The sequence below is a fragment of the Gouania willdenowi genome, chromosome 14, assembly GCF_900634775.1.
Source record: "Gouania willdenowi chromosome 14, fGouWil2.1, whole genome shotgun sequence".
Taxonomy (NCBI): Eukaryota; Metazoa; Chordata; class Actinopteri; order Blenniiformes; family Gobiesocidae; genus Gouania; species Gouania willdenowi.
Genome location: NC_041057.1, coordinates 12,803,317 through 12,912,544, shown reverse-complemented (window position 1 = coordinate 12,912,544; position 109,228 = coordinate 12,803,317). Strand labels below are relative to the sequence as shown.

Here is a 109,228-nt window from a genome sequence, read left to right as displayed (position 1 = left end):
TTTCTAGTAGTGTATTGTGATCCCCATCCTGACAGACAGTGAGGTTGCTTTTTTAATCCTGGTACAGTCCCGTTTGGCTTGGTTTGTGTTCCCAGAACACTTTGATCCTGTCCCAACAGCCTCTGATGCAGTTGCATGAGCTAGTTGCCTGGGTGCGCCGTTACTGGTGTAGAAACTTCTCTGGACAGACGAACAGAAATTAGAAGTAGAGGCTCTCATTTAACGGCGTGCAGTAAATTTAGTCTTCTCTGCCTGTTCTTTCACAACATTCAACAATGGAGCAGCAACAAATTGCCGTGATTTCGGTGGTTTTGATGTTTTGTTTCATGCTGTAGCTGGTATCTTACCAACCCACAATGTCATGCGCTTTACGTCATCTTCCACACTTCCTGTGTTTGGTTTGAGCTGAGAGCGTTTGTGTTCATGGTGCACCTGAATTACTCTAGACTTTGATAAGAATTCTTTCGATGTGAACGCACCCTAATGTGCAAATATAACCTAAACTGACACCACTTGATCACTTTTAAACAATGCCCAGGGGCAAATATATCTCTTTAAATGATAAATTTTATGTTAGAAAAGTAGTTGTCATTCCTTAAACGTAATCAATTCTCCTCAAACAAACACTCAGTATTCCTCAGAGACAATTTACTCTAGCTTATACCCTTGTCCATGGATGGAGCAGCGATTTTAAAAGTGAGGGTAAGGCAACCGTTGGCTCCCAATTTGGTTTATTAAATTAATTTACTAAAACCATAATAAAGCTGTTATAAAGTCAGTGATACTCAGCATGTGGCTCTTTGTCTTAATTTTAATTTCTTATGTGCCCCAGAAAACCCCTTTTTACCTTTTTCCTTGGTCATTTTGCAACTTCCTTTTGCCCCATTCCAAAAAAATTTACATTTTAGTTTTTTTTTTCAGATTTTATCTTTCTTTTGCCAATAAATTTCCCTTTTCCTAATTTTATGTCCATTTTTGCAAGTTCTTTTTGCCACTTTTATCCAATTTGTATTGATTCTTTAACCAGTTTTTGCCACTTTTCATCCAAATATGCTACCTTTTGCCCAATAAATAACACTGGTTTCCTTTTCCCGAACATTTTTGCCACATTTTGCTCATTTAAGCTCCCTTTTGTCATTTTTTTGCCACTCTTGACTGCTTTTGGCCCATTTGAGTCACTTTTCACTCATTTCCTGCCACATTTTGCCACCTTTGGACCTTTTTTTTGGCACCTGTTACTCATTCGTTGTCACTTTCCTCATCGCTGTTGACTCTTTCGTCAAATGGCTGACTGTGATTGGCTTGATCACCATTCAGTCAATCTCACTGGACCACTCCATTTTTCAACAATGAATTCCTCTATAAAAAGTGAGCGAGATGATTTTTTGGTTTCATGAAGGTGCGGGTGTCGCATCCCCTGTGGGTGAGACGCGCCTTCCTTCTTTCATCAGTAGGAACTCAGTTTCAGGAAAAGTATTTCCTACGTTGATTGTAAAAAGCAAAAATACGTTACTTTCACAGTAAAAAGGTATTACGTGTTGTTTTTGAGACCCCATGTTTGTCTCCTCGGTCTGGCCATTATGCATCTGTTACCCAAAAATCAGCCATCACAGAGTGGACTACTACCCTGTTAACACATTCTGTGCGTCAGTCCATTGCATCCAAATCCCAGAGGACCTGGTGCTGTCACCTGTGAGGGAGGAGACCAGAGCGAGGTGAAAATGACAGAAGAGGAGGACGAGGTGAGGAAGTGCGGGAACAAATAGGATGCAGATGTGAATTTATTCAGTGGAAAAGGAGTCGGAGGCGCGGGAGGGAAAGATAATTGTTTGGAGTATTCGTTTCAAGTCCCAGCTCAATTTCAAACCCTTCATTTAAGTGAGTGTGTTGGAGTGTGCTTTAGGATGTGTGAAGCTGCGTGTTGCAAGTGGTTTGGAGTGGCACCAGTGAGGAAAGTCATCTGTGCTCAGCCTCAGCACCGCTCTTTCAAATGCAAAGGCCCAACCTTTACAACACACACACGCACATACACACACACACACACTTAGACTTCATCAACAGATCCACTTCCACTCGCAGGGTTCTCAGTTTACCACTCACTGCTCTCTGATACCTTCCCTCCTTCTTCTGCTTTTGTTCCTTTTGATTCTCCTTTTTCTCATTCATTTATGTCCAGATCATATCAACCAGAGGCTTCATTTCCATACTTCCTTCTATAATTCCTGAATAAGAGTAAAAAAGTTATGCTTCTGTAATGTGTGCAAGGATCAAAAGAGCTTTTCAGATTTTTTCTTTTAAATTCCATTACACTAAATTTACATTCACATACATTTATTTAATCTGCTAATTTCTATGGGATTGAATGGTAAATAATAATAATGGCAGGACAAGTGCATCAAGTTTAATGGAAATCAGTTTTTTAAATTGTTCTTTATTGGTTATATTTTAAAATCAAAACCGTAAAGGAACATATATGTTTGTTCCTGACTGAAGAAGCAAATTATGGTTAATAAGTTAATGCTCCATCTTTCTCTATTCACACAGATATTACATTGATTTCATCCTCATTGTTTCGAGGCCAGCGTATTTCTATAAATACTTCTAAATCTCTCTTGTAATTAATTTTTTATTAGTTTTTAGTTTTAACACAAGATTAACAATGATTTTAGATGGTGTAGGAACGTGCGTGTGTGTGTGTGTGTGTTACCTCCTGATAGGGTTAAATGCACTGAGTGTGATCTAGTGATGGGTGGATGAGAGGGATAAAAGAACAAGAGGAAAGAAGAAAAAAAAATGGGAGGAGAGGGATCCATTAGCTAATGGACGTCTTCATTCTTTAGACTTGCTATTACACGTGCACGCACCCACACACGCACAGAAAGAGTCAACCAGTCGTTGGAAATCACATATCTGTGTTTTCAACACACATGTGTATAAATTTGTTGCATCTTGAGACAAACTAATTGGTGTCAATAAGACATCTGTGGTTTCTCTTTTTTTTTTTTTTTTTTTTTTTTTTTTTTGATGAAGCCTGCAGGCTACAAAAAGGAGAACACCTCACAGTCTTTGTCCTTTCCCACACCCACAGCCTGTGGTCACGTTGACAGCCAACTCCAGGCGGGGCCCATCTGTCTCATTACGGGAGAATTTATATTGTTTATGAACACAGGAAAGCACGCACACACAATCACACACTCTAAATACTCAGGCCTGTCCCACAGTGGCCACATTGCTCGTAGAACGACTGAAATATGAATCAACAGACAGAAATATGTCTGCTGAAGTCACTGAAATCAGAATTGTCAGAACTTGAGGCTATTTATTTCCGGTTGTATATTTCTTTGCCTTTACCTTTCTTTATTGAACAAATCTATGAAAATTAAAGCTCAGTTACCTTCATTAGGCTGATAATATTAGTGCTTATGGAGGGTTTTCAGTCGAATAAATGAGCCGTTTCATAATTAATCTATATAAGACAATAATAGTATTTTTAAAATTGTTATAAATGTGCCATCTAGAGAAAACTTAGTCGTTCAGTCTTTTACTCTTTTGGGTCACTGAGTGGAGTGAAGTTTGAGGTCTTTAACTGGAACTGTAAAACAAAAGCTTATCATTTATTATACACTGTTAATAAACTCATGGCCCGGGGGCCAAATCCGGCCCTTTGGAGCATCCAATTTAGCCTGCAGGAGAAAATAAAAATGACAGAGAAAACATGAATCATTTTGTATGTGAATTGCAAATGTTTTCCTGGTGCTTATATGGCTTGATTGCAAAACTCAAAACTCCTTGAGAATCCTTACATTTTCCTCAAATTATGACATTTTTTTGCTTAATTGAATTGAAATTGATCACAAAATCTAGGAAATTTAAAGTGAAAATCCTGTAGGCACTTATTGCTTTGATATTGTCAGTTTCTGACATATTTTGTGTATTTTAATTATACATCGAAGTGCAAACTTATATGGTACAATAATTTTGAAATTACTTGTTTTCCTTCATAAAATCCGTGGCCCAATGAGATCAAACTGGTCCGTATTTATCCCCTGAACTAAAATGAGTTTGACAGCCTTGATTTACTAACTCCAGTCAGTAAACCTGATTGTGATCAATCACCTCTGCAAAAAGAGCGAGAACTAAAAAACTTGCAGTACAGTGGCCCTGTCAGCTGTTTTTGGGTTTTAGTTTAACCATTTAAAAAAACCCTGCAGACCACCAGAGCTGTGTGACTGACGGTGTTTAATTTAGACGACAATAAGGAGCCACAAACAGCCGACACACAGAGAAGAAAGGACTTTAATTAAATATTGTGAGAGTCAAAAAGCATTTTACACTTCAAAGTTAAAAATAATGATAAAAAAAAAAATCCAACATTATCATTCCTACAGTAGTTTCCTCTGGTCTTTCCTCCTCCACACTGACACAGCTGATAATGTGTGTATGAGCGACGCCCATCGCTGCAGGCTCAAAGGTTGGGTTAAGCCATGATACAAGTTTTTACTCACGAAACAAGTGCTTTCCATCAGAGTTTCAACAAACCTCTTTTTACATGTTCCTTTACAAGTATTTATAACATGTACCAATGAAAAAAACAAACAAACTTTGGAACACACACACACACACACACACACAGTCGCAGACACACATACTCACGGAAGCACAAATTCAAAAGTGGTCCTCCAGACCCGTGTTTAGGATCAAATAAATAGGTGGCCTCGACTTTTAAAAAAAAAGGTAAAATAAAATAGAACAAACGTAGAGAAAACATCAAAGGCAATTCAACCTTTTCTTCCTCTCTTTCAGCCTTCATGAACCAAGAATATCCGTCCAAGTATCCATCGCATGAGGGACGAACACAGACAATCATAGACATATAGGAATGAACTGCACACAATGGAACAAATATATGCAAAAACATTCAACAGTAACAGTATGAACAACATCATGAGAAAAAGTCTTCCTTCTTTCATGTGTGATCACAGTGTCTCACATTGTGAATATAAAAAAAAAAAGCTGCGGAAGCTTTAAATCTAAACTTTTATTTTACTATAAAATAGGTGTTTTTTGTCCAATCAGATGATTTGTTCAGCCCACACTTATGTGAATCATGTGTGGCAGGTGTATGTTTGTTACCCAAACACACCAAGTCATAAAAAAATTCTTTGTTAATGTGCTTTAAATTTACAAAATTGCATATCTCTTGTCTTTTCATTTGTGTTAATAGTTTCATTTCCCAGTTTCAAACTTATTCTTCACTGGGACGCCAGTTGAACTAGAGCTTAACAGGCTGTAGAGTATATTTCTTTCTACTTTATGGAGTACTTTGTGATTTTGCCGTTTTTGGAGTGTTTGACTATTTTATTGTTGAGTCGTTGCCTTTTGTCTTTGAAGCTCTAAAGCTATGTTCCTTTATGTTTCCATTTTTGTTCATCTTTGCATTGCATGGGGAATGTAAGGGCAAGAAAAGCTATAGGGAACATGGGCTGGGTTTAGACCATCATGAGATATGTTAGTTCTAACTTGCATAAAGGTGATTAATAATTGTTCTGACAGTGGAGATTTACGTATGGTTTAGAGACAGTGGCTCTGCCTCATGTACAGAAAATTTGAAGGTGGCAGAAGTAAAGACTGAGCATGACCAGTATACATTTCATAGGAGCAGCTAAGGTGGAGAAGTTATTAAGGCCAAAATTAGGAGACAAGAGATGATATATACATGTTGGTGTTGCAGATCCAGCTAGAAGTTTATTTAAATAAAGGTGAGGCAACTGCATTGATGTAGAAACCATTAAACCTGCTGGGGACGATAAATCAAATTTTTTTGTAACGTAAAAACCTCATTGATGAATAAATCAAAGATATTTCTTCTGAAAAATTGAAGAATTTACTCACAAACAAATGTCAACGGTTGAAACTGCCGCTCACAAGCTTGTTAAGTGGTTATTTGACTTAAACTTTGGAAATTGTTTGTGCATTGCATTGTGGGATCGGGAATCTCCTAGAATTTTCAAAGTTGAATTTCTGATAGGAAGTGTTTGTTCGCCGCGCAAGGAAGACAGCGATTAGCTCGAAGACATTTTTGTTCTGGTTTGTTCTCCGTGACGTCACTCCGTTGAACGTAAGATTTTGGCCATTTTTGTTTTTTTTATTTCCATAGAAAGCCATGATGTCAACATCTGAGATTGTTTTTGCACAACTTTCAATCCATGAAAACACCAGAAATGTCATTTTGGCAGAGTTTTTGGGGTCACACTGGCATCAGTAGTGGATGAGAACAGGTACAGTTTCAAAAATCTTATAGATCTTCCCCAGCAGCTTCAAAAAAAAAAAAGAAAAGAATCAGAGGAAGAAGGAAGACCTGCTCGAACAATATTTGACAAACTCATGAAGGGTAGTTTTTTGGAAGTTGAGATGTAGGTTCTCTATACTGTAGTTCCTGTAAGTTTGGAGTTCTGTTTAAATTAATAACTATGACCTTTTTCCTATCCCATTCCATAGGCCCATTCCTTAAATTTGCACATGAAATATAAACAGATATCAAATATGTCAAATACAAAGAAAAACTAATTAAGATTGTTTAGGTATGAAAGTCTCAGCTGAGAACTTTGGGCAAACTGAACTGTTGCAAAAAAATAAAAATAAAAATAAAAAAAAGGGAATTTAAGCCACGTTACTGCCCTTTGCTATAAAACTGACACTTAGTTTCTGTCTTAATGTCACAAAACAAATACTTAAATGTAACATTTATGAAGTAACTAGGCTGGCTCCTGCTGTGACAGGTTTCAATCCAGGAGTGCCATCTATTTTAAGCTTGTGATGACTGACAACAAATAATCTTGTCACCTCAGCTGCATGTTTTGCACGACCTAAAAATGAGTGCTTCTGTGTGGACTTGACATTTGTTGGTTTGTTTCTCCCACTCAAATATGAAGAGTTACTCTTCACGAAGGCAAATCTCATGCAAACACAGCTCACTCATTGGCAAAAAGTAAAAAAAAAAACAACAACACAGCAAACAGGATAGGATGATACAAAACCTTATTTTAAATGTCCAACAACAAACTCAGAGTCAAAATGACAGGAATTGTTTTAAGATGAGTTTCTGCATTGAATAAAGGTCATCTGTGGCTGAGGCTGGAGTGTAATGGATGTGGTCTTGCGGCGAATTTGGGGACATTTGTGGTCATTTTGGGGTAAAATCCTTGACAGTGAAGCTGTTGTTGGCACCCTGTGCTCACACATTCCCGTGTGGGGAAGTAGTAGCGCTCATTAATGGCCTTTTTTTTTTTACACAGATCTTTCCTGTCAGATCAGTCCTGAATCAACACTAAAGAGAGTTATATTTCCTTTTTGGCTGCTGCATGGTGGAAGTAAATCTGTTTCTGGTTAGTTAAACAAGTGATTTTACTCTCTGTGCGCACATTGTTGGCTGCAGGGCATGTTTTCAAAGACGTAGAGTGTAGGAGCAGCAGGGCGTGAGCGCTGGAGGAACTGGAGAATGGCTGAAACTGCAGGTGGGAGGCATCTGATACTTGGGCTGAATGGCTGAGCACAGTCTCTGGGGTGTGTGAGGAGGAGTAAAAGCGGGTCTTCGGTTTGGCTTTTCTGTGTTGGCTTGATTTAAACCCTGCGACTTCATCAAGGGTTTGACTCTCTACTACTGTTAGGCATCCTTCACATTATATTCCTTCATTTAAAAAAAAAAAAAAGAGAAAACTTTATAAATATGAAAATCCCTTATGTAGGTTACACCAGGAAGAAAATATTCACATGGTAACTGTTGCACAAAAAGTAAAACAAATAAAGTCAATCAAAAGGGGACTCTCAAAAATAAATACACTTTCTGTGTCCAGAGAGAGTCCGAGTGTAGACGTGGCCGTTCTCCTATAAAAGCATCATAGTGTACAAAGTATAAACAATGTGTTTTCCTGCAAACAGTCTTGTTTATTTGTTCTCCTGTTTAGCTCGCAGTTGTGTTTTGTCTTAAGAAAAAGGGCCTGAGTTGGGTTTTGTTCCTTCAAAATCGGGACAGCTGCATCCTTCATCGACCGGAGTCCGACATCGCACAGAATTCTCTGTCGGGGAGCGTGTGCTTTGTTCAGCTCACACACAGTCGCACACGCAATCATGCACTCGCACCTTTACATAGGCGGGATGATCATTCCTGGGATTGCTGTCATGGGTAGAAGGGAAAAAAAAAGGGATGCAGGGGAGACAGAAAAGAGAGAATTATAATCACACAGACGTATTTACCTCATCAACAGTTTCTTTTCGAGCCTGTTACCATCTGTGCAGCTGTCTAAAGATTCACTAGATAAAAGCAAGCCCAGATCAAGCAGAGGATGAACCATTTCACTCCTTTTCTCTCACTCACACTCTCACACACACACACTGCACATCAACAGTTGGTGCACTTCACTGCACTTAAGCGTGACAGCTTGCATCATAGCATGGGTTGTCTGTAAACCCCAGGGATGGGTGTCAACATGCGAGGAGCTGGGACCAGCCCAAATCAATGCACACACATGCAGGTGTGCATCAGTTCTCAATCTGAGGTTTATTCCGACTTTCTGCAAAAGTAGGCTTTTGACAGCACATGACTTTATCTATCTAGAGAAAATATTTTATTTGGACAAATGCGCAAAATAATTCATCTTCTACGTAATACTTAAAACCTTGGAGAATAACTGAGGGGTGAATATGAGTGTAGGAGGAAGATGTGAAGGTGAGAGAGGAAGGTGGAAAAAGGAACAAAATGAAGATGAGTATAAATATATTTGAACGTCTGCAGATAAACCTGGTCTTGCAGCTACGAACCATAGATGGTTAAAAAAAAAGATGGACGGGACATCCTCCCGAGAAAGTGAAGCTTTTTTTTTAGCCTCCTCGATGATAACGAATCGGATGTTGGTCAAACTGTAAATATTTGTTGCATATTTTTTTTCCAAACCTAAACTCTGCTGTGATCATTAGTTATTATCACCCTAAAGTGTGTTCAAGTGCTCATTTTTCTGTGAAGTTTGTTTTAAATAAGTTATTTGAGGTTGAAAAACGGAATTTTACGTCATATATGACGATGATTGACAGCCGATGATTGGGCAGTACGCTAAATGGGCCGGACATGTTACCAGGGCTCCTCCCGTAGGACCCTACTGCACAGACTCTGGCTCTAAATGACATCAAATTTGCAAGATGGCTGCGCTCCTAAGCGCTGTATTATGTCTTCAAGAACATTCAGTGGGAATGGCTACAGTGCACGCCCACAGGTCCAAAGATCTAAAAAACTTTTCAAATTTGTAGCTTCATATCATAACTGCAACATTCATTAGGGAAAGTCTTTTGCCAGAGCTTAGTTGGACTGCATGCAAATGTATGGTGGAGCATTAGTACCAGTACAAGTCGTAGTAATCCAAAGTAGTTGCAAACTATGTTCGATTTTGTGTGATTGTTGGCTGCAATAATGACAGAAAGAAGCCTCAAGATTCTAACGGGACTGGAAATAAAACCCTTGAAATTTCTGATGAAAAATATTTTGTGCTTTAGGGAAATTAATCAATCAATCGTGCAAAGTGTGCATGCTTGTAGAGGTGAAAGAAGAGAATAGTTGAGGAACATACTTCAGGTGAAGGCCAGGCCTTGTAGAGAACTGGCTGCTGAGTACTTGCTAGAGTCCACAAATGTTTGATCTGTTAGAGAAAAGTAGAGGGGTAAAGTATGAAGAAAGAAACGTTAGAGGTTAGGAGGAAAAGTCAAAGATGAAAACAGATTTAGAAAGCTTTAACATTCATAAACAAGGGCAAAAAAACAACAACAATGAAGCTAAAAAAAAAAGGTTTTAGGATTCATGGCTCCAAAAGAAGAGGGAAGATAATGTAGATTCACGTTTAAGTTATATCTAAAATAAAGTAACATAATTATTTAAAAAATAACAGAGTTCAAACGGAAATTATGAGTTTAACAAGAGCACTAAAAAGCGCGAACCTCTGCCAAGCGACAGGTGCTCAAAGGGCATCGTTAAAACCAATGGAAAGGTGTAAACCGAAAAACTCCTTGGAAGGAAAACCCCCTGAATTAATCAGCATGGGTTTTCCTCCCCCTGACGGACTGCCACGGTGAATTACCTTGGAGCCCGTTGCCGTTGGCACTGTTGCAGGATGGTGGAGGGGAGGATGAGGGTCGGACCACCGGGGCGAAGGCAGACTTCTGCTTAACAGCCGCCGAGACCATGTTGGCTGGAGAGAAGGAGAAGACACCAGAGGAGGAGGAGCAGTTGGAGGGTAGAGAGGTGGAGGAGGCCATGGTGGGACTGGATGGGACGACTGAACAGGAGGGGCATAGAGAGAGAGAGAGAGATTAGTGATGGACATAAAATAGATCAAAAGATCTAATGTCTTTGACTGGACACATGTGATTGTTAATGATAATAAACACATTTCTATCAGATCTTTAAAAGCTGTGACAGGTTTAACAATAAACCATTATTTGTCCATTTTTAACGCATTGTACCTTCAAATGTTGCATCATGTATACTATATGCATCCTTTTTTTTAAGTCAGATCTTCAGATTTTTTAAACTTCTTTCAACACCATCAGAGAGACAAAACAGTTTTAGAAAACAAACAATACTGAATATCTCCCATATTTCTTTTTTCCATTCTTTCCTCTAATTTCTGTCATCTTATCCGGAGTGGAGGAACATGTCGTCGGCACCAGGGAGGGAAAGGGTGTGGCTGTCACATCAAAGACACACAAGGAAGGAGGGAGGGAAACTAGATGGACGACAAAACTATGCTACAAGCTATAAGTTGGTGATATCTTTTGAAGATACAGTGACAGAAGCCCCATGAGGGGAATCTTGATCTAAGACGTTCACTTTCTGAGCACATTGGTGTGTGTGTTTTGGCATATGTGCCGCTACATGCATGTGGAGGGTACAGTTGTGTTTTTTTTTGTGAGCGAACATGCACATGTTTACTCACTGGCATAAGGCGAGTTGGCTGCAGAGCCATTGAGGAAGGTGGGTGAGCCTCCAAGGTTGGTCATGCCGGTGTTGTTAGCATAGCCGTTCATGGTGCTGGTGACTGAGGTGTAGCTGGTCTGCTGAGGAGTAGAGCTGGGCACGTAACCATGAGGTGACACGCTACTGCTGCTCCGTACAAAACCTGTCGTAGGAAGAGGAGGAGGACAATTCCTTATTGATGGGTTTCAATGATTTGATTTGGAACAAACCAACTGAGCAAATCCAGGTTTAAGGGTTACTGTTCTACTTGTTTTTTATTAGATAAAATCTTAGTGTATCCCTCAAAGATGAATGCATCGAACACCATTTACTCAAAAAGGAAAGGAAAAAGTTCAAAATTGCCACTTTAAAGTTTGTTTTCATCATCACCTTAAACAGTCTGTTTTTTTTTTTTTTTTTTTTTGACATTTTGGCACATTGCATTGTGGGATGTGGAGTCCTGTAAATGGATGCATAAGTGTTTTTATTTCTATTTTTCTTGTGTTTCTTCACCGGACAAGGACAGTGATTCGATTGTTCTAGTTTGTTCCTGGTATTCTTTCCGATATCAGAATCAAGTGAACACACACTCTATGCACTCTTTTCTGCGACCACATCCCACAATGCAATGCGCAAAAACATCATCAAACGGAGCATTTTTGGTGATGATGACAAACTTTCAAGCACCAATTTCAACTTGTTTTTCCTTTTCTTTTGATTCATTGATCCATCAGGACTACGCTAAGATTTTATCAAATAAAGACAATGATCGGGTGTAGCAGCTTTAATGCTAATCAGTGTTTACAAGAAAGAGAAAAAATACATTTAATTTAGAACAACGCAGAAACTGTTTTACAGCCATCACAAAAAAGTTGTTTTCGGACATGACATTTCAACATCTGCAAACCTGAACAGGACAAAAGGGCTTCATGGAAAAGATGGAGGAAGCACCACTTATAAAACAAAAAAGTGTTATTGGTTTTTTAAATTAATGGCACTTTAACAAAACCCATTTTCTTCTGATACTTCGTGCAAACCTTGATAAAACCCGATCCAACCAAACCACTTAGACTGGCTGCTATTGATTTTTTTTCTTTTTTTGCTCTCACCCTGATTGGATTGAGTTGGCTCAGATACATTGACAGACAGCTGCCCAGTGAAGGAGTTGACTCCCATCATGCTGGTGTGGGTGGAGCCAGAGAGCTGGGTGTGTCCTCTGGGGACACTGTAGAGAGCTTCTGCAATGTCCGCTGCACGTTTAAGGATGATTTCCTGCAAAATGAAGACAATTGTGATCAGAACAATCTCATCAACTCCCTTTCTTTTCGCACTCAGTCACATGTTTTCTCTCTCACCTGGTTATTATGAGGCAAACCATACAAAGCTTCAACCAAGTCGGCCGCTCGCTTCAAAATAACCTCCTAAACAAAAACAAGAACAAAGAACCTGTTATTTGTATTGGTTGATCTTATAAGAAGAAACTTCTGTGCTTTTTTTCTTTCATATTTAGAGGAATGATGCATTTAACAACTTGTAAGAAATCTAACACATTTCTTCTTTTATCTATTCAGTGCCTTCTCACGGTAAACAAATTGCTCACTTCTCCTTTTAAAGACGTATCATTTCCTGTCAAGTCGAATGTTTTTTCTTTTTTTTAATGCATCTAAAGAACATCCTAAAGTGGCAGGTATTTTTAAGGCACAAAGTCTTTTTCTAAAGTGCTCTGTAGGCTCATTAGCTGTGCTTCTCTCTTTAAGTCACACTGAAGTGAAAAGGTATCATTAGTTTTAGTTAAGAGCTGCTCTGTTCGAGTAACCGTGCACTTAAAGGGCTCTATTCTCCCATGTGGAAAAAGCCGCGCAGCTGCGCTGTGCTATTCTCCCCCTGTACTTAAGTCAGTTGCTGCGCGCCTTCATCCCAGTTACGCACTGTGGGCTGAGCGTCCCTGAAATGTGGGTGTTCCCCTTCAAATCACCTTTACGCGCATTCTCCGGTGTGCGTAAGTCCTTTTCCTCTTGCGCGCATCTAACCCTGGAATAAGTGCAGCGCCCCGATAAAGTGAAACATTATATTGCACTAGAAATATGGACTTAGTTACATTTGAAGCCACACAGACATGTGCGTCGTGCAGCAGCAGCTGTGATCACTCAGCTGCTGCTGCACGATTAATTGAAACTCTGACAGACACAAACTGTTTTCATACTATGTCCAACGTAAAGTCACAGTTTGATCCACTACAGAGTGAAATAAGCTGTCATATGCAGATGAGGATGGACCAGAAACTGTTCCCACACATATATTAATGAGGCTCAGGTCACTTTAAACTATTTATATTTAAAACGACGTATTATGGAAGCCAATAGTTCTGTTTCACTGCAAACATCCCTCTGTGTTAAAGCAGGATGATCTGCGGCTGGGTTATTTCCTCATATCTCCAGCGCATCTAACTCGGTCACGCTTTACAGCGATGAGAGAAGTGCGTAACTGCAGGAGTACAAAAAAGCACTTAAGTCCAGACGGGAGAATAGACCCCAAAATGATCTGCATTGTTTCTGGATGTCGGCACATGTAAGGATATTATTATTATTTTTTTCATTCTCTTGATAAAAACTGTGTTTCTTGAGTTTGCCTCACTTATTTCCCAATCTGCTTCCTCTTCCGCCTTCATCAATCTTTACCTGTCCTCCTTCCTGCTCCACCTCCACCCCAGGGAATGTCATCCACTGCTTCTCCAACCTTTTTCTTTTTCTCAGTCCTTTCACTAATTCCGCTCCTCCTCATCTCTCTCCCACACTCGCTCTCCTCTTGACGCTCACCCCGAGGTCTAAGGTGTCTTGTTTAACAGCTAATGTGTTGTGGCTCTCACAGCGAGAGGCGTAGCAGCAACAGAGAGCAAATTACTCTGTGCTTCTCAGTATTAACCTGCACCGTGTGACACACACACACAAACACACACACACACATACATACACATACACATACTTATGGCTGGCTGCTGGTGAGCTCTCCTGTGATTATGTTCCTGATAGAACATATTGCTTCTGTGTGTGCGTGTGTGTGTCACACTTACACACAGGAGGTCACAGAGTTAGTCAGCAGTTCTAGTGTGCCTGTCCACGGTGCTGAATTCAATCTTTTACACTATATTATGGTCCAGCTGACTCTCCGTTAACCAACCTCATTATTATCCTTCTGTAGGTACACACACACACACACACACACACATTGCGCGCACACACAGAAACTTGATCCCAAGAGTGTGAATGGTTCCAGTAAGGCCAGTAACTGATAAACGGGAAGGAAAGATGATTCTCCCGTGACATCATCATTATCAGCTCTGCAGGCTTCTGATGCTTCATCATTCACAGACACTCTGACGGCTGGAAATAAACTCTTTGTTCTGTTTTCTGCCTTTTATAAAACTCGCACATCAACTAATTAATTTCAGGTATAGCTTCTCTGATGGTTTCAACGGGAAATCTGCTGTCATATTCTGAAAAATAGCTGAGACAGAATTGTGCTGAAAACGCATAAGATTCAACAAGGAGAATCATTATTTAGGTTTGATGAATTGAGAAAAATTAGGAAAAGCTGTTGTCGTTTACTTCATTATGTCCAAACATAATGATTATGAAAAGATTATTTCTGAATGTAGTCTCAGATGTTTGTCTGCTAGAACACAGACACATGTATCCGCTCACTAAGAGATCAGTGTTTGAACGTTAGCGAATTAGCCTTTGAGGGGGAAGATGAGGGTTTTAATTAGAGTTTGGTCAACAACGATATTGGTATTAGGCAAAGGTGTGGACTCGAGTCATAAATTGATGAGTTTAAGACTCAACTTGACAAAATCACGAAGGATTTGCAACTTGAAAACAAATGACTCATGACTTCGCTCGGACTTGAGCTTGTTTAATCGGAAATACTTGATTCCTACCCTTCCATGACAAAATATTTTATAAAATGCAATTATTGTTAAAGCTGATATCCGGAGTTTCTGATAAACCTATATTAATGTATGATTCTTTTGAAATGCGAAAAAATACCTAACTAGTCTTTGAATATGGGCTACAGCCAGTGGTCATTCATATACATTAATGTATATACAGTAAGTCCCTCCTTCATCCTATAGACTCCTATACAAATGGAAACAATTGCTGAGTGCACCCAGCCAATAGGCTTCGACTTCCTGTGTTTGAGACTGTCAATCAAAGTGAATGCGGAACTGTGCACAGAAACAAGGCCGCGCGTCACAACAGCAAACAGGTAAATATGATTTTGGCTCGTACCTGACCTATAGACCTATATCGGTGCGACCTTATTATGTTCCGCGATGCGCGTGCAGGAAAGTAGAGGCGTGGCTTCTAGTAGATTGGGAGAGGAAGTGAGGCTGTTTAGGGCGGGACATCTAGACGTTTCTCAGAAACTCCGGATATCAGCTTTAACGAGCAATAATATATTTTTACCCTTGCAACACGGCACTGCCATGAGAGGGAAAACTGGATTTTCATCATCGCCATCGTCTTCTTCTTCTTTTTCTTCTTCTTCGTCTTGGCATGTTGCAACCAACTTGAATATGTTCATATCCCCACCTACTGTACATGTTTTATTTCACTACTTTAAACCCAAATTCGACTTTAATTTACAGCTCCACCTATAAACAAACTGACAGCCAATCAGGAAGTAGCTGAAAACATCAAGCTGGGCTGGGACGTGCGCTCACTAGCAGAGTGATATACTTTAGTTTTAAAGATTATACAGTGATTAATTATTGATTTGGAAAAAAAATTATTTTTAAACATTTTTAAATCTAAAAAGATGCTGGATTGATTTGTTTATAAAAGCATCAGATTATATCACAGTTACTTAACAAATATGTACTTTGTTCAAGTAATTCATTGCTTGTATCAATTGGATGAACTGGCTCTGTAAAATGGCACTAACTGTGGTACGTTATGTACTCATGACCTGTTAAGACTTGGCTTGGATTTTACTCGGGATTTTAGTGACATGACATGACATGACTTTGACGGTTCTTTTTTTTCTTAAGATTTTTATATTTCGATAGCACTTTGAAAAAACTAATGTTGTAATTTGTGTTATATAAATAAAGTTGAATTGAATAACTTGAGACATGGGTTGCAGTGACTTGTTCCCACCTCTGGTTAGGTACTGGATGCAAATATCGAGGTGTATACTTGTACTTGTAAAAAAATGCTCCAACACCACTGATGTAATTGTCGCCTCAAAATCAATTACATTGGATTTATCAATGAGGCACCTTTAAGGTTAGTGAGAGTGACAATAAAAAGGGAATTAAAGAACTTTCGCAACAATAGGAACTCGTATTAGTTCTCGTTCTGTCAGACAAACTTATTTTTTTATCAACGAGGGCATGGATTAAAAACTTTCTGAGTGGAGCAGGTTTACAACCTAAGACTCCAGTGCAAAGATCAGAATAAGTGGAATGGATGCAACTGTAGTTTAGTAAATGTCGCAATTTATTCATATTTATTTTGTCAGATTTGGTTGCACTGTTGTTTTTTGACATGTGAACCACCAGATAAGCACTAACAGAGGATGTTTTGGGATCAACTCCCTCCTACGTGTTTCTGTCTATCAACTGCTGCCAAGACTCTTTCTGAATAAGTCAAGTAGTGACAGCAAAAAAACAAAACTTCCTGAAATGTTTTGTCCTAAACCACAGGTCTTGCTCCGCTTGTTTTATATCATAAATCAGGAATTTGAAGCTTTAATCACTTTGTCCCTACATTTCAAGCATTGTCAAGTATTTTAAAAAAAAAACATACCTGACACAGACCTGTCTGTCATTTCATTTTATGTCATGTCAATCATTCCATTTTTTTTTTTAAAGGAAAGTTGATGTGATGCAAAGACTATTTCAAGATATTTCAGCCTTTGGTAGCATCTATTTCTGTCTAGTTCATGATATACGGTAAATAAACATAAAACAATAATGTGCGTAGGCAGAAGGTGAGTGAAAGAAAAGCCAGATCTGCTGGCAGAGAGAAAGAATAACAGGAGGTGTCTGGGAGCTTTTACTGTGTGAGTTATGACCAGCACTAATGTGATAACCATATATTATACACACACAGGCAGTCACACACATGTCGTGCACATTAGGACCAGGAAATGCTGAGCTGAAAGTCTGCAGGGTCAGATGTGTGTGTGTGTGTACCAAGCGTATGCCAGACACGACACACACACATGACTTATTCGTCCTAATGCTGCCACATTAGCTGCTTGATCTTCTTCTAATGTGCCATTAGGGATGCTGTACATGTAGGGTCACACCTTATACTAAAGTGATGTCATACTTTACACGTGGGCTCAAAGGGATATCGCCCAATGGCTCATATGTGTACAACTATATCGACGTGTGTCCTTTGCATTTTGATCGTTAATGCGCGATGATGAGATAGCATCAGGATGCACGGTTTCAGATTACTTCTCATCGGCGGTGAAGTGATGAACATACACAACGTTTTGCCCACACACCAACAGTCGTTTCATGTCCCTTTGTTCGAGCGCCGCCCGGGTGACTCATTTTTGGTGTTGCTGATGACATGACCTCAGTGATGCATGACATCATCAGAAAGATGCATCGCAATGTCGGCCGTGTGAGTCACCAGAAAATAACGTAGTGAGGCTGATGATGGTGACACGCAGCAGTGAACCTGCAGGATGAGATAGATCTCATCTCAGTGCTCATCATTAACACCACCTTGATTCAAACCACTTCTCAAAACTCACCTGTTTCACTCAGCTTTTAACATTCAACCATTCACTCATTTATGCATGTTTCCTGACTTTTTCACTGATGTTCTTTCTTTTTTCTGATGTATATGTCTTCCTGTGTTTTCATCACTGTATTTGCTGTTGTTGTTTTAACCTATAAAGTGTGAGTTTCTAGAAAATCACTTTTAAATGAAATGTATTATTATTATTATTATTATTATTATTATTATTATTATTATTATTTTACCTATCATCTTCAGATCAAGTCAATATGACAATTTTCTAATGTTTGGCTGCAAATAAAACACTGATCAGTGTCATTCTCTATAAGATGGAGTGATGAGAACATTTATAATGAGTTACTGGTAAATTAAGATAAAAATATGAAGGAGTTTAAGCAGCAGGTGCTGACAGGTATTTATCAAGTATTTGCAGAAAAAGGTGCTCATGACTAATATTCTTTTCTAGTTGTTCTGACATTAGTTACGTAAGCGAAATATAAATAATATATCAACAGATATATTAGGTATAATGTAATACAACACATTTTATACACCAGTTGCCTTGGCTGTCTTATTAAACACTTGTGTTGGATCAAAAATCCCAATTTTTCTAATTTTTTTTGTCTTTCTATTTTCTTCTAAGAAAATCAAAACAAGCGAATTCAACGCTGGATAAGGAAAAGTTACATTTCACTAATAATGTCAAATTAAATACTAATCTGGGTTTCATGTTAATATGCATAAACTAACTCAAAGTTTTAATTATAACAAAATTAAAGAAATAAAACAAGAATATAATAATAATAATAATAATAGTTTCATGGAGTTCTCAATGACACAAACAGCCATCTGAACATTATCTGTGTGTTGGCACCCAGAAACTTTTCCCCAATGTTCACTGAACAATTATACCCTCGCCTGTCTGCCGTTAATCCTCTCACACACTCCACTGCCCCGTCTGTCCATCTCCTCCATAATACTGCAAAACAACTCCTGCATGTGACTGCAGATCAATACTCGAGGCCATCAACAAAGTGTGTGCATGAGTGTGAGACTGTCAAACCCGTCTTTATGTTTTTTTAGTAATGATAAACACTGGCCACCTCACAAAAATAACACAGATAAGACCACTACATATTTATCTTCGGGATGTTACATTTTCCTTACAACAGTACCACTTATTGACTCCATCGGGTCAAAGCATTTGGTTCTCCTGGTGGTTTATTCCTCATCATGTACTTTCACTCAATTGTTGACAAAGCGCACATATGTATTTGTTGTGTAAAATATTAGATATATTATTTCCTCCATAACGGTCACTGTCATTAACAATCAGTTTTTATTTTGACAGCAAATTTTGATTCAGTTTCAGTCATCGTCTTTGGACTAAAATTAAACTCAACAAGATTTCTTTTCGCATTAAAAATCTGTCTCGCGAGATTATTATTATTATTATTATTATTATTATTATTTTTTTGTGAGCTATCTAAACTTCTATTTGTGACCTGTGGGGGCAGTAATGCACCTTTGCTACGTCTAGCCTGCCAGACCTTATTGGCTGTGTAGTTGCAGCATGTTGTTAATGACATACTTGGTCATGCTCTGTTTGCACTATTTGCACTCAGTATTGACAGAGTAGAACTTTGATTTGGGTTTGGACATAATATTAATTGCACTTGAAAAAAAAAAGAAAGAAATATATAATTTTATTTGTTTTGTTTTAACTTTTATAATTTTTAGTTTTAGTTTCAATTTGTGGAAGAAGTTTATTAAAAGCTCATGCTTACATCATGCATGTAAAGAGTTATAATAAAACATTTCAAAATGCATGTGCAGCTCAGTTAAATAAACGTCAGTCATACATGTATATTTTGTCAATGTAGTTTTCTTAAAATCTCGTCTTGTCTCGTCTCGTGAACTGAGGGTATCGTCACATCCCGAGAATACGCACAGACAAATATGACTGGATCAATGCGTGTGACCACATGAGCCATGTACACTTTGCACAGCATACGTCCACAAACACAATCAGCTTACTTCTATTGGCTCACCTACCGGCTTGTCCCGCCTTCCATGCAACAATAGTGGTTTTGATTGGATACCTTCCGAAAAAGAAACGTAATTCTGATTCGGATTTCGTCCCATGTGATTATTAGAGCTTAGTTTTCATTCGTTAACAAAAACATCATTTTATTTTTGATTTAGTTTTTTTTTTAAACAGGTATTTAAAATAAATAATTAAATAAATTGGTCTTGTTATTGCCACTTGAAAAATGTTGTTGGCAAAAACAAATGAACAAAATGAATACTGTTAACTATAGACACAGAATGGATCCAGTATATACATAAAAACATGAGGATTACACAGCACTGCATCTTTACATGTACAGTACACATGTGGCATGATCATTGACGCAAATACAGCAAAACCTGTTTCATATCCAGTCATTAATAGTGAAGTTATTAACAGCAGCTGTTTACAAGGTCATGACCTTCTCACGCCCAAAACTAAACCCGATATCAATCGGCTTTATTCACTGATCTTCAAAGTTAGCTGCTCACAAGCATTAAAGTAAAGCCTGAGCAGAGTTTAGTATCAAAGTAGAGCTGTCATTTGGTGCTAATTGTTTTCATCTGTTTATTCTTTCAACACGCCACTTATCTCTGGCTGATAAACAAATATCCAAATACGACTGTGATCTGGTAAAGAGCCAAACGCTCACCCTGCAGACGGGGGGGTCAAGCAGCTCCCACACACAGTTCGTTTTACAGTGAAAGCACAACTCACTGGAGATTTGAAAACACATATTTTTGCTCAGAAATATAAATATAACACATGCAAAACAAACAAGATGAAACCGGGACACAAACGAATATCTCTTGTGTTGCATGCATATCTCTGCGGGCTTTACTCTTTGATATCAAAGACACTTTGTTGCTCAATGTAACTATACAATTGCAGCTCTCTTAGAGCTAGAGTATGTTTTTGATCTGCACCAAACAGCGACGCAGGCCTTAATTGTTTTGGGTCCAAGAAAAATCTGTTGTCCAATAAAAGCAGCAGTTTTGGTACCTTTGGCAGTCTCTCAGGGTCCCCGGGGTGCCGAGGGATGACCTTCTGAAGCCTCTGGAAACCATAGTCGATAGTTGGCTCATTCAAAGCTGCAAAAAAGAATGAAAGAAAATTAGGTTAAGCAAGAAAATAATGAAACGGGAGTTTAGTTGCGTAAAATATGTGTTATAACTCCTTTAACTCAATCTGTACCCAAATAACCTCCCACTATTTATTTTATTGTTATCATTTTAGCGCTCAGAGATGGTGGAAACACTTGAACAAAGACTCTGGTTCATTATTACATTTCAGTTTCTCTTCACAACGTGTGACTTTACACACTCATAAGAAATCTTCTTTATTGTGCCGCTCTGCAGGACCAGGCATGGATTAATTGGTCTTTCACTTGCTAAAAAAATGATAATACTTAAAAACAACAACAAAAAAACCCTTCGTTAAATTTGCATTTTTTAAAAAGAAAAAGCAATCTAATATAATGTAAAATTAATTTGCTTAACTTTTGCTTTAAAAAGGAAAATACTTTTTTTTAAAAAAAATGTTCTTAAGAACTTCTCTTTGGCACGACATTATTACATGAAGTATTTGTTCAAATGTACTTTAAAGTACTGGAGAAGAACTGGTAAAAGTCCAAATCAGCCACTAATGTGCACCTATACCCTACATGTGCTCTTTTGTGCATTCACACGAGCAAAGACATATTCATATAGAGTCAAAAGCCTACATATGATAATAACGCTTGAAGTGAAATTTTAAGGAACGGTGAGATTTACTTTAATGCTCCAATTTCACTCTTTTAAAAGTCTTTATCCGTTCAATCAATATGTCAATCATACAGACCTTGTCAACTGCATCTTAAGTTGTGTGTGTGTGTGTGTGTGTGTGTGTGTGTGTGTGTGTGTGTGTGTGTGTGTGTGCAAAAAGAGGAAAATGAGCAAGAAATAACTAAAACTGTGAGAAAAAAGCTATGAAATTTGAATAAACCATGGGCGATGTGCATGTGTGTGTGTGTGTGTGCAGCTGCAGTGATATCTGGTACTTTCCACATAACACTGATAAATTACTTGCAGCTGAAAGTCTTCTGTTGCTTTGTATTTTCAAAGTTGCGTGAGTCTGATTATATTTAACGAATGTCGGTTTCTTTATTTCATCACACCCAACTGAATGATTTCTCCAACACCTACATGACCTTGTAATTCTCTTAGTAAACACTGAGCTTTAAAAACTGCCAGTAATTAAACGAACCGGTATAAAATCAGCCTCTTTACTGAGACATTTTCCAAGATACATTGATATGACATGTCGATTAATTACAGATACATATTCACACTGTAGCTAAGGCCCACACTCTGAACGTCTGTGCCTTCGGACAGTCAGAGGGAAATGGACTAACCGTAGAAATAAATTGAGATTTTAACGCTCCTCCCGCATGATCGATTAAATGTTGAAGTTTAAAATGACCAAAAAGTTTTCTGAGCAGCTTTAAAATGACAACACACTTCTTAAGATGGATGAAAACAGCATGAAAGTGTTTTTTTTTTTTTTTTCCAGAAAATTATATAGTTAAAAAAGACTATTTGGCAATAAGGCAAACACCTTGTTAATGACGACACACAAGGTTGTCACAAGCACCAACAAAACCAGTCAGGGTCATTGTGCTGCCTGAAATAGTAATGGTAAAAAAAATTTGGATTATTTAATATTCTGAAAACAAACATCTAATCAATTTTTACTGAAAATGTTAAAGAGAAATCGTGTATTTATCTTTTGGTGGCGAAAGCTGGTTTTTTTCCCTTTTTCAACAACAAATCAGAAATTTCAGGATCTAATTCGGGCATGAAGTGGATCATCTTTCAAAAGAAGAACTCACAGCTACGGTTCAGAAAAACCACAAAAAAAAAAAAAAAGAAAACGACCAAACAGCTGCCAAACCGTTTGTGTAGAAATCAACTGTAAGAAGTAACTGCCAGAGTCAGATCCACTTTGTGTACATCTCAGGAGACGTCCGACTGATGCAGACGCTAATTTAACACACACATGCACACACTGATTGACTCTCTGCTAATCGTGTGTGTGTGCATGAAGCTATGTTCAAGGCTAAAAAACTAAAATATGCCTTTACCTGTAACAATACACTTCACTGTACACCAGCTTTAAGACACACTGCACAGTAATGATCTTTTTGGTTTGCACAATGTTCATATCAGTATGTCCAATAAAGCAGAATTTTGCAAAAAGAAAAAGATTTTCGAAAGCTAGCATGATTTTGAATGTAGCCTCCCCGACGTCTCCGCCTTTACTCCCCTCGCTCCTCCCCTCTGTGCTCCATCTCACTCACATGCATGCGCACAGCTGCTGCAGAAGAGGAGCTCAGCTCATCTCTTGTATTGTGTAGAAACTTCATTGTCTCATGTCTCATTCAGCAGTAAGTAAACAATAAACTTTACCATTATATATGTTAAAAAACATGACCGAAAACTCTGTTTTAACTCTGTCAGCGGTGACGCGCTTTTAGTGTGAGCTCGTGCATGCGAGGGATAGAGAACGAGCAGGGAGACGTGATTGGTTAAAAAAAATACACACCGTTTTTTTTTCCATTGGTAGAAGTTATTACAGATTTACAGCTGCTACAGGTGACAGATTTTCTCGTTCCTTTTTCAGAGCACATAAGATCTTAATTTATGTCAGGACATAAAGACAATTTCAACCAAAAACTTAAAAAGTGTATCAGGAGAAAATCACCTACCCTAGCTTTAAAAGACGTCACTACGAACAAAGAAGTGCCTCACTCCCTTTGTCAAGCACAAGAATGATCCAGTTCTTATACTTAAATGTCTTTAAACATTCAGTAAACTCCAAACGTGTGCAAAACGTGTGCATCCAATCAATATAGTTACTTACCTCATTACTTTTACTTCTCTAAAGCTTGGGGTTCGAGACAATACTTTAATTTGACTCTATCTGAATGTTGTATGGGCAACAAAAAGTGGAGTTTATCCCAAATAAAGAACTGTTTCTTGTGGTTTTTACCTGTAAATAATGATTGTTCCTATTAACTTGTCACTGTCTTTACGTTTTAAGTGATATTGCATTTAAAAAACAGTCCGCTTTGTACATTTTTAATACAGAGAGGGACTTGGGTTGGCTTGTTATGTGTACAGGCTGCTGTTGGCAAATAATACATAGTTATCAGATGTAGGTATAGTGCAGTTATAATAGATGTTACGTAAAGAAGGGTGTCTACTTGAAAACCAGCCGATACTTCCACAGCAAATTATGGGCATGATTTACTAAGATGAAATAGAGGGTGCTAAATTTACTGCACACAAAAATAGATTGCACACACTAAGTCTTTTACTAAGACTGCCAACACAGATTATAATTAGAGCAAAAGCAGTGAGGACCGCCTTGTTTAAATTAGGGATTTGCACTCTCAAGCTCAAGTTGCAAGTGTGACCACAAACACAAAATGAAATTTTAAAGGTGTTAGAAGTGAATTGATGTAATCTTTTTTTTTTTTAACTTTTTTGCACATGCATGTTTTGTTATTGCAATGAAATACATTGATTTATTTTATTGCTTAATTGCGATCATCATCAGCCCTCCCTAAGGAAGGGTAAGAAACATTTTATTATAGGGAGGATATAAAAAGGGAGAGCAGTGTTACACCTAGGTGGAGGGGGCAGGGAGCAAGGAGCAGAGAGGAGAGACTCAAGGCAGGAAATAGAAAGGATGTAATCTTGATTACTGTAACTTTAACAAACTGTGAGTAAACCCAGAACAAAGACAATATATGGGAGGGAGTCTGTGAGTAAGTCAGTGGTTTGGAGAAACCAATAAAAAAACCCACAAATCACGTCAAACAAGACAGATATAAGGAGAACAACAAAGGGAAATTAAATTGTGCATAAAGCTGACAGTTAACACCTGTCCGTCTAACATGCAAAATAAAGGCGCAAAACAATCTCCGCTCTTCTTCTGCGTCTTTAGTCGATCGCATTGTGTGTGCTAAATCTGATCTATTTGCATTTCCTCCAGATGCGTAACACATTATTGTATTTTCATCAAAGGTTAAAGCGCTAAATATAGTAAATTGCTCGTGTTATTAGTTGTGATTGACAGACGCGATCTGCTCGCTGGATAAGCAGATCATCCATTCATCTATCCATTCATCCATCCATCTATCCATCCATCCATCCATGCCAGTGTTTTTTGCTCATTCCTTCAGCATCCTCAGCTCCCATTCGATCGATACTCATTCAAGTTTCATCAAAAGAGGCAATCCACTTCAGTTTCCCGATTAAATGTAAGAAGAGGCTCAACAACAACAACAAAAACAGAAAAAATATGAGAGAACATGAAAGTAAAATGTTTTCTATTTCTTTTGTAAATTCATTAGACATTTTTTCAAGTTTTCACCATGGTTTGGTGCTGTTAAACCTGCACCAATGAGAGAAACAAAGGGAAGTTGAGTTGGTGAAAGGACAGAGAACTGATGCGGAAGATAAAAAAGAGCAACAGAGGTGTGGTGATTTAGATTCTGGGGCTTACCAGGAGTTCAATACCACTGAAATATTGCCTCATCTTTCCTTTTCTCTCTGTGACTTTGTATCCATGTGCATGTGTGTATCGGCAGGTGTGCGTCCGTATGTTTCATCCATTAATAAGTGAATCATTTCTTTGGAATCTGGGTTTAAAAGGTCAGATTTTTAACAGTTTATTGCCTTTTTGTTTCACAATTTCTAAACATTTCAGTCACAGATTCTGTTCTTGCGTAACAGAGGTTAAGCTACTTTAAACCGTGCAGCCTAAAGTTTCACCTCAACACTTCAGCAATAGACTTTTTAAACGCAGTTTTATTGGTGATGAATCACCTTTCTATGAGTGGACACATATGATTCTAATGAAAATGTGTGCAAACGTTTATTTATTGTCACTTTGCAACATTGTGTGTAGCGTGGAGAATGTTCATTTTTCCCATCAGGCAGATAAAGCCGCCATCAGGGAAAGTGTGAGAGAAAGTGTGTGTATGTGGTGATTGCTTAAGTGTGTGTGTGTAAGAATGTGGTAGACCATCTGTTTACCAGACGATTCACCATCTTTCCCTCACATCACTCTGATTTACAACCAATCTGAATTTCTGCCCCTGTTTGAAAGTGTGTGTGTGTGTGTGTGATACACTGTGCCAGGCATGGCCCCATATAAGTGCAACTTTCACCCTGCGTTTTTGTGTGTTTTCTGTCTGTTTGTTCCACGGTCGCGTTCATGATTGTGTTTAATTGCTTGGGCCTTACACCCAGAGGCAACAACAGGCAAAGCATTGAAAAACCGCGGCAGCCAATCAGCTTTGAGCACTGTAACCTTTTACCGGTGACTTTCAGAGAGAAGTTGACCTTGAGGCGGGGTCAGGAAACCGCTGTAACTGATCGCATTCCCTGGTCACATGCTGAAGCCATCAGCCAATCACAAGGTCATGAAGGGTCATCTCCGCCCAATAGGAAAAGCAGTTAGACGCCAGACGAACCAATTGCCAGCCGGTCAGCCTCGGGGCCGGACCTCAAATGTTTTGACTGAAGTAGGAGAGTCGAGCCAAATACTTTTGTCACTAGTCAAGCACCAACTTTGTGTTGGTGGTCAGTAGTTTGTCAAAATGTGCTTAAGCTTTCTGTTCAGTTGTTCATCTCTCTAGATGACAAACAGGGAATCCATGCTAAGTATAGCAAAATGAATTCAAGAAAAGGTCAAATACTATGAAGGTAGATGTGTTGCAAAATGTGAGAGCTTGTAGAATGTGATGTGAGCTTGTGTGTAAAAAATCTACACACATGAAATAAATGTAATGTCACAAATGATGGGAAAAAATGTATAGATTGATATTTACACATACAATTTCGGCTGCAAACTTGTAATCCAACATTTATTCACATGTTTTTTTTTTTAATTACTTGCGTAAATGATGGTTTACAACCACAACCCTCGGGTTACAACTTCTCGAATCTGATGCTACAGATGCACAAACTACTTTTCTCGTGTGAATCTGCGCTGCACGTAGAAATGCCCCCTCCCCTCCCTGCTCCCCGTGTGTATTTTACCTTAATAATATACTCTCATCATATCCACTTGTATAATACTCGACTAGCTTCAAACTCCAACTTAGTCACCAACTGTCCTAATACCAACTAAGCTTTTCACTTATGGAACCAGGAACGGTGCTATGCTGGGGCTAGGGGCTATAGCCCATCTGGAATTTGTGTAGCCCCAGTTAAGCTCCTTGAGCATTTTATTTAATATTTTAAAATATTTTAATTATTAATTTAATCAGTTCACAAACATTAAAAAATTTACCGAGTAGCCGTTCTGTTCTAATCAAATCCCTGCTTGTACCCCATTCAATGAGGCCCATTGATTAACATATACTACAGTGTGTGTGAGGAGATAAGAGGGGCGGAGGAGTCTTTTTCATCATTTTAGGGTTCACTCGCACTCCAATGCAATGGATAATTTTCTAATTAAGAAAAAAAGAGTTCCAGTTGAAAATGAAGACCAAGAGCCTGTCTCCCAGGGAGCCTCTACAAACTTTTACGCATTTCTGTCACGCTACCTGTCACCGCCGCTTCATGTGAGCGCAGTTTTTCCTGCAGACAGCGCGTTAAAACATACCTGAGAAACCCAAAGGCAAAGCCTTGACAGTAAAACAACAACCTATCTCCTATAAAACAACTACAGTGAGTAAATTTTAGATTTATTGGCAGGCGCAAGAGTGGCTGTCAGGTGTTGAATAGGTCACTTTTGCACATTAATTTTTTTGTTGCCATTGCCTTGTGGTCACTTGTATTATACTTAACTAATTTGTTAAATATTATTAGACCAAATTCAGTTAAAACTACATTTATATCCAAGATGCTTGGTTGCATAGCTTCTTTTATTGAAGAAAAAATTAGAAACTCCTTATAAAAGTAATAGTATTTAAAAAAAAAAAAGAATATTCTCACATATCAATCCCGCACCCCCTTAGGACCAGGAGAGAAACAATCCTGGCATCGTGCCTGTATGGAACAAATTGCCAGTGACCTGAAAGACATGTCAACTTTACACATATTTAAAAATGCTTTCAAATCCTATTTTTACCCATCTTAATGTATATATCTTGTATTTTTTTAATTTATTTGTTAATGTAATGAAAATGTCTCTTGATGTGCATTTTTATGTAATGTTTCTGTATATTTTTAACTGTCTTGAAATTTTTTCTGTTCTAACATGTACTAAAATCTTGATTTAAGAAAATGTTTTAAATTTATGGACCCCAGGAAGATTATGGGGATCCAAGAAACACATAAACAAATAAACAAATGGCCTATGCTTAGCTACAAAAAGAGAATCAGAGTTTGATAAATGTACATAACTGTAGAATCTACTTATAAGTATTTTCGAAGTGGAACTTGTTTTTTCAATTTACCAAATAAACATGTAAACATTGTTGTTAATAATTATTTGCTCAATCGGTCATCTGCTTATTTAGGGTATAAGCTTCACAGTGCATCAACAGTGTTTAATCTGCCTACATTTTAAACAATTGCAAAGGTGAAAGTAACGGATTACAAGTGCTCACGTTACCGAAATTGAGTTGCTTTTATGGGTACTTGTACTTTTTTGAGTAGATTTCTAAATCGGTCATTTTACTTGTACTTAAGTACGTTTAAAAAGGAGTAAAGTAATTCATTACATTTCTACGCCCAACCATTACATAGTAAATTATTATTATTTTTTGTTTTAAAATGATCAACGGACATTGTGACAGAAAATAAAATGACCAGACAACAATCAAATGCATCACATCATCAAAACAGCTGGTTATTTTACCACTTTCCTTTCAGGCTAGGGTTTCTACCTAGAATTCATACATTTAGCTATACTTAGAGCCTGATAATTGTTTTTATTTCAAATGTAATTTTTTTAAATTATTTATTTATTTTTTTTAAATTGTGCATTTTGACAAACCTTTTTATTTTTAAACAGATGCCTTTGTGGAAAATAAATAGAATTCCAATTGTGCAAGATTTCATCTTTTCAAAGTTTATACATGAAATGTTTACTGTATGCAAGGGAACTGTGGCAAGATTTATTACCAAAAATAAACATGAGGGGTTGAAACTAGTAACTTCTGAGTACTATTTGACTTGTACTTAGTACTTATATTGAGTAGGGTACAGTATATCAGTACTCTTTACACCGCTGGCAATTTGCTATTCTTCAATTTCTTTTAAAGCCGCAGTGTGTTCGAGGCATCGCATTGAGACGCCTCAATATATTATTAGAAGTTGGCATTTTAATATCCTGATTATTAATCTTTATCCTAATTGGTAATTGACCACCGGCGTCTCACACGCTTTAACACTTTCTTCAATCCTGCCACTGTCAATGACGTCATGGTGAACGGATCAATAGGAGACATCACATCACCTCCATCTATTTCCACACGTACGTGCGCATAAATCACACGTGCACGTGACCTTTTCTTCCATATCTGCTCTGTTATATTTTATCTTTTGATCTTGATGTAACTAAACACTTCACTCTCGTGTGTGTGTGTGTGTGTGTGTGTGTGTGTGTGTTAGTAAACTGGGTGTTCTAGATGATTTCACTAATAGTTTCAACATGTCAGGCCATAAAGAGCAGACTGTTTAATTGTAGCTGCTTTTAACGAGCCTCTGATTATGGCAACATTTGAACGACTGCGGTTCGTTAATGTTGACTAATCTACAGTCATTAGTTCAACGCTGCCTGGCCCCACAGTGAACTGCAGCTCAGACGGGAGGTGTTCACACACGCACAAAGGATCTCCGACTCACAGACATGACGTATTGGAAGCAGAGATGAGAGTGAGTGTATGTGCTGTTTGTGAGCACTAAGGACACACACCTGTGTAGATAAACCGTCCTGGTGTTCCTTTGCAGAACTGCTTGGATTTGTAGGACAGAGTGACCTCTACGACCCCTGGGATGTGTCTGGGTGGCGTCTGCACTCGAATGGCGTGTGGCGTTATCAGCTGGAAAAATTACAGACGAGACACAATGAGTCACATCTCGAAATCAGAAACATGGTTTTAACGACGTCTACGTACATATGTCTATAGATACTGAGGCACAGAAACTAATAAAGAATATGAATGCACCTGCGTAATTAATGCAAACAGATACAATTTAGCATAAAATACAACTGTAACACTTGTAGTTTTATACATAAGGCTGACATTACACTGTCATTAGCCGTCATTAGCATCAATAAGGTGTCATGAAGGCTGACATTAAGTGTTGTTCGCAAAATTATGACAAATTTAGAGCTATGTCAGCATTTTTTGGGTTAGGCAGAGGGATCTAGTGGGGTTGGTAGGGTTAAGGTTCGGTAGGGTTCGGGGTAAAGTGTTAACAATAAATCTGTTTATAAATGATCTTTTTCATTTAGACACTTTACTCAGCATATTATCCATGTCAGTTTTCATAAGAATCCATAAATTCACTACAGTAAATATTCCAGTATCTTAAAATTACTTTCTATTAATAATTCTTCTTCTTATATATGTTAAAAAAAAAATTAATTTGGATGTCCATCAGTGAATAACGCTTTCTGTATGACACTGACTTTGTGTTGGGGCAGTACATATATATATATATATATATATATTGAAACACTGCATTAATATGTCAAATTAAAGGCCGTTTAAAGCAGATTCAGCTGTTTTCCTCTAAACACATTAAATAGGTCATAAATGTATTACTTAAAACATATAAAAAGCCATTCAATCATTTATAATTTATATGTGGCGCTATAGGCTTCACAAACTGTGTTTCAAATTTCTGTGTTCAGGATTTAATGGGCGGGTCATAAATCATTACGTAACAGAGCCCTCATTAGCATAAACCCGACCCTGCTGCTGAAGCACACCAAAATTCCGTGGCCTCTAGCAGGCGCAATTCGGCCTCTAGCCAAAGGCAAACTAAATATTCGGACTCGGGGGAATAAAACGCGTCCGCTGGTGCCACATTTTCCATGAAATTGGCACTTTTTTTGCACCGCGATTCCGTTTTGCTTCTCGAGGGCGCAGTTCTGACTTTACCCAGGATAGATGCACATATTCGGACTCGGGAGGAGCAGGCGTCGTTTGGCCCAATCTGAGCACTTGTGGCGGTCCAGATGAAGGGTTACAGGTCAAATGCGGACACAGAGTTTATTTGGTCATAGAGTTTTTGGGGCAGAGTCTGGGATTCAGAGGTTTCTGTGTGTGTGTGTGTCCAATGAATCTATTCTGTAGTTGTTCTGTGCTCTCAGGGTTCTTAAATGCTGCAGATAGAGTTAGTCATAACAACGACGGAACCCCTCAGAAGAGGCCTTGGTAAATGTAGGTAAATTAGTACGATAGTATCTGAGCTTCTTAGGGCAGTTCGACCCGAACTGACCACTGTATATAAATATATATATATACTTAGTTCTCGATCTATCCTTTATTTATCTCTCATCCTTTATATTTATATTTATATTTATCATTATTATTATTATTGTTGCTGGGTTGTTTCTTTGTTCTTTGTTTTTTGTCTTGTGCACCAACTACCAAGACAAATTCCTTGTAGTCCTAAAAACTGTACTTGGCCATTAAAACATTTCTGATTCTGAAAGATTCTGTAATCACATATAACACGAAGGCGTGTCCTTCCCGCGCATGGGTGTGGTTCCAGCACCTCTAAGTGACACGCCCCCAGCGTCTCAGAGCAGAGAGAAGTGCTTGCTTTTCCATGATTTTGAGACCTAAACTTATATACTTAGCGATTTTTTTCATCTTTCAACACATGTTTCCGTGGTGTGACAAACTCATAACACAAATTTATTTCTGCTTTACACGAACTTTAAAAACCAAATGTTTTATTAGAGCCATTCTTACAATTTATTTTCTGAAAATAGTAAGATAAGATTTAGCTTGGCTTGGATATTAGTGTGTTTAAATACTTCTAAAATGTTTTAAGAATCTAATAAGTAACTACAGAAAGACAAAAAAAAGAGATAATTTTAGCTTTACAACCTTTTTATGCAATCAGAACCTCCTCCAAAAAAATAAATACATAACAAGCCTATGTGTCAGTGGATGACATGTTGATCCTTTTTTGTGCAGCTTTTACATTTACTTTGATGGGCATGTCTGATCTGTGCTGTGTTTAATTTGAATGCATCTGACTTCAGTTTCACGTTTGCAAAAATAATATAATTCATATCGGCTGTTTCCTGCAAAGAAATTTATTTTTTGCAGCTGTGTGTGATAAAACCCTTGTTGCACTTGAATGAATATCAACAGATCATTTACCGTCCCATTTGGATGCATAATACTGCAGCTGAATGAAATGACACAGAAACAAACTGTTGATCAGGTCGAGCGAATATGAAACGCTAAGTTGGCCAAAATCAGTTCGAGGAATGCCAGGAGAGCCGAGTCAGTTCGAGCTAAACTGAACTGAGACTCTGTACACATGTTAGTGTGTGTAAGTGCTGCTCTCAACACTGTAAACAAACCCCTCAGCTCTCCACACACACGAGCGCGTACGCACCCATCGACGTATGCCAGTATGTACACACACAGAGATGCTGTTGCTGTTGGAGGAGAGCCATGATTGCTCTGTACACACGGTGAGTGGAGTCAGAAGACAAATAAATGTACTGTTGAGGACTGGAGTCAGGGAAACGTGTGTGTCTGTGTGTGTGTGTGTGTGTGTGTGTGTGTGTGTTTTTGGGAGCATTGAGCAGATGGCTATCAAAATGTGCTGATGTGATCAGCACCCCGCAGTGAGAAAAGGAGAGAGGGAGAGCGATGATGATGAAGGTGGAGAGGTGCAGAGTTCAGTTTGGGTCATTGGTGGGGACTCAATAGAGAGGGAAACCTCTGTTAGAAAAACATTAACACACACACACACACACACACACACACACACACACACACACACACACACACACACACACACACACACACACACACACACACACACACACACACACACACGCACGCGCGCACAGTTAAGAGCCCAGCCATGGAGGAAAGTATGTTTTGATATTGAATTACTTCCAAAAGTCCAAGGGTAAAAACACACAGTGGAGGGGTTGAATCAACACAGAGCCAGGATGATGGCTGCCGGTAAACTGACCTCGCTCCAAACCAGCATGGTGCCGAAGATAACTTGAAGACCGTCAAAGAAGTTGTCTCCTATGATGATGACTGTGGCACCGCCTGTGGTCCACCCCTCACTGGGACTGATGGCTTTAATGCAGGGAGCGGCTCCTGGAGGGAATGGAGGGGGAGGGAGATTAAAGCACATTTCTGACATTTGGATCCAAACAAGTAATAACTTGCAGCTCCATGAACCCCAACAGTATTTCTCATCAGTTCACAGTTAAAGAAGTGTTTTACAATCTGTTTCAGAGTGTTTTTCATCCCTTTGCAGCTGCAGCTCATCATTTTTCTAGATACACCCTTTGGATTGTTCCTGTGATCGCGATCGGATTCAATACACCTACACAACATCCTGTTAATCTGTCATCTTTGAATGAAAAACTCCATTGTTTTTGGGAAGAAAAAGGATAAGTCAAGGGAACCTAGGAGTGAAAAACTAGGCTGTAACATCAAATCTAGCCTCTCATTTCATTTAGGTGTTACACTTAACACTTAATGTTTGCTGACCAGTTGCGATGGTGCAAATTACTGGTGTCATTTGCTATTTAGCATTCAGACCTTCAGTGTTTGTTTTAAATCTTGGACTTGCTTCCAACATAGGTAGTACCAGTAGTCTAAAATTAAAGTTTGTTTAGGTGCATTTCACAACCCAGTTGTTTGGTTAAATGAAGGTGCACAGCATGCATACAGTATTTAGTGCACGTACTAAAATTGACTAAAGGCTCCCCTGTGGACAATTTCAGACTATGAAGTGGGGTGAAGATTGTCACGTAGTCTTTGACAGTCTTTCCATATCAGATAAAAGAGCAAAAGTGGCTGTATTCACACGTTGAATAATCAGAAATGATCAATGATTTTACTTGTAACGTCAAAATAGGGCGGAGTATCTGTATATGAATCCCTGTATCTTTATCTTTTCTGAAATTCACACTATCAACTATGTATTAACAATTTCAACATTATTATTATATCATGATTTTTTAATTTATATATATATATTGTTTAGATATGACATGAAAGATATAATATTGTCTGTTTGGTCTGTTGGATGACTTGGGTTTAAATCCAGTTCTGAGCACTTTGATTATTTTTGGAGCGAATGTGTTGCAATCAAGTCCTACCACACAATGTAACAGTCATGAAAAGGATCGTTTCTATTTAGGTGCACGATTTTTGCATTCTTTTCGTGCAGGTACACACAACTTTCAAACTCATGTGTTTCAATCGTAAGATATTTTGCATAATTATATTGTATTAGAATATTTCATTTAGGGTAAAAGCTATTTTACCCTGAATTAAGAATTTACCCAAAGAATTTACCTAATTCTTTCCCAGCTGCTCCCCAAAAATGTGTCACGCATTAGCGCGAAAAAAGTCGTTTCCTACAGCATCAAAAAATCGTGTTGCCATGCAAAAAACATGACAAAAGGTCAATTTGGTGACCATTTCATGAACTCCGTGGGACTAGCCTGCACACCCCCATGACAGCTTGATTTCTATCTGATTAAAACTTTTTATAAAAAGCAAAATTAAATGAAAACATAAGCTCATTTGATCAAATCCTGTATCTTAACACAACAAAAGTCTGTCAATAATAAGCTTGCTCCGTGTGTGTGTGTGTGTTTTCAGCAACACCACTAAATCAGGGTTTATTTATGAAAGAAAAGCATAATGACATTAGTCCGTGTGTGTGTGTGTGTGTGTGTGTGTGTGTGTGTGTGTGTGTGTGTGTGTGTGTGTGTGTGTGTGTGTGTGTGTGTGTGTGTGTGTGTGTGTGTGTGTGTGTGTGTGTGTGTGTGTGTGTGTGTGTGTGCGTGTGCGTGTGCGTGTGTGTGTGTGTGTTGAATTAGCCAGATGGAGGGGCAGGAATCACCTGATAGGATTAAACCATCAACCATCTGGAGGCCATGCTGCTGCTGCTCACACACATCTACACACGCGCACTTGCCACACACACACACACACACTCTGACGTTACCGTGGTCTAGGTAAGACTGTGTTCCCTCCACAGGGTCCAGCCTACGTGCCCGTCGGCCATGTTTAGAGTTGTTGTGGACAAACATGTTGTCTGACACGGACAGGACGTGTCCCTCCACGCTCACCGTAGTGGAGACAACGACCTGGGGCGAGAGAGAGAGAAGGATAGGGTCAGGAGGGAAAGGGTAGGAGCACAAAGGGAGGAGGAGGAGAAGAAGAAAGTCAGAGGTCAGAGGATCATCACAGGAAGGAGTCGGGAACGGTAGATAACTCCCTAGATGAAACCCTTTATTACCGTTATTACCATTAAGTTTCCACACACACAAAGCCATACCAACTTTTCCCTCTGTGTGTGTGTGTTCTTTTCTCTTCAATAGTTTCTGATGGGTCCAACCCTTAATTACCTCCCAGAGAAACAGAGCTGTCTTTTTGGTTCCACTACAATAGAGCTGCACAATTAGAGGCTCAGATACCGTCACATACTGGCTTGGTCCATTCTCTCTCACACACACACACACACATACTGTACAAGAACATGGACACACACACCCGTGGAGACCTGCACAAGTGCCGCAATAATAAATCTATCAGTATCTTCGAGGCGTGCAGTGTCTCTACTCAACCTCAAGTGGCGTCTTCCTGATTGTGTTCCAGCAGAGAATAGCAGGAAATAATAAAGACAGCCCTAATTTATTTATTTAGTTTTCTTTTTCTCATTCATTCATTCATTCATTCATTCATTCATTCATTCATTCATTCATTCATTCATTCATTCATGTTCTGACATGCCAGGGTCAAGACCTCATGTTTCCTGCAAAGGGCGCTGACAGATTATTTATCGAGCTCAGAAACACACACACACTGTTTGAATCTGCAAGTACAGGTAGATATACATATATATATATATTTGTAAAAAAGTGTAGGATAGAAAAAGGATGAATTAAAGAGTGCAAACAAAAGGGGTTTACCTGGAATCTCCTCATGTCCCGTGGGTTTCCAGCATTTTTCAAACAGTTCTGGTTGCACTTGAGGAAAAACTTGAGAAAAAATCTGTGGGGACAGAGAAGAAAAAGACGACTTATGAAGGTTACTGTTTTAGGAAGAAGGTAGAACTAAGGCTCAAGCTCATGTCTAAGACATAAAGAGCGGTCCAACTTCCAAAAGATACCTGGGAAATTTTACATTTCATGTGATTTGAAAGTCAAAGTAAAATTCTATGTGGAGTTACGTTCTAGATAGAAATCCACCAGGGCTTTTTAAAATGCCACATTAGGACATAAAAGGCACTCTGTGTGGGAATTTGAGACAACGTAAAGTAAGTTTTACCCTATTATGACCTTATTTTCAAAATCCTTAATACATGAAAGTCTAATTACCCATGAATAAACCCTTAATTCCTAATGTGGAATATGTTGTTTGTGCTTATTTCTTTAGTTGTACAGTCAAATTACATTTTCAGGCTCACGGCAACGTTATGTCACAAAAACTAAAAAAAAAAAACATCGTGGCAATAGATGTCTGAAATGAGACCATATGTCCTCATCTATTCAACAGAATAAATCAAAAAAAGCAGATGGCCATGCGGTAAACCACAACAAAATACGCAATAATACTCCCACATTCCAGCTAGCTAGCCTGTACCTACAGTATGTCTTTAGAGCATATCACCAAAATACCATTTTCTATGTTTCAAAGTTGTCTTTAAAAATACCTTTAAATGGTGAATGGATTTCACCTATTTAGTGCTTTATACCACAAGTACTCTCAACGCACTCTTTACTTTAAATCATCCATATAACGAGGTTTTAAGAGAAGTCTCACTACTTTTAACAATGTTTCAACTTTTGCTACTTGTTGTGCGTGGGTTTGATATAATAGGCTTCATATTATTATCTATATTACTGTGTATTGTTGGTATAAATTCAACTTAATGTTTCCAGTCGTGAGCTTTTCAGAAGTCTTCATTATCATCATTCCCTGAGGGATAAGAATATACTATACTGTCCAAGAAGTGACAACCCTTGTACTGAACTAACCAAGCCAAAGTGTGTGATTATATATGTGCAAACATGTATGTGTGTGTCTGTGTGTGTTTGAGTGTGACGGTACGCCGCGGCTCCAGTGGCAGGTCTGGGTGTAAAACTCTGCATTAACGAGCTCAGGCTTCGTTAGAACACCGGTGCTGAGGGGCTGCAGGCCTAATTATGTTGACCCTTTATCCCCCGGGTGACAGCCTATCACAGCGGAGGACAGCCACGGTGACCCCCGCTGACCCCCGACTGTCTCGTCCTCCTCACAACAGTAGCATAGCGTTAACACAGCCACCTTAGCCGACCCTCCGCCGTGGGTTCCTTTGTAGCAGGAGGCGAGTGGAGGCTCACACACTTCCAGGTTTACTTGTCTTACAGTAAAACGATATTGGAATCGTTTATGAGAAGCGTTTATGCTAATGTAGGTGAAACTACCATAAAATAAAAAAGACATAAGGAATCAAAGGACAGATCTAACACATCAGATATCAATCTTTCCTTTCTTGCAATTAGTGCTATCATCGGAGGTGTAAAGAGTACTGATATATTCTACTCAAGTAGAAGTACCGTTACTTGATTGAAATTGTACTCAAGCAATTCATACATAAAATACTCAAGTACAAGTAAAAAGTAGCTCAATTAAATAGTATTCAAAGTAAAAGTTAGGAGTTACTTCCACCCTCCACGTTTATTTTTGGTCATGAATGTTGCCACGGTTTACTCCCATACAGTAAACATCTCATATATCAACTTAAAAAGGAGGAGGACCAAATCTTGCACAATTGGAACTTAATTTATTTTCCACAACGATATCTGTATAAAATAAAAAGTTTGTCAAAATTTATAACAAATAATAAATTAAATTCAAAATAAAAAACTAAAACTGGGAAAATAACCGGCATTAAATGCTGTTTTGGCGCCGTGCATTACCATTTAATTATGATTGGTCGGCTATGATGTGAAGCATATGATTGTTGTCTGGTCATTTCATTTTTTTGTAGTTTCACAATGTCTGTTGATCATTTCAAAATATATATATATATATATATATATATATATATATATATATATATATAATTTACTTAGTAATGGTTTGGTGCAGAAATGTAATGAATTACTTTACTTCTTTTAAAATGTACTTAAGTACAAGTAAAATGACTGATTTAGAAATATACTCAAAAAAGTACAAGCACCCATTAAAGCAACTCAATTACAGTAACATGAGTACTTTTCACATCTGGCTATCAGGCTGTTTGGAGGTATTGGGATACTGGCAGTAAATAATTGTTTTTGGGCCTGTTTTCTATTTAACTGGGAGAGATTCACATCTTTTTACTAAGATATGTGGGAATTCAACTGTCTATTCCTTTTTTGGGGAAAAACAGGCAGATTGACTAATGTAGGACCACATGCGGCATTAAAAAAAACAACACAACAAGTAACTAAATATAATTGTAGTGGCATTGAATAAACTATTTACATATTACTCCTACTGTATTTTCACCTCATTGGCACCTGGGACAGAGAGGGCTAGCATCCCAACCTGGATCTTTCATGAGCCCCCTTTTGAGCCCCTTAGTGGCTTTTGGGGCCGTATGCAATTTCAAAGTCCGCCTATAGCCAAAAATGCCTATGACTAGCACTCATTTAAATACTGATAGTAGGTATAATACTGATGTTTTGGGTAAAAAAAAAATTAGAAGCCAAATTTGTTAGGTCATTTGACACATTTAATTCTTTCAGCTGGTGTGAAAATGCGTGTTTGTTTTTCTAGGTACGGTAACTATTTGAGTAACTGCCATTTTGAGTACCGGTAATGAAATTACAGCAGACCAGGATTTACCATGTTGACATGCTGTGTTGGCTGGTAAAGGCTGGATAAATTGGGGGAAGAGACAGAATATTGAGACAGTGAGACATACAGGTTAATTGTCGTAATGTGGTTTTGGTTCAGGGTGATGTTCAGAAGCTGTGACGTGACAAGAAATAAAGCTAACCATTAATAATCCATTTTAATCTGCCACAAGATGTGGAAAAAAGCCTTTTAAATGCCTTTCATAATTTATTACATTATGTCTCTTTAAGTCATACAGGTTATGGGTCATTAACATCATCATCACTCAAAAAGGGCATGCAAAAAAGTTGTAAATAGCTGAACTCTCCTGTAATATTTTCCGTAATATACTGCCGAAACTTTCATTTCTGTGATTTTACCAGTGTTTCTGCATAATCCAATGGTAATAGAGAAAGATTTCATACCCAATGCAGCGCTAAAAGAACAGAAAGAACTACAACTGTCACCTTAATAATTGTCCCAATCAGTCTAACAGTTCCAATTTCCACCTCTCAGTGTCTCGCAGACCAAAGAGGTCTGTCTATCATTGGCTTAACTCAACGGCGATCTCATTATTTTTCATATTTCCATATACTGCTCCACTCTGTCCGTCTATTTCCTGCGAGTGTTTTTTCACATTGATTGCCAAAAGTACATATTCTACATTTTAATGCAGTAAGTGAACTTCCTCTTACCCGTTGACTTGACCCCATCTGGCCTAATCAGCTCAGTTACACAAAAGCCCTTCAGCAACACACAAAAGCGCGCACTCACGCACACACGCACGCACACACACACACACGCTCGCACACACACTTTCTGTGAATTGATTGTCTGGACCAGTCGTTAAGAGGCCTCCAATTAAACTGGGCAATTATAAGAGCCTGAATGATTGTGGAGGGGAGCTTTCTGTCCTCCTCGCTCCCCTTCTCAGAGCCCGATCATGTTCAAGTGATAACGGCGCTGTTGACCTTTGCTATATTGTGAGTACTGCACTCAGAGAGCTGACCCGACACCAATCCCGCCTGCTGCAAACACACTTTTACAGACATGCTCATGAACAGCACACACACACAACCCATCTAATGTAGCTGGTATTAGAAAATGTGGTGAATTAGATTAAAGATAAAATAAAGAAACAGAAAGCTGTGTTTGGACAACATGAAAACACAAACGCAAGAAAAATGACATAACCATTTTTGCGACATTTTCTCAAACTCAGTGAGACATGGCTGGTTATTTTGGATCTTGAAGCCTTTCCAGTCAATATCCATGGTAATAGATGGATATCAACTGTCAAAGGACTGAATGGTTGGCTTTCTGCTTTGTTTGGTTGTGATAACTCGTAGGGTACTTTCACACCGGTTGAGTCCCGGACTGATGATTCCATCACCTTGTTTTGGCTCGGTTTCTGTTCACAACACAATTTTTGATCCCCTACAAAAAGCTTCTGATGCAGTTACATAAGCTAGTTGCTTGGGGGCGCCGTTACTAGAGTAGATACTTATCTTCACAATCAGAGAAGAGAAGAAGAGGGCCTTTCCTTTTGGTCAAAGCAAGTGCGCAGAAGATGCTTCCTTCTTTGCCTGTTCTTTCACAACATTCCGTTTCGTGCCGTAGCCGATATTCTGCCCACCAACATTGTCATGCGCTCTACGTCATCTTTGATACTTCCTGTGTTTGGTTTGAACCAAGAGCGTTTGTGTTCCCACGCAGCTGAATTGCTCTAGATTTTGTTCGAAATGCTCCGAGTCTGGGCAATATAATCCCTTTGGAGTTCGGACCATCAAAAGCAAACAAATCGTGACCACTTTGCAATTCGTTGGTGTGAACGCACCCTTAATTGGACCACTTTTAAGATAATAATTAGCATAGATGATATGATAATCATATTAAAGATCAAAGATGATTTTCAAAGTTTTGTGATGGTCTTCTTCCAGGTGTGGCTAATGTATAACACCTTTCAATATTTATAAATACAGCTCAACCTTGAACTTCAAAGGCTATTCAATTTTGCTATGGATCTGGTGGTGGGGTGCTCCCTTAGATTCAAGGCGTTTTTTTAACCTCACTTTCAATTGTTGATAGACATTGAAGTCCTTTGGGCAATAGTTGATGCAGTCTTCAGGAATCAGAGTTGAAAAAGCGGATTAAAAACAAGCAATCTTAAACTGAACTAGGCGAGACCTGTATTTGCAAGGCAAATACGAATTTGGCATTTGGCAATTGAAAATTGGCAAAAATGACAACCTGTATCTGGATTTGTTGACAAGTTATATAATGCAAGAAAAACAGAAGATTGATATCGACCTTCAATATGACTTTGAACAAAGATCAAGGTCACACATTGAAAGGAAATGTTGTTCAATGGCACCAGTCTGAGCGATGTCTCTCAATTTGTGGCAAAGTTATGGGGGAAAAAGTATATATATATATATATATATATATATATATATATATATTTTTTTTTTTTTTGTGATGACATGAACTTTTTTTTACTGGTAGGCCACACATTGAAAGGAAATGTTGTTCAATGGTACCAGTCAGAGCACTCTATCTCAATTTGTGGCCACGTAATAGGGAAAAAACAATTTTCTTTGTTGTTTTTTTTTTACTTTTAGCGAAGATGAAGGTCACACATTGAAAGGAAATGTTGTTCAATGGTACCAGTCAGAGCACCGTATCTCAATTTGTGGCCAAGTTATAGGGATTTTCTTTTTTTTTTTGTGACATCATTAATTTTGACCCCTACCAATCTTTTTACTGGTAGGTCATACAGCTTGTGTGTAATTAAATAAAATACTCCACTTGAGATGAGCTTTTCATAAAAGTAAGCATCAAAGTTGTACAATAAATATTCATAGAGATATGGAAAAGTTTGGTTTTTGACACTTGACGCAACCTTGACCTTGACATTTTGGCTCCAAAAAAGGTCGATAAGTCATCCTTGACATTGTCCCTATGAGATGACATATGCGTCATTAATGCTGCATTAGTAGCCTAGGAGGAGTTCTAGGACAAAGGAGTTGCGGTAGAAAAATAAGAATTCCAGCTAGCACAATGTATTTGGCAATTTTCAATTGCCAAATACAATTTCTTGAAGTTTAAGAGAAAATTACCATCACAGGTCTGAGTGCACCGGAATGGGCCGAGATTGTATCAGTCATCATCATTCAGCCAACCATACACACTGTTATTGTGGCCCGTTAGCTGTGATAATGTAATCAACTGTGTTCTCGTTATCTAGTCTGTTAGCCACGGAATCCCAACAAACAACAGTTGGATGCTGCTTTATCCCACTCTGTTAGCCCTGGTGCAGTGGTGAACAGCACAGTTACATCCATTATTCAGAAGCTGAGATGGCAATTATGGCTCAGGGCACAACTGACATTAATATTTAATTTATAGGGCAAACACAGACCAGAAGAGAGAGGCAGGAAGTGGCAGAGAGAGAGGGTGGAGAGAGCATCAGGATGTTAGGAGAGAAAGGGAGAGAGAAAGTGAAAGAAACACTGTGGGAATGGCAGGCAGTGAACGGAGGAGAAACAAATGGAGGAGAGTCGGGGAAGAGGATTATGGGAGTTTGTTTCGACTGCTCCCCTGTCATTTAAACAGTTACAATGCCAACAGGGCAAGGGTGACATACCGGGGAATTCCAGCTCTCTGTCTTTGTGTACATGCAAACATTTGTGTGTGTGTGTGTGTGTGTGTGTATGCATTGAGTGTGAGTATCTCAACACTAAATGTCTGTGTCCATTTTATTCCCTGTACGCCTGCCTTTATTAACTGAGCCAAGATAACGATGCTGTCTTAGAAAAGAAAAACACACACACACACACACACACACACTCATGCACGCACACACACGGCTGAACATGGCGTTGTGGTGAGTTGTTGACAGGTGGAGAAACTGCAGTGAGTCCATTCGTACAGACAAATGCTGCTGCCACCTTCTGTCTCTATGCCTTCTTTAGATGTTTTGTTTTACCGGCCTGCCAAATTTTCTTGGCAGAGCGTGCATTTCGACAACATCTCTCTCCCTTACTGCTAGCAGCGTGAATGCACAAATGGTACCTACTGGTAATTGATCAGGTGCTGTTTGCGCACATGTTGCACAGAGCTGTAACAAATATAATGTCTGTTTGCAAACTGTGTAAGTCTAGTAGAAACATTCGGTACTAAATTGATATTAAAGTTTGGAGGTTATAGATACATTTTTGTAGGGGGGTTGTATTGTGATCCAGGTCTTTCTGTGCAGAATGTGAACGCTCTCAAATCAGGAGTGCTGGTTATCTTATAGTTCATCCCCAGAATAAAAAAAAAATATCTATACTATAATTTCAGGATTGGGTGTGTGTGTGTGTGCGTGCATGTGTGTGTGTGGAGCAAATATCTCCCTGATGCGGTGCCTGTTCGACCAGAAACTGTGTCAACGGGTTCCAATTACCCCGAGTTTGTGCATCTGTTATTTTGGAGTAATTTGGTCATTTCCAAATGTTTATTTTAATTTTATTTCACTTCTGGACGGCACGCCAAGTGAAACCTATTCAGCTTTTGACCTCAGAGTGTGAGGGGGCGCTAGCGCACCATCTATATCTATTTTACTGCACAGCTCACTTCCGGTGCATGTCAGAGCTCCTGTGAACTTCTCTTTTGAGGGAACATTCTTTTTTTACTGTTCCTTATTTGGTGATGACGTTTCAAAACGTTTATTTTCATGTTAGTTGGACCGTACGCTATTTAGACAGGACAGACCTCACCCGGAAGTTATTGACGGCAATGGCTGCTGTGTTGAAAGATGCACTTTTCTTCGTGGCGCGTGTGTGAGAGAGAACCAACGGAGGAGATTAGAGTCCCAGGTAGAGAGTCACACACCCACACACAGGGGTGCAGGTATGTGAGTGTATAACGGACCACCATTTAGTCCAGTTACAGTCTGTGTCACGACGCCCGTCCGTAGCGTGGTAGTGACTGTAGTGTTAGGCTCTGAGTCAGATCTAAGTGTTTACATGTTATGTAGATGGTGCTACATAGTGAAGGTCACCTGATTACTGCAGCCCCACTCACGTCACACCTGCCACTACACCTAACTACTGAAAATAGATAAGTTTAGTGAAAGTTAGGCAGGCAAGTACACCCCTATGGACTGATGCGCATAAATTTACAATGGATTCACCCCCCCCCAACAAAAATATGAAAATGACTCAAAATATACAAAACTAAATATTTATACAAAAAGTACACAAAAGACAACAGAAATGCAATAAACCACCAATAAAAGGTACAAAATGACGTCAGAATCACACCACAAATGCAAAAAAAAACAATAATTATACAAAAAAATGCACAAATGACATAAAACAAAAAACTAAACAATATTTATACAGGAAGTACACAAAACAACAACAGAAATGCACAAAAATATACAAAAAGGCTCCAAATGACAACAGAAATGCACAAAACTACACCAAAAAATCAAAAGAAAAATACACAAAATGACTCCAGAATCACACTACAATGACAACAAAAAACAATAATTATACAAAAAATGCACAAAAAGTGTGGTACCAAGACTCACACCACACTTTCGGGTACCCCTCGATGTTACCTGAACTCTATATTTTATTGTGTGTCTATATTTGTGTGTAAGCCCTATGAGGGACTGTCACTACGGTGTACCCTTCCTATGTTGGCTTGGTTGAAACCTTCACCTTGTGCCCCTCGTTAGAAAAAGTGAATGAAAAACATTTCCCACTACACATTGGGGACAGGATGAAAGACGGGTCCACCCGACAGGATGCGTTTCTGCATGCCTCGCAGGGCGGTCGCCGTGATTCCACAATCCTGCAGAGGAGGAGTGATGGCATCACTCACCAACATCTCGTCTTAAATGCTTTTCTGTCAGTTCAAAACGCTAATGTAGCGATCTGTGTCGCACCAGTTCCCCTCCCAGTCAGTTGATCTGTCAGAGATCAACTTCCTGCTTCCTGTTTACACTGAGACTTTGTTATTGTGTTATGAAGTGCCATCAGATTGCATAGCTGGGCCCCGTGCCTGCTATCTGAGTGTGCAGTAGAAAAAGCAGGGATAAGAATGACTATTACGTCCTGTATTAGACAGCAACCACAATGATAATGTGATAATGTATTGTTTCCTCAGGGGGAAACGCTTGTGTTCTTGTCACTCTGTCTTGTTCAAGAGCACTTCAACACAGATAATAATGAATGATAATAGACTTAAAATATAACGTTAACTGTTGTTCTAAAACTTTAGATCAACTAACCAATTTATACAACAACATTTTGGATGGTCGAGGTCACGCAATTAGGCGTGTATTAGCGAGCTGTTAGCGTGTTGAAGCAGATTTCAAACAACCATCAAAATTCCCAAAAAAAAAACACATTTTGCATCCAGACAGAATGGTAATTTGTTTTTAACAATATTTTTGGCTTTCATAAGTGAAAAACTGATGTTTAAAAATGCCATTTTTGCATTGACTACAAGTCAAGTCACGTGAGAGCAAAATTCAAAATGCCCTAAAAAATGTAGTTTTTCAGACTAAATTCTAATATTTTCCAATCATCATCTACCATGACTCCAAAATGTCACCTTTTTTTGATGAACATTGAAAAAGTATTTAGCAAGTATATGTTTCCTGTTAACAGTCAAACATTTTGGTTATACTGTAGGCTCAGTTTTGAATTAATCCAAAATATGTGATAATCGCTTCTTTAGAACAGTCTGAAGATGTGCTGAAGCAAGTTTGGTGTCAATTCAGCAAAAATTGTGGTAGAAGATATGTTTAGTAAGTTTGGTGGAGTGGTGGAGTTCCTCACTTCCAATAGATTTAGATGTCCTAAACTTTTTTTCTCTATTGAAATCAATTCAATTCAACTTTATTTATATAGCGCGCTGCAAATTACAACAAAGTCATCTCAAAGCGCTCCATAGTAAGAAAGAAAGAACCCAACAAGATCCACATGAACAAGCATTTAGAGACAGTGGGAAGAAAAAACTTCCTCTTTTTAATCGGAAGAAATCTCCAGTGGAATCAGGTTCAGAGGTGGCAGCTATCTGCTTTGACTGGTTAGGGTTAGTGAACAGTAGGGCAAACACAATAGGATAGAAGGATAGTCCATCCGAGTCTCCCAGGAACTAGATTTCGGTTGCAAATCTGTAGCATTTTCAAAATGTTGACCTTTAGAGGCTTGCTGTAGCGCCACCTATAGGACTATTGGCCTGTTTTGCAGCTGAGGCAATCTGTCATGGGGACTTTTGTGCAATATTTGGTGATTGTTTGCATGTGGTAAGTAGAATGTATTAGCTTAGCCTGCCTGGCCCCTAACATGCCGATAATAAAACTTGTAAGCACAATAACTATGAAGACACTTTAAAGCAAAGAGTTAACCAAGGATCTTACAAGTGACTTTACTGTAAGACTTGCTCAGTGATAATATGAGTTTTACCAAGTTTTCCATAAATCAGCACAGTCAAAGTACTAGATCTCTATCCTTGAGACATGTCAAAAGTTTTATCACAGTTCTACTGTCCATGTGCACAAACTTAAAGCTGTGTATTGAGGCCATACTAAAAGAAATGTGAGTGTGGAAGCAGCAAAGAAAATAAGGGGGGGGGAGTGATTTGGAGAACGAAAGAAAAAAGGCAGCATGGAGGGAGAAAGGAAATTCATAAAAGAGGTAAAGAGAATTTTGCAAGGGGGAAAGACATAAGAGAAGCGAGCAGAGCCAAGCGGAGGAGACTTATTTTACATAATGATGGTTGATATGCACAGAGGTAATTGATAGCTGAGCTGCAGCCTGAGAAAACACCCAGCGAGCTGTCAATCAAAGCTCATCTCCCTGGAGATATGCTAATGATGATGATGATGATGAGGGCTTAGATTCATATTGCTATCATTACTATTAATGCTGTCATTGTTGTCATCGCTGCATATTTAAATGACATGGCAGCCCGGAGTGGTGATAACCAGCGTGTATGATGTCTGTGCGAGCTTGTGCTTTTTTTTGCGAGAGCTGAGATTGAGTGAATGTTAATATCTGGTACTGCTGTGGGCATGTGCACGTATCATTACATCATTGTAAATGTATCCAAGGCACAAAAGTCATGGGTTTGTGACGGGTCAGTGTACAGCTCAGATTAGGAAGAGGTATTGGTCGCAACTTCAACCTGTGCAGCCTCTGTTTAGCAAAGTAAAAATGAATTTGTTTTTAATTCGAGACAGAGATGGACGATAGGGTGAAAATTGTATCTCAAAATTTAAATGTATGATCTCCTTTTAATAAGGACAACACGTATGAGTGAGTTAAATCCATATATTGCCCTAATTTGCGGTAAATTTAACACATACTAACTCAAACAAGAAGCTTAATCTAAGATTCAGATTTGTTTTATACCTACTGGCCAACATGGCTTTGAATTAACTTGTTAGATCACTAGCCAGCGTGACTAGTGGGTTCTTAAAGTTACCAGTCAACCAGATTTTCCACCAGCCTAGTTTTTTTCCCAGTGAAAATAAACTACAATATGAGTGCCACAGAATAGATTTAAGTGTTCATGTTTCTTTAAATAGTTTTGATTTTTAGTTGATTGCAGAAATACATTAAAATGGCAAAAATAAAAACATTTAATTTAAAGACAAAGTTGTAACAATGCCTAAAAGGTGCAATATGGAACTTTGGGTGTGTTGGAGAAGTGAAGCTTTTATAAAGTATATTCTCATAACTTAATAAACAAATTTAGCTCAGATAAAAATTGCATCCCTGGAACATTGTTTGAAGTTAGAAAGAATAGAAGTAATCACTAATCAGCACTAAGAATTACATTACTGTAAATAATTTTCTTTTTTACAAAAATACATGCTCTTCAAATGTGAACAAACTGTAGTGTACATTTTAAAAGTGAACAAATGGTGGAATACCAGCCACTCACGAGCCGACATCCATTTAGTAATAAAACTCCTCAATTTCTTCTTCTTTTCAGATCCTCTTTCATCTTCATGTGTCGGCAGCAGCCTTCCTTTTTTCAGTTCAGGTTTTTATAATAATAAATATGATAACTCCACGTTTGTTTGTTTTTTCCTAACTAATTTTACAACTTAATTTCAGCTCCTATTGTTTGTTTTGCGCCGTTTGTTTGTCTTCTGACACCAAACCATAACAATCACGCTAAAGTAAGCACAAAGCCAATTGTTGTATGACACATCACAATATAGTGTTCATGGGAAATGTAGGATTAGTACAACCAGCAGTGTTGCCAGATATACATTACCTTTTAAAGTCTAAACACATGCAAAAACCCTCACATTTCTTGGCAGAAAACAGCCCAATCTGGCAACAATGACTTGTCGTATTGTTTCTGTATTCAAACAGACGCAGCAGTGGTGTTTCATTCTTCATGCTACAATGTTAGCCGCCAAAGGCAATTTTAACCCGCAATTGGCGGAATGGCGGGTGTTAATTTAAAACCCTGGTGGCCAATAAGGATAACAATCCTGTACCTACAGTACAAACAGGTTTTGTTGCAAACCTTTCTGAGCAAGTTCAATTTGTTTGTATGTTAGTCACTGCTTCAGATTTTGTTCAGCTTTAACTGAGAAAAGCATGGTGAGAACATGCAAAGTGCGTACCGTACATGAATTTTCAAGATTTACTTGGGGAATGAAGCCCAGAGCCATTAATACTTTGGTGCCAGTACAAAGATTGTTACAGATTCATCACTCATTCGGTCAATTCACAGATTAAAGTTACTGTCAGTATTATTGTTTTTTTAAGCCTGTTTATCTTTGCCACTAAGTGGTCGAACAAAACTGAGATTTACACTTGGACAGAAGAATAACATTGTATTCATAATCAAAGCTTATAGAATAGCTGGTAGCAGGGGCTCATAGCCCATACAGCAGAGATGAAAGTGACAGATTACAAGTACTCACAATAAACTGGAATTGAGTTTATTTCATGGGTACTTGTACTTTTTTAGCAGTATTTTTCTAAATCAGTAATTTTCCTTGTACTTAAGTAGATTTTTAAAGAAGAATTTAAAAAGAAGAATTTTTTTTTTGTTTTAAAATGATCAACAGACATTGTCAAACTACAAAAAATGAAATAACCAGACAGCAATCAAATGCATCACATCATAGCCGACCAATCAGATTAAACGTAATGCACTGCACCAAAACAGCATTGAATGCTGGTTGTCTTCTCAGTTTTAGAGTTCATAAATGTAGAAAACCTGAGATTTTTTTTAATATTTTGGATTAAATTCATTGATGTTATTTATTTATTTTTTTAATTGTACATTTTGACAAACCTTTTATTTTATACTGATGCCTTTGTGGAAAATAAATAAGTTCCAATCATGCCAGATTTGTTCTCTTCGTTTTTTAAGTTCATACAAGAGATGTTTACTGTATGCATGGGAACCGTGGCAAAATTTATTACCAAAAATAAACGAGTGGAGTGACTAGTAACTTTTACTGAGTACTAAGTAATTCAGCTACAGTAATTTTTACTTGTACTTGCGTATGTTATGTAGGACTTACTTTTACTTGCACTTGAGTACAATTTCAATCAAGTAACAGTACTTCTACTTGAATAGGATATATCAATACTTTTTACACCTCTGCCGTACAGTGACCTTTAAGGATCAAATGAATGCTGTGATGCTGATGTGTGGTTAGCGACCATCATAAGATTAAATGCCTGAATCATTACCTTTAAGACAAACCCATCAGAAGTCCCACACACTAAAGATGGAGGGGAAAGCAGAGATGGGGGGGGGGGCATGGCAGACAGAGGGAGGACGTTACTGTGGTGTATATTTTAAAGGCTGAAGGCAAACTGCTGAATTATAGATGAGTGAGATTGATTTAGGGGGAGACGAGGAGGGGAAGAGAGGGAAAGAAGAGAAAAAGTAGGAGGGACAGGAGAGCGAGTGGGGGAGTTGGCGAAGGGTGAGCAGTTAAAGGATCGCGCGCTGTAGGCCAAACGTATACAATGCACACACTCGCCTCAAAATCGATCCAAAGCACAGGCTCTCTCTTTCTTTCTTATTTCTTTCTTTCTTTCTTTCTCTTGTTTTTTAACATTATTTTACTCGTTCGCTCTCACACTGACACACACGCTGCTCGTTGATCTGCGTCATTGTGCAAACACACAGAAACACGAACACAATCTTAGTGATTATTACACAGAAAGTGTCGACAAACCCACACAGCTGTGTGTGTGAGGGGATGAAATGGTATCTGTGTGTGTTCTTTTGTCATTGGTCCTAGAAATAATTCATGGGAGGCTGAGGGTAAGAAAAGGCCGAGATGAGACAAAGTGAGCGATGGAGGAAGTGATATTGACAGGAACCTCTTCCTCCTCTCTCCTCCTGTCTCCTCCTCTCTCCATCAGTCACTCATTCAAACACACACACACACACACGCACACACACTGCTTACTGCCAAGGGACTCCTTTAAGTTGTGCTGTTGAAGATAAGCACTTTACGTCAGGTTCTTACCATCTTCCATCCTCCTTTTTTCTGTTGTATCTCCTCCTACTAATCAGGAAAGTCCTTAAATCTCATTGTTTTCAATGGGTTTTTTTTCCAACATCAAAGGCAGATTTTTTGTAATCCATGTGTTTTTTTTTTTACAATACTAGCAACTCAATTGTTTCATAAAATGCTACAACTAAATATTAGGGAATGATCTCTACTGTTCGTAAAGAGTGACTTTAATACTTTAGCAAGTGCTTAAGGTATTACACGCAAAATTAATGAGTGAATGATTTAATGCATGTGTGGCCGAGTGGAAAAAAGGTCAAATAAGTTAATAAGGCAAACTTAGTTCAATATTTTAATTAACTTTATAAACTTTGCAGCCCTCTTTGTTTCTCCCCAGCCCTAGTGAGAAGCCTATGGATCAGAATGCATGGGGGCTGTGTACAAATCACTTATTAAATTCATCATTTTAATTTTGAGTTTGAGTAGAAATTAAAGAGTTAAAAAGTTTTGTTTTGTTTTGTTATTTAATTAAAAAAAAAAGAATGTTGGCTTTGAGGGCTTTGTGAAAAATAATGATACAATAATGTCCGTTTCATGAGCCACGTAGTGTAGATGATGCACAAATTATGACTCAGAAGTGACGCACTGAAAATGACACATCATTGACACATCCAGTAGTTTATTTTTGTGTCATCGGTACTTTTATCCTAAACAAAACAGTCAAAACACTTTTTGTCTCTGTGTCGATAGTGGAAGAATTTGGTTTGATTGAATTTAATTAAACTTTATTTATACAGTGCAAGATACAACAATAGTCATCTCAAAATATAAAATTCTTAAGAGAAACAAATCAAAACAACACATCCACATGAACAAGCATCAGTATCAATATCAGTTTGATATTATTTAGATATTTTTTATCCATCACATTTCTAGAAAAGTAATCTGTGAATAATTTGGCTTAATTGGATAACATTCTATATTCCCCGCAAATATCAAGACGTTGTTTTCTATTGTTGTGAAAAGCGGGAAAAGAATGAATATCTCCAAACTGTAGCATTTGTGTGAGCTGTGGATTAAAGATGCTGCGTCTTGTGTTTAAGTGGATTTGCTAAACGCCAGTGGGTGAATTTAACTACTCCCACTTCCATTAGTGCACTTGTATCTTCAGTCTTTTTTAAAGATGGGGGTGATCATTTATTTAACCACAACATTGTACAGAAGTAAAACGGTCCTTGCAGAAGGCCACCAAGCTTAAAACCTGACTTTAAAGTACTATACGATTAACTTCAGGTCTCATTATTTATTTCATATTCCTTCATATCATGAAACAACTTGTGAATAACTCATAAATTGCATTATTTAAAAGGTTTGCTAAAAATTTCAGATAAAGGAAGGGTAAAAAAAAAAGCCTCTGATAGAGGAACTGGGAGTTAAGTCATTACGAAGGGAATAACCTAAAGGTTAATTAGTGACTTGAATGAGGAGAGGTGAGGCGTGAGGGGGGGTGAGAGGGGACAGAGGTGAGGAGCGATTAACAGGAGGAAGGATAGAGAAAGCCATGAGATGTTCGGGGCAGGTTGGAGCACTTAACTCCTGCAACGTTTGTCAAACAAATTAAACGCTGTCAGGGTTTCTCACCTGTGTGTGTGTGTGTGTGTGTGTGTGTGTGTGTGTGTACACACGCATACACAAAAGAAACCCGTGTGGCATGCATATGGCTCACCCCGGTCCAAATAAGGAAAATATGCATAGATTACCATAACTAATGTACAAACCACTCCATTTAATATGCTAATTCACTGAAATATTACTGAGCGCCGTCTGTTGTGAATGAATAAATTTGAATCGCAATTAGAATAATCCTTTATAATTAATGAAAACTGTCAATTTTGGTTCAGAAGTAATTTGATTAACGGGCTGATGGGGCACCAATTAAGTGGAGGAGGAGGAGGAGGAGGAGCAGAGTAGAGGATGAAGAGCAGGGGAAGAAAAGAGAAAGATGACAAGCTCTTCAGATAATCACTTCCTTTTCATGTGTAATCAGGGATTAGGCTGGAATGATGTTTCGCTCCTTCAGGAAAACAAAGTGAAAAACTAACATCAAAGTTGTCTTTATTGAAAACAGCGATAGGCAAAACAGTGGACACGTTGGTTGTAAATATAGACGTATCTCTCATTTAAATGTATTAATGTACGAAAGCTCCGCCCACCTCTAATTAACCACATCCACGTTGCTGTTATTAGCTAATTACAACACTGGACACATGCCCAGCTAATTAAAGCCATTAAGAGTGTGTCCATGAGTGTGTGCATGAGAGGGTGTGCACGAGAGCACGTGAAGGGTTAATGTTTTTAATGACAGAATATAACAGAGCTCTGCATTGCAATAAACCATGTGATCCACCTCCACCGCTGCTCCCTCTGTTCTCTCCCAAATCAATAGCCAAGGTCATTATGTGCAGCTGAATCATATGTTTTTGCTAAAGTTGCTGTGTGTTAACAATATTTCAACAGAGTTGCAGGAAAAAAGCTTCTAATTTAGCTCGTTTATTCAACACAGTCATCCATCATAGTGCGCACATAAAAGACCCCCTGACTCCCCGCAGCAGCAATTTCTCTGGTTTTTCTCCCCAAACCATCTCACTTTGTCTTCTCCACAACGCCTCCTGCTCTATTCTCCTTTCTATCCTTTCATTCTTAATTTAAACTCTTTTTTTATCCTTCCTTTTATTTGTATTTTCTTTTTATTCATCGCATTTTTTGTTTTGAACATTCAAGAGCAAATCAACGGACTGCGTATAAATAATTCATGCTTGTTATTTTTCTTGCTTAAATTTTTTTTTTTTTTTCGAACAAAAGTTTTTATTCATATTTCACGCATTACAAATTATCGTCACTCATGTCATAACATTTATAAAGCTGTAGTGTAGTGTCCTTTTAACAAACAAACAAAACAAACTCTACGGTCATTTAGGCAGTGCAAAATATGCGGTAATACAAAAGATAACAATGATCATAGTTGTAGTGATGAGGTATGGTCATCGCACTTATACAAGAGTCAAGCATTGGTATGATGGAACCGAAACATTTATGTCAGTCCAAAATAAGTAATAGCTGGATTCCACCTTTTCTTGAATAAGTCCATAGTCAAATTGAGGCTTGCTGTTATTTTTTCCATTGTGTACACTTTCATGAGTCTCTGTTTCCATTGATCCACTGTAGGGGGCAACGGTTTCAACCAAGACACTGTAATCATCTTCTTAGCCACCAACACCAGGATTTTAAACAAGTACATATTTGGTTTATTTAAGTAATCAGGGGGGAGCACCCCCAAGACAAAAGCCAGCGGGTCACTTTCAAAGTGAGTGTGTAAAAGATTTGAAATTTCATTCCTAATTTCCTCCCAGAATTTTTTTTAATTTAGGGCAATCCCAGAAAATGTGTGTGTGGTCTCCAACCTGACCACAGAGTCTCCAGCATTGGTCTGTTGTTTTCTTATCAAACATTTATATAGATTTGACACCACCCCTTCACATTTTTGTTTCTTATGAAGATTAATTAGAAATCCTTCTCGTTCAGAAGGCTGCATTTTGAGGGAGAACCACACTTCGTTCTCGAGTTAGAACTCATGTTTGTAATCATCTGGCTCTGCGCTACGGTGATCAATGTAAGGTTTAGTGGAGCTAAAAAGGCAATTTAAACTTTATATCGGGCCGAGCACTTTACTAGGCACCCGGGCAAGGCATGACCGGAAGCGGAAGTCCCCTTGCTTAAATTTTTAATAATAAAAATCTATAAACATGAAAAGAAAGTGGATAATTTACTTTATATGCTGACTGTAGTCGTCAAATGTCGGCAAAGTATAATTGCGCTTTGAACGTGTTTCCATTGAAAGAGGAGCCTCGTAACTCCAGTGAAATCTCATCCCGCGAGACTTCGCTGCAGAAAGATGGACGATCATAACACTCACATGACGTCTAATGTGGCACTAATAATGTTTTAGTATTACCTGAGGCAATGTCTCGGTCTCCTCTTCTGTTTACACGTACCGCGTCATGTTTTCTCGGAGAGAAGTGGCCATGTGACCAGATATTCTACCTCACGTCAAGTGACCAGGTACGTCACGTTCTTTGACGTGTATTTGTGGAAAAAGCGTTTCCATAGCATTTTTGAGACACATTTCAAAATCGAAACGTCTGAAATTCCTCCTCATGAAAGTGTAAAAAGGTAGTTGTGATATTTGAGTGTGTTTTTTCAAAAATGTAGGTGTTCACATTATCAGTTTTAATTGCGCTATTTAGATTTCGCGCATTTCCAAGGGTAATGGAAACACAGGTTGCGTGTGTGTGTGTGTGTGCATCAGAAACACGTTATTTTATCTGGCAGCAGTCTATCCTCCTTGCTGCCACCTACTGAAGTCATACGTGTGCCTGTGTGTGTGTGTGTGTGTGTGTGTGTGTGTGTGTGTGTGTGTGTGTGTGTGTGTGTGTGTGTGTGTGTGTGTGTGTGTGTGTGTGTTCTCATGAATAAATGAACTTGTTAAAGAGAGATGAAGGGGGGAAAACAGACAGGTTTTCCTGTCCTGTTCAAAACTACCTGATCTGGCACCGTGCAAGTGTGTGTGTGTGTGTGTGCACACTAGAAATGTTTGTGTTAAAAAGTGAGTCAGCTGCCAGCTACACCAACAGCACAGGACGGTCTCTGACAAGCAGGTATTTTAAACAAAGACTAATGTGGAGCGGGAAAGAAGACAGGGAAAAAGAAGAAGTGGTGATAATGTGCAGTAGTTAGAGAGAGATGCAACTTTTGTCTCCTTTCGTGTAATAAATACATCTGCCTTTATGACAGGCATCATTCCTTTTAATCAGTGTTGCTGCTGTGATCAAAGAAAAACCACCTCCACCGAAAGAGACAGTGAGAGAGTGACTCCTCATACTGTGTGTGTGTGTGTGTGTGTGTGTGTGTGTGTGTTTGTGTGTGTGTGAGAGAGTTAAAGTGAGAGCACCTTGTTCCTAAACAACAGCAGAACTGTCAAGTCCACACACTGTCACATAAGTGAGGTCTGCTAAAACAGTCAGACTCCCAGGTACATGCAAGCACACACACACACGTACTAAGTGCTGACAACTGTCAAACACTTACCTTCCAACCGGGGTGTAGGTAATTAACCAGACAGAACAACTCGCAACACAGATCACAAACACAGAGAATTACGAAGAGTACAAGTGACAAAAAAAAAAACGCCCCCAAAACTGCAAAACATACGAAAAGAAACAAAGCTCTGACTACATAAAAAAACTGAGCAAAGAACTCCGCTCAGCAGGAGTACAGAGGTAATTAGAAGAAGAAAATAGAAACACATTTGCACTCTTTCACTCATCCATGGCTTTCACTTTGCTGTGCTTTAAAATCTCCAAACTGCATACAACTATTATACACTACTATCCTTTCAGATGGTTTATAACTCACATTATGATATTAATCGATGCCTACATGACTATTGATACCAAAAAATACTTTTGTTCATCTCTGGACCCTGAAAGAGGGATGAGTTCACTAGTAGAGTATGTTGAAGTGGTTACAGCATCTGCAGAGGATGCTTCCCAATGGTTGGGTACCAGGGATGGAACCCCAACTGTGATTAAAGGGTCGGATCATTCCCTGCTTAGATTATCTCTCTGGCCTGGTAATGACAAATTTAAAAAAAAAAAAAGCATTAGAACACTGTGTTGCACCTCCATTAGTGGTTTCCCATTTTGCCACCCATAATAAAACCACACCATTAGTGTCAGCTGGCTTGTGGAAGATGACACATTCTAATTTAATACCTGATCCATGACAAACATCAAATATTGCCAACAATAATACGTTGTTCACAAAGTATAAAAACATTTACCAATAAAACTATTTAAAAATCCTACGCCACCCTGAAAAATGGAGCAAGTGGGTCAGAAAATGGATGATGGATGGAAACTATCCTATAAATAAACTCTAGTCATATTTTGCTTCATCTGAACTATCTGTGACATGGATACACCAGTGGGTATGTTGTTAACTAATTTCACACTAATAAATATTTAACTATATCTAGGATTAAGCTGGCTATAAACACCGCTTGCTGTTGGTTAATAAAGTAAAACTTTTAGGTCAATATTTTAAGATAGTTACAGTACACATTTGGCAATTTTTTATCAATCTTTCCTTCCATACATTATTGTCTACATCGACCTGCCCCACTGATATGGACCGTCTCTTTCTACCACTGTCGTAGCCTTGCTCTTTGAACAGACAGGGAACTTCCTTGTTTGTGCACAAGACATTGCACAGCCTAAGCTAGTGTAAATGATTGGTTAAGCAGACAAAATAATGTAGGTAAAAGTCAAATTAATATACAAAACTAAAAATACCAAACCAAAGTATAAAAATGAGTTCAAAATGTGTCTGAAACCAAAAGACGCTAACGGTAAAGCACTGGAAACACAAGGAGTAATCAGAAATGGTATGAAGTGACCAAGCACTCCTTAAGTAGTGCAGGGGAGGTTATTAGGGGGTGAGAAACACCTGTTTGGAGACAAGAGGAAACACAACACTTACACACAGAAACAATCCAGGAACCACAGACAGGAAACGACTGAATACATAACTTAAACAAGAACCGATGAATAAATACGCTGAACTAAATCAAAACACAAGACCAACAAAAGCAAAAGAACGGGCAACAAACCGGTGAAAATAAACACAAAGTAAATACAAAATAAACCCAAAAAACATAATTGTGACCCTCACATATGATCAGCATGTCAAAATAGAACTAAAGAAAATAAAACCTATTCTCTCCTTAATGCTGTTATCGAAGTACAAATCACCATGCACGATAAAAAGGCTTTGGAAATAATTTATTACGTCTTCTAAATGCCACTTTGTGAATTAACCAACATTGTTATGTTTATTTGATGGTTGTTTTCACTGCTGTCTGTAAACAAACTTGTCCCTCGAGGACAATAAATAACGCATAAGCATTGTCTTTTTAAAATATGAGCTGAGAAAAGACGTCAATGATTTCACTAACAATGAAAATTCATTATCTTTAGCTGCTAGGCTCACCCTTTGTTCGCTGCCTCACAGGATGTTATCGCAATGACAAATGTTACTGTAAATGTGTGTGTGTGTGTGTTAATAAGTCTGTCACCCTAACTCCTGCTCCTTCCTGTAAAGCCAAACCTCACAGTGTCAAAGAATGGCAAAGCGCAACACACTAATTAGCTCACACTCGCACTGTATGATTGTACAAGCTGCGCGCATGCACTTTTTTAATTCCCCCGATGTTTAATCTTGCTGTTGTTTCCTATTTGTTCAGCTCATTATGTGATCAAAGCCATTAATATGTTTATGGAGCCGCTCTTTCATGTTGCAATAAAACACACCAAAGCAGCTTATAGGGAGTCATGAGGTGATGAAATATGAATGCAGGGGTCTTAAAGACGAGGGGGAAAGTGTGTGCATGTCTGAGTACATATTTGTGTGTGTGTGGGTTTGTGAGAGAGTGAATAAAACGCAACCTGGTGATGAAACTCTGAGCTAACTAAAGCGATGAGGAGAACAGAGGGCATTTGGATCTTTGAGCCGTCTTCTGCACACACACACACACACACACACACATATGGAAATACATACGCACACAGGCAGTCGCTGTTAAATAATTCAGCATACACAAACACACACACTGCAGGCACGGTGAGGGTAAGAGCTCAGCTAAGCTAACAGGCATGTCGAGCGACCTGCAGTGTCAACAACCAATAAGGATGGAGCACGGTGGCGAGGGAGGGAAATCTGACCCTTGGTGACCCCAGACTCTAATGATTTATAAACATGACTGAGGTGTGTGTGCGTGTGTGTGTGTGTGTGTGTGTGTCTTTATGAGAGTATGTCCCACAAACCCTGGAGCTATTTAAATGTGGAGATGAATTCTTATTTATTCACACAGAAAAAGAGTGAATGTGAGGACCCCAGGGGTAAAGTTCAAAACAATACAGAGAGAAACTGAATATAGATGCATTCCAGAATACAAGTATATATGTGTGTGTGTGTGTGTGTGTGGCTAGGGCCTGAGGGTGGGAGTGGTTTGGGGTAATGATGAGGAAAAATATGAAGAAAGATGAAAATTAGTAAAGAAGGAAAAGCAATGGAAGAGTGAGAGTAGAGGCAGCGCTGCTCAGATCACTAATGTAGGTTAGGAGGACATAGAAAAACCTACAAATGCACACAAACACACACTTATTGAGCTGGGGGGTGGGCAGTGTAGTGCAGTGTGTGTGTGTTCTCTCATGTATTATTAAATAACCACTATGTGTAGGTATAAAGAGTTGTGGGGCTGGCCTACAGTGAATTATGTATCACTATTGATTTGTGCTCACACACACACACACACACACACACGCACACACACACACACACACACACACACACACACACACACACACACACACACACACACACACGCACACACACACACACACACACACACACACACACACACACACACACACACACACACACACACACACACACACACACACACACACGCTGCTAAGTCTTAGACAACAATAAAGATCTACACTGTCCACAAGGACACTAATTACACTACTGCAAGTCCAGTTTTCATTGACTTTTAGAGACCCTGGGTACTCCCTTTTCAGCCTGATTCCAACAATTTGATCATTTTATTTTATTTCGAACATGTAAAAATAAAAATAAAGAAAAAAGAGAGAAGGCAAATGCAAAAAAAAAGTAGCATGAACAAATGATGCAAAACAAGCTCTCAAATACCCTCCATACAAATTATAATGTACACGTCCGAAAAGGAGTGGGCGGAAGTTCGAACTTATTTGATCCCACCCCTTCTCCATCAATTCATACATTTTCTGTTAATCTAAGTTTACAACAAATGCATGTTTTTATATGAATTATACATTTTCCAATACAGCTGCAACACCCACATATGGACACTTTGTTAGTTAGAGAAGAAAAAAATTAAATAAATGAATAAATATGTAAGCAATAATCCTTGTAAATACCTGGTGGTTTTCAAAGCCCATCTTCGTCCCTGTACCTTGTGAAAATCATATTTTTATAACCCTTTTGGAACCGTTTTATGTCTGGACATTGCTTAAGTTCGATACTCAGACTATTCCACAGCGTCACTCTACTTATTGACACACAAGCTTTTTGTGGTTGTCTGTACACTAAGTGTTTTGAAGTTAAGCTTACCTTCTTGGTCATAGAACAATGTCTGAATGTTTCGTGGTAGCATATTGTTTTTTGCTTTGTACATTATTTGTGCTGTTTTGAATTCTATAAAATCTGTTAACTTTACTAGATTTGACTGTATGAATAATGAGTGTGTGATCCTTATGTCTGACATTGTGAATTATCCTTTTTTGACATGTGTAAAGTGGAACTCATGTATGTGAGGCCCCAAACCTCTGCACAGTAACTTAATATGGGAAAACCAGTGAACAGTACAGAATGGGGAGTTAGTGATGATCCAGAACCTACTTTGCTTTGAATAGTACTGAAATGCTTTGGGACAGTTGTATGTGTGATTTCCAATCATTGTTTTCAATTAATAAAACACCAAGAAATCTATTATCATGAACTCTTTCAATGTTAACCCCATATATTTGTATTAGTATTAGTTTTACAGTTACCAAATTACATCATTTTAGTTTTGTTTATATTTAATGACAATTTGTTTCTATCAAACCACATTTTTCAGTTACTCATTTCTGTAGTGATTTCCATCAATCATTTATATAAGTTCTCTCCAGAACAAAAAATGCTGGATTCATAGGGAAACAATACAAATTTCACAATATTTGACATTTTATCATTAATATATAATATAAATAATTTAGGGCCCAACTCTGACCCCTGGGGGGCTCCACAAACAATGTCCAGACATGAAGAACAGGAACTTCCCAGCTTCACATACTGTTGCCTGTTAGTTATATAGTTTTGTACCCACTTTAAAACCACTCCCCTGATGCCATACCATTCTAGTTTATGTATAAGTATATTATGATCAATTGTATCAAAAGCTTTTTTTAAAATCAATAAAAAACCCCACTGCATATTTTTTTTTGTGATTTATAGATGGTGTGATCTCCTCACTTGTTTCTATTAATGCTTGTGTTGTTAATCTGTTTGACCTGAACTATCAGTGAGTATTTGTGTTTGTCTATGACTTTGTCTAATCTGTTGGTGAAGAGATTTAAAAAACTGTATGAGTAAAAAAAAAACAGGTTTATAGCTTGTGAGGTGGTGTTTGTTCCCAGTTTTGTACAGAGGTATGACTTTTGCTATTTTCATTTTGTTTGGGAATGAACCGGTTAGGAATGACAAGTCACAGATGTATGTTTTGAAATCCCGTCAATTACCCTTTTCTCCATGGTCATATCACTTTCATTATAGTCAGCAGATGTTTTAGTTTTACATGTTTTTAACAATTTCTACAATTTCCTTCTCGTCCACTGCTGTGAGGAACATTGAGGTGGGATTCCGAGCATGGGATTCAGCAGGTCAATATTGAAGTCTCCACAGATTCTTTTTTAAAACAAGTCATCAATCAATTCCTTGAAGAATTCAATATTCGATCCTGGCCCTCGGTAAATACATCCGATGATTACATTTCTGTTATTGTCTTTGTGGACTTCAAATTCAAATATGTTGTTAATTAAGATTGTCATACCATCTAAAACCTTGAAGTTTAAAGTCATATTAATACTCCAACCTTTTCTTAGCTACAAAATGGGGTGAAATCACCTCTTGGCTTGTGAAAATCACAATTAATGACCCTTTGAGTGATGAAAAACGTGTCAGTAAAAGATTTACAAAGGCCACATTAGGTCGTGTCCACATCTATATTTGTATAGATACAGTATCAAAGAGAACAGATCTCTCTGTGGCTGCTTGATAAAGCAGAGGTTAGAAACTGATTCCTCTAAGGCTCAGCTGTGTAGGGGTTTCCTCATATATGCTCTCTCTCTTTCTCCTCCTGCCTCACACAGATCAAAAACATTCATGTTTGGATTATTGGAGTCTCTAAAGTGAGTGTAGGAGTGAAATATGGCTGTGATTTTTAGCCGACATACTGATGCATTGTGCTGCGAGTTGGAGGAATCGGCTCCATTGCGCTGTGACCCCAATCGAGATAAGCAGATGAATGGAATCCTTCCACAGTGATTAAAGTTTCAGGAACTCCTTTACAGAAATCCCAAATAAAGAGCGTTAAATTGGATAGCACCAAAAAAATTGCAAACGGCGTTTGTTCACCTGTTGCAGGTGATTTACTAAAATTTATTTTGCCTGTGCAAAAGAAAAAAGGGCAAAAAGGTGGTGCAGAGTGCCCTATTTAAAGTGAGCAGATTGACCACAATTACACGTTAACGTTTGGAAATGTTGGCGGAAGAGACGAATAAGCATAATCTTAAAGTGAAAGAATGTGACAAGTGTGATGTCATGTCATTACACAAGCAAATCTTTAGTAAATCAGCTCACATTGACTTGAAACGTGTAGTTAAACGTGTCGTACTAATGTTAAAAGAAAGCAAAAAAAACCCATAATATACTACGCAAGCAGATTGGAGTCACAGGAAGTCAAGTAAAGATGACACAGTCACTCATAAATCAGGCTTCACCTTCCACTCCCCCCTCACACCCTCACCCACCGCCCCTCTCCGCTCCTCCTATCTAGCATTTTAATGTAGCTATAGTAATGCTAATGGGACCCAGAGTTCAAAATAATTTCTTCTTTGTGCTGCCGTGCCACTCAGCACTGATAAAGGTGAGGTATCTTCCCTTTTCCCCTCCCTCGCTCAGTTCATACCGATTTTGACAGAGTGCTGTCAGTCTTTCAGTGTGTCTTTCTATCCCACTTATTCTGAGTGTCAGATTAACTGAGGGAAGAAGGCGACACTGCTGACTCGGGAAAGAAGAGAAGAGAAGAGAAGAGAAGAGAAAAGAAAAGAGAGAAAAGAGAAGAGATGTGTTTTACATTATAAGTGGCTCCAACCTTTCCATTCATACTGGTTGACCTTTCCATCAGTAGGTAATCGAGAGGAGAATGTCCTTTACTATAAAGGCTGGATGTTAAGTCACGCTCCCCTCTGCCCCAAAGAGAGACGGGAACACCTGATGTCACTCCGGCACCGCCTGGGGGGAGTGAGGGGGAAGGAGGAGGAGGAGGAGGGGAAAGAAAGCACAGCAGCTCGGGTGGGGGCACATGCAAGGATATTAAGTCATATGTGCACATGTGCCTGTGTGTGCGTGTGTGCATTCGTGTCGGGGTGGGATGGGAGGCGGAACAATATTGGTCCGCCGGTGCGGGTCATTGTAGAGAAAACATAAAACATAATCATCCATTAAAATGCAGCTTCACACCCTCCATCACGTCTACGATGGAGCTGCTGCCATAAATGTTGTGTGTGTCTGTCTGTGTCGGTACACACACACACACACACATGCACACACTATCACACACATGCGTTACACAGCAATGATAGATCAAGGTCTAAAAAGCCCGTGGAGAGAGGAGGATTTCTGCAGGTTTGGTAGCAGGGCTGTTTATTTACATACAAATGTGTGTGTGTGTGTGTGTGTGTGTGTGTGTGTGTGTGTGTGTGTCAATGGCTGCCTTATATTGTGCTGCATAGTTAGAATACGGTTTTTTTTCTAAGCAATAACATCATTGATCATCAACAAGTCAGACAGTGAAAGGATGTTACTAGAAAATTATTTTTTTCCTTTGAACTGTAATGTAGTATTTCAAAATGTCGGTAACACTTTTATATAAAGGGCAGATATTATGCTGTCATCAACATGAATAAGGTGCCATGAAGGCTGTCATTAAGTGTCGTTTACTAAATTATGACACCTTTGGAGCTATGTTAGCATTTTTTGGGTTAGGTGGCATGATCTAGTGGGGTTAGGTAGGATTAGGGTAACGAAGGGTTTGGCTAATAAACGACACTTAATGACAGCTGTCATGTCAGCCTTTATGTATAAAACTTCAAGTAAAGTGCTACCAACATGTTTATTTAACAACTCAAAAACACTTAAGATTGTGCTTTAATATATTATTAAATCTTACATTATTTACCACTATATAAGGGGTAAAGAAAGGTACATGACATTCTCCTCAGATTGGGCCTTGATTTAGCTTTGAAGCCCTATATATAGGCATAGTTCGCATATAGCCAGAAACGTCACTGCTTACTACATCTCACAAACACATACTGGATTTAAATTCTCTTTTCAGTATCAACACTTCCATCCATCCATCCATTTTCTTCCGCTTTATCCGGGGTCGGGTCGCGGAGGCAGCAGTCTCAGTAGAGATGCCCAGACCTCCTGATCCAAGCACACCTCCTCCAGCCGTTCTGAGGGAACCCCGAGGCGACACCAGGCCAGCTCAGAGACATAGTCCCTCCAGCGTGTCCTGGGCCTTCCACGAGGCCTCTTCCCAATAGGACATGCCTGAAACACTTCCCGAGGGAAGCGACCAGGAGGCATCCGAAACATCCGGATCAACACATATTTGACATTACTTTCCTGTGGGTCTTTAACGGTCATTGTGCATCAAACTACTTTTAACAAGTTGGTATAAGGGTCGAGCGATTGAGGGTTCATTCCCAGTCTATATCTGTCTGCAGTGTTGTGCTAGTTACTGAAAAAAAGTAACTAGTTACCGTTACTAGTTACTTCATCCACAAAGTAACTCTGTTTTGATTCTTACTGTACATCAAAAAGTAATGCGTTACTGGAAAAAGCAACTTTTGAGTTACTTAGAATTAAAGAATGTATTATTTATTTTGGGTCATTTGTGTCCATACAGCTTCACATCAGTGCTGTAATAATATAATAATCCACTGTTGATCAACTGCTATAAAACAACCATAAATGATGTGCATATAAAGCACAACAAAACAGCTGCTCCAAAATTAAAACAGTAATTTTTCAGCCTTAGCACAGTAATGTAAAGTAAGCTGTGCATATTCCAGGTGCACATTCTGCTGTTGAAAATGCTTATGAAAATAAATGTGGAAAAACTAATTCACAGCATTTTTCTCAGCTACACAATGCTAAACATATCAGGCTAATGAGCTGCTGTTTGCAGTGACTCAGCAGTAGCGACAGGCTGCATATTTACAACAACATACCGTGCAATAGGCTGACCTGTCCTTGGATCACAGTCACAGACCGTTAAAATCCAGCCGCAGCGTTAGCTTAGCTTCACTGATGCATCTTTTGGAGACAAAAATAATACGCGTATTTCCACTCTGAGAAGCTTGTCCTGCTCTCGCATTGACTCGCCATGATTGGCGCACGTGATGTAAACAGAAACACGCTGACAATGTTTCTTCTTCTACTGTTTTACAGTGGTTGGCACGGCATCCCGCAAAAATATGTAGCGCCACTGTAAACAGGAAGTACACTGCTGCTAGCAAAGTAACAGACAAACGCACCATATTGTAACAGTAACGGCGTTATTTCTTTAAAAAAATATTGTGTTACAGTACTAGTAACTGTAAAAAGTAACATTGTCTGTCTGTGCGTCAAATTATCTTTGGGCAAGACACTGAACCCTAAATTGCTCCCAGTGGTTGACCAGCACCTTGCATGGCAGCCCAGTCCCATTGGTGTGTGAATGAGTTAATATTGTAAAGTGCGTTGGGACTACATCAGTGTAGACATAAAAGCGCTATATAAATCAAGTCCACTTACCATTTACTTTTGAAAGATTTGTCAAATTATTTGGCCTGTTGGCAACTGTGGCTACAGATAAAGAAAATAGTATGCATTTATTTCCATGTTTTAAAAACTGTAGAGCGACTAAATACACGCTCTGAAACAAATCAATAGTTCCATAAGTTGTATGCAGCGCGAATCAGCTGCAATTATTATTCAGTATTATGTATTGGGTTACATTGAAATAGAAATAAGAGGGCAACCTCACACTCTTAAAAGGCACTCATAAATCTAAGTGAAATGCTGGTTACAATTAAAATAAATATGAGGAAATATGATGGCTTGAACTTTGTTTTGTTTCACTTTTTTCTGTGTAAAGACTTGCAGATGACTGCTGATGAATAAAGACAATGATTAATATCAAGAATATTTTTAGGATTTGACAGCTTAACTAGAGTTAAAATGACTTGTATTACCTCCAAACTGAAAATCTTCATCATAGATTTGTCCTCATGTGCCAGACGTGGATAAGTCTATATTTCAAACTTTTAGTTTTAGTTGACACACGCACACACACACACACACACACACACACACACACACACACACACACACACACACACACACACACACACACACACACACACACACACACACACACACACTAAAAAAAACAACCTCTCTGAAGCTCACACTATGAAGCAGTGCTCTCTAAATCTCCACTAACTGAGGGTAAGCAATCTTCACATAGCTCTGTGTATAACTAGCTCCAGCCCCTGCAGATCAGAATGGCTGGCAGAGAGCTTACATGTTTGTCATCTAAAAACTATTCACCCCTCAACTTAGCCAAGAACACAACACAGACAATAGACAGCCTGTTAACAATGTACCAATATCTGGAGCGATGAGGGAGAAAAATAAGGAGAGAGAGCAGGAATAAGAGTGACAGCCCAAGCAGCACAAAGCCGAGAGATGAGATGGAGACCAAACTGTTATTTAAACCAGGCGGCCGCGAAAACATCACAATAAAAAACTCTGCTTTTTGGTCTAAACACCTCGGATGCTGCTGGTGGAACGTAGCACACGCTGGAAAAAGAGAGAGATAGAGGGGGGGGGAGGTGAGAGTTAAAGGGATGAAGTGGTGGAAGGAGGAAAGGAACGATGGGGAAAAGAGATAAAACACATTACAAAGATGGCTCACTGTTGTCGGACTCAAGGAAGAACCAGGATCCGCCTCGACTCTCAGCTAATGAAAGCAGCAGCAGTTTCACAACCAAGTAACAGCATGTAACACACACACACACACACACACACACACACACACACACACACACACACACACACTGACGTGACATGGGACATTATGTTAAGTTGTTCAGCATTTCACTTTCCCTGACACAGCCCTTTATTCCTCTTCAGTAGTAAGAGTGGCACAGCGAGGGCGCCCCCACCCCCCCACCACCCACCACCCAGCCCCGCTTCGTCAGCCAAGGCTGTTGATGAGAGGAAAATTGTGCTATTGCAGCAAGGAAGCTGTTCTTTTCCAATTAAGCCAATAAAACACATGCTCTCCTCCTTCCTGTAACTGCCTAATAAGCCATAAACACAGCCCAACATTTATAATTCTAGCGAGTCCATAAAAAAAGCACTTCCCATGTGTGCAGGGGTGAGGAGGCGTGCAGAGGAGGGTGAAAGCTCCGGTGAGTGCAGCGGAGCCAGAGACACATCGCTTTTTCGGCTAAAGGAAATATTTAGTATCTTGCTGAATTAATGTGACATGACCCAGGTGGAAGAGAGAGAGAGGAGGAGGAATGGTTATGAAAGGGTATCCAAGATATTACCCCCGTCAACATACACCCCAGCATGTTTCTGATGATGCAGCTTTAAGATAAGGAGTGATGGAATGATGTGACAATGACGTTGTGGGAGAAGCAGCAAAGAGAAAGACGAGACTGGAGATCGCCGCTTACAGTATGTCCAGTTATGTCAATGATGATGGTAATCAGGGGAAAAAGTAGGTTTTGGTGCTGCAGTTCATTGGGTTTCAAACAGTTGTGCTTCATACTAGGTCGAGTTTTAGCCTTCTTCCCTGGGCTGGCTCTACTTTTCTCCTCAGGGGCAAAAGGAGTAGTAAACGCAGCGTGGGGTTGCTGTAAACTCGTACTTAAAAACACATTTACAGTTTACTGACTGAAACCAGGAGCCCTGGCCTGGCAGGAGAGCATAGGAGGGACAGGGATAAAAACACTAAATGATGAGGACAAATGGGCAGATTCAGTGAATGCATCTTCAGCCGGAGCTGACGGGTAATGTGCTTTACTGCTGCAACATAGTAACGCAACGTAAGACAAATCCTTCTTCAACTTTTGAGTCTTATTATTGAACCTTTTAAGGATGAACCCACAAACATGGACCAGCTAAAAAAAAAACCCTCTGAAACTTAAAGTCCTTGCATGTTACATTTTTCCAAATGTACATAACCAATGTGGTTTGTGAGTTTGTATGTTTATCACATACTTATTCCCTGATGCTGCGTTCACATGCCGCACACTTGCACTTGTCATATTCTCACATTCGCAAGAGTTGAAAATATTGAACTCCTGTGACTGTTTCGCATGACAAAAGCCAATCAGAGTTTTTGTTGATGATGACTTCAGGCCGTCAACACGGACACCGGTCTGTTCACCCATTCAACCATGGAGTAGAAGCTGTGTGTGACCACCTGGAGCTGTATGACACGGCCTTAATAACTGGGACCGGACTAGGAAGGATTTGGTGTGGAGGAGAATCAGCGAGGAGGTGGTAGTAGCAGGTAAAAGTTCTCTCTGTAGCACTGAGCTAGGATAGCATTAGCCGGTAATCACACTGGCTTTTTTCCACTGGTGGTTTATGTTTATGGGAGGAGAAAAAGGAGCGCAGCTCCTCGCTTCAGCAGGCAGTGAAACTCACCGAGTTGGATGTGTGTCGCTAGTGGGCGGGGCTTCGCTTCAAATGCGCATATGAAGCATTTTCGTTTCGTGCGGCAGACGCGTCCGGTGCCGCAGACGACACATTCGGTGTGAACACAGCATTAAGCACATTGATGCATCTTTCCTTTATCGATCACCACCAATTTTTTCTAATAATCTTAAATGAAAATATTCACAAAACAATTGTGACAAAAAAAGCTTATGAAAGATAAAAAAAAACAAACATAAAAGCAACCAAGAAATCCAAAAAAGATAAATGAGCTAAAACAAATCAAAATCACACTTTATTTATGAACTGCTTTTCATACATGTATCTCAAAGTGCTTTACATAATTAAAAACTACAAACATACAACAACAATGAAAACAACATACTGATGATTTTATGACAAGATGATGTAATAGGGCTCTAAACTGAAACCAGCTCTGTAAGATTAAAGTCCTTTATTTCTACAAACTCAATAAAAACCTAATATCTTTGATTCTTTTGTCTAGTATTTGTTTATCAAGCTGTTTTCATAATAAAGAATTCAATCACAATTGTTTGCCTATTAAAAATAAATATCAATAATATTGTCCTTTTTTTTAATTATTATTTAAACACAAAAATGCTCCCATGCTGCCAAACTATAAACTTGATAAATGTGAGTACTGTAAAACTTCATTTCAGTATTCTTGCTCTGATAAACTGAGAGCTCAGCCAGCGCAGCAAGTAAACTGTTGAAATATACACCAGCATATACACACAAACGCACAAAGACACACATTTCCACAGACACTCACACGCATGGAATGTGGTGAAATATGGCGCTCCGTGTGTGTTTGTCTTTCCTGCTATTGTCAGCAAGAGATTGATACCGCCTCTTGTTGCTGACAGACGATTGTCGAAGCTTCCTGAACTAATTATAAAAAGCAACAACAGTAACACACACCCTGCCTGCCTGTCTGTCTTCCTGTCTTTCTGTCTGTCAGTTGGCCTTTAATGTGTGCTGTCTTTGGGTCTGTCTGTGTAAATCTCCTTCAAACTCTGATGTACAGGACAGTGATTCGAAAATATTCTATGAAGACTTTCCTGGTATTGAGACGGTAGACAGCGCACGTATCAGGAGGTTTGTTTGGTTTGTTGTTGCAGAGATTGCATGTTCCGCTCGTGCAGATTTACTCCCACTGTTCAAAAACCTGTCGTCTACGTTCAATGGAGTTCCTATGTGTGCGGTAGAAAGAAAATGTGTGACAGTTTGTCTTTATATGTTGACTGGTAACTTTTCCACAATCACACCCACCTTTTGCCCTGTAAGTGACTAAATAATTGAGCTGTTCGTTTTGTATTATCTAACAATAACTTGTGTTAAAGTAACTAGTGACCATTTAAAAAGTAATTCAGTTATTTTAATGATCACTGAAATCCAAAAGTAATGAGTTAATGAGAAGAAAAAAACTACTTTTAAATGCTCCAGCAAATGCTCTTATACGGCTAGTTTAACTTTTACTGTATGGAGAATAAAACCAACTGGTGATCAACTTGAACATAACTTTCCCTTTATTTGCATCACATCACATCACATCTTTATATTACATTATAGGGGTTTTACTTCCCAATTTTTGCCTGGAGATGGTATCACGTCAGTTAGCAACTAGCACCATCTGGGCTAGCTAGCAAGTTAGCTACTCCTCGTGTAGAAAAAAGGCTACGTTTTTTCAACCATACACGTTGGGTTATTTGTCGATTATTTGTTGTTGCGTTGGTGAAGTGGTTCATATCACTCTTGACGTGTCCATTAAGTCTCCTTTAGCTACGAGCTTTGTCAAACTTCCACAAAGTGAAATCTGGCAGTAGATAGTACAGACGTGGCTTACGTTTAACTCAAATGTTATTCTCTTGGTAAAAACTTAGAGCGTTGACATAGCTGCCTGTATCGACCTGATTAAACTCACTGGCTGTGTTCAAAATTGCATACTAACGTACTACTCGTACTAAGTCTGACGTCAAAATGTGTATGTAGTGCGTTCACAATAAATAGTATGAAAAGATTGAATATACGAAAAATACCCAGATACATACTTTATACTTTGTCGGGACATTTCCTAAGTATGCACGGTGGGCACACTACTCATACTCAACCGCCCCATGATGCATTGCGAGCGGAATGTAAAATCGTCCTGGGAACGGCTTCAAGCTAAAAAATCAAACATCCCCTTTTCAAAACAAAAGCATCTCTCCTTGTCTTCCATTAGTTTTTTTTTCACGCTTTTGTAAATAGGGCTCTTGATTTGAAGTTAACCGGAAGTTTTGTCAGTCGCACAATGGCGGGTCTCCAAAAATCTCTGAAATGTCGGAATTAAATGTGAATACGTGAGTTTTATGGATCAAAGGATCACATGTTGATATTTTACTTGGTCACTTTCTCGCTTAAAATGCTTTCAGAACTTGCGAAGGTGGCAAATCAACGGAGATATTTAGCCTCATCGTGCGTCCAATTTTTGTCATTGTAGGTTCGAGATGCATCTCAGAAAACTTTAAAGTATATTTCAGTGGGAACGCTCATCATCCTAATCATCCTAACCATAATAGTATATATTAATTGAGTGAGTAGTGCGGAGTGTGTCATTTCGAATACATCTCTGTTACAAACAGGAAATACGACTCAGAAAAAATGCGTTAGAGTAGTTACTGCCAAAATTAACTACCCTGCTACCCCAACAATGATGAACAATATCTTCCATTTTAAATGTGATGTAAATACTGTCATAAAGTTTTATGTTCTTGGCTTTAGAGTATTTTTTTTATCATGCAAATTCATGTTTTATTCTCCCTTAGAGGTCATTCTTCTGGTATTGAGGTATGGATATAGAACAGTGATAAATGGATGAAATAGACAAAGCAGATCTGAGACTGTATGAGAAGATGTCAGTGTGAGATGGAAAAAACACAATCAGTCTGCATTCTCTGCTGTTGTCTGAAAAAAAAAACCTAGTAACTCAAGTGTCATACCGCCTTTCGACATACAGCACAGCAATATCAGCAATTATTACTGTGAATCAGTCATCTCAATATATCCTTTCCACAGCGATGCATGCGCGTGTGAAAATTGCGTGATGAAAAATACTCTGCCCGGGAAGTGGCAGCGATCCACTTCCTGATCGGATGGAAACATCATCTGCAGGGCGAGCTGCCCAGGGTGTTACCACATGTAAGTGCACAAATAAGGACCAGCACCACCCAGTCTATTTATGTTTGTCATGAATTGTCACCAAAGCCAACAGTCAATACCAGAATCTCTTTGTTTTCAACTCTGCTTTTGGAGGGAAATCTTTGCATTTGTGTGTTAGTCTAAGCCTGTATGACAATTAATAGTCTAGCATTGAACTAATAATGCCATTAACTATTGTAAATATATATATATATAGTCATTACTACCATTTTGTTCACCAGAATGTGTTACTTTTTTACCAATTTACCAACAATGTCTTAAGAATCACACAAACAGCAGTGCCAAACACTGAGGAAATACTGATTAAATACATTTTTAGGGAGTTTTTCAACAAGTCTAAAATGGTTTCAATTGTAGGACACAAACCGCTCAAAGAACAGCTTTTTTTTTGGTCTCCAGGCAGTAAAATTAAAGAAAGAATAACCTTAAGGCCTCAATAACAGAATAGGGAGAAATATCTGTCTGAGGCTCCTTTTCAACCCCAATTAAGACAGAAACTTTACAATTCCTTCATATTTCCCATGTGCTTGTTTTACTCTTGTTGTAATATTTTCTAAATATTATAGCCATAAGTCACATATTACTGGATGTTGTGGAAATATCTTTTATTATAGGGCTGAAGTTGGAAAAAAAAATCAATGAATTTTACACTAAAAAAAAAGTAAATCAATCAAAAACACAATTTACATTATATATGTAAACAAAACAAAAGTGGGTATTTAGGTCATGAGAGGTGATAAAACTGCATGCATTTGCGTTAACTAATAACTACATAAGTCATCAGTAATAATTGTTTTGTTTTCTAAAAATTACAATAATATTGCTTCACTATCATATGGTATTATTTATTTTAGGAAAGAGATCAAATTTGAACGACTCAGATCGTTCACTCAGTAGTTCCTTGCAACTAGCTTCATCAATGTCAGGTTAAAAATATCTCTTTATGTTATAATACCAATATGAACATTATGAAATAAAACAAATTCCACCAAGTAAAAAGCACAGAAATTGTCATTGTTACATTGTTATCCATACAGCCTCTTTAACAGAACCCCTCATTAACTTCAATTTGTATTGTTCTAAATGGCAGATTAAGATGCATATAGACACATTAAGCATCCATGCACAAAGAAAACAACATATTCAAAATTAATGCATTTAATGTAAAAGAAACACATTTTTGAAATTTTCTTAAGTGCGGTTGTTCGTCTTCTGAGGCAAACAACTCGATTTAACAGATAAATAAAGACACGACACCCTGACTGCATCTCCAGAGAATTAATTTTCAGCCCCGATAAGTGTTGCATAAGAACAGCAAACTTGACAGATAAAATACTGGTGGTTAACAACCTTCACAACGCCCCCCCCCCTCCTGCTTCACACACCCTCTACTCCTTCCCTGGTGTATGACTAGACCGCGGTATCCAAACACACAGATTCCTCAGCACACTGACTTTACATGGACTAATTACCGGCTGGCGCTGAGCAGAGACAGATGGTGAAAGGAGGGAGAGAGCTGGAGACAGAGCAGGGATCGAGTGAGAGGAGAGACATGATAGTGACGCCTTATTCTATATATTTACTGGTATGAGCTGCAGCAATGCTTGTAATCCAGGATGCTGAGGAGACACGCGAGTCAATGCAATTGATGTTAAATAAATCATGTTTTAAAGATAACCGTTTAAAGTTTGAGGCTATTTTAAAAACTTGCAAACGGAGATAACCCATGTGATAATAAGACATCTTCAAAGAAAACTCCATGCACTCTTACCACACCTCAGACCACAGGATAATCTTATAAAATGTAAAATCATCTGCATAGCACTTGCTGTGTCTTGCTGGCAAACACCAAAACTGCTAAAGTTGGGTTTTCCACTTGTGTTTCTCTCGAGCTGGAGAACCCAACTCAGGGCTCATTATAAGCCTGCTTTTGATTTGTTGACATGAGCCATCAAAGCCCGCTCCCTTATTTGTTCCCTTCCTCTTGTTCTCATTGGGGTGTATCTGTCACTGTGTCCTTGGGCAAGGCACTTCACCCACATTGCCTCGTATGAATGTAGTGTGTGAGTGAGCGTTTGTTCTGGTCGGAGGGGCCGATGGCGCACTATGGCAACCTCGCTTCTGTCAGTCTGCCCCAAAGCAGCTGTGGCTACAATTGTAGTTTACCACCACTAAGTGTGGAGTGAAAGAATAATCCCTTAATTCTGTAAAGCGACTTTCAGAATCAGAATCAGAATCAGAAATGTTTTATTTGCCATGTACAGTTTTAAGGACAGTACAAGGAATTTGACTTGGTGGTTGGTGCACAAAACAAACAACAAAAAGAAATAAAAGAAATAAAAACAAAACAACAAAGAACAACCCAGCAACAATAATAATAATAATAATGATAAATATAAAGGATGAGGGATAAATAAATTCAGTGTCTATGAGAAAGCGCTATATAAAATTGATGCATTATTATTATTATTATTCGATCCCTCTGCACCCCACTTGTTAGCTGGATATAGATCTCCAAAAGTAACCCAGTAATTTAAAGGCACACTGTGTAACTTTTGGCCATTGGGGCGCTAGACCGGTAACTTTCATGCAAGCGCCCCTCGTGGCCACAAGCACCACAGCACTGTCGCAAAAATCAACAGTCAGTCGGGCCTTTGCCGAGGGTCGGCGCGGCGGTCTGGGTGGATGAACGATTTCACTTACGCCGGGTCGCCCATCCCCTCCGACCCCCGGCGACGGGGGCTGACAATGAGGGCAAGGCCAGGGAGTAGGGGGGAAGCACCACCAGCGCGGGCCGAGCACCGTGTCTCCGGCAGCGGGCAGAAGAGTGCGGTGGTGGCGGCTGATCCTCTCGCCCACAGACTGTAGCCACGGCGCAAGCCCAGCTCTGAGAACCAATCCTTATCCCGAAGTTACGCATCTGACTTACCGACTTCCCTTACTAAAGAATCCACGTTTAACTCAACTATTGCGGCGATTAGTGCATCATTAACCCAATACGAAACTACCATATTGTGCTAACAGAGGCTAACTCGTTTCAGCTGTCACAGCAATGGCGCCGGGTCGTAAAATGCCCGTATGTTGTGACGTCACGTGGGAACTATGTATATCCGAGCCTATGATCATGTGACTGCTGTAAAGTGAAACATTCTCCAGGTCACATGACCTGGTGAAAGACGGTCCGTCTCCTCCAAACTTACATAGTCGGCGCATAAATTGCAACTTTGCTGAAAAGTGATGCATGTATCCCAGACTGATGAATTTTTAACAAATACAGGACACTCCACAAATACATAAACCGACACCCACATAATTTACAGACTGGCTGTCAGGCATTCTTGAGGACGTAAAGATTACCACACCCAGTGGTATAAACAACGCACAACACAAACAAACAAAACAATTAGAAAATTATAAAACAATGCATCACTGATTCCAACTACAGATGTTCTGTTTAAGGAACCTCCCTCACCTTCCCTCTCTTCCTTTGACATACATATACACACACACACACACACACTCCGCTGCCTAAATGAGTGCTTCCGTGTGTTGATGGCTCAGACAAAGGAGCTCCCGCAGCCGCCGCTCTGCGTGTGTGTGTGTTTGTGTAAGTGAAGGCGTGTGAGCCTCTTGGTGGTGATCGAAGCGCGCGGGTCTCAGCGGCAGGCAGACATCGCAGGATGTCTGCTCGCCACGGCAGCGACTGCGTGTGAGTGATAACTGTAGTAAAAGTGTAGTAAACAGCGTGAGTGATGGCGGCTGTCGGCGAGGCCAATTGAGCGTGTGACATCAGCCGTGACACATCAGCAGAGAAGCACAACGGTAATGACAGCATCGCCGTGCAGCACGCTCGGCCTATCTGTTATTTCTTAACAGCCACACACACACATGCACAAACGCACACACAGACTCACACATAGACAAATTGAGCATGTAGTGACTGATTGGAATGAATCTGACTCTTAGTCGCAGAGCAAACCTGCAATTGTTCCTAAATTGCTCTAGAGTCGTGAAAGAAAAATAGAGTTTCTAAGCGTGGGGGAGGTTCAGGGTAACTCAAAGCGAGCGTATCTTAGGTACTGGGTTTGGGGAATAATTAGAAAAGGTGAAAGGTCATAAGCTCCAGGTCTCTGGAGGAAGACAACAAACCCTGCTGCTCCCAAAGGAGGAGCCTATGAGGATCATTATATGACACACACACACACAGGCACACACACTCTGGACACCACAAATCATTATAACATGTAGTCTTATAATGAGGTGGTCACCTTCTAAACCCTCTAAAAACAAATCCCTGCGTGTCTTCCTCTTGCTCTCACCTACCAGCCTCCCATGAGAACCACCAACAATGAGGAACTCATAATTAGAGACAGTGACACAGATATGGCAACCCGATAACAAGCACAAACAAACAACATCTGAAGGAAAACAACATCCACACTATCAGGTCTCACTTAGATCACTTTTAAGAAAATTATTGTATTTTAAAATATTATTGGGCCTTTTTTTTTTAAACTGCAACCTCCACATAGCATTTGACCTGTGAAGACTGTTTGGGATGATGCTGTGTAGATTTGTGAAATACATGAAATGCTTTGAGTTTCATCAATATATAATGAAAGGAGTATTCTAGAAAGATCGTTATCACTATACCCACTTCCTTAAAATTGACTTTTTACTTGATAATCCATTTGAAAAGATTGGTTATTCTCCTAAACATGAGACGCAAGTCTTGCCAACATGTTTTTGAGCAGCAGAGACACAAAGGATCTGGTATTAGAGCAGATTTTAGAACTTTAGAATGTTTGAGCTTTCTTGGCTTAAACTGGAATTCTGGATTCTAGGGCTGCTTGATGGAGAAATGAATAGTAAAGGTGGGGCGATATATTGCGCGTCAAGATATTGCAAAATCAAAAACCTTGGATGTATCGGCGTAGGTATGAGTGGTATCGCAAAAGCCGCTATACCGAGAGCATCTCAGTATGTTCTGAGTTAAAGTCAAATAATAGCATTATTGTTTTTCCAATTGCAATTGTTTTTGTTTTTTTCCTTTAAAAATATATGGTATTATTATCGCGAGCAAAATGCATCGTATTGTGAACATGGAGTGTTGATTTTAGTTACTAAAATGACCATAAAAGTAGACATGGGTGAGATTTTTTTTTTTTTATCTCGCTTGCCAGAAATCATCCTTGAGTATGCTAACACAGGCTGCAGCAGTGGTTATTAATTATGGATAGCATTGTTAGTTAGGAATCTATGTTTATTGTTAAACAATGTTAATTTGGTTGACTAAACATTTTTGTCATGCTTTTCGTCGACTACATTTTTTTTAAGTGACAATAACAAGACTGGCTTGTAAAAAAACAACAACAAGTTAACGGAAACTATATCCCCATATATAGATACATTTGTTAACTAGTAAAAACAAAACTATCGGTATAGTTGGTACGTGATCCAATTGGAAGTTAGCTGATTTTGTTTGAGGACGTAAAATGGATTATGTCGTCCTACACATTGATCACATCAAATCTGTCTGTGTATTTACAAATATTCATACCATTCCGTATCATATTGATAAATGGTAACTGAATCTTTTTTTTTTTTTTAAATGCAGAAACTCTTATGCTTGATATTTTAGTCGACTACGGCATATCTTTAACAGATTTAGTCGGCTATGAACACATTTAAAGCTGATATCCGGAGTTTCTGAGAAATCTATGTTTATGTATAATTCTTTTGAAATGCAAAAAAATACCTAACTAGTCTTTTACTATGGTCTACTGCCGGTGGTCATTCATATACTGTACATTAATGTATATAAGTCCCTCCTTCGTCCTATAGACCCCTATACAAATGGAAACGATCGCCAAGTGCACCCACCCAATAGGCTTCGACTTCCTGTTTTTGAGACTGTCAATCAAAGTGAATGCAGAACTGTGCACAGAAACAAGGCCGTGCGTCACAACAACAAACAGGTAAACATGATTTTGGCTCTTACATGACCCATAGACCAGAATCGACCTTATTATGTTCCGCGATGCGCATGCAGAAAAGTAAAGATTGGAAAAGGCAGTGGGAGGAAGTGAGGCCGTTTAGGGCGGGACATCGACACATTTCTCAGAATCTTGCTTTTAAAGGTCCCTCGTCATGTTATTTTTCACCTATTTACATTTGTTCTAAACATAGTATTCAAGGCTTATTTTCCCAAACTCACCAGTTTTCCAGAGTTTTAGTCACTTTTCTGAGCAACTCTACACACACAGGCTGATTTCCAGCCTACTTATGCATATTCATGAGCAGGCGGGACACTGACTTCCTCCTCCCCGCACGGTGACGTAGGGCCAGAGGACGGCCCGCCCCTCCTCCCACCCACTCCGTAGCCGAGCTCATGCTGCTTTATAAACACGAGACAGAGCGTGGGGGCGGGGCGTTCGCCAGTACATACATAGACTGTAGAAAATACATCCATAGCACTGCACGAAGGACGCTGACATGCTCACCTTCGTGGGCGTGTCTGTTTACATGTCAATCACAGCAGAGAGCTTCCTGGAGGCGCGGCTTCGTCACGCGTTATCAAATTGGAGTGAGGTGTTTGTGCTCACCCTGCAGTAAGAAAGGAGCAGATCACCCTCTAACTAACGATTGAGGGAATCAATGAAAAAAACACTTTGGGCATGTGTATGAAGCCCAATAGCACTTTATGATGATTAAAGTACAGAAAAGTTGATTCAGCGTAACATGGGTCCTTTAAGTCAGAAGACTATGACTAAAACTAAATCAATTTGCTGTCATTAGCTCTGGTATAAAACATTACTACATGTTGTCTGAGTGACATTAAAGGAAGGCGGGATCTGACAATAATTCAAATATACCATCCAATTTGAAGCAATGTGAATCTATCGTTGACCTTTTTTTTTTCTGCTGGTATTATTTCTCTGAGCGCGAGAAACATACACATCACCTTTTAGCTTCCGGAGCCGCTTCTCATGAAGCGAGGGTGATGAATGCTCCGAAACATCAGCTATGTTTATGCCAAAGCCAGAGGTCACCGAGAAGAAATGCAGATTTAGAGAAATTGTCTTTCATTTTAAATAAACACCCAGATGATCGCACGCGGGTTAGACACTTCAGCTGCAGAACACCTACACATTCCGACCCCAGTTCAAGTGTTTCCATCTCTCTGAGAAAAAACTCTAAGACGGAAAGACGTTGGTGGGGCAAGTGAAAGAGCAGATTTTTACCTCTGAGGGTCAAACCAAAAAAAAAAAAATTCAACTCATATATTTGATCAATAAGTCCAAGAAATCCATGCACCCACACAGAGAGCACACAAATACACCCGAGCTCTTCCTAATGGGCACGCATGAGCTTAAAACTATAGCACACACACACACACACACACACACTGGAGAAGAGCTGGCCACAGCTGCACTCTCCTCTTGAGTACAGCGCTAACTGACGGCTAATCGATTAGTGCTTGGTGACCTCTGACCCCCACTAGCTTCCTGTCTGACAGATTACACCTCCGCAGTTCAATAGGACTGAGTGTGTGTGTGTTTGCTGTTGTGTAGCTTGTGTTTGTGTGTGTGTGGCTTGTAGCTTGTATTTTTTTCTCTAGCTTTATAAAACATCCAGGAAAAAAACTAAACATTGGTGCACATTATTATAACATCTTATACAAGAGAACGTACTGTAAGTTACATGACTATCAACGCCTCGGTGTGTGTGTGTGCGTGTGTGTGTAAGGATGTTTTTTTCACTGTGGCAGTGCAGCACCAAAGTGTTTGTTGTTGTTTGGGCGTGTGCTATGTGTTACCATGGCGACACAGACGTTGTGCAGATCGGTCAGATCAGTCTGGGTGGGGTGATGGATTTGTGTGTGTCCATGTGTGTGTTTGTCTGCATGTTGGGAGGTAGATAACAATGCCCAACTCTGCAGGACACTGGTACTCTCTTCCTGGCTCGGTCTAAGGAGGAAACACACACATGCACACACACACACACACTCTGAGACTCAGTTGTCTACTGGATTGGACAAGGTTAGCATTTTTACTCCGTCACAGCTATTAATAATGAAACGATGCATGGCTGGCACATTTACGCGTTCCTGTTTGCTGCTGCTCCCCTTTTCCTACAAGTTCTCTTTTACACTTGCACAAACTCTCATATCATATGTAAAAACACACACACTCAGCCTACAAAAACACTTTAACCACCCGTTCACTTAGCGGTGAGAGGGAAAAATCTCACTCCCATCGGGGTGTCTGTTAATGCGTGTGTGTGTGCGTGCAGTCTGCAGGGAGTTTCCAGATTGACTAAATGTATTTGCTTTTTAATGTCACAGCCTAAGATATTCACACACATGTGCACACCAACCACCTATCATGAATAAACCCCTCTGTGCCCGGCGTAGGGGCGAAGGCCAGTCCCGTTAGTCCGGTCAGAGAGATCTCTGTGCAGTAACCCACAGGCCTTTGGCTACAGCATCATCATCACCCACAGAAAGCTTCCCCACCACGCACTCGCACATCTTTTGTCACACTGTGCTAGACAGCCTAACCAACTGTGAGTTATAGAATCCCTTTCTGAACTAATTAGCTCCTAAATTTGTTGATCAATCATGCAAGTCAGTAAATCAGTCGGTCCGTAGGTTAATTACCAAGAAGGCCAATTTGTCAGCGAAGCAAACGGAAAAGACTGACAGAAACATGTCGTCTCTTCTATTTTTAAGAAGTAATAATATGTTTTTCAATAAAAAAGCTAAGTTGCATGTGATAACCACATTCATTTATTTATTTATCTGAATAATATCCACTGTTATTCAGGAAGTTAATTATTATTTGAGACATAGTATATAGTATCTTAAAGATATAAATCCTTGTTTTAATCAGAAATAAAATTAGCTAAAAGGGGAGCAAAAATGGAATTTTAAAAACCACAGAAATTGGTTAAAAAAAGTTGCAAATTGGAATGGCCGAGAACGAACAGAAAAAGTGGTAAAAAGAAAAAAAAATAGTTAAAAGTGACAATAATGGGTCAACATATGCAACATTAGGTGGGAAAAGTGGTGGAAAGATTTTATAATTGCCGAGAATGTCTTGAAAGTGGAAAAAATTTACAGAAAAGGCATTGAAATTTGACGGAGAAGAGGCAGAAACGGGAGTATTGCAGCAAAAAAAGCATTAAAAGGAGAAAATGTGGCAAGAAACGGTGATGAAAATAGGTTCAAATATGGCAGGTTTGGTTTACTTGCAGAAAAAGGGTTAAAAAAAAATAAGCAAAAATGGGCTTAAATTGTTCAAAGAATATTCTTAGTTTATTGAAGGCATCTGGCGACTCCCATTCCGTGTCTCGTGACCCCAAATGGCTTAGAGAACAGTCAGACTTCAAACTGTGAGACCAGGGTGCAAACCCACAACCTTCAACGAGCCAACAATCCTAAAATCTTTTTCATAAATGTTTTATTTCATTGAGCAGACAACTGTAACTATTTGTATTTATGCTTTTATGCCAGGGCCTGAGTTTTGCATTTGAAGTGGATCAATGGAATTGGAATGCAATCATTTATTTAACAAAACAAAAAACACAAAACAAAAAGTGGGAAAACAATATTTATATGGTAGAAAATAATATGTGGTCTATCGCATGTAAAAACTAGCAGGAAACAGACATCTCTGCAAATGAAAATGTAACAATAATAAAAATAATAATAATAATAATAATAATAATAATAATAATAATAATAATAATAATAATAATAATAATAATGTGTGATTGTAATGTTTAATAAGTTTTTTTCTGAGCTGAAATTTGATTTAATCCTGTCTTTCCTGCTTTATCACTATGTAGATTTTAGTCAACAGCCTCTGAAAGTAGCCGTTTCAGTCAGGAACAGATGGGAAAATGTGAGTGTTTGAGGCCATCATGTCAGTGTTTGTAGCTTTTAGGGTAACGTGATCCCCGCCTGAGGGTTTGTATTATGTTGGTGGGGGTGGGGGTGGGGGGGGGTGAGCAGAAAGGGAGGATGAGAGAGGTGAAAGAAGAGGAAACGGAGAGAGGAGAAAGGAAAAAAAAAACTCTGTAATGCGTGTATGGGTGTTCAGTGAAGGTGGCTACTCATGAGCAGAGGGTGTCCCTACGATTGCTTATTTCTCGGGTCAATTCACAACCTATACGTTCAACAAATACTCAAATAAACAGAGATGAATGATCAGAAACTGTAAATAAAAACTGAACACAAGGTCAAATAAAGACCGACTAGCAAATCTGAACATGAAAAACTAGATGAACCATTTTATCTTTAAATCTGACGGCACAAGCCTCGAGCCTCGACCCTACATCAGCCTCACAGTTTATTTAGTGTGTGTCAATTAAATCTGGCAGTCAAACTAAATCTGCGAGTAATTAGATTGCCAAGCCTTTAAATGCTAGGACAGGTGCAGAGAGAAACTAAATGAGAAAAATGAATAAAACATACTTATTTTCTAAACACACAGTCGGGAAAAGTGAGCGCTGACATTATGTCAATGGTATGAATAATTCCCAATAGTCCTCATCGCCAAGCAACCGTTGACCTTTAACACAGGAAGTGATGCTGCAGTACAAAAGCAGCAAAACGCCCACAGAGGAAGGATCGAGCTAAAATAAGTCAAATCCACATCTGAGAAAACTTTACCGTGTGGAATAGAAAACCTAAGGCAGCCATAAACATATAAGGAACTGTATAAGACATCCTGAGTACAGTAGTTTCATACTCACTATTACAAAAAAAAACCCTTTATCGAATATATTAGTTCAAATTGACTGTTATTTTAGGACTCAATACAGTTCAAAACCTCAGGACCAGCCCTCACTTATATTTTATGTAATGTCTATTGGATTTTTTTAGACAATATTAACAGTATCTGCATTACCATTACCCTTGGAATTGTGCAAAATGTAAATAGCGCAATGCAGTATAAAAGAGTAATGAAATTTTGAAAAAACACTCAAATGTCGCTAAAAGGTTTTTACGCCTTCATGACGAGGAAATGTATCGCAAAAGCGCAACGTCAACGCAAATACACGTCAACTGGTCACATAACCACGTCTCTCTGAGAAAAAATGGCGCAGTTCCTGTTGACAGAAGAGGAGACTGAGACATTTCCTATCGTTATGTTTATTATTACGGCCACATTAGACTGCAAACAACAAAGGAATGCGGAGTGTTACGAGGAAGTTCAGCGAAGTCTCGCGCAATGAGATTTCACGAGAGTTACGAGGCCCCAGCCCAAAACAACCTTCAATGGAAACACGTTCAAAGCGCAATTATACTTTGTTGAAATTTGAGAAATATCGCATTTATTTTGCAAAAAACTGCAATGGAAACACAGGTAATAAAGCTAGAATGTAGCAGGTGAACAGACTGCTTATACAGTTTTAACCACGATGATAAAGAAAGATTTTATGCCTGATCATAGCCAGACTAGCATTCAAAAATGTATAGCGCCAGTGATGTAGTTTACTTTTGAATAAGTTTAGGAATATAAGTTATATAATAATAAAAATAATAGTATTATTAATGTTTGTCACTAGCTGTGTTATTACAGTGATATTTCTCAATGTCGACAAAGTATAATTGCGCTTTGGAGCCTCGTAACTCCCGTGAAATCTCATCCCGCGACTTCGCTGCAGGAAGACTGACGCTCCCAACCTCCTTCTAAAACACTGTATTCCTTTGTTGTCTGCTGTCTAATGTGGCAGTCATCATTTTAAAGTATAATGATAAGAAATGTCTCAGTCTTTTCTTCAGTCTACACATAGCGCGTCATGTTTTCTCTGAGAGAAGTGGTCATGTGACCAGGTACCTCACGTCCTGTGAGGTACCTGAAGAGTTTTCCATTGTGCTTTTGTGATACATTTTGATATCGAAACGTCTGGAAAAACCTCCTTTTAAAAGCTTGAAAAGTGATATTTGAGGTTTTTTTTTTTTTTCTAAAAATTCAGTTGTTTCCATTACCAGTTTCTATCGCGCTATTTCCAAGAGCAATAGAAACGCAGTTACTGATAAATGGATGTAATTATCAATGACTCATGATATAAAGAAATGCCGGGAAAGGAAGGAAAAGAAAGATGAAGGGTCCAAAGAAGAAAGCATATTATCTCACAATCTAATATATGTGTTGGTGTGTGTGTGTGTGTGTGTGCCAGGCAGTGACAGTTAAGCGAGCGATGACATACGGGGTTGGCAGAGATATTTTGGTAACTGGGACAAGAGAGAGAGAGACAGAGACAGAGAGAGAGAGAAGCAAAAAAAGATGAAGAGATCGTTTAGAAGATCCCTCACACACCCTCTGTTGGCTTTCTTCACCCCCGCCCCCCCCTTTTCCTCCCCACAGGTGATTGACAGCGCCCCCACCTCCCCCACCGGAGGCTCTTTGATTGACAGGACTCCCCAGACTGAAGCTCTTATCCCCTGAAACAAACCTTGCTCTGCTCCTCCCTCTCTCCTCCTCATCCTCCTCATCCCTCCACCTCTCTGCTCTGGCTGCTTTGACAAGCCTCCCCCTCTCCTCTCCTCTCCTCTCACTCTCACTCTTTCTCTCCCTCTAATGCTGTCTTATCATCTTCACCTTCTCCTGCTATCGCCTCTCCATCCCTTCCTCTTTCACCGTCATCTCTTCTTCAAGCTGTGACCCCTCTTAACCTGGCAACACACACACACACACACACAGAGAGAGAGAGAGAAGGAACCCCTTAAACCACCCGGCTTATGTGGGCCCCTCCAGACTTTGAGGACACACACTGATACCCATACAAACTTACACACACAAATGCATGCACACGTACACACATACACACAGACAGCCTGAGCCTATTAAGCCAATTGTAGGAGCCTAAACAGGCAGAGAGCTGAGCAGTGATGTAGGTAACCCCTCAGGGCCACAGCCAAACTAAAACAGTGAAAGAAATGAGAAAGAGGGAGACGGAGGGAGGGAGGAGAGTAGACGGAGGGTAGGACTGGGTGTGTGTGAGGGACAGAAAAGAGAAGATATAGAAAAAGGTCTGAATCACATCAGCAGTGAGTATTTACTGGCTGGCGGTTAATGAAGTATAGTATGAAGGTAAGAGATGCAGTAACTAACTGAACATAAAGGCGCACACACACACACATATGCACTGCACACACACAGTAGATTGAAAGTGGATGTGGCTCTTTAGGAGTCAAGCAGGCGTATGATAGGATAACGTTGCATGTTGTTAACCCGATATTAACCCTGAGAGGTGGCAGCAGCAGCACACACGGTCACACACACACAGTCACACACTGGGATAGAACAAGGATTAAATGGGCCACACACACAGAGCAGTCGTGAGCTACTTGTCACAAAGCACGCATGGAAACGCACAGACGGATTGATATCCTCTTTGACACCATGCAATGAGCTGTCAATCAAATACAGGCTTTATTTGATCAAACCAGTGCAAACTGAGTCAGCGACACTGAACTTAAAAACCAGCAGTGGATGGAATAGTTCTGGAAACTTAGAGATCGATCCGTAGAAATAACTTCATCATTATGTGTACAGCTTTGGAAAAGAATGCTCAACTAAACACAGAGATAAACCAGCAACTTTGAATGGGCGACAGTGGCTCAGCGGTAGAGTGGGTCGTCCAAGGGGGGTTCGAATCCCGCTCTATCCAAGTCATTGTCATTGTGTCCTTGTGCAAGGCACTTATCCACATTGCCTCAAATGAATGGGTCTTAATTTTGGATGAATGTTGGTGGTGGTGGTCAGCCACGCTTCTGTCAGGGCAGCTGTGGCTACAATGTAGCTTACCACCACCATTATGACTGGTGTGAATGAATATGGTGTCTGCACGCGCTCCTATAAAAAAAGTCATTATTTTTCTAACTTTGAATGGAAAGGGTTCTCATCAGTCCTCAAACTATCTAAATAGTTGTGCTAATGTGCATGTATTGGTGTTGATGCCATAGTGATAAACTTGCCTTCCTCCAAAACAAGAACAGCTTATTTTCTAATTAATGGACATCAACAAAATATAATAAATAGTTGTTGTGTTATGCAGTACCTAACACTAATTATTGCTGTACATGCAACAAGTTCCCAGCTATTTAATTTTTTTATAATAATGTGAGAGTAAAATGCCTTACCTGCTTTAAAAAATCCCAGCATAGCTATAAACTGAATTAATTTAGAATAAACTTCCAACAATTGAAAATGAGTCCGATCTAAGAGGACTAGATGTTGATTCTATATCTTTCTTTCTTGCTTTTCTTAAAACATATAAAATTATTTATTGTTGTGTGTTACCACTGCATTTTTTTTTTGTAATTCACTTTTTGTTTGGAAAAGACATGGGTAGACACCTCATTGTCCTTTTACCACCTGAGACAAACATCCACATGCACATTTCTTTTTAAAATGTTGGCACACGAGTTAGAAACAATTAAAATCTGATCTCACTGTTTTTACATATTCTGTCCATTTGGACCAAAGCTTGTAATATTTGTTTTTTTGCACTCCCACATCCACTGGCTCAGGGGTTCTATGAACAAAGCGAAGAGGAGTGGCGATAAACAGCATCGCTGTCTTGTTCCTCTTTCCAATATGAACGAATTAGTTAGATTACCATTGATTTTAATCTTAGCTTGTGGTTTGTCATACCGAGCCGCCATTACTTCTATTATGTTTTGATGGAAACCAAATTTTGATAATACTTTAAATAAGAATGACCATCTCACAGGGTGAAACGCTTTCTCTGCATCCAGGCTTATTATGATGGTGTCTAGGTTTTGTTGTGTAACTTGTCTCATGATGTGTAGAGTCTTTCTAATGTTGTCTTTGTCTAACAAAGCCGGTCTGGTCCTTATGTATTAAATTTGGCACAATCAATTCCCGTCGTCTTGACAATATGGAGGCGAACAGTTCATAGTCTATATGTAAAACTGGGTGATAGCTAGACCATTGCATTTTTAACAGTTGTACCAAATGATTTGTATGCTTGTATGCTTGCTGGGGCCTATCTTGGCCAGGTCTTCTTCGAAAAAAGAGTTTGTTCCTGGTTAAATTGAGGTTAAACAAATAGATAAAAAATAAATAATCGCTGACTGCTACCTCTTCCATCACTCAGGAAGGGTGATTTATCCACCATATATCTATGCTAGCAGGATGAAGTGGCTACATAAACAATAATTGTGCTTGTTATTTCAATAACGTAAATAGTACTTTCGACTATTCTAACCCTAATAGAGAAGATTTAGTTCTTTGTGTCCCTTTTCTATAAACAGTGAATTTACTGAGCGCCAAACAGGACTTCACACACACATGTTTGGCTATGACAGCAGAGCTCCAGATGTTACACCAAGAGGCTGTGAAAGGCTTCAGAGTAGAGGGGAAGTAGGGTGGGGTGGGGGGGGGATATACAGGAAGTATCCCACGGTATCCACGGTAACCTTGACATTCCATCCTAACCAAATTCCTTTAAATGTTCCACAGTTTGCTCTATCACTGCTCTTCAACCGTGGAAAATAATCCAAACATCGAACATCTTGCTCCAAACACTCATAGCATGTGTGAGCAGCTCATACAAGTCCTCAATAATATGGTGAATGTCTGAGATGAGTCATTCGGCATAATGATACACTAATAGCCTGCCAGGGTTGGGGCCAATTACATTTTTCAGTTACAATTACATTTTCATGTTAAATTAAAATTCAATTACGATTGCAGTGACCAGCATTTTTCCCAATTACAATTCAATTATGATTATTTTCTATCCTTAGAAAGTCAATTACTATTACATACAAAAGTTAACCTTGCTCTTGTGTAAGATTTGTGTTAGTATATCTTATGATAACTGGTCCTAAATCAGCTGTAAAATACACTAAAAACAAATATCTATCATCTAATTTCTATACTATCTATTGGTTTCCTCGTTAGGTTTCCTAATCAATGAAAATATAGGTTTTAGTATTTTTGGTGTGGACGTCTGACCCATTTTATTGACAGTATACCCCTAGATTTCAATGTTTTTTAAATGGTAAAATGTGGGAAAGGTTGATATGAGACATATTTTAATCATCGTTAACTACATGGTTCCCCAGTTTTGCGTAATTGACAATTTTTATAATTTTTAATGTCTCTTACAATTACGATGTCAAATATCTAAACTCAATTACAATTTCATTATGATTATAACAGCAACAGATTTTTTTAATTACAATTGTAATTGAACCCAACCCTGTAGCCTGCACCATCACACACAGTCACACCCTTCATTGTCATCCCCATCATATGATGTTTAGATAATATGATGAACCTCGTGTCTTACATGCACACAGAGGCGTTTCTCTTCTGTGAAGTTCAGTGTCAAAGTTAGCATGAGCCGTTGTCTTTACGATGCTTCTCTAAAGATGAAAATGTGCGAGCTCGTCATTGGAGTAAAGGAGACGATATCCCTGAAAACAGGATCAACTAAAGTAGTCGAGCACCTGTTACCTTCTGAAGCGTTTGATGAGACACAAACAACAACATCTCGTCTACATGTTTAGATGCCTTCAGATGCCCAAGTGCTGCTAAATGATTTGTTGAATCCCTGAAAGCCAAGGGAAACAGAGGTGCTTGTCCAAATCTGAGGGTGTGCACTGTTTAATGGACTGTGTTCAGTGAGCTCACAGTGGTAGTTTCTGGGAATCACTCACACCCACAGGCTGCAGAAAGGAAGAGCAGCACACAGAGGGTTGAAACAACTGCCAGGAAGAAATCAGATTAAAAAGAGGTTGGATCTCATTTCAGGGTTTTTTTTTTTTTTTTTCTGGAGACTTTCTTCTTTACTCATGACCCATTTTTCTGCACTGCTGCTGCTGCTGCTGCAGGAGAGACACAGTAAAAAGGTGGGGTACGTGGCTTGAAGGGAGGGATAACTTCAGTCCTTAACTTCCACTGACAGATTCACACATGCAGGAGTAGCTAAGGAAGCTGTGAGCATGATATAAGACTGGTGGGTGTACCAGTAGTTGTCATTGTTGGATATTTTATATCCACTGTGAGTTCTACTGTCTGCTTTAAGAAAAACCAAACTCGAGTATTGCATGTCATCAAATCTCTTTCAGAAGTCACACCAAGTCACTTAAAGACATAAACATTTCTGCTCAGGCCTCAGGTCAACGCAGTCGTTCAATGAAACCTTTATGTGTGTGTGTGTGTGTGTGTGTGTAGCAGGGAGAGACAGAGAGCGAGGCAGTACCTGTCGATGATAACAGGGTCGGAGGGCGTCTCATTACGGTTTCCGCAGCTCTTCTTATCACAGCACCGACTACAAAAAGAGCAGAGATCACGGTTAGAGAGGAAGACACGAAACAACACGAGAGGAATGTCTGACACAAAGAGTTGCGCTGTGTGACTGCTCCTGCACATTAGCTGCTGACAATGTACTTAGGAGGAGAATTTTATTACCAGATCTATAGATCTTTGCAAAATGGGCCTTCATGAGTTTGACAGTCAAGCCAACTCTTGTGCGAAGGCGCGGTTAAAAATAGACTTATAAAGAGCAGGATCTGAAGGAAATACACTTCTCATACGGAGTTGGTTACATTTTCTCCTACAGTGTTGCTTTCCTCTTGGACTGCGCACACACGCATGCTAACAGCCACATCCATCAGCCACTGCCTTTAATGTGCACACTGAAAGCTGAGGCGAATAACACAGATTTCAACTTTATTAAGTGAGCGTTTTGTCCTCATAACTCGACGATTATTAATTGACAAGCTTTGATGACTCAAAGTTTGATCAAATATTACAAGAGCAACGCACAGTATCGCCAAAACTGCCATGCAGGTGGTCTCATGTCAACTAAATGTACTAAAACAGTAAGAGGGTCTGGTGCTTTGAAGCTCACTGATGAGAAGGACTTTGTGGGTATTTCCAGTGATAGACAAGCAATAATAAAGTAAAACCAAGTAATGATAAGAAGATTCACTACTAAGTAATAGTGTTATAATACTCGAGACTGGTCTTGGTCTTGTCTTGGTCTCAAACTGGCCAGACTCAAGATTTTCCATCAAGACCATTGCTAACCTGCTATTCTTCAACTCCTGATGATTTATATTGTAATTTAACTTAAAACATCAGCGGTGCAAGAACTTAGACATCAGTCCAACTTATTTCTAGTCAGAAACACTTCTAAACACGTAGTTTAGGCCTCATTCATCTGGCAAATGAACATCTTATTTTTAGATACCCTATCAGGGTGTACCCCCACCTAGTGCCCAATGAGAGCTAGAGATTAGCACCAGCAGACCTCCGCAACCCTGAAAGCGGGTCAGAAAATGGATGGATGGATTTTTAGATATTTAAAAATAATTCTGGAATTGTCAGTGGCTTTTAAGGTTTTATTTATTGCAAGAATTTAGTTTAACAAATTTGTCAAGATTTTAAATTTTTGATTGTTGTTTTTTGAAAAATTTGCCCACACTTTGTCTGTCAAATGTATTTCAAAGAAATCTAAAATGAATTTGTCCATGTTCTGCACCTGTTCAACCTTGTCATGGTTTTTAAAATAATTTGAATTGTCTTAACTTGACTTGGTCTTGCTCTTGATTCAGTCTTGACTCCCAAAATTCTTAGTCTTTTCTTGGTCTAGTGTGATCTTGAGTGGAACACTACAAGATAGCAAGTGGACTACTAAAGTGATTGTTTACACACTGAAGAATGATCTGATTTCAACACTAATTGTCCTGATGCCAAACAAGGCTGGACATGTTCAGGACTGTGCATAAAAGAATACAAACACATAAATGTATGCGTGCCCACCAAAAATTCACACACATGTATTACAAGTGTCTCAAAGAGGCTTCAGAGCACACATCAATTATGAATGAAGGTGTAAGCAGAGGGGAGGAGGATAAAGCCGGTGGGGAACGATGCCTGAGAGTGAAAGGGTGAGCGTGGGAGGGAAAACCACAGTAAGAGGGTGGGAGGAAGGGGAGACATCTCCGGTTTCTCACTGTCACAGATGGCAGAGAGAGAAGGAGACTGATACATTACACCTTACTCATTGTCTTCACGAGCTGCGCTCGTTCTGAACTGGGTCAGTGCATGGTAACTTTGGACGTGAGCAAAGCATCGGCGAGGGGTTAAAGAGGAAGAGACTGGGAGATAAGGGACGGGCAAGAGAAAAGAAAGAAGCAGGATGTGGGAAGCAAAAGCCTGGGAGAAGAGGAAGAGATTGGTGATGACATGAGCGGTGGAGGTGATGGGGCAGATGCTCACAAAGAGGAGGAGGAGGAGAGAAGATGAAGAGGAGGCTTCAGAGAAAGGAAGATGTTGTAAAGGGAGGAGTAGAGAGGAGGGAAACAAGGGGTGGGAGGAGGGCGATGCAGCAGCAGCAGCAGCACTTATTGCTCTGGATAAAGAAGATCTAATCACCCCCTCTTACAGCAAACACACACACACACACACACACACACACACACACACACACACACACACACACGGGTCGAGTAAAAAAAGCTAAAGGTTCCTTAAATTTCCAAAACAACCTGAATTATAAAGCTATTATATTATGCAACATGGTTATCATTAAAACTAATTTCTATAATTCTGTTAATTTACCTCTGTTTTGTCATATTTTGAAACAATTATCTTTAATGATTTATTTTCGTTGCCAGAAAAGGATGAGGATGAAGACATTAATGTGAGCCGTTTACAAGTTTGTGACAGGTTACAGAAACGACATCACTCATTAGTAAATGATTGATGGAATCATTTCATAAGCACGCATGTGTTAACACGATAATGGCAGCAATCATTAGCTAAGTAGCTCAAATCCAGATGTTTTTTCATTTCAAATTGCACCAGAGCCATGAAAAACCTAAACAGCATTTTCAGCCAGCATTAGAATAAAAGGGCGGTTGTTAAACAAGGCCAAACATTAGCAATGTTTGAGAAATCCCTTCAACTTTGTGGTATGTACAATACATATGGTAAGGAAATCTTTATCAAAAAGAAGTTTATTTTACACATGTTTAATATATATATGTATATAATAGTCTAAAGTGTCTTTATTATACGAACACAGCTGGAATCCACAGGAGCAGGGATAGACTATAGCAGTGCTCTCACTTATTTCAGGAGTCACTTAAAACCAAGTTTGATCTGATTTTTTAAGGAGAAATTTGCAGATCTTGATTGATGAATTAATTATCGAACTTGCATGCTATACATTTTTTTTCAAAAATTGTACTGCGATTTGTAGGAATTTGTGACTTTTTACAGAAAAAAAAGGTAACAACCAACTATGTCATTTGGCATGGCTACTATCATTGGTCTTTTAGATACAGTCATTAAGGCTAATGTTAGCTTAAAGACTCTATACAGAATCTCGTGAGACCTTTACCAAAGTACCCTTTAAATACATATTTTACTGTCTCATATCATCACAAATCCTAAAACGTGCTAGATGTTGTTTATAACTGGTGATGCCAAGAACTGAAATATATGTTCATTAAGGCACTGTTTTTCTTTTGGATATGAATAGTTTTTATTGGTTGAGCCGAGGGCTGGGCGATTGTGTCTAAAACAAAATCTCTGATTTATCACTGATATATTGTCAAAAGTGCAACTTTATTGCTGTGATTGTCCTCAAGAGTAAAAATTCATAAAACAATCCCAAAATAAAAAGTAAATGAGGCTCTGTCATTCAAGTATTTTAAGCTTTAACCCAGGTTTAAGCAAAAGTGCAACAGCAACTTCACAGTAGCTTCAGATTTCTGACTAAGAAATTAGATAACTACATATTTTATAACATTACAATTAAAAAAATTATAAACTCTTTCCTTAGCATCTCAGCATAGTGCGAATAAGACACTAAACATGCCTGTGGCACACATATAGCCTACTCAAAGGGGAAACACATGTAAACAAAGACACAATCACATCGCGCTACGGTAACCCACAAGGACGGAATGCAAAAAAGTCCGAAAAAACTGTGCTGGAAAAAATTAATTAAAAATTTTATTTATTTATATTTTTTTTTTTTTAACTCGAATTTTCTAAAAAATAATCGTTTTTATCTACAAATTCGATTCGATTAAATCCATTTTTTGCCCAGCCTTAGTTGAGCCAAAACATCATCGCACAAGGTAAATTATTCTCGTCTACAGCTTAGCTCAGCCAACATTTCAACATAAAGATATTTATCAGTTGTGACAAAGTCTTAAGATTGCCTCTTTATAAGAAAAATAATGTAGGATTTTGATTAGAACAGAACTCATTCATCTCTCCTTGGAAACATCTTCCACTAAAGCGTCAAAGCTCTGACCAGTTCTGCAGTGCAGGTCTACGTGGTGGCAGATTGGCTGGGAGCATATGGCTAATAGCAGGACCGTGACAATAAGCCACCCTGATTAATGGATGCCTGCAGCTCTTTGTGCACGTTTTGTGTTTTGCGTTGTCCGCTGAGCTCCTGCTGCAGAATCAGCATGTGAGAACATGAGGCACCAGCCGACGCTTTGACCTCAGTGGCAGTTGGACACAGCCGAGTGTTTACACTTGTGATGTACTTGGTGCTCTGTTGCTCCCCCAGAGGAAATACATTAAAAATGCAAAACAGACATTTTGACTACACAAGGGTCATGGGTACATGATTTACTGTCTCCGTGTTACAGTTTGGTGAAGAATTCATAGGAAATTACATCAAAGCATAATTTCACCCATAAACCTCTGCAGCTGACTGGCCTGATTCTTAGTGAGTTAGCAAATAAAATATTTGTATGCCTGATTCCCCCATATCCCCCCCCCCCATGCTAAAGTCCTAATTTGTATTGTTACACTTAAAGTTGCTCAGTGACAAGGTCAGGAAATAGGAACAACTTAATTAATGTGCTACATTTGATTTCTGTTCTCAGTAGTGTGTCTATATATAAATATATATGTTTATTATTGTGTGTGTGTGTGTGTGTGTGTGTGTGTGTGTGTGTGTGTGTGTGTGTGTGTGTGTGTGTGTGTGTGTGTGTGTGTGTGTGTGTGTGTGTGTGTGTGTGTGTGTGTGTGTGTGTGTGTGTGTGTGTGTGTGTGTGTGTGTAAGTGAATCCATGCCTATATTTCATCGTCAGTTTGTAGAGAAAGGCTCATTTGTTTGCCCTGAAACAACAGAAGGGTTCAGATTGACTAATGAGTTTCTATGTGTCCTAATTAACCGGGAATCCTTTGCTCCCTCAAACACACACACACACACACACACACACACACACACACACACACACACACACACACACACACACACCACACATGTTCCCGCAAACACATATTCCTCTGTATGTGATAGGTTGGTAGAGCGGCTCTATGAATAGAATTCATTTTTCCCAATCTACTTCCAAAGGAATGCATCTTTAGATTTTAATTAAAGCAACAGCACTGATAGCCAAAACTCATCTTCTTCTACAAACATGGCCTCGTGTGTGTGTGTGTGTGTGTGTGTGTGTGTGTGTGTGTTGTTCACGAGTAAGGAAGGGAGGACAACTTAAGATATGGAAATATAAGGTGTGAAGGTGATTGATGAGAACGCTCTGTGTGGTTAAAATACAAACAATACAATAAATAAATAGAAAAAAATTTGGATTAGGTTCTTACCTGCACATGATCTCATGTGTCAGCAGCACTCTGCACATCTCTGGGTTCTTATCTTGGCCTTCATAAACAATCGCCTGAAAACAGATACAGGACAAATAAATCAACTTGAAAGTCCTTTTAATTCATCACTTAAAATCCCTAAAGTTAAAGAGGATAATGATGATAAGGTAGGTGGACTCACTACATCGAGGGGAAAAATGATCCGATTTAAAATATTGAAATTAAAAAAACCAACAAACATGGCAAACAGTGAGATAATGTGATGTATTTTTATATATTGTAGCTGTATTCTTTTTTTTTTTTTCTTCTTCTTCAGTCAGTGCGTGACGGTGACACTGTTGAGATAACATGTACGTTAGTTCACACTTCACCTCAAAGAACTCATAGCTCAGCAGCAACACTTCAGATTTCACCCACTGTGTGTGTGTGTGTGTGTGTGTGTGTGTGTGTGTGTGTGTGTGTGTGTGTGTGTGCGTGTGCGTGTGCGTGTGCGTGTGCGTGTGCGTGTGCGTGTGCGTGTGCGTGTGCGTGTGCGTGTGCGTGTGCGTGTGCGTGTGCGTGTGCGTGTGCGTGAGAGGGCCATCTCTCACCACCACTCAGGTAAACCTACATGTGAGCGTATAAGTAATTAAGACGTTTCACAAAATAATGAGCATGTGAAACTTTAATACTGATATATATATATATATCACGTTAACTACACCATAATACTGAGATCAGAATAAAGAAAAGCCATGAGTCACTCAACAACAATAAACCCTCCACCCACCAATAGACACACTCTATCTGACTTTCTTCTGTTGTAGTTTGTTTGATGTGTGAGGAGTCTAACCCAGTGACAGGCTCAGTTTCCCCTGTAAGCAGGAAGCAGCTTTTTCTGTTCTTTCATCGAACTTAACTTAACTTCAGTTCGAGTTTCCTTGATCAAAGTGTGACATCTCTAAACAACGAGGGATGACGTCATGTAGACTAGGAAATTGAACAACAGCTGCGTGCCACATCAATCATTAATCCATGTTATTGGAATCAAAATCAGTAAATCAGAATAAGAGTTAGAATCCGAATTAGAAAACAGAAATGGAAAAAATTCTGAAACAAAATCTGAGAATTTTAGTCACATTCAAATCAAAGTCCCGTAAGAACCAGAGCCTCAACCTGAATCCAAACGTGAACAGGGATTAGATCGTCATGAAATAGTTTAGTTTAACCCTCAACCGTGTTGTTGCAATTCATTTCATTTTGAAATAATATTATGTCAGTTGAAGTCCTGATCAGTGTAACGACTCCTTTGCAAGATGGTATAAACTTAACTGATCATTTTAAACAATATTTTAATATAAAACCAATGTAAACCTTTTGTACAAGGAAACAAAAGGAAGACATCGCAACAACATAATGGTTATAAAACACTACTGTAAATTAGTTTATGCTGATGAACCAAATATGAACAAGATAAAAGGTAAACACAAAGAATATTTAGAAATTATTAAAAACTTAGCCCGCCTTTACAGTTTGACATTTTCAAATATATTTGTGTGTGCGTGTGTGTGTTCCTCAAATATATCTGCGAATCAGGATCAGACTGACCTGAGAGTTTCAACATGGCTGCTGCTTGGTTCAAGGCTGTGCAACGTCGGATTTGTTTGGACACTCCACCCCCACGCCCCACCTCCTGAGTCGACGGACTAAGTGCTGATGTCATCAGTCCTACTTCTACAGCGATGTCATCAGTTAGAACATTAGAACATTGAAACATTGGTCCTCTCTATAGTGATGATGTCACCAGTCCCTCCTCTACAGTGATGATGTCATCAGTTAGAACATTAGAACATTGGAACATTGGTCCTCTCTATAGTGATGATGTCACCAGTCCCTCCTCTACAGTGATGATGTCACTAGTCCTACCTCTACAGTGATGTCACTAGTCCTACCTCTACAGTGATGATGTCACTAGTCCTACCTCTACAGTGATGATGTCACTAGTCCTACCTCTACAGTGATGATGTCACTAGTCCTACCTCTACAGTGATGATGTCACTAGTCCTACCTCTACAGTGATGATGTCACTAGTCCTACCTCTACAGTGATGATGTCCCACCTTCAAACACAACCTCATTTGGCCATCCATAAAAAAGCTACCTACCCTCCCACTTTTCTATAGCAACACATAGGCGACTTCCTACGGACACTGCACTAGTATAGTCAAATATAATAAAAGGCCATTCACAATCTGATTAAGCAAGAAAAATGCATCTCAATTTAAATGTCAAAATATTTCAATTAAAATAATTTAAAGTCACTATCATAGGTAAATAATGAATCAGTTAGTGTCTAAATCTGAATTACGGTTTCCTTAATATCTGAGAAGCCTTCAGTTACAGGTTTTGATGCACAAAACAAAAACAAAAACTAGACCAGTAAGCAAATAATTATCAAAAGCAGCTGCATACAGTATGTCAGGTTGGGGGCTTTTACTTGAGTTATGGCAAAGACAAAGTTAATTGGAGATTTGTTACAGATACTGTTTTGTATGTTAACGCATGTTCTACTGTATGTACACTACATTCATTGGGCAGTTAGCATGTTGTTGCCTGGATGGAGGTCACGATCAGGTATAAGTGGTGTGTTTCACTTGGTCACTTCAGTCCTTCTGCTGCTGGACTGATCTTTGCTTTATTATCACATGCAAACAGGATAACCTGGGTATCCTCATGTTGTCTGAAAAACATTGTCGTGTATGTGTATTACCCCACCCTTAACCAAACAAAATACACATTTTTTTCTTCATATCCATGGTTTTTCTACTTCTAATAAATACTTGTCATCAGGTCGGACTGATTTAGATGTCACTGACGACTCTGCCATCAAAACATGCAATTACTTTAAACAAAGTGATGACTGCAGATGAGGATTTGTGAGGCAACAGATGGTCACATGAAGGGAAGGGGGGGTGGGGTTTGAAGAAATATCGTACAATTCAATGGTCAAGACCAGATGAAACCCCTTTTCAGTGGCTCCAGGGAAAGGGCGCATGGGGCCCCAACTTGTGCAAACACTGAAGACCAGGCTCCGAATTTAAAGAAATTACAGCACTAAATGTCCGTCAGAAAGTAGCTGGGAGCTTTCCAGCATTATTAGAGGGTAGTGGCTTTGTCTGTACAATCTGAAGGCCCCCTTTTTGTAGCCTGAAGCATTTTTATACTAATAGTTGGCTCTAAGATAGCCTACCCCCTCTTTTTGGGAATTGAGTCTCTGTGCGATTAAGGGCCTGGTGCTCTTGTCACTTAACTTTCCAAGCATGTACATGTACATGTATCCCTTCTGAAACTTATACAGTTGGAGCCTCAAAGGTTCCTGGTGTTCCACTCCTCCAGATATGACTATACCGGTTCAGCAGAAGCACGATGGGTAACATGACACAAAACTAATAAGAGCTTCATGCAAAATCAACCGCAGGCAGTGTAAGCTAATGCTAAGCTAACATTTCAATAAGGGCTGCAGTTTCACCGCAGATACTTGAGGACAATCTCCACATTTGGCTCCATGTGAAGAAAAAATCATTAATCCTGAAAACAGGCCGAGCATTTTATCCAGACTGAAAACAGCTTAAACATCAGCCTTGGACAACGCAAGGACACCTCTGTTATTGCTCCGCTGAGGCAGATCCAAGAATCGAAGACACTGGAAACTGTTTTTATAACGTCTTGCCATCAAAGTTAAAGCAGCGATATTCCCCCTAATTCCAGTTAAATGAAATCACATCTGAGCGTGGGAAACGTAGAAAATGACAGTCCAAATTTGAAGAGGAAATGGAGTGCATGAGCCACAATTCTGTCTGTGATTAGTTTTACTCATGGTTTTCTGGGAACCGAGTGGGCCAGGAAACTTCCCGTGAACTTATTTCCTGCTCCAGAAAAGCATGCATCACTGTCAATGCTCTGCAGCCATCCTCATCTTCTCACTTCTTCTCTTCTCTGCGTTCAACCACACCCACCCACACACGTAAAAACCTTCAAACTTCAGGCTAGGTGAATACATTTATCTTTATTAGCAAAGAACAGAACAGAAAAAACCTGGATTTTCCTCCAAAAAATCATAAATCAGCTTATCATCGTGTGCACATCATTTCTTGCCAAACCAGCAGATGTCAGAGAAATCTGTAACTTGTGAAAAGTTTGCGAGAGTTTCTGCTGACATCTGTCCACGATATTGGTTTTGCAAGAAACTTTTCTTTCTCTGTAACTTAAACCGTCATTCATTCAAATTACAGTCCTCCTGATGGAGGTAAGCTACATCAATGGCTCCTAAACACCACCATCTGCCATCTCCTCTTAAAAATGACAAGGGACACGTTCACCACGGGAAGACGGACGCAGGTAAAATGCTATGATTTCTTTGCCCAGAAAGTCTGCTTCGTATGAGTGGGTGTGAGCATGCAAACAAAATCTAGAGTGGATTAAAGGTGCAGTCCGCAACTCTCAGATCCCTCTCTCCCCGCTGCTCTCTTGCCTTTCCTCCAAACTTTGCAAAGTCCCTCCCTCAGAGGAGCTAACAAGCTAACGTTAGTCCGAGAGCAACATCACAGTAATATAACATGCTCTGATAAAAGCAGCACTTCTCTCTCTCAATGTGCACACAACTGAGCACCAGCAGCAACAACACAGTCACTTGAGGCTGCTGCGCGCACACAAACAACACATGCACCACAGAGTTCTAGTGTAACAATTACGAATCAAACATAATGTAAATCAAGCAGCAGTAATCACCTTTCTAGCAGAAAAGTCACCAATTCCATCTTCTACTCCTCCAGACCATACACTGTAAAAAAGACTGCGCTCTAGTTCTGGGAAAGGGGCGGGGACTGTGAGCAACGGCTGTCAGACAGTCCATCAAACACAATCCTGGCTCTGATCGGTTCTTTTTGCTCGGTCGAAATGCATTCTGGCAATCTGCCAAAGGCTGCAGGAGCAGCAGGGGGGGCTCAATGAGTCTGTTTTATTCACACAAACTACAAGTTTCATGTAAGGCTGACCTTACATAGTGACAGCTTTAGCATATATGACAAAAAGTCACTTTTATTAGAGTTGCAGACTGCGCCTTTAAAAAAGCAAATTTTTCTTCAATTGTTTCAACTGGTCCTTACAATGTTGAATGCAGTGAAAGAGCATGTAGAAAACGTAGAATTTCAACCCGCTTTGACCAACAGATGAGACGCGCTGCTTCTTCTCGTAATGGTTTTCCACCCAGAGTGTAGAAAACCATTACGGCACCAATGGCCAAACAAGCCACATTCAAAAAGCGTGCTGTGAACGTGAACCGAGCCAAATCAAGGTGATAAAGTTATCAGCTGATCTACGCATTCAACCCAAGTCCTGAACTATCCAAGTGTGAAAGGAGCCTCATTCTACGCTACCACCAATGGATCCATCAATAACCCATCCTTATTTGTTTCGTCCACCATTGCCTATACGTGTATTTATTAATTCTGTTTGGTTCTATTAGATTTTCTGTAACATAGGGACAGAAAGACATGACAAAGTTGACAAGTTTATCATACCATGAACTCCTGGCCGACACTTTGTTAGTCTGCTTTAGTTAACCTACTAAACTTTAGTTAAACTATTTAACCAACAATACAACAACCTTCAATTATAAAGCCAGCAAAGTGAAATCCAGACATGTCAGGTTTCTGCAATTTTACATAATAGAGGAAGTCAGCGGGTCTTTTCTCATTCTGCTGATCCACTAAAAATGATACCATGTTTCTTTCCCAGATTTCCTTTTTCTGGGCCAAGTGTTCCCTCATCATGCTTTGTTTGAGGTGTATGTATTCGCCAGGCAAATAAGAACTTCATTATGAGATCAGTTTTTGGATAATAACAGACAATCTTTCTGCTAACCATCGGGTTGTTCTGTCCAAACTCCAGAAGCATCCGAATCCTCAAATAAATATTTTCAGTTTTTTGGAAAAATCACTTGACTGATCTAGAAAACAGTCTCTGTGGCCTATCTTTTACCACCCTGGTTCATGTTTGTGTCAGCTTCTTCATTACTGTCACCACCATCGCTCTGCTCCTCTCTTTCATCTGCTTCTCTCCCCTCCCTGCCTCCTCATTCTTTTTCACACACCATCTTTTTGCTGCTGCTCTTTACACCTTTGAAGTAGTGTGACATGCGCGGCATGTAAACAAGAATCCGCTAAGCTGGGAAACACACTTCCTCCTGCGTTAATGTCAGGTCGACTAGTAAAGTGATCCAACGGCTGCAGTTACAGACTCTTTATTCTCAGGGGCAGAGTCTGGATCAGTGTGCGACATGCTTTGTTGCTGTCCTCTCTCATTTAGCACAACCAGCTCTTGGTCTTCAGCACACACCAAACAGGTAAACAGACAGAAATAGAACAAAAACAGAAGGAGGAGCAGGGTTTAAGTGGTAGAATTTGCTGTCCTGGTAGTTAAAACTGTGTAAAAGCTGTGAAATAAGTGCAGTAAAAGATAAGCGCATGCAAACACTTGCACTGATGTTGACACGTGACAACACTAATCAAACACTAAAGCCAAACATAGACATTGTACATATCTTTAAAAGAAAAATGGTCCAGGTTCTTTGTAGATCCGACATTAACAACCTTTTTTTGTGCGTGTGCAGGGAAAAAAGATTAATTGCGATTCTATTATTGATGATTATGAATCAGTTCTTAAATTTCAGATAAAGATCAAACTCATTTGAGAGAGATTACAGAGGAACAATTGCATATGATCTCACCTATTATCCAGATTACAATCATAATAGATACAATTGAAACTGTGCCACTGTGCTCCCGCTAAGGAGAGACTTAACCTAACTGGCCTGTCACTGGTTTTGCTGGTGCAAGTGTGTGTACAACCTAGACAATTTGTTGCATGGCCCACACATAGAGACACTTAAATTCACATGCACTCCTATGGATGTCAAGAGGAAACCCATATGAGCACAGGGAGGGAGGGAAGAAAGACTCCACACATAAAGCTGCAACTAGATTTCAAATGCAAAAACAAAGTATAATTACTGTGAGAAAAACAGTTGTAACCATCACATGCTATGTCCACAAGTGGACTTTTTTTATATTGCAAACAAAATATTATGGCATAACCCTTACAAAGATGCCAGAAAACTGTTTTGATTTGCCCCGCTACACACACACACACACACACACACACACTCACTAACACTCACACACACACAGGAGGTCCATTTTTGTCATATGCTGCCAACAACATGGCATTAATCAAACCAGGAGACTAGAAAAAAGGTGTTTTTCTCTATGTGCTGATGCAGGCAGGTGTGAGCTGCACCTGTGTGTGCTTCACGCAGTATGAAGTGTGCATATGTAAGTGTGTGCAGAAGAGTGTGGATGAGCAAATTGGAAAGATGAGCAGGTTTTCTGTGCGTACGGAAGCATATTCTGCTGGCAAAGCAGCACAGAGTGGAAGGATGTTGGCTCAGTGTGTGTGTGCGTGTGTGTGTGTGTGTGGTGTGTGTAGTAACTCGTCACCTCAACAAGCTGAAGCTAAACAGTCTTATTGAGATGAGATACTGTACAGTGTGGTCTCTGAAGCCTGCCAGATTCCCACATGTACAGCATGTGCAGCAGAAGTGTAAGAATGTCTCAGTCTGGAGTCATATTAACCCATTTATGACACTTTATGCCATGCAGCACACTCTTTCCTTCTCACACAATCTCTCAGGTTCATCAGCGACACAACTAAATACTCATTTTACTGTGCTGTTGTCTGCATCTTTTTCCTAACTCTTACTGTTGCTTTTTCTTGTCTAAAAGTGCATATAACCCAAAATAAAATCATTAACAGGGAAATTGGACCCGATCAGAGAGGATCCTACTCAGCAAACCAAATCCCAGAGGTGCCTTTAAATGGTTCCACATCCAACTGAGCAGCAGCAATCATCTGTTCCTCAGCACCCGCTCCTTGCTCTAATCACAGCAAGAGAAGTGCAGGCAAAATGTGCCTCAAGACATTGTGTGTGTGCGTGTGTGTGTGTGTGTGTGTGGGCCCCCACCCATACATTGACTCACATTTAAACACTCATCTCTGTGTGAGCTGCTCATTGTCACAGAGGTAACAGGAGAGGAGACTGTGTGTGTGTGTGTGTGTGTGTGTGTGTGTGTGTGTGTGTGTGTGTGTGTGTGTGTGTGTGTGTGTGTGTGTGTGTGTGTGTGTGTGTGTGTGTGTGTGTGTGTGTGCGTGTGTGCGTGTGTGTATGCGCACTTACCTGTTTAGTCATGGAGTCAATGAGTCGAACATAAAAGTCCTGCTCTGTTCTGATACCTGTTGGGAACCAAAGGAGAGGAGCAAACCATGCATGAGTTATGACATGGCATCAATATATTTGAAATAGGATAATAAATAAAAATCTAAATTAGGGGGGAAATATTGTAATTATTCCTGACATGCAAAACAACCTGCTCAACAAGTTGAACATGTTGCAAAATTAATTCAATGCAAGTAATCAAAAATAGAATTGAAAACAAACTCTTGCATTTAAAAATGATCTAAAAACTGCATCAAAAAGCAATGTTTTTTATTATATACTTCAATAATTCAGTATTTCATTAGTATTGTTTTTTTTTAAAATAATAATATTTTCAAATATATATTTATTATAATGAAAGAGTTATTGGTTGTATATTTAAAAAAAATAATAAGAAAAAAAAACTACTTTTATTCTACTCTACAATGTTAAATCTGATACTTCTCACCTTTTGTGTTGCAAACAAACTCAATGACACAGTTTTGCTTATTTTCCCCTCCCCTCTCTGTTTCTTAAACTCATTACAATCATTCAAATCATGGGAAATGATTTGCATATCAAATTATTAATCTGGGATCAATATATTGTATTGGGAGTTTCTGTTAAACATGTGTTATATCAGCCCTATATTAAAAAATATAGGCAAGAACACATAAAGAGCCAAACTTCACGTTTTACATCAGGGATGAAATATTCCTGCTTCTGCCAAGCTTCTTAATTCAAACTGTCAACATCCCAAATATTAAAAAAAACGTGCTTACTAAAAATGAACGATATCTGACTATAATATTAAATAAATAAATACATTAAAAAATAATAACAATAGGCCTAAGTTTGGCAGCCTGTTGGTAGTTAGATTTCAAAGATGCATTCATATTATATTCATTTATTAATCTATAAACATATTCAGTAACTTACCGTTACTGTACAGGAGCTGCAATCGGTAATGAATCCCGTTGTTGGTCTTTTCACCGCTCGTTTCCTTTACACACGCGCACGCACAACGCACGCACACACACAGAGAGACACACACACACACACACACACACACACACACACACACACACACACACACAATTTACCATGAAAAATAGCTATATTAAAAAAAACAAAACGTCCCTTTTAATTGTCGGTGTATAATGTCGCTGTTATTGTGTGTTAATTAATATGTAATTACTGGTTTGCTTTGCAGAGCCAATAATAGATGAACAGCCTCCTTTAATTTAATGTAACAGGCCTATAGAGCGTGTTTTTATTGTTGGAGGATCAGGTGTAGGTCTGAAGTTTATATGGGTTTATTAAAGCTTTATTAAAACAATCCAAATATACAAAGCGATTTAGTGACATGTCAAAAGACAAAGGGATGGAAAGCCTTTCATTTCCCCCACAATAATAATAATAATAATAATAATAATAATAATAATAATAATAATAATAATAATAATGACATTTTGAATTACAATAAATAAGGAATTGCGTTATGTGTTATTTTCCAGAATAATTATGAGTGTTATTTCCTTTAATCTTTACCGACCTTTTCTTTTTCGATGAAGTCAACGAAGTTGGTCCTCTCGATCTCCACCGGCTGGCCCTGCCGGTCGTACAGGGCCAACACGAAGTGGAAGAAGTTGGACTTCCGCAGGTTGGAGGGCGGCTGCTTCTCAAAGTGAGCCCGGGCCAGGCCCACTCCACTGCGGACACACGGGCGGGAACAGGTCGGTGTCAGAGCAAGTGGAGTTAGACTGTCATATGTTTTTAATCCTATTATATATATAATATATGTGTGTATGTGGAATCATCCACACACTGTGTAGGCCTATCAAATTCATTAATTTTATTTTTTTTATTAATAATAATATGCCAAACTTTACCGTTTTATCAAAGAAAATAGAAACTTACACGTCCTGCCTTTGAAGTTTCCCGCCAGCATTATTTCGTTAAAACGAAATCGTGATAAACTAATAAATAAACCAATGAACATTTGAAACAAATGTGTTTTATTCCGCAACATTAATAAATAAATGCATACTTAGTTGAGTTAGTGCGCATCATCCATTTGACACGGGAATTATAAACGTGTCCCCCAAAGACCACGTTGCCCTTAGTTGATGAGAAACTCTTTTACATATTGGAAATAATTCCCAAACCTTCCAAACAACAGTTAGATCCACTGTCTGACTTACAAGGAGTCTCTTTTTGTGCACCTTTGGGTGACAGACTGACTGACTATACTGAGGCTCACCTTTGGGCGGCTGTGTTGGCGTCCAGCACGCCGCCCCCCTGCATCCAGCTCCGGACGTTCATGCCTCCCAGCGGCTCCTCTTTCAGGCTGCTGCCGCTCCGCTGGATGCTCTCCTGGATCCCAAACATGAACCGCGGTCCTCGGCTCGATACACGCCCGCAGTGGTGTCCCCGCGCGCAGCCGCGTGCACTTGTTCTCCTCCCGGTGAAGGAAAGTGTGGCTGCGCTCTTTGCGTTTCGCTGGAAATCACGCAGCGGTGGTTTATTCCTCCGATTCTTGTGTTGAGAATGGAGTGAGTGTTAAAACATTCCGGAATAAAGAAAAAAAAAAAGAAGATCCACGATGTCAAAAGACTGTCAGGATGTGGACTGTCCCAGTCTGGAGAGATGTTTAAAGTCAACCCGTTGCGCGCCTGCAGAGATCCACAGTTTACGGAGTCAGAGAAGATTTTTAAAAATAAAAAAACAAAAAACAAAGATCAAGAAGTTTTCATCATTTGTGACACTGGGCCTTTTTCCCTCTGTGCGCTCGAGGCTCTTTTACGTCTCGGTTTTAAGGTCCGGGACAGTTTTTGGGTGCGTGTGTGATGATGTCTTTTACGCACAGCTCCCTCTCTCCTCTCTCCTCCGAGGAAGTCGCTTTGTGACTCTTCCCAAAGGACGAGATGAGAACCACACATGGGCTTCTCCCACCCCGAGGGGGGGAGGGGGGGTGCAGAGAGAGAGAGAGAGAGCGAGAGACGAACAAAGAGCAGACCAGGGGCTGTAATCAGTTGCTCTCTCTATTTTTCTTCAGTTTTAACCTAAAAAAAAAATAGTATAATTTTATCAAACATTTATAACAGAAATATGATAATAAATATGACTTTATGGCTGGAATTAAACTATTTACTATAATGAAATGGTTCTTTAGGGAAACCTGGGGTCTGTGCAACTTTTTTTTGCGGTGAAGAGCATCCAATACAATATATACAGTCCAAAAGCAATTAGGATACATTTTTTATTTCGTTCTGCTGTGGTTCTAAGCATGCGGTGAGTGGCCCTTTTTTAGTTCAGTAAGTGTGGCTAATGGGGCCCAAGCGGGAAAGATTTTTTTTTAATTCTCTTTTGGCAGTATCAGTTAGGGGCAGGCATGGACTGGCCATCTGGCATACCGGCTCGGTGGGCGGGTCGACCCGAAGTGGGCCGATCCAATACGCTACGTTTTTTTTAAATGATTATTTTGACATGAGCATACATGTCAAGTATCCCGTTTTGGCCGGGAAACTCACGTATTTTATCCCTCTTTCTCGCCATTGTCCCGTATTAGTATTTACCCGTAAAGATCCTGCATTTTAATGTAGTAATTTTTAAAAGATAAATAAAAAATAAAAAACATTCCTTTGCCTCTCCAAACTGAACGCTGTCACTAGCCTCGCAAGAACCGCCACCTGAAGTGGCCTGGATGGCAGTTCTGGTTCTCGCGCGATTAGTGCTGACAGCGGGACCAAACCCGGTGTCACAGTCTGAGTTTACCTCTGTACTTAGATTCTCTTATCATTTCAGTACATGACTGCTACGTACTGAGATGTACCCGTGCTGGAATTGCCATGTGCAATGTCATACAGAGATTTCTGTACTGATTTAATAAAATGCTTAAAACATCACATCAGTCGACCATTAATAAAAAAAAGATTAACAGCTTATTATTGTAAAGTTACATTAGGTTAACTGTTATTTATTGCTATGTATATTATAATCATGTTTTTTTTTTGGAAAATAAATTATTCCTTTTCGTATTGACAGTGCTGCATGAGACACTATTGCTTTACTCAAGTTGTTGACTGAGATTGTCACTCACTGAGCACAGCGGAAGTAGCAAACATCACAGCGGAAGTAGCAGAAACTCGTTTCCCGGTATAGTGCGCATGCTCATAAACTCAGTCCGTGACACCGGAAACAACTACAGAAGAGAGATGGATAAATGTAAGAAGACGTTCCGGCCAAAAAACTACGGTGGCTGGGAAGTGTTTCCGACGGACCGGTATTACAGACGGACATGTTTCTGGCGGATGTTTTTAACCCACCAGAACAGTTAAGAACAAGAAGAAAACATCGAAACGCGTATGAAAGTAAGTGAAAGTTGATTAGGATACTCTTATATTTTTCATATCAGGCTATCACATCATAATACCCGTCCGACTGTCCGACTGTAATACCGGTCCGGCCGGAAACACTTCCGTTGTGGCCGGTTTGCATTCGTGTTGTGACCTGTTTGCATTTGTGTTCATTTCTGTAAATGCATTCACCTGACACTTTCCAGCCACCGTAAAAAACAAATGAACTCGTGTAAATATCTTGGAAAATGATACGGAGAGTTTATCTCCCTAAAGAGCAGAAAAATCAGCCAATCACAAGCGCCGCAAGTACACTCCTTCTAAAAAGTGTTAAAGGATGTAAAGTCTGCAACAAATGTTTATAAGTCATTAGTGAATACCAGAGAACCACATGAGTGAGCATGAGAAGTTAAAAGAAAATATGTAATGAAATAAATCAAATGTAAATGTCTTAACTTAAAGACAAGTAATGTGAAATTAAATATGCAACGTGTTGACTTGTATATGAACTGTACGTATATTGAATAAACACATGTGCTTCACATACATATCCATATACATGTATTATAGTATAGGACTTAGAGCTGGGTGATATATCGAGATTCGAGATATATCGAGTTTTCTATTTTGACAATACAGAAAACTACAATATTGCGGATATTTTTCGGAGCGGCTGTAACACAAGTGATTTCCCCCCGGCATAGATAAAGCACTTCTGATTCTGATTCTGAAAAGGGCAAAAATGTGGAACAAAAAGAGGTAAATAATAGGGGGAAAAGGAAATTGCAGATTTATTGGAAAAGAAAGGTACTTATTGGGCAAAAGGTAGCTTGTTTGAAGGAAATGGCAAAAAGATGATTCAAGAAATGACAAAAAATGGATGAAAGTGCAAAAAAAAAAATAGGGGAAAAGGATATTTATTGGCAGAAGAGCTAAAAATCTAAGCAGTCAGGAAAACTGTCTGGATGATGATAACTCGTGGAATTATCAATAAGAATGTTTTGGGATGTTTGTTGTAATAATAATAATAATAATAATAATAACAATAAATTAAAACAGAAAAGAGTAAGAAAAAGTTAGAAAACAGTTTAAATTAATACAATTACATTATTATTAAAGATTGTTAGAGACACATCTTCCCTTAATAATATTTGGGGGAAATTTCAGTCTAAAGTGTACAAATGCTCAACTTAGTAAATTATAACAAGACTCATTGTATTCAGTCAAACTCAATACATGCATTATAATATGAGTCTATAGAGTTTTGTTTACAACCTTGTCTTTGCTGGTTTGGAGATGGTCACCATGGTGTGTGAGAGAGATAGAATTGATTGAATATATCTATATATCATATTGTCATATTACATGAATCAATGGTCTTACCGTGGGCACAATTGTGTATTTGAATAAACTTTCCATTCAAGATGGGAATTGTGACACTGTGGTCAGCTTTCCCAAGATAAGCATCTTTAAAGTATCCAAACAGAATATGAAACTCCTTATTGGTTACTCTCTTCCATATAGGATTCTACACCTTGTTTTAATTTTTTGAAACAATACAATGTACAGATACAGTATGTCTTCTCATATGTTGTGTAGGGTGGGCCACTATGGCCAAAAGTGCCAGGTCCAGCCCCGGTTAGGGATGTGCGTTGCCATGAATCTGACGACACGATACGATTCACGATTTGTGTGTCACGATACAATAATATCCCGACACTAAACGATACGATATACATCACGATATATTGCAATATCAATGATTACAAATTTCACCTTTACAAGTACAAAATGGTATGAAATATGAAATAATATTTATTTGAAAGAACAAGTAAATGGTAACTAACTGTAATTCATGTACTAATATCAAAAACAAGTGGTATGTTTATCCAAAAGTTTACCTTTTTTGAAGGATTCTGAATTGAAGTTCTTAATTTTTTTTATATATACTGTTTTTTTTTTAACGGAACCACATATATTTATACAAGTGCCAGTATGCGTTATGAATATAAAGAGTAATCAACTTCCAAACTAAGATGCATTAAGGAGTGCATTTAACAAGGTCTTATCCAGGCATTTATGTGCTCTGCATATGTTAGCGCAATTAATTAAAAACATTTTTTTGTTCAAATCCGTGATTCAAAAATCAATTTTGACATTTTATTGGATGGATACAATAATTGCGCGGTGAAATATCGCGATATATCGCCAAGTGGATTTTTTTCTTACACCCCTAATATCAGTAAAGTTAGGAAAAGTACGCTACAGTATGTTCAAACTTTTCCAGTGATTTTGCCAAAATGCAAACTGTAAGTTCTGCCTGCACATGTGGACGCAAACATGTGTTTACAACTATTGTTTAGTCTAAAATAAAAACAAAATAAAAAAAAAAAAAACTGACAGCACGTCATCTTCACTGCGTATTACTGTTCCCACATTGTCATATGTGAGCCTGCCTATTGTAGCCCTGCATCACAGGACCCACAAACAAAAGTGACAATAACAATAATTAGCTAAAAATAACAATGAACATAATTGAGGATAATTGCCACCAGATTTCCCTGCTTTGTCTTTGTCTCCAGCACCATCTGTTATTGAGAGCATTTATCCTGCAGCGGAGAGAGGGCCATC

At 39.1% G+C, this 109,228-nt stretch overlaps 1 protein-coding gene across 2 annotated transcripts; it reads right to left on the bottom strand.

The window, feature by feature from the left end:
* Positions 1-4,278: 4,278 nt before the first annotated feature.
* On the bottom strand, positions 4,279-104,809 carry LOC114475810 (transcription factor COE1-A-like). Of its 2 annotated transcripts, XM_028466926.1 has the most exons (17): positions 104,503-104,809; positions 103,795-103,951; positions 103,179-103,242; positions 102,222-102,277; positions 93,951-94,024; positions 88,567-88,635; positions 35,984-36,065; positions 35,017-35,158; positions 33,013-33,146; positions 29,750-29,876; positions 20,834-20,922; positions 12,355-12,420; positions 12,109-12,271; positions 10,980-11,162; positions 10,122-10,319; positions 9,618-9,686; positions 4,279-8,173 (listed from the first exon to the last, which is right to left on the bottom strand). In XM_028466926.1, exons 1-16 carry the CDS (start codon positions 104,628-104,630, stop codon positions 9,619-9,621), a joined length of 1,800 nt encoding a protein of 599 aa, XP_028322727.1. In that variant the 5' UTR covers positions 104,631-104,809; the 3' UTR covers positions 4,279-8,173; position 9,618. The 2 variants fall into 2 exon arrangements, with proteins under 2 accessions (XP_028322727.1, XP_028322728.1); XM_028466927.1 differs by lacking the exon at positions 9,618-9,686.
* Positions 104,810-109,228: the final 4,419 nt, after the last annotated feature.

Coding starts and splice junctions, on each gene's coding strand:
- LOC114475810 (XM_028466926.1), bottom strand. CDS start 104,630: ATGTTTGGGATCCAGGAGAGCATCCAGCGGAGCGGCAGCAGCCTGAAA. Junction 103,243..103,794: donor ACTTCATCGAAAAAGAAAAG/GTCGGTAAAGAT, acceptor GCGTGTGTAAAG/GAAACGAGCGGTGAAAAGAC. Junction 12,272..12,354: donor GTTTGCCTCATAATAACCAG/GTGAGAGAGAAA, acceptor TTCATTTTGCAG/GAAATCATCCTTAAACGTGC.